At 47.2% G+C, this 114,249-nt stretch overlaps 31 protein-coding genes across 31 annotated transcripts; 13 read left to right on the top strand and 18 right to left on the bottom strand.

Moving 5' to 3' along the window:
• Nucleotides 1-4,116: 4,116 nt before the first annotated feature.
• Nucleotides 4,117-8,932, top strand: LAJ45_07810 (uncharacterized protein; the record flags this gene model as incomplete). Its single annotated transcript, XM_046117365.1, has 6 exons — nucleotides 4,117-5,106; nucleotides 5,187-6,692; nucleotides 6,753-7,910; nucleotides 7,970-8,086; nucleotides 8,142-8,810; nucleotides 8,870-8,932. The coding sequence occupies 6 exons, from the start codon at nucleotides 4,117-4,119 to the stop codon at nucleotides 8,930-8,932; spliced, it is 4,503 nt and encodes a 1,500-aa protein (XP_045969350.1).
• A 4,088-nt stretch (nucleotides 8,933-13,020) lies between these two features.
• LAJ45_07809 (uncharacterized protein) lies at nucleotides 13,021-13,842 on the top strand (the record flags this gene model as incomplete). The annotated part of the gene is made up of 1 exon (XM_046117364.1): nucleotides 13,021-13,842. One exon carries the CDS (start codon nucleotides 13,021-13,023, stop codon nucleotides 13,840-13,842), a length of 822 nt encoding a protein of 273 aa, XP_045969349.1.
• A 2,706-nt stretch (nucleotides 13,843-16,548) lies between these two features.
• On the bottom strand, nucleotides 16,549-16,854 carry LAJ45_07808 (uncharacterized protein; the record flags this gene model as incomplete). Its single annotated transcript, XM_046117363.1, has 1 exon — nucleotides 16,549-16,854. One exon carries the CDS (start codon nucleotides 16,852-16,854, stop codon nucleotides 16,549-16,551), a length of 306 nt encoding a protein of 101 aa, XP_045969348.1.
• Nucleotides 16,855-18,665: 1,811 nt separating this feature from the next.
• Nucleotides 18,666-19,697, bottom strand: LAJ45_07807 (uncharacterized protein; the record flags this gene model as incomplete). Its single annotated transcript, XM_046117362.1, has 1 exon — nucleotides 18,666-19,697. The coding sequence occupies one exon, from the start codon at nucleotides 19,695-19,697 to the stop codon at nucleotides 18,666-18,668; it is 1,032 nt and encodes a 343-aa protein (XP_045969347.1).
• Nucleotides 19,698-21,932: 2,235 nt separating this feature from the next.
• LAJ45_07806 (uncharacterized protein) lies at nucleotides 21,933-22,838 on the bottom strand (the record flags this gene model as incomplete). Its single annotated transcript, XM_046117361.1, has 3 exons — nucleotides 21,933-22,177; nucleotides 22,318-22,590; nucleotides 22,691-22,838. 3 exons carry the CDS (start codon nucleotides 22,836-22,838, stop codon nucleotides 21,933-21,935), a joined length of 666 nt encoding a protein of 221 aa, XP_045969346.1.
• A 4,897-nt stretch (nucleotides 22,839-27,735) lies between these two features.
• Nucleotides 27,736-28,007, top strand: LAJ45_07805 (uncharacterized protein; the record flags this gene model as incomplete). The annotated part of the gene is made up of 2 exons (XM_046117360.1): nucleotides 27,736-27,847; nucleotides 27,919-28,007. 2 exons carry the CDS (start codon nucleotides 27,736-27,738, stop codon nucleotides 28,005-28,007), a joined length of 201 nt encoding a protein of 66 aa, XP_045969345.1.
• A 60-nt stretch (nucleotides 28,008-28,067) lies between these two features.
• Nucleotides 28,068-29,320, top strand: LAJ45_07804 (uncharacterized protein; the record flags this gene model as incomplete). The annotated part of the gene is made up of 5 exons (XM_046117359.1): nucleotides 28,068-28,233; nucleotides 28,393-28,795; nucleotides 28,986-29,044; nucleotides 29,126-29,188; nucleotides 29,277-29,320. The coding sequence occupies 5 exons, from the start codon at nucleotides 28,068-28,070 to the stop codon at nucleotides 29,318-29,320; spliced, it is 735 nt and encodes a 244-aa protein (XP_045969344.1).
• A 2,502-nt stretch (nucleotides 29,321-31,822) lies between these two features.
• On the top strand, nucleotides 31,823-33,795 carry LAJ45_07803 (uncharacterized protein; the record flags this gene model as incomplete). The annotated part of the gene is made up of 2 exons (XM_046117358.1): nucleotides 31,823-32,819; nucleotides 32,906-33,795. 2 exons carry the CDS (start codon nucleotides 31,823-31,825, stop codon nucleotides 33,793-33,795), a joined length of 1,887 nt encoding a protein of 628 aa, XP_045969343.1.
• Nucleotides 33,796-35,983: 2,188 nt separating this feature from the next.
• Nucleotides 35,984-37,282, top strand: LAJ45_07802 (uncharacterized protein; the record flags this gene model as incomplete). The annotated part of the gene is made up of 1 exon (XM_046117357.1): nucleotides 35,984-37,282. The coding sequence occupies one exon, from the start codon at nucleotides 35,984-35,986 to the stop codon at nucleotides 37,280-37,282; it is 1,299 nt and encodes a 432-aa protein (XP_045969342.1).
• A 2,112-nt stretch (nucleotides 37,283-39,394) lies between these two features.
• Nucleotides 39,395-40,411, bottom strand: LAJ45_07801 (uncharacterized protein; the record flags this gene model as incomplete). The annotated part of the gene is made up of 1 exon (XM_046117356.1): nucleotides 39,395-40,411. One exon carries the CDS (start codon nucleotides 40,409-40,411, stop codon nucleotides 39,395-39,397), a length of 1,017 nt encoding a protein of 338 aa, XP_045969341.1.
• A 5,065-nt stretch (nucleotides 40,412-45,476) lies between these two features.
• Nucleotides 45,477-46,772, bottom strand: LAJ45_07800 (uncharacterized protein; the record flags this gene model as incomplete). Its single annotated transcript, XM_046117355.1, has 4 exons — nucleotides 45,477-45,537; nucleotides 45,596-45,642; nucleotides 45,702-46,014; nucleotides 46,081-46,772. 4 exons carry the CDS (start codon nucleotides 46,770-46,772, stop codon nucleotides 45,477-45,479), a joined length of 1,113 nt encoding a protein of 370 aa, XP_045969340.1.
• Nucleotides 46,773-50,351: 3,579 nt separating this feature from the next.
• LAJ45_07799 (uncharacterized protein) lies at nucleotides 50,352-51,278 on the bottom strand (the record flags this gene model as incomplete). Its single annotated transcript, XM_046117354.1, has 1 exon — nucleotides 50,352-51,278. One exon carries the CDS (start codon nucleotides 51,276-51,278, stop codon nucleotides 50,352-50,354), a length of 927 nt encoding a protein of 308 aa, XP_045969339.1.
• Nucleotides 51,279-55,946: 4,668 nt separating this feature from the next.
• LAJ45_07798 (uncharacterized protein) lies at nucleotides 55,947-56,343 on the bottom strand (the record flags this gene model as incomplete). The annotated part of the gene is made up of 3 exons (XM_046117353.1): nucleotides 55,947-56,013; nucleotides 56,081-56,154; nucleotides 56,221-56,343. 3 exons carry the CDS (start codon nucleotides 56,341-56,343, stop codon nucleotides 55,947-55,949), a joined length of 264 nt encoding a protein of 87 aa, XP_045969338.1.
• Nucleotides 56,344-57,314: 971 nt separating this feature from the next.
• LAJ45_07797 (uncharacterized protein) lies at nucleotides 57,315-59,009 on the top strand (the record flags this gene model as incomplete). The annotated part of the gene is made up of 6 exons (XM_046117352.1): nucleotides 57,315-57,444; nucleotides 57,628-57,754; nucleotides 57,836-57,920; nucleotides 58,011-58,347; nucleotides 58,416-58,516; nucleotides 58,608-59,009. The coding sequence occupies 6 exons, from the start codon at nucleotides 57,315-57,317 to the stop codon at nucleotides 59,007-59,009; spliced, it is 1,182 nt and encodes a 393-aa protein (XP_045969337.1).
• A 1,670-nt stretch (nucleotides 59,010-60,679) lies between these two features.
• On the top strand, nucleotides 60,680-61,072 carry LAJ45_07796 (uncharacterized protein; the record flags this gene model as incomplete). Its single annotated transcript, XM_046117351.1, has 3 exons — nucleotides 60,680-60,787; nucleotides 60,909-60,985; nucleotides 61,045-61,072. The coding sequence occupies 3 exons, from the start codon at nucleotides 60,680-60,682 to the stop codon at nucleotides 61,070-61,072; spliced, it is 213 nt and encodes a 70-aa protein (XP_045969336.1).
• A 2,133-nt stretch (nucleotides 61,073-63,205) lies between these two features.
• LAJ45_07795 (uncharacterized protein) lies at nucleotides 63,206-66,333 on the top strand (the record flags this gene model as incomplete). Its single annotated transcript, XM_046117350.1, has 3 exons — nucleotides 63,206-63,673; nucleotides 63,736-65,868; nucleotides 65,938-66,333. The coding sequence occupies 3 exons, from the start codon at nucleotides 63,206-63,208 to the stop codon at nucleotides 66,331-66,333; spliced, it is 2,997 nt and encodes a 998-aa protein (XP_045969335.1).
• A 457-nt stretch (nucleotides 66,334-66,790) lies between these two features.
• LAJ45_07794 (uncharacterized protein) lies at nucleotides 66,791-67,350 on the bottom strand (the record flags this gene model as incomplete). Its single annotated transcript, XM_046117349.1, has 3 exons — nucleotides 66,791-66,858; nucleotides 66,913-66,938; nucleotides 67,079-67,350. The coding sequence occupies 3 exons, from the start codon at nucleotides 67,348-67,350 to the stop codon at nucleotides 66,791-66,793; spliced, it is 366 nt and encodes a 121-aa protein (XP_045969334.1).
• Nucleotides 67,351-69,092: 1,742 nt separating this feature from the next.
• On the bottom strand, nucleotides 69,093-71,801 carry LAJ45_07793 (uncharacterized protein; the record flags this gene model as incomplete). Its single annotated transcript, XM_046117348.1, has 5 exons — nucleotides 69,093-69,849; nucleotides 69,897-70,651; nucleotides 70,739-71,112; nucleotides 71,178-71,449; nucleotides 71,503-71,801. 5 exons carry the CDS (start codon nucleotides 71,799-71,801, stop codon nucleotides 69,093-69,095), a joined length of 2,457 nt encoding a protein of 818 aa, XP_045969333.1.
• A 2,169-nt stretch (nucleotides 71,802-73,970) lies between these two features.
• On the bottom strand, nucleotides 73,971-75,472 carry LAJ45_07792 (uncharacterized protein; the record flags this gene model as incomplete). The annotated part of the gene is made up of 2 exons (XM_046117347.1): nucleotides 73,971-74,447; nucleotides 74,501-75,472. 2 exons carry the CDS (start codon nucleotides 75,470-75,472, stop codon nucleotides 73,971-73,973), a joined length of 1,449 nt encoding a protein of 482 aa, XP_045969332.1.
• Nucleotides 75,473-77,400: 1,928 nt separating this feature from the next.
• On the bottom strand, nucleotides 77,401-77,968 carry LAJ45_07791 (uncharacterized protein; the record flags this gene model as incomplete). The annotated part of the gene is made up of 2 exons (XM_046117346.1): nucleotides 77,401-77,894; nucleotides 77,947-77,968. The coding sequence occupies 2 exons, from the start codon at nucleotides 77,966-77,968 to the stop codon at nucleotides 77,401-77,403; spliced, it is 516 nt and encodes a 171-aa protein (XP_045969331.1).
• A 2,801-nt stretch (nucleotides 77,969-80,769) lies between these two features.
• On the bottom strand, nucleotides 80,770-81,948 carry LAJ45_07790 (uncharacterized protein; the record flags this gene model as incomplete). The annotated part of the gene is made up of 4 exons (XM_046117345.1): nucleotides 80,770-81,250; nucleotides 81,310-81,500; nucleotides 81,592-81,702; nucleotides 81,802-81,948. The coding sequence occupies 4 exons, from the start codon at nucleotides 81,946-81,948 to the stop codon at nucleotides 80,770-80,772; spliced, it is 930 nt and encodes a 309-aa protein (XP_045969330.1).
• A 1,461-nt stretch (nucleotides 81,949-83,409) lies between these two features.
• LAJ45_07789 (uncharacterized protein) lies at nucleotides 83,410-83,841 on the top strand (the record flags this gene model as incomplete). Its single annotated transcript, XM_046117344.1, has 1 exon — nucleotides 83,410-83,841. One exon carries the CDS (start codon nucleotides 83,410-83,412, stop codon nucleotides 83,839-83,841), a length of 432 nt encoding a protein of 143 aa, XP_045969329.1.
• Nucleotides 83,842-86,216: 2,375 nt separating this feature from the next.
• LAJ45_07788 (uncharacterized protein) lies at nucleotides 86,217-86,708 on the bottom strand (the record flags this gene model as incomplete). Its single annotated transcript, XM_046117343.1, has 2 exons — nucleotides 86,217-86,613; nucleotides 86,668-86,708. The coding sequence occupies 2 exons, from the start codon at nucleotides 86,706-86,708 to the stop codon at nucleotides 86,217-86,219; spliced, it is 438 nt and encodes a 145-aa protein (XP_045969328.1).
• A 2,112-nt stretch (nucleotides 86,709-88,820) lies between these two features.
• On the bottom strand, nucleotides 88,821-89,916 carry LAJ45_07787 (uncharacterized protein; the record flags this gene model as incomplete). The annotated part of the gene is made up of 2 exons (XM_046117342.1): nucleotides 88,821-89,480; nucleotides 89,557-89,916. 2 exons carry the CDS (start codon nucleotides 89,914-89,916, stop codon nucleotides 88,821-88,823), a joined length of 1,020 nt encoding a protein of 339 aa, XP_045969327.1.
• A 5,136-nt stretch (nucleotides 89,917-95,052) lies between these two features.
• On the bottom strand, nucleotides 95,053-95,963 carry LAJ45_07786 (uncharacterized protein; the record flags this gene model as incomplete). The annotated part of the gene is made up of 2 exons (XM_046117341.1): nucleotides 95,053-95,633; nucleotides 95,777-95,963. The coding sequence occupies 2 exons, from the start codon at nucleotides 95,961-95,963 to the stop codon at nucleotides 95,053-95,055; spliced, it is 768 nt and encodes a 255-aa protein (XP_045969326.1).
• An 805-nt stretch (nucleotides 95,964-96,768) lies between these two features.
• Nucleotides 96,769-97,636, bottom strand: LAJ45_07785 (uncharacterized protein; the record flags this gene model as incomplete). The annotated part of the gene is made up of 2 exons (XM_046117340.1): nucleotides 96,769-97,274; nucleotides 97,453-97,636. The coding sequence occupies 2 exons, from the start codon at nucleotides 97,634-97,636 to the stop codon at nucleotides 96,769-96,771; spliced, it is 690 nt and encodes a 229-aa protein (XP_045969325.1).
• Nucleotides 97,637-98,710: 1,074 nt separating this feature from the next.
• LAJ45_07784 (uncharacterized protein) lies at nucleotides 98,711-99,563 on the bottom strand (the record flags this gene model as incomplete). Its single annotated transcript, XM_046117339.1, has 2 exons — nucleotides 98,711-99,126; nucleotides 99,383-99,563. The coding sequence occupies 2 exons, from the start codon at nucleotides 99,561-99,563 to the stop codon at nucleotides 98,711-98,713; spliced, it is 597 nt and encodes a 198-aa protein (XP_045969324.1).
• Nucleotides 99,564-100,963: 1,400 nt separating this feature from the next.
• Nucleotides 100,964-102,577, top strand: LAJ45_07783 (uncharacterized protein; the record flags this gene model as incomplete). The annotated part of the gene is made up of 3 exons (XM_046117338.1): nucleotides 100,964-101,408; nucleotides 101,493-101,916; nucleotides 101,971-102,577. The coding sequence occupies 3 exons, from the start codon at nucleotides 100,964-100,966 to the stop codon at nucleotides 102,575-102,577; spliced, it is 1,476 nt and encodes a 491-aa protein (XP_045969323.1).
• Nucleotides 102,578-105,199: 2,622 nt separating this feature from the next.
• On the top strand, nucleotides 105,200-107,029 carry LAJ45_07782 (uncharacterized protein; the record flags this gene model as incomplete). The annotated part of the gene is made up of 7 exons (XM_046117337.1): nucleotides 105,200-105,256; nucleotides 105,369-105,500; nucleotides 105,648-105,695; nucleotides 105,778-105,970; nucleotides 106,033-106,068; nucleotides 106,162-106,904; nucleotides 106,973-107,029. 7 exons carry the CDS (start codon nucleotides 105,200-105,202, stop codon nucleotides 107,027-107,029), a joined length of 1,266 nt encoding a protein of 421 aa, XP_045969322.1.
• An 849-nt stretch (nucleotides 107,030-107,878) lies between these two features.
• Nucleotides 107,879-110,578, bottom strand: LAJ45_07781 (uncharacterized protein; the record flags this gene model as incomplete). Its single annotated transcript, XM_046117336.1, has 7 exons — nucleotides 107,879-108,337; nucleotides 108,399-108,832; nucleotides 108,898-109,634; nucleotides 109,710-110,013; nucleotides 110,075-110,134; nucleotides 110,197-110,337; nucleotides 110,461-110,578. The coding sequence occupies 7 exons, from the start codon at nucleotides 110,576-110,578 to the stop codon at nucleotides 107,879-107,881; spliced, it is 2,253 nt and encodes a 750-aa protein (XP_045969321.1).
• A 1,250-nt stretch (nucleotides 110,579-111,828) lies between these two features.
• Nucleotides 111,829-113,994, top strand: LAJ45_07780 (uncharacterized protein; the record flags this gene model as incomplete). Its single annotated transcript, XM_046117335.1, has 5 exons — nucleotides 111,829-112,446; nucleotides 112,550-112,902; nucleotides 112,959-113,055; nucleotides 113,107-113,798; nucleotides 113,868-113,994. 5 exons carry the CDS (start codon nucleotides 111,829-111,831, stop codon nucleotides 113,992-113,994), a joined length of 1,887 nt encoding a protein of 628 aa, XP_045969320.1.
• Between the last annotated feature and the right edge of the window lie 255 nt (nucleotides 113,995-114,249).

The raw sequence follows: 114,249 nt of genomic DNA, 5'->3' as shown, positions 1-114,249 counted from the left end.
TGACTGACTATCAGCCCAAAAAGTAGCCACTCGTCATCGAGCCGGGTTCATCGTTGACCCAGAAACGACTGTATAGGTAAAGTTTCTCTTGTTTTAAGCTGATAACCAAACAGGTTGGTTTATTGCCACTTTCCATGGATTCGGCTTATTCTCAGTTTATTGAAATTTTCTACAGAAGTGAAAAAACAGAAAAATAAACCGGGGTGCAATATCTAAACGGAGCCTAAGCGGATAGTCTCAAATCTTTTATTCTGACAGCACCATGAGAATCTTTGCCCTTGGTGTAGTCTACCTATTCCTGCTTGTTTCCCATATAGATATATTGCTGGTTATTGCGTTGCGTCCTGGCCCTTCGCCGACCATAAGTCAAGTTTTCCTAGACCCGCGTTCATGTAAACACTCTAGGTACATGTAAATACATTGCAATTGTTGATGAAGGGGCTTGATAAGTGCACAGGCCCATAAGTTAACTACCACATGTATTTAGCTCCCGTCTATCCGGCCTGAGGCATTTCCCCTAGCCAACCAAAGATAAGTACATATGTAGATATTGGGGACTTCACTAATATAATAGATGTCCGGCCACGCATCCTAACGTCGGTCAAAGATCGGACTCCGTGGATCGATTGTGTAGATACAGTAGTTGATCCTGGATTAAACATCGACAACGCAATACATAGTCTAGGGATCGAAAAGGAATGAGGGGAGACAGAACTCCTTGATTCTCGTTCAACGATGAAAAGCAGGCTAGATACTTTATGTATAGCTATATGAGCGTCCCCGACAATTCAATCACAAAGGAGAAAGACGTCTGAGCCTCGCTTTCTCCCTTTATCGCAAACGTTACTTATCTGCCATATATCTACTTATACTACTCTTGATCAGCAAGGGTTAGTTTTGTTTGCAAAGGAAAACGAAGAAATCGTCCATAAGAGGTATTAACCTATTAAATCTTATATTTCAAACGTGGTAGAATACAGTTGAAGTAGACTGGAGGCAATATTGCTACATACCTATATCGAGTACATGTACTTTAGTGTCTCTTGAAACATAACCCATAGGATTATTCCGGATGCATGAGAAAGTGTGAGCGGTGCCCTACTCCGATGATGTGTTCCGAACTCCGAACTCCGAGTATTTTCTGAAAAGAGATTCTAGCCCGTTGATCGTGTGATTGGCAATGACCAATTAATTTGATAGTGGTACCTTCGCCGCCGCCCCAGGTACTTGCATAGACCCCGAACAGGTCACTGGGAATCCTTTTGGTGGGTAGGGAGGGGGTTGATTGTGGTACCAGGAAAAAGCACTTAGTAATCGCGAGACGTTTCCAGACGGAATTGGATCTGCTGCATACATACCACGAGAGCCTGGCACATATGCATACCTACTCTTGTACATAAATCAGTCAGGACTGGAAAGGTCTCGCTATTATATACATACGAATCTCAGAGCATCGACACGGACCGCGCAGGCGCTCATGTGCAGCGAGCTGTTGTAGAGTGCTCTACTCGTATTTCTCTGACGTTTGTGGACGCGACTGATATTGCATGCCATACAAAAATACGCCAAGCTCATGATTTTGGGTGTATGCAATAATGGCCCAGTTCAAAAACGTCAGCGAAATACTAGTATGTCACCTGTACTTCGTACTGTACTCTAGGTACATCCATGATACTTCGTGTTCCCAGATAAAAACGTCGATGTCTTGTATGTGGATACCTTAAACTAGTATGCTTATCGATTTGTGGTCGGTCAGACATAATAGAATCTGATATCACTGGGGGGATATCTGTTTCATGGTCTCCTAGAACGATATCTCAGCTAGCTACATCTCTTGGTATGGCTTTTTAAATTTTGTACGAGAGAAGTACTTTAAAATGGCAAGTTCGAGGGGTAATAAGCTCCATACCTTGGGTAGAGAACGTATATAGGATATACTACTTCTTTAGGCTTCCTTCGGCCTGCCGCGGTTGTGAGCATCGACATATTTGCATCAACGTTAACTTGAACAACTGTACCTACGCGTTCCCCTGCTATGCGCCCACCCACCTTTAATTTCTCTCACTCTTCTTTAACCGGTGCGCAACAGCAACAAATCAACAAACGAGCACCCGCATGGCCTTGACACAGGGATGGTTCAAGCGACGGATAACATTACATGGTATCATTCATCTGAAGAGTGAGGTGCTGAAGATTCTGGCTTATGTAAGTACATGTAGTATCCAACCAGCGCAAGACGAAACGTCGAAGCATCTTTAAGCTTATTTCAGGGGGGGAACCAGCTCGGGCCGGGCGCCATTCTTGATCAACTGAGCGGGAACTAGAGGTAGGTACATGTATGTTAATACTCTACTAGTCCAACCACGACGACCATTGCATTTGCTCTTAACTCGATGTATCAATAATGCATCGGCAGCCAAAAGTGCTTAATCGAGTCCTCAACGTGGGTGCTTGGACACTTGGCGTCGTGGAATAATAACTAGCTGCTGCATCATCATTTTAAACTAAACATCCCCTGATCATGGAGAGGAGCAAAATAGTAGCGTTCGATTTACTGATCACTCTAAGATTCTAAATAGAGCCCAAGATTAACACCCAAAGTAAGATGTGAAGAGGGAGGGGAAAAAGTCATGTCGCTGGACTCAATCAAGTGGATAGTAAACGCGCTGGCATACTCATACCGGTTATCGGATTGTTATTTAGTGTTTCCCTCTGGCCACGGGACTGGCGACGATGCTGGTCGTTGCGATCAAGGCGCATACGCGGCCTACGTATGATATTCTAGAGTATCTCGGATGAACCTCTTTCTGCATAAGCATCAATGCCAGTGGGCACCACAACATCTTTCGGTGGGAAGGAATTCCAAGCAGAACCACATAGAATCGAATTTACTTTCTTCCCCTTCTCGGTGGGGCGTGCGTGGGTGTAACTTACATACATACATACATAGAGTAACTACATCATGTACCTACATACTTGTAAGCCAACTCAGCCAGCAGTGTTGCTGCTGCTTGCAATTGGTGCTGCACCCAAAACTACATGTACTCTAAGTGCCAACTTGAAGTTTGGCCGGCGGTGCACTAGACACGGACCACCAGGCCAGGACACACATACACCCGTTGGAGATTAGAGAGGGTAAAAGGGAAGTTGAAAGTCTGATTTACCGCAATTGCTAATTGTTCCTCCGTATTTTTCTGGAATCCCGCAAGACAAGACGATACGTAGGTGGATAGGTACATACATACATATCATGTGGAGTTCATATTCCTTTTCCCCCCCTCCTTCTTCATTGCTTTTTCGGCCAATCCCTTCTGCCTCAGATCATCGGGTAACTCCCGTAAGCACAATAAAACACAATAAAACGTAGCCGCCTGGTGCAGTGCAGGTGCCATGAATAACAGCAGGCAGCATACGGATGCAAGCTGCTGCACAATTGTACTAGCCGTCGATACATATCGGACGGACATAACTAAGCCGAGACGGAAGAGCCGAAATCGCCTCCAGCATTTCAATCCCTGTTTGGCTTGATCTTTGCTGGGTCAATCCACTAACCCAAACGCTCTCTAATTGACCAGGGTCTGCATACAGTGCATATTTATACTACTGCATACTCATATGAGGGTTGAGTACAGGCAGCCTTAGTCTATCTAGAGTAGTATCGCACATGGAGTTGCCGTAGTGTGTGTCCTGTCAAATCACTTGCTTTTTATATCAGTCACTAGCATAGGTCAGTATCTTGGACTTTGAATTTGGCGCCTGAATTTAACGATAGAAGCAAGCATCACCGGCGGCAGAAGCAGCAGTAAAACACACCACTTCGCTTCTCCAATCCATACGTACAGTCGGTCAGCACCTGCTACTCTTTCCCTCCACAGAGATTCGACCTCCACCAATATTGACTGACAGCAAGGCAAGCAACAGCAAGGCCCCATTCTATTCTATCCAGCAAAGGAAAAGAAAGAAGTGAGAGAGTGAGAGAGGGGGAGGAATACAGGGGGAAAAACGAAAGAGGAGAAAACCGACAATATAAACAATCGTGGATCTTCTTCTTCATCTGCTCCTTCTGCCATAGAAATTTCCAAAGGTATTACATCATTTACCCCAGGCATCTTTGCGATGTCCGATGCCAGATCGAGATCTTATGAGACGCACTTCTATTGTGCCTTGTGCGGCGGCCCTTTTGCCCAAGTATTCCGTACGGCTGTGAGCCCCGCACAGCCTTCCTACGCTGTTGGAAGTGAGCAGGATATCTACAACAGCAACACCGGGGATGAGGATCAAGACGAAGACGATAGAAACGAAGACCTCGACATCGACAATGAGTTTAATATATCACCACACAACAACCGTTGCATTCCTGAGGAGGTGGTTCGAAATAGTATGAGCCATGCGGCAAGCCGTAGCCGGGAGTTACGGCTGGTTGCAGAGCAGGAAGGTCGTAGACGAGGGATGGTGAGTGAGAAGCGGAAGACAATGCAAGCTTACAATGGAAAATACATCTCGACCAGGCAGATGAAGTGGACAAAAAACCTGCGTGCTTTGATATACAAGAGATCGAACCACCAGCCGTTGAACCACGAAGACTACGGGACATCTACAGCATATCTTACCGGTAGAGGGCTCATTCGACAGGTACAGAATTGGGCTGATGCCTTCGCTTCAGTCGATGAGGAGGAAGGCGATGATAACTCTGGGGTACATACGGAGCACCCTTTTTTCTCAGACGAGGACAAGCAACAAAACACCTACGGCTTCCATGTATACCAAGAACTTGGCCGTCCAGATTCACGTTATGTCATCTCTTCGATCCCATTTCATGACGAATGCTGGTCTCTTTTAGACCTCGCAATAGAGGAATCAGGCAAGGAGCGAGGGGTGGTTGGAATGAACGAACGTTTTGATATGGATGAATTATGGGGCTATCTCAGAGGCTTGGTTGGTGTAACGGGGGTCATTGATAGCGCCATAGTACCCAATTCAACCGCAGCAGCCTTATCAGAAGAGCGTAGAGGAAGTGGAGTAGTGTCGAGACTAGGAGAAGTTGATTATCGGGAGGGGCAAGGAAGTGGTGATGGTTGGCAGTGGAAGCATGAGGAAGGCCTTCATGTTGGTTTTATCCTTTTGTTTTTTTAATTTTTACCTTTCGTCTTTTCCAGTAAAAAGAATCATGTTAATACAATTCATAGTGGCTTGCCGCAGACCCATCGTTGATATCGGTACTACATTCACCCCTCTTGCCCCTCGGTGGTACTCAATCACGCTCTTGTGCACCTAGAGCGGCCCTCGAAGACCCGTTCCAATCAATGCCCCCCGAGATATTATTGGAGTTTTGTAAATTACTCACATCGACTGATGTCTTCAGTCTCAAAACGGCGAGTCCTGCGGTTCACAACTTGTGCCTTCCAGACAGTTTCTACCGACGATTCTTACGGGAGGAATTCCAATACCTGCCGGCATTAGTCAAGGAGGTAAAGGACTACGAAGCTTGCCTTGAGCGGCTTGATCGACCAGCACTAAGAAATATAGATTGGAGAGGAAGTTTTGAACGCTTGAGAAAGCGAATGATGACTCCTAAAACGTTGTCTGATAGTGGGGATGAATGGGATGCGGTAGATATCGGTCTGAAGAATCGGAATCGAATCTGGAAGATCGTTAAACCTATGGCAGACGAACTGGTGGAAGGTTCAGATGTAATACTCCAGCATAAGTATCAAGCACCGGAGAGGAAAGCCGAGAAAACCGGTGTTGTGCGAGGGTACGCGGGGGTACGGACAGGGAAAGAAGGGACAACCCAGAGTGTCTATTTTGGTTCACGTATGAGAGATCGATTATTTGAAGGGGAGGATGAAGACTTGTTGGAAATCATCCTAGAAGTCGACAAAGTTTGTGTCTGGTTGGATGGTGAAGATGGACCTGTTTGTGGGCTCGGCTTTGACATCGTCAGCGTCAGCGATGCTGAAAAATACAAGACCATGCAGAAACTTGGGAGAAGAGGCAGTGCTTCTGTAGTCCTGGATGTCCGGCCGGAAAAACTGACTGGATTTGTCTTCTGTTTAGCGAACCAGATAATAAGTGGAATACAGTTAGTTTACGGCAACGATCATACATTCTCGAAGAAATTTGGTCATTGGAATGGTAATTGCAGGAAAATCACTGCCCCAGCTGAGTGGCGGAAACTTGTTGGCATTATTGGCTTCGTGAACTCAGCCGGATTTATTGAAACACTTGGAATTCTGGAAGAGACCATCGACCGTGGGAGGCGGGACCGATTTGGACCTTTGCCTACCCCTCCATCGACTGTTGATCTATCTCATGGTGAGGCCTCTGTCTGGAAGAAACTCCCTCCAGCCAATGCATCATTATTAGAGCGCGAAGGATTACATATTATGGACTGGAGGATGTGCACGGGAGAATGGGAAATATGGGACAATGGTTTCCACGAGGAGGGCGCCGAGGCCCAGGTAGAGCAACAAAAAAGCTTGAAGGAAATTGTGGGTTATTATGATGATGAGGCCTTGAGGGGTCTGAAGTTTGTTTATCGGGAACATGGGGAGGGAAATAGAGAGTTTACCTCAGTTCTAGGAACAACAGATGCTATCAAAAGCGACTGCATATGCTTCGAGGAGGGAAAACGGGATCCAATGGCCGCTATAGTTATCTCATTTGGGGATACAGGTATTCACGGGATTTTGGTGTGTTTATACGTTGTCAAAACGGATAGATGGAATAGATCGCTAATTATATTGACATAGTTTGTTACTGAAAGCGGCCTCACTAGCGAAGTCTTCGGTCCGCGATATTTGGGGACCCACAAAGTTTTTGCTTCAACATCAGCTTCGAACATTGATGGCCCATCGCATACGATCTTCCGGAAAGAAACTAATGGCGACATGATTGGATTGCACTGTTTATATGATTACGAGCAAAAAAGGTTCCTCCAACTCGGCCTTGTACTCCTCACCGGTTCCGAGAGACACGACGATATTTACGGCTCACAATTACGGCGTCCCATCCCATTTAACGATATGACTGATAAGCTTCAGGTATGGGACGATGGCCCTCCGCCTAGTAAGTGGTCAATTGGCTCTAGACCTGGAGACATGGGGATATGCGACCGCACTTTCAGTGAAGCTGAATACACTGGATGGGCATCTTTTGAGTACCTAAGAAAGATCACAATCTACGGGAAAATGAAGGGCATCAGGTTTTCGTTCTCACAATCCCAAGAGAGGGATAGGTTTTTTGGTTATGATAACGAAAACGAAGGAATCTTTGTGCAGGAAATAGACTACGAGAATGGTGAGAGGATAGTTGGAATTGCAGTGCTGCCAGATGAGGAAGCTACACCTAGAGAGTCACAGAAGGCAGTATCGGGAGATGAGGATTTGGTAGAGAGTGCTTCTTGCGAAGGGGATTACTCACCACCTTTAGAAAGCATTTATTTCTTAACAAACCGGAATCGAGCGGATGCCCCTACACGAGTCAAATACCGCTTATCATGCCCTTATCTCAAAGCCATCAAGTTTGATTTCAACTACCACAAACTTATATCATGGGCGCCGATTTATGCCCCTTCTGATAGTGACAGTGAGTCTTTCAAGGTTGTATCAGAAATGGTACAATATCCGTGGAAATGCAGAACAGATGTTATCATGCCGGATGGAGATATCAAGCCTACATCGCGCGTCGCATGTGTGTTTTTTGACGACGAAGCAGGAAAGGGTGTCGATGCCGTGAAAGGTTATGTTAGTAAAAGTGGGCAGTTCTGTGGGCTAGTATTTCGAAGGGGTGGTAGTTGGTGTGACAACGTTTTTGGACATCGTTCGGCCTATGAGGTGACTATGGAGCTAAAGAAGGGGGAGAAATTTACGTCTCTATACTCCCCTGATGGAAATACCGGAGCCCTCGCGGTAAGACTTGAAAATATGTCTTAAACTAAAAACCTGTAGTCTTTACTGACCTTTTGAAGCTCTGCACGAGCATGGGTAGGACAACTCCATGGTTTGGAACGGTTTCCGGACATGTGAGGTTACAGCAAGCACCCGAAGGACAGGAAGCTGTTGGGATTTACGGAACTTTGGACAGGGTATGCGTTCTGTGCCCTTCATCTGGATCTTGTACCTCTCTAATCCTTTCTGCAGGAGATCCCATTTTTTACCCCGACCACAGAGGCCATCGTGCTGGACACGGTAGGGCTCCTGTACCGATCCAAGAAAAGTTCCAGAAAACGCTCCCCAAGAGTCCTTTCGCCGCCAGGAGCCTCCGGTTTCCAAATTCTAGATAAGGCTACCAAACTCAGATGGTTCAGTAATATTAAAGCATTTCCAAGAAAAACCATGCGCTTTTCATCATTGGTAGCCCAGCGAACCGAATTATACTCCGATAGTGATACAGTCGGACGGACATACTGTATCTTTGATCCATCCCAACTGGAACAAATCCTGGTCTGTGTCAATCTTTTTAGGCATAAAGGAATCACAGGTATTCGTTTTCGTGGGTCCGAGAAAATGGGCTTGGTCACAATGGGCGAGTGGCCAGACAGGGAGCCCATCACTGTTAAACCACGCCAAAAAATGAGCATCTCGGGCCTGAGCGGAGAGAGAATTATCAGAATTAAGGTGGCGTTCCAAAGGTCGGACACCGAGGACCGTATTGTAGGCCTTGTGATCGAAACCAACTCGGAGAGGAGCAAGACGATTGTTAGTTCAGAGATGTTTCCAGAAAAACCAATACACCTGTCGGCACATAATGTCAAAGTTCTTGAGTGTGGAGAGGACGATGAAATTGTGGGATTCCACGGTGTTGTCAGTGTAAGTTTCTCCCATAAGGCTCCACTTTTGATTCTATTTTACTAACTTGATATTATTAGACGTATAATATACATGACATAGGATTGGTCGTACGGAGAAAGTCATCTAAACCGAAACTATGATGACAAGAGGAAAGGCCTCTTTGCCCCTAATCAGTATCAGTCATGACCTGATTAAATTTCTCTTCCCTAACTCATTCATTTTTTCATTTTTTTTTTTTGTAGATACCCCCAGACGGACATTTTGCATAAAGGGAGGCGTTTTTGATTTTGATTTGATTTGATTTCTAGTAGTTGCATGGGTCACAGTTCACAAAATTTCATAGCTTTCTTTTCTTTTTCCTTTACGCGGAGTTTATAGTGCGTGGAGGCCTTTTTGTTTGAAAAGGGAGGGCTGTTTAGTCAGTCCGGCGGTCCACAATTTCCTTCATTAATATCTTTTGTGGAAGTTGGGGAAGTTGCCCTATAAGGCTACAGTCATACGAGCATCAGGATATTCGCTGGTATGAGTTCGGGATACGGAGGGTTGTATGCGGCAGGAGAAAAAGAGATGGGTGCCTCAATACATTTTATCAGGTGGAAGAATTGGATATATAGGATATTATATTCTTATTGGCTATGGTGGGGAGAGCCTGAGGGGGGGGGGGGGGGGGCTGAGCTGTGATAGCCATAATATCTTTTAGTACACTCATCGTATACCCAGGAAGAGATGGCGAATGCATTACTTGCTAAGATAGGGGTTAGCTACAGTAGACTCTCGCTATAAAAATATTTGATATACTTAAGGATATATTCGCTATAAAAGAGCAGCGGCCAGTCCGCAAGCGCCGTTTTGCTAGCATCCTCTCACTTTCTCTAAGGATAATTCGCTATAAGGATAAATATTTTTGGACCCAACCGTATCCTTATAGTGAGAGTATACTGTATATTACAGTATCATCTCAAATGAAAACTACATGCAGTGATGTAGTACTACATGTACATACACATGCAAGCATGCCCGAAATGTACTTCTTTTGGTGTTCTCCGCTCAAAGCCGTACCTGCAGTTAAGCTAGTGTTTAGAATATGGAAAGCAACTTCGTTCTAGAGTAAATAGATAGGGACTGGCCAAGGTTACATATTAACGGTATGGAGAGTGAGAATGAGGTGAGAGATGCATAATCGGGGGTGGTGGATGGCCATGCATGGCCTATAGTTTGGTAATATACGATAAGCCAAGTAAATACACCCACTCATCGGGTGGAGGCGGATCCTTTACTTTGTGACGCTAAGGCCAAATTACTACAAACACCACCGCCAGAGTTAGTATCAAGCATACAAAGCATCATTACCAATCTACCCTAGAACTAACACTAAAGTGCTAACGCATGCAGGGGTTTAAATTTATGGCGCATTGCAAAAAATAAGCCTTCTGTATGGCTGCGTGTACATAGCATGTGGCATAGACGTAGGACAAAGTAGTAAGCATTAAGGACACATATGGCAAGCAAACAAAGATATAGTCGACGTCTAGTTCCCTTCACCATCACTTCCCTATTACTTCACTATCACTATCTCTATTAGTGTCATAATCATTATCATCATCAGTTCATTCATTCTCAGCCCGCATCAATATCCTTTCACGTTTGTGCTAGGAAGAGCTCTGATGAATGCAGGAAACAACCAACAACGCCCTAGCGGTAAGAGACTTCCAGGTATGTGTTCTGGGCCACTAGCGGATACCTCGAATTCGTGAATGGACTGCTTTCTCCATACACCTGGGACCGCACCGGTCTGTTGGCGAATGGACTGGGCAAAAGGTAGTGAAATTGACTCTTGGAACCAACACCCGAATTGCCTGGGCTCTATCAGAGGCCATATGGCTTTACTAGAGGTCATAGGGCCTAAATAAGAGCTTGCAAAGGTGCCTGAGGCTGATAGAGGCTATAGGATGTCACTGAAGCTCGCTAAAGATCTTGAAGGTGCTAATTATTATTCCAGACTCGATATTTAGGGTCGCTAGTCTTTTTTAGAGGTCTCTGGTGATTGTAGTAGTCGTCGGGGTTGATATAAATCATTATTAGTTATTAGGTGTTGATATTAAAACAATAGTTTCCCCGGGCTGTTCGTGAATAGACTGGTCCTGTCATAGATGTATGAGCCTAGGAGTCCATTCACGAATACCTCAAGTCCGTTCGCGAATTTGTCAAGTCCATTCACGAATCTATCATATCCGCTAATGGCCCGGAACATATGCATATATGTCTCTAGATCCCTTGACTATATACCGCTACGCTCCTTCAACCACCCCCAAAACGCTTGAATTAGACCGGCCTGAAGCAGTGCCTATCCAAGGGGGTATCTAAACCTTTAATTTGTTGTGGAGAATAGCTGTATAACGGTGCTGTCCTTTAACCCCTCGAACTAGCCCTAAGGACCCTTTATCGCCTAGTGCATGACTACCACTAGTAACGCTCAATCACCAAAGATCACTCGAACAATGCACCTCTAGTAAAATGAACCATAGGCGGCAACTATCTCTTCAAGTAAGTGTCTAGAAGCTTACAGTTTTGGAGAGGGATAGCCGGAATTTGAGGTGAGCGAGTGATGGTCTGTGATTCGCCAAAGACACCTTGGAGGTCGAATCATGTGCCAGACTGGACTGGGGTTCGAATGGTTACGTACTGGGCGCGCTGGCTGGTTGTTTGTTTGCGTTGTCTGGCCCATGTGCGCGTGCGGTTATTCTTTGATCGAACCGGCCAGGAGCGGGCATATACGCCACCCTGATGTTCCATAGGCTAGATTTTTGACCGATGCCAAGCCATTATATGGTTCTGTTGATATACGGCCGCCATTGGATGTTATCCCTGCAGCTGACTCTGTTGGTACATACCCGTTTACCACGAAAAGAACCAGAAAATGCAGTTGCTCAGGGCAAGGATTATTTGTATGCGGTGGCGGTGATCTCTCATACAAATCATTACTGTTTCCGTCACTTGCATTTTTTGGTTCTTACCCTGGTATACGAGTAGAAGATTCCTCCTGTCACGAGGGCGAAAGCATATGAGACAGGTCCTATGGTGGGAGGTCGAATTAAGCTCGCCTATCAGTTCAACTGGTGTGGTAGACTCAGTGTTTGTACGACCGGAAGTAGGGCCTAGCGATTTTATAGGACGAGCCGGGTCCACGACCCGCCATGTTGTACCTACAGCGAGTGATATGGGGGGAGCTCTATTGGTGAAGAGCCCCTGTGTAGACATCCCTATTTCTACGATACATTCTAAGAGATCTCGATACCATACGTAGTAAGCAAATATATTCCTACCTAGTATAACTATAGCTAGGGTTCGCGGGTCATTAGCAATACCGGCGGCAATGCTAGCTAGATAACAAGCTGAAATATGGGGCACATTTGGAGGGGTTATGAAGCCTGTTTGCAACATTGGTCACTATCATCATGCACAACGGCTTGGTGGAGGAGGGGAGGAGGAGAGTATGTTCGCCTTACTTTTGGATATCAGCACATATATATATGCCGGGCGGCATAGATTCTGGTTGCAATAACAGATTCTGTGGATCTAGCCGGGATGGCAGATTGGCGTTTTTAGCGGGAAGGATGATGTTCCTCAGATCAGCAAGGCGTCCGCTGCACCAATTCCCTACAGCGGGGGGGGGGGGGGGGGGGGGGAATTATTGTAGAAGTATGGGAAGAGTCCCATTGGCCGAGTCAGCCACTTAAACCCTGTTTTTAGACCCCTGTTTCTACAATAATTTTCCCCCCCGCTGTACATAATGAGCCGCACATCCAAGTTTCTCACAGATGAGATTTTTTTTTTATCAATTGACGTCACAGTGCATAATAGCAAGCACTGTTTTGAGTGGAGGTTTGTTGCGAGAAGCGGGTGCGTGGGGCACCTTTTTCTCGAAAAAGGTTGTGAAGGTCAAAGTCAAAGTCTTGGTCCAGCGTTTGGTGGTTGACCGGGGAGAAAACAGGGCATTGTCTTGCCACTGGCAGCTCGGGTTTGTATCCCCCCATGCGGTGTAGCTTTGAATACCAGTGGCTCCAGTTTATAAAAGCCTATCTCTTATTGGTCAGATCTCCTTCAATTCAGCTACGTATTAACGCTCTACCCTATATAGGTACCTTTTTTCTTCATTCAGGCAAATACCTGGGAAAGAATTATGCGCGTTATTTCATCCTCCTCAAAATAAAAGGCTCAAATAACTACAATGAATCTCCTCTCCCTCCCCGCCGAGATCTTCCTTTCTATCACAGACCACCTATTCTATAATGATCTTAATTCCCTCCTCCAAAGTAACCACTGCCTCTTCTACCTCTTATCCCCAACCCTCCGCACGCATGCCTTCACCGACAAAGACGGTATGCCCGCTCTCCATTGGGCCTGCCAACATTCCTATCTCTCACTAGCCAGGATAATTCTCGACAAAGATACATCTCTCATCAACTGCCACAGAAACAAAACGAAAAAAGCACCCATATGGCATGCAATCCAGGGAGGCAACGAACTCATCGTGAGACTGCTGGAAAAAGGTGCGCCTGCATGGACCGAATCCAGAAACCGCCTCAACCCTCCACTGCTATATATCGCGGTCCAGAATGGAAATGTGGAGATTGTGAGGCTTCTATTGGAACACAGGGCACGGGAGTATCCGGGGGTTTCGCTAGGGTTTTTAGGGTCCAAGCCGTTGTCAGTTGCCGTGATGAGCGGGAACGTGCATATGGTGAGGTTATTGGTAGACTATGGGGCCAATATATTTGGTCGTGACGTGTGCTATGCATTGAGAATGTGCAAATCGGAGGAGATCTTTGAGCTGATGTGTGAGGTGTTTTCGAAGGATATACGGATCCTAATGCGGAATAGAGATGGTACGAAGGGCGATTTTGCAATGAGCCATGATGCGGTGGGCAGTGGGAGGGTGCTGATGTTGGAAGTGTTGATGGATAGAGCTGAGATTGTGGGTGGGGCGAGGGAGCATGGAAAGACTTTGGTGGAGTACGCGGGGTGGTTGGGCATAATGGTGGATTTGTAGACTTTAATTGGATATTCTAAATTTCTAATTAAATAAGACATATTGATCTTGACCTTTCTAGCTGCGTAGGTGAAGAGTTTTCTGAAGTTATTCAGGAAATGGCCAGAGTTGCATGTATGTACCGGCGGCTATATTTCAAGCAGCTTTTACTGGATCTAAAATGCCAGTATGGAATCTCTACGCCCGAGTTGGTAGGTCTTCCAAATCCCGTACGTATGTACTCATCCCTCCGAGATACTGTCTCTATCCCTTAAGCCGCATTCAGGACCGATTTCAATCTCGCTACTCATATCTAGTGCGGAACATCGCAGAGAAGTGATATGATGAGGTAATCTATCATCACGACTTCTGCATTATGTACGAGTAACGAGATTGAAATCGGTCCTGACGGCTTAAGGGATAGGGCCCAAAGAATCAGGAATTGCTTCTGAAACGTCTACCTTTCCCCCGCATCGGCAAGCTCTTGTCATGCACCATCCAAAATCACTGTACCGGTTAGCTTAGCAATAAATACCTATAACTAACCCAGCGGCCCAATAGTACCGCTCGCCGTCCATAATGAGCATGAGCCCGGTGCAGAGTTTCGAGTACGTTCGGGGGTACCGTGTCTGCCCTGCCTCCAACACCCCTCCACGCTCGACGAGTCGACATGTGAGGAGGCGTGAGGGGTCGATGAATAACAGTTCAGGCATACCAATCCACTATCGGCGGCTAGATTGTTTTCCCTACGCTCTATCCAATGAGCTGCAGAGTGTGTGTTCAAATAAGCATGATATGATGGGGTGACGTTGGTTGGGGGTGTGGTGAATGCTCGCTAGTACAAATGCGGTCACGCACAACTGAACGCCAAGAGCGAGTGATAGACTGTGATCCATATAGTACTGGTGTAGCGCATGCGTAGACAGGAATATAAGCGTTAAGGATCAAGCCTCATAGGCGATAGTCAGCGTCTGCTGGAGATATCCCGATATGCCAGGCACCCGCGCGGTTCGGCAGAATGGTGATGGCATTAAGTTACAACGTATCATACATACTCAAAACACTCTAATTTTCTAGGTGTATATACATGTATAGATTTCATAACTAACAAGCTCTGATATATGGTTTATGATGAAAAGCTGTGCTAATAAAATAGCTAAACGTATCTCATATTATATTGAGGACAGGCACAATAGTAAATTTGGCCTAGCTGCTAAGACACCGGCGTTACTATGGAGCGATAAATGTGTCAGAAGTAAATTGTTTACCACCGGTGGTATAAGGACTGAATTTCAGTCTTTATGCTATGCTATATATACTACAAGCGGAGTGCAGCCTTCGACCGCCCAAATGTAGTGAGGAAATGAAGGTGCGGGCGGTACTGCGGTAGTAATTTCTTAGATTATTGCTGTCATTTTGGATTATTGGGTCATCCAAACGTACAGGCACGCGCTTAACCCCACCCCCACCCCCCCCCACATGTAATCTGTGATATATTAGCTGTAGTATGCACTCTAAGTCATTCAATGAGTAGCGTTAGTATGTACATGTAGTTCATGCAGATAAAATGGTATCAGGGAAATTCGACCTTCATATGTAAAAATATAGCTGTGGTTCTGTCAGTGTTTGTTCTTTTATATCCATCAATTGCAATAGCTACACGCCTTTTAATGCTAGTTCCCTTCCATCTCGGGAGTATTTCTTTGTCGAATAATATGCAATCAATATTATAAATACATGTAGTGTGCTGCAACCAATAGGAGACGTTCCTGATGACGATGAGGAAGACTATATAGTTTAGACATTAGTAAATGTCCAATCATTAATGCCAAAACTTATGAAAATTTCCCACCGGTGGTGATATACCTATGGTATACCTCCCACTAGTGGAAAATGTTCATATATACATGTATTTTCATTATATGGCTTCTTTTGGCCAAAAGGTCTGTGCTTTTATCATAAAGATTGGTATTATAAGGTATAAATGTATGGAGCGGTAAATGTGTCAAAAGGAATTTTACCAACGGTAGTAAATCGTTTTACCACCGGTGGTGAAAATAATGCCATCATTTATACCTTATAATGGATAAAAGCACAGACCTTTTGGCCAAAAGGGGCTATATAATGCCAATTTATGAGTGTTATTGTCCACCGGTGGGGAATTCACCATTGGTGACAGGTATTTTACCACCAATGGCAGGTATTTCACCACTGGTGGGAAACTTTCATAAGTGTTGGCATTAATGATTGAACATCTACTAATGAAGTATAGCGCAGCATAAAGATTGAAATTCAGTGTTTATACTGGCACAAGGACTGAAATTCAGTACTTATACCACCGGTGGTAAATAACCTATCAACCGTTGGTAAAATCACTTTTAACACATTTATCGCTCCATACATTTACCGCCCCATAAGTTACAAGAATTGCAGGAGACATCCCTCCGACTCTTTCCCTCACAACTTTAATTTCTAAAGCAGCCAAATAAATCACTTTACCCCCCTTAATCATAATTATTGCCATAAACTCCAAAGAAATATACGAGCAAGAGCCACAGGTTATATCATCCGTATAACACAAGGCACATCATGTTGACTATCGACAATAAGAAGAAAAGATACGTATCCCCATCCCATACCCATCCCATACCCATCCCATAACCACCCAAACAATTCAACCACCCGACCACCCAGCCAATTAATACACCCCACCTCTACCCTCAGCTCTCAGCCCTCAATCCTCGGAATAACACCAACAGTAACACCATCGGGGCGGTAGCCGGTAGGCTTTATATGTGCAGGCTTCGGCATCGCCGGGAGCTCGAGCTCTGGCTCGCAGATTTGAGCGTCCTCTTCTTCGGGTTCAGTGCTTGTCGAGGTGTCTTTGAATGTCTTTTTGGAAACCGTCGCAAGAGGCAATTGAGCTTTGATGGCTGCGGTGGTTGTAGTGGAGCCCTTGGTCTCGCGGGGGAAGAAGGTAACTTTGAGGGCGAAGACGGTGTGTATTTTAGGGTTTTGGGGAAAGCTGTGCATTTTTGTGGTTTGGAGGATGATGATGAGTTTGTCGTTCTGGGCTGATGACTTTGTGTTTTTTCCCTGGGGCCCGGGGGGGGGGGGGGTAATTTGTTGTTTGGGGATGGTTTGTGGGATGTGATGTTTTTAGGGAATGTGGTTGTGGTTTTGTGAGGTGTGGGATGTCGTGAACAAGATTACTTCAGATCAGGGTATATGTAGTGGTTTAAGGGGGCGCGATGTTTTTACGGGCCGCGTAGGCACTAATGCACTGTGATGATGGAATGTTGAAGGCACTACATGTAGGTGTTTTGCAGATGATACTCAAGAGGGAACCGCGCCCAGTATTGGTTGTTGATTTAGACGCGGGAGAATACTTTCTACTTCATATATTCCTATGCTGTGTACTAAATACTTGAGCTCTTCTCTTCGACCTTGAGACCAACTCCGAAATATAGAGATATAATACCATAATTTATGCAAGTAATAAAATGGTTTGTATTGCAATTAATGTAAATATTTCAGGTGCGTTATCAATGGATGCTTTAGTAATAAGATTAAGGGCAAGCCTTAGTAATCTTCTTTATGAAAAGAGTTGTGGTGGGGCGCTTGACTCACGGTGACTCACTCGATCAAACCGAGTGAGATGATGTGAGATCAGTCTCATAGGCGAAGCGAGTTTACGACTTTATCTCGTTTTGGTTTAAAACGTCTCTGCGGAGAATGGCTCTATTCTTTGGTAAAGTGGCCTAGTGAAGTGCTAAAAAATAGTCAGTGGTCTCACGACCTTAACGTCAGATATGTATGGAGGTGTCCAAGGGGGATTTGGGCTTTGCTTTGAGTTATTGCAACGAAAGATAAATACGAATATTTCGGACCAGGGGTTTTAGTGGCTTGGTAAGTATGGACGCAGGCAGGAGAGTACTGATTTAAATGCCTCTTTGCCATTTAATCTGCCGTTTCGGGATCTCGAGGAACAAGATTGCATATGCATGCGTAATAACTATAACTGGCTGAGGAGGGATGTGGGCTATAAGGGGACCCCTTTCGTCAGCTTGATTACTGCCGCCCGAGTGAGGGCCTTGGGGTGGGTAGAGAGTACTCGCCTTCTCGTCCTCCAACTAGATGATTCCTCGATGATCTAGAGTACTTAAATTCAACAGCGATTCGATATTAGTGGATTTTGTGAAGACTCTTCTTTGAGGCCTGCTCTGGTCTGGCCTAAAAGATCGATAGCTTGCTTGCCCAGCTGGAAAGGTTCCCGAATGGTAGGAGCAGACTCGGAAGAGTCTTCTTTACTGGAAGAGGTATATATATGTCTATAATATAAAGAACATTGTCTATTAGGCAGGGGCGATAATCATTCCTAAAGCTTACATGTGTTCCTAAAGTCTTCATGCACTTACAAGTCGGAACATTATCAACATGACTCTCGGCATGCTACCGGTTTCGGTTCCACTCGGGATTCAAACATATAAACCGGCTTCTTTTCTTCTATGGATAATGACGGACGTTAGTGTTAATTGGAGATAAGGATGCGGATCCGGATGAATTCAAGGGAAATTGTCGCTGTTGGTGCTTTCAGTGCAAGCGGGGGAGAGAGCTAGTTTCGATTGTAATAGTTTCAAATTGAAATATGGGGGATACACCTTTAGATCTTAAACTTTAAATTTTGGGTAAAGCACAGAGTTTCTGAACATTGTTGACACATATACCTCTCCCGGTTACAGCTATGTTCCCCCATTGCGGCGACATGTACTAAAACCCATTAAAACCCTATTAAAAATACAACAAACACTAAGCGAATAAACTAACAGCGATTTCGCATTTAACTACACATCCTCTTGCGTGATACCAGACTCCCTCCCCTCAGTCCCAGGCTTCCAATGTTTTGAACTACAACAACTCGCAGGCCCCCTCGCCGCCCTTTGGAGCACCAACAACCCTACCGGTACCGCCGCCATATCCCCCAACCTCTCATCAACACACGCCTGCAGCTCCCCGCAAATCGTGAACTGCACCGTCTTGACCATGACCTTCCCCTCCGCATCCACAACGCTCACTGTCGGGTCGAAGCCGCAGCTGGCCTCGAAACTACTCAAGTTGCACTGTAGACCCATCTTTGGAATACCGAAATGTTCCCCCAGTTGGTACTCACCCTCTTGGACGATTGTGTTGCTATTGCTAAGGACGCGATAACGTTTGTGCCCGAGATTGTACTCGATATGCATCCATGATGAGGGATTCGATGACCCGGCCCGTTTGCTGTCAGCGATAATGGAGAGGTTGTAGGCCCCGTTCGGGTCCATGCTCCCCGCTACAGGGACAGGACTCATCGCCATAACGAACGCAGAGTTGGTAGCGTGGTTTGTGAAGTGTATATCTTTTATTGCTCTCTCCGTCGGCGAGTCAAGAGCAGCCATAATGGCCATACCTTTGCACGCATCTTTATACTCCTTTTTCCACGCCGCACTGGTCACAAAAAACGGCGGCACTAAGAGAACCAGTATTGGGAATAGCCATACCATATATATAAGGGCTTTCAGGAGCTCATAGTAGGTCTTTCCATGGGGTTGTTTGGTCCATGCGTAGGTCTTATACTTCCAGACACCGAGCAACGGGCGTAAGTAGATATTAGTCACAAAAAGGAAGTTGATAGGTATCATCACTACCGCACCAACCCAGAGCATCAAGAACCGCGCCCTCAGCGTGAAGGCAGTCTTCCGGATGGTGCTGTTGCGGTGGATGGTGTGGTGGATGGTGTCGCTAATGTAGGATTTGTGGTAAACTAGGAGGACTAATGAGAAGGTAATTAGGACTATGATCCAGAAGGCTCTCAGTATTGGGGTGGATAGTAGGCCCATCGTTTTTGGAGTTACTTTCTGCGGTGAAGATTGATCTGGAGTTGTGATTTTGGTATGGGTCTCAAGGGGAAGTGGTGCTCTAGCTCTAAATGCAGTCTCAGTGCCTGCGCGATGCAGGTTAGCTAAGTACCGTTCAATTGGCGATATAAACCATAGATCTGGGTACATCTCCATACTATGTCGTATTCTTACCTGTCACTTGACAAACGTAATAAAAAAAGCTTAATTTGAATGCCTGAGCATATAACAAATTCTAAGATCTGTAATCCAGGTGATTTTTCGTTGGGAGCAATCGTAACAGGCCTAATCCCAGCACGCAGCGCGAATCCCCGGGATAGATATTAAATTGTGATACAAAAGCGCTGATCGATCTGTAACGGCCATCCACCACGATCAGATATCTGGAACTAGCTAGAGACGGTTTGTATCACTCTATATATCATGAAACATATATATGTCGATATATCTGGTTATTTCAAAAGTCACGTGTTGCCATCCGTAATACACTACAGCTCGAGCGCAATGAGAAAATTTAAATGTCTGACGTCGGTCAACTAGATTTATATTCGAGTAATATGAGTGGTACCAGTAGTAGAGCCCATTTGAGCTATATCAAAGAATCCGGAGCATGGAGACGAAGAACACGTGTATGCACTAATATATACCACGTGTATGCACTATGCTCTACATGCATATGCATATCAATACTGACAGAGATAATTCATTGTGGTTGCTGTTGACGATCAGCGTTTCCTAATGATGTACTTTTGTCTTTCGAACAAGGTGTTCTCTACATGTAATTAGTTGGCCGGAACCTTCTCCCTAGCCTCTCTCAAGCAGTTTTTGCGCATAATTATAGGCTTCAATGCATGTCAGCGTTCTTCTGCTCTCCAGATAAGAAAAACCAATCAGTTCCCAATTCAATAAAGGATAATTACTGGCCAAGAGGAATCGATGGTAAGTGCCAGTACTACGGAATTCCGTTTTCATCTTTCCTCCTAATTATGGATTCAATATTTACGATATATCCCCACCAGACCTATCCATAACGAAAAACCAAATTAGGTAACTCAGCAACACGTTACCTGCACTTGAGTATATAGTCTATAATACAAACAACTACAACACCCAAGTACTATCGTTCACGGGGTATTGGCGGACACGGATTGCAGGCAAAACTTGGCTTGGCTGTCTCTTTTTTGGTTTGTTCGTCAACACTTAGTGCCCGTCAATACCCCGTGAACGACAGTACCCAACCCACGCCCCTTACCGCCCTATAACACCTTCGCACCCATCCTAACAGTACTAGTCCCCCTCCTCCGGCCCTCGGAATCCCGACACCTCCCACTCCCCACATACTCCCTCCAGGGAAACCGTGCCAGACGCCCGGAAATAATCCCAATTCCATGCAATCCAGTCCACATCCACACCCACACATCCGGACCACCCTCTGGCTGCTGGTCACTCTCTCTCCCCAAAAAAGAAAGAAGGGAAAGGAAAAAGAAAAAAGTTCCCGCGGAGAAACAAGGGTAACAAAACAAACGAATGTCTCACACTGACACCGACCGACCGTCCTGTGACATGACAGCCAAAAACAACGAATACGATTGTAATACCGGAGGGAGGGGGTGGGGCCTACGAGATGCGATGGGTAGGTGGTGTAGGGCACTCGCGCTGAGCTCCGCGGCCGGACGAGGTGACGTCGGACGGTCAGTAGTCTCTTGTTTTTTTATGAGTTTCTTTTTTTTGACCCTTTCTTCATTCGATCCCCTACTTTATATTAATTTTGGACCCTCAATCTCATGATCAGAAACTGAGTTAATCGAAGGCCTACATGAATGCTACAAAGAAGAAGAAAGAAGCAAAAAAAGAGAGAGGAAAGAGCAATTCAAAAAGGAAATATTGGAATGGACTCGGGTTGCAATATATGTGTCGTGTATATAACCAGTTTCACCAATCATGTAAATATGTATATATCACGGCTCGTTGGGGGAGCTCGGCGTATGTAGGTGCCAAGTACCCATGCGCGCGGGATCGACTGGAGATCTGAGCAGTACCGTTACCGCTACACCCCCTGTCAATAATGGGTCTATTCCCACTCTTTCACGCGGTAATATAATACAAGTCTATATTGAATTCATTTGTGCCGGTCCTCTATAAGCTACATACATGAAACAATGAAAAAGTAAAATCCAATCAAGTAAAAGCCATTACGAGATTGGGAGAAACTCGGGCCTAAAACCCAGCACGGCGAGCTGCCATACGGCGAGCACGGCGAACACGGACGGCACGAACAGGACGGCGACGGGAATTGGCGGCGTTAGCGGCCAAGATATCGGCCAACATATAGTGACCAAAAGGCTTAACACGCCAGCCCTCGATGTGATCCTTCAGGATATCGAGACTGCCGCCGGCCAACTGCATTCCGAGCCAGCAGATGGTCTGAGTGCCAAAACTCAATTCGGGATAGTAATCGTTTTCTATGACCGGCCGTTTGTGTCAGCGTATGCGTACTATTACATATGACCTACGTATCCCACACCACACTAAAAGAGAAAAAAAAGAAGAGCACACGGAAATAGATCAATCATCATGACAGGGAAATAGTGAATACACATACCCTTGGCATCGGAGATGCTCTCCTCCCAGCTCTTAAACCACTCGGGGTTTTTGCGGGCAAGTCCATTCCTTCTTATAGCGCGAGTAACAATAATGAATGCGCGACGGCAAGCCTTGAATACGGCCGGAGGAGTCTCGTAGAATGGGAAGAGATACTCATACTCGTCGTCATCGTCATCGCTGTCCTCGTCGTCATCGCTGTAGACCTCTTCGTCATTGTTGTTACAGGGCTCAGCGGCCGCGGCGGCGGTGTAGTCGAGGTAGACGTAATTGTCTGGGGGACGGGGGTGTTAGCATATATATATGTGTGTGTGTGTGTGTGACGTATTCTACGACGAAGGAAGGGAATGGAAGAGAAGATGGATTGTACATACCAGGAATACTGCTGAGAAGCTGCTCTACAGTAGGCAGGGTTACGATGGCGGTGACGGGAGCGGTGGCGGGGGCGGTGAAGGCGGTGTCAGGCTGCAATTGCTCCCTCATGCCCTGCATGTCCCCTTCAGTTGAGGTGGCTGCAGCCATCTCTCTTTTTCTTTCCGTTTTGAGTGTTTCTCAAGTGTGTGTGTGTGAGGAGGGGGGTGGGGATGGGGGGTGGCGGGTGTGTGTAGGAAGAGAAGAATTCGAATGGAAGAAAATGAGAGGGGGCCGAAGCGAATACTTATACAGCGTCAAGCAAGGTCTGGATGATAATCATACTCCAGCCGTACAGGATACTCGCAGTACAGATGGATGGGAGGAATGGGGAAAAAAAAAAAGAGACAGCGGGGATGAGAGCAGATTATATATCCTCTCTGAATATACGTATACTGATCATGAGTGGGGTTAACTTGAGCTTCTAGCTCATATGGTCTGTAATTTTATGAGAGCTGCACTGTGTAATGGTTTGGGTGGCCGAGGGTTGTCAGGTGTATATATATACGTCAACATCTAATGGAGAATTAATATTTTTATGCTCAAGTTAAGACTAGCGCATTGCAATCACGATCATTCCCCAGAGCTAGAGTAAGGCAAAGCAGCACCAGGTCTACATTCCCTCAGCCCATCAACCCGCTTCCTCGGGGGATTACCTCCTGCTGCTACCATTATTTCGGGATGGCCGCAGTGTGAGTTGAGAATAGTTTCCAATTCTGACACCTCCTCCCTCCCCTTCCCCCCCGGCTCTTGTGAAACGAAGGGCCACGGTGAATTCAAATAGAGTAAAAGATTAACAAAACCCTTTGAAATTATTGGTTCCAGCCACGTGTGGAAGCGGTGTCGGAAATGTCTCGACAGTTTATGGAATAGATGTGCACTGCAGAGAACGAAAAGAATTTGGAAGAAAAGAAAATTAGCACCACATCCACATCCACAGCCCTGGAGACGGACCCCACTACGTATACAGTATTGCTGGGGGGGGGGAGGGGGGGGAGAGGGGGGGGGGGGGGGGGGCAGCCGTCTCCTTCTGGACGGTCATTGATTGCGAGCTATTATTATGTAACACTAACTCCATTGTAGAACCAGCCGCACCAGATCAGATGGACGTTTTCTGGGAGAAAGAGGAGCTCTTGTTCTTCAATTGAACGATTTCTCTACATGTTTCGTTTTCATTATTTTTTGATGGAAAACCTGTTGTTATTTTGGGTTTTGCTGTTTTTATCGTGATTATACTACATGTCCTCTGATGAGTATTTACTTGCACCTGCTCATGTCGCCGCGGTCTACGTCCTACATACACTCTAGATTTCCAAGTTTTCAAGCCAACTGGGCCCATGGGACAAATAGGCATCTAGCCAGCGATCCCTCCAATCCCAGGCCCCGCGGCGAATACATAGAGTAGCAGGGCAGAAATATGTGCACATCACATGCATAACAGTGCATAATACATGGCGCTCCGCCCATTCCATGCCACCATGCAGGGTCCAACCGAATCGAATCTCTTCCCATAGCTCGAGCTCGAGCTCGAGTCGCACAAAACAGAATCAGAGACCGGTGAGCTATCACGCTCTGTCTCGTTGCCTTGATTGCTTTGCGGCCCCGATTCGCCTGCGATAGATTGGTGTGTCCGAGCACTTTCTTGGCGTCAAGACCTAACGACCGAGTGATAGCTTGTGCAGCAGCTATCATCTTTTCAGGGAAATTTGGTGTTGGTTATGAATTGGCCCAATGAACACCACGGAGGAGTTTCAACGAAATCACACCGAATACAAACCCCCTCCCCCCCCCATTTGCTTGAGTCGGCGATTTGAGATTCGCACGGAGGCTGAGACATGTCTCTTGTTTACAGCGGCTACTTGCAGGTCGCGACGTCACCGCTAATGCCGGAACTCAACGCCCCATAGTGGTCGGTCCTCTGGAACGAGAAGGTTCAGACACGGCAATAGGCCGACCTAGCCGTGTTGAATCTCCGTAGATAGAAATTCGATGTGTAGATGTGTTTTGAAGTTTCTTTGTCGGCGTACGCGTCCATGTCAATGATTGTGAAAAGAAGAAAGAAAAAAACCTGTACTAGGGTATAGCGAAAAGTGATCAGAATCTGATAAGACAAATGCACGTATTCACCGCAATATCCACTTATCAGATTCTGATCACTTACCCTCAACACCCGGTACTACTCTCAATCCAGCTACATAGAAGGGGGATCCCGAAGAGTGATTCATCACTCCAAGGGCTGGAATATTCAAAAAGCAGTACGTGCCAGAGTTCTTACTTGCACAATTAATACTAATCTATCTATCTAGATAGGAGTTTTGCGACTATTAATCCCTGTCAAGTTAATTGCTATCTCTGGTCCGAGGTGACTGGGCGCCGGGAGAAGGTAGTACCTACTTCGCTTAACCTACCTATCGTGAGAGCTGGAACTATTGATCCCTGTCAGATGAGTTCCAGAATTCACCATACCTTATTTCTCATCCCTAGTCTGCTAGTGGTAATCTGTGGGTCACCACACAAAATTTACAGGCTAGCTAGAAGCGGCTGTCGGCGGTGTAGAATTGTCTCTACCCGTCACGTAAAGATCTTCAATTGTAAGATTTTAAACAATCGCCGTTAGGTTTTAGTACTTTATCACGGTGAAAATAGTTATTTCAAGTTTCATGAGGCGAGCAGATGATCTAGATCTATAGCTAGAGAGACAAAAGCGATCACAAAGCGCACTGGCCCGTAACGAACAAAGTGCAGACTGCTTAACGTGGTGGCTAATATAAAGAATGAAAATAAATTTAAAAGTCACGCCAAATTATTATTTATTCCTTAAGAAGTCATTCGAAATCGAAATCATGACCGAATCAGTTATGGTAGCTATTCTCTGATAAACGCAGTTCCAGCACGCTAGAAGGTTCCCTGCCCCACTAAAGCCAGGGAGAGAATAAGTTCAAATGAACACACCCAGCCATATCTGGTTAATTCGGTCACGACTTGGATTTGGACTGGCTGTCTAGTTTATATTTTGTTAGCGCAGCTCCGTGACCCACAGGCAAATCAAAACATGCAAATTCAATCATTGCAACGGATCAACTACTAACGCTGGCGCCGCGCGATTCTTTACCCGCACGCGGCAAGCAGAATGACATAGGTGGATTATGGGGTATGTTTAGGCATGCAGCAAAAAGGTTATTTTTATTTTCCCCGCGCCGTCGGTGTGTGTGTGTCAATTGACATTGCCCGTCTATGAACACTCACGATAATGCACATGGTGCCCGCTTTGGGAGATTTTTTGAACGGTGCTGATTATGAGCAGAGATTATAAATCCGTTACTAGCGGAGTTGAGTGGTCGTCACGATGCCATACGTATGTACATGTATATACACTCATATACAGAGGCCTAGCGTACTCACTCCGTATTGGTTATTGATTGATTAATTTTGTGAGCGCGCTAGCTGTATTCACGTGAAATAAAAACAATAGAAAATATTGAAATTGCAAATATATCTGTGGACTGACGATATTGACGAGATTGCGAGGCACGATATCTCCGGCCAGAGGGAATCATTCTCCATGCCTAGTTAGCACTCAAACAGCAACTTGCAGGGATCCTTGTAGAGGCGCTGGATAGCCCACACCAGTCTTCAGGCTTCTCAGAAACCTCACGAGAAAAACAACACAATCCCCGGGGCACTTCGGCATTTCACGATAGTACGGATAACAGCGTTACTTCCATTATGTATATAGCCCAGTGCTGCAGGGATGTGTGATGCGAGAAAAGTATAATCGTGAAACTCTGGGTGATATTAAAACATTGGTTAGCGTCGACGAGTCAACCGGAATTCTCGTCCCGCTCCGTGGCTGAAAACAGGCAAGAAGGACATGGGTGGTGGTGGTGACGGCGATGAAGGCGGAGATGATGACGCTGAGGATGGTGGAATAGGATGGAAGTACGATGGAAGTATGTACGGGAAGGAGAAAGAATAGAGGAAAACATACACAGGTATCAATAGAGAATATTCGTACCAAAAGCTATCACGAACTCCATGTAGGTTTGGCACACAAAATTTATTGAGACACGAGTGTACTCTGTGAGCGTATGTATGTACATGACCAAATATGCATATGCAGCAAAACATCCCACAATCCCACTCCCACAGTGTCTGTATTCCGCCGAAGGCCGGTCTCGTAGGGATGGAATTTAATGTGATGCGCGAGGACGAGTATCCTTGTGTCTTTGCCTCGAGCACATTTCCATGATGACACGTGATAACAGTGCGAGTGTCCTTTCGTTAAGGGCTTCCAAAGACAATTCATGTACGATATACCGCAAATCGGATGAATTCATCATTGTTTACTGTCCTGAAGGACAACAACGCCGGGTAGAGGCCATAGAAGACGCGTGACGTCAACGAGGACGAGGCACCTCGCGGAGGATATCCGCCAACCTCGCCTCGAGTATCGTGAACAACACTCAGTGCTTTCGAGCAAAACACAGGGCAAAATCCAAATCACGATATGTCACTCTGTACCATCGCATGAGTAGTCAGACAGTGATTCCTGCTAACGCGGCACCAAGAAAGGCCACACCTCCCCAGCTCAATCCCGTATGCCCATTGCCAGGATTGAGTTTCATGACACCATACTGGTACAAGCTGAGGACTTTTTTTCAACGGCATCAGAAAGGGCCAAAGCTCTCCACCGCAACCCCGCATGCCCACTTAGTTTCATATCGACACCGCACCGTTCTGGCTGACAACTTTGCGATGAGCATCAAAAAGATCAAAACTCTTCAGCTTCTGTATGTCTGTCTAGCACCGGGGTCTTCATGAACGGACCGACGACTTTGCGATGGCACCAGAAAGGAGCTTCCTCTGCATGTCCACTCCCAGCGTCACTGCACCATACTCTGCTGGCTTAGGGCTTTGCAGTGGCATCGAACCGGCGAGACTCCCCAATGCAGCTTAATTATGCATGTACAGTCCCGGGAGTTTCACGGCACTAGGTGACGACCCCGCAATGGCATCAAAGCGACCAAACTCCCCAGCACTCTCCAGCTTCCGCATGTCTATCCAATCCCGGGGGGTCGAGTTTCATGCACTCAGCTGTACTGAGGTGGGACTTTGCAATGGTATGAAAAAGGCCCCACTCCCGGGAGCTGCAAGTTCATGGCACTGGGTATGATAACTGACGACTTTGCAGCGGCATCAAAAAGATCAAAACTCCCCATCTTCTTCATGTTCAGTGCCAGAAGTTTAATGGGATTGGCAGACGGCTTTGCAATGGCATGAAAGAGGACCAAAGCCCCCCCCCCCCCCCCCCACATTCTGCATTTTCAATCCCAAAGGCTCATGGCACTGGTTGACGACTTTGAAGTGGCACCAAAGAGGACCAAAGCCCCCCACATTCTGTATGTCCAGAAGTTCCGGGAGTTTCACGACACTGGCTGGCGACTACAGCGAGCACCAAAAAACGACCAAAGCTCCCCAAATTTTCTGCATGCCCAGGTCCAGCCCAGTGAGTTTCATCGCACTGAACTATACTGTCCATGTACAGACTGCCGCTGACTGGTGATTTTGTAATCTAGTGGCATCAAAGGGGGCCAAACCTCCCCACATTCTGCATGTCCAGAAGTCCCGGGAGTTTCACGACACTGGCTGGCTGACGACTTTGCAGTGGCATCAAAAAGATCAAAACTCCCGATCTTCTGCATGCCTAGTGCCAGAGGTTTCATGGCACTGGGAGACGACTTTGCAATGGCATCAAGGAGGACCAAAGCCCCCCCCCCCCCCCCACATTCTGTATGTCCAGTACCGAGAGTTGCAGTTTCACGGGACTGGTTCAAAAAAAGGACCGAAATTCCCAAATCATCTGCACGCACATTCCGAACCCTGGGAGTTTCGTGGCGCTGGTTGACGACTCTCAGGCAATGGCATCAAAACCCCATCTTTCCTGAATGCCCACGCCCAGTCCCGGGATTTCATCTCAACAACGCATTGCAGCTGTACTGGCCATGGCCGATGACCCTGCAATGGATGTCAAAGGGACCAAACCTCCCAGCACTCCTGAGCTTCTGCAGGTCTTTCCACTTCTGGGAGTTTCATGACATTGACTGATGACTACAAGAGCGTCAAAAGGATCAAAAACCCATCTTTTCTGCATATCCTGTCCATTTTCAGGAGTTTTGTGCTACTGCATTGTGCATGCTAATAGCTGACAACTCCACAAAATGCATATGGCCGTCCCCACATGTAGCTACCATGATATAGACGCATTCACGTGGATATAGGAGACCAAGAGGCGTTGGGATTTTTCTGTTTTAACGATGGTGAGTGTTGGTACCAATTTTGCAGATGGATATAATTCAGGAGCATGAGGTTTTCGGATTTACTTATTCTTGTGGATTTAGCTGACGGCTTCACAAACAAGCATTGGACCATATATCGGACCATGTCTGCCTACATAGCTACATGTATGTAGTTCCCGACCCCCACCGCCAGTCAAGTCTTCAACTCTCCACCCACCCATTGCCATTGGCTAGCTAAGTATCCAGCACAAAGCTGTCAACGTGCAGCTTCAGGCCTATAACTTTCCACTGTCCTGATACCGTGGATGACTGACATGTACGCTGGTTGCCCCCCCCCAAGCTTTTCCTCACCTAGTCTTCCTTAAAAATCCACTTACATATTCATGTCTCTCGCACCAACAACGCCTCCCTTCCCAATCCACTCCCCTACATACTCCTATACTTATAGCTGTATCTAAACCCAGCAGACAGGCCACTAGAACCCCGGATCGATCCCAACGGCCCAGCGCACAAACACAAACGCCACTATTACATGTTCCGTGTTTGTGTTTGACGCAGGTATTTGCGGAAACGATATGTATAGCGACCGGAATGATCTATGGAAAAACGGGGGGGGTGAAATTGTATGGCGAAATATCTGTGCACCATATAACTGTTTTTTCCATAGATCATTCCTATCGCTGTATGCGCGGGGGCCCTGTTGGCGATTTGGTGTGAGGCGTGGGAGGGGTGAGGTGTGAGTATGTATGCAGCGCCGTTTTGTGATAGGGACGGGGTATCTGCTCGATCAGGGGTAAGGTTGTACACGGTGGGAAGGGGGACGTGGGGAGTTTTTGTTTTATTTTTTGTGCTGGCGGGCTGGCGGGATGGAGATAGGGTGAGGTGGGGAAGAAAATTAACCAGTATACCTGCATATCTAGCTAGATACATGTATGTAGAGAGCTGGTTAAACTACATGTACTACGCCTGTGACGGTAAGTCTGTAGACAGGTGGCGGTGCATTGGGGGACGATCTCTGAACACTTGCTTGTGTGTCACCGCCACCTGTCTACAGACTTACCGTCACAGGCGTAGTACATGTACCTACTCTACCTGTCTGTCAGTATTTAGATTTAGCTGTCGAGTGTACTTTATTCCACTCCCCCCTATATTAGCTAGCTATGTACTTTATCCGGAGAGTGGGGGAAATGCACATACGCACGGGCCTGCTCTTGTTAGGCTAGGAGGGGTGATTGTCGAACCGTGGGATTGGTTCGTTAATTGCACTGACTGATCGGGCCGAGAGCAACGGCGAGACAGCCGGAGATTGCGGCGGGTTTGTAAGTAACCTCGTACCAGTGTGATATTGTTGTATGTGTAGGTATATGGGGCTTGCACTGCCAGGTATGGAGACTTCTCTGTGTGTGTGTATATATCGGTCAGTGAGATATGCAGATGTCGGGGGGGGGGCGGAGAATGGAATAAATTTTATTCAGTAAGCATAAATTAATAGCCTTCTTTTTAAATTTTTTTTTTCCTGCTGCTGCGGCCATGACGCTGCCAAGCAAGGGCAGAAATCCTGCGAAGCTTCGCGATGCCCGCGCTGTGCAGCAGAGATGGACAAGCAAGCAAGCAAGCAAGCATGTGGTCTTTTCTATGCCTTGAGATCTCCCATCCAGAACTGTGGTTTGGGAGGGTCGAGAAAACGTTGTTGTCGTGGGTGCTATTTATGCAAGACGACGTCGTGGGAGGTTGTGGGGGGGGGGGGAGACCAGGGTAGGGGGCAGGGCAGGGCAGGGGAGGGCTGTTGTTATCTTATCTCGGATATCACGATCCATCTCCGGGGGATCCTGCCTCTGGGGATGACCAATCAGAGGGCTGAGAGTGGGCCTAAGCAACCGGAACGAAAGATGCCTTGAATGAGCGAAGAAGGAAGGGAAGGGAAGGGGAAATGATGAGGGAAAAACAGATATTAGGGGAGTGGATAGATCCGCCCCGGGGGGGGGGGGGGGGAGGGAGGAGGGAGGGTTGTTGTTTGGTTTTTTTTTCCTTTTCTTTCTCTTCCTCTGCTGCTACAAACCGTTTGTAGACTGATTCTACGACGCTGGACGACGGCTTTCTTGCTATTACTACTACTACTATTACAACGACTACGCTATTTATCTCGATATTTTCATATAGGTATGTGGGAATATTATATTTGTGATGCATCTCCTGCTCTGTTATCCCCCCTCCACTCACCTCACCTCACCTCACCTCACTCCACTCACTCTGCTCTCCCCTGTTGTGATGTGATGCCTCCTCCCTCACTTGCACTCCTTGCTTGTCTCCCCACGATACGATACGGTCCCCCCTCAGTCCTGCCTGTCTGTCTGTTGGCGTTGTTGTGCCACAAGCAGCTGCTGCAGCACATGCTACGCAGACCCGCTCTCGTTCGCTGCTCGCTGATGGGAGTTTGTGTTTGAGTTCCTGTCTGCTTGATAGGCCTATTCGCATCCACTCTTACACTTAATATTACACTTGTCCATTCATTCACTCATATCATATCATTCATATCATATCATCATTCATTGTTGCTGACGGTACACCGCTTCTATCGCAGGCCGGTCTGTCTGTCGCTGCGCGCTGAACGCCGGAGTGACACCAAGCTTTCCTCTCACCCAGCACAGCACATACACACAGAACACAACCCCCCCAGTCCAGCGCAGCAGCCAGCATACCACACTGCCGCTACATGACGCAGCATCCCCCGCGCAGCCCCCCACCACCACCACCACCACCACCACCCCAACCACAACCACCATTCCCCCGTCCACCACGATGGACCTCCACTCATCCTCTCCCCGCAGCAGCAGCAGCGACATCTACACCCCCGCCGAAGCAGCCGTCGTCTCCCTCCTCATGGCCGCCTCCCCGTCAAAATCCTTCGCCCTCGACTCGGAGGAGACGCTCCGCCGCTGGAGCTCCTTCATCGGCATTGTCATCGCCATCTGCGGTAACATCCTCATCTCCCTCGCTCTGAATATACAGAAGTACGCCCACATCCGGCTCGAGCGCGAGGCGGAGAAGCGCCGCCGACTGTGGAGGCGCCGTCGACGCCGCCAACACCTGGCAGACGGGGGTGATGGTACCAGCGCCGACGGAAGCCCTGACCCCGACAGCAGCAGCGCGTACAGCTCCGAGTCGTCGAGTCTGCCCGGGACGCCGCCGCCGCCGCAGCAGCAGCCGGACGAGGCGACGGGGCTGCTGCTGTCGCAGCGGCAGCAGCATAGGGAGAAGGAGGGCCCGCCGCCGCCGGACCAGCTGTATCTGTCGTCGCCGTACTGGTGGGTGGGGTTTGTGCTGATGACGGTTGGCGAGTGCGGCAACTTCCTTGCGTACGGGTTTGCGCCGGCGAGCATTGTGTCGCCGCTCGGCGTGGTGGCGCTGGTGTCGAACTGTGTGATTGCGCCGGTGGTGCTGAAGGAGCCGCTGCGGCGGCGGGACGTGGTGGGCGTGGTGGTGAGCATTTTGGGCGCGGTGGTGGTGGTGTGGAGTGCCGAGAAGGAGGAGACGAAGGTGGGTATCGATGTGACCTACAATCATCATAATTATAGTGATACTAGAATGAGGAGGAATTATATGCTGTCAGAGAGAACTGAGGCTGATGGCTTGCTTGACCAGCTCGGCCCGGATCAAATACTGGAGGCCATCTCGCAGACCGCGTTTGAGGTGTACTTTGGCATCACCTGTGCCATGATCGTGGCGCTGATGTATCTGTCGTCCAAGTATGGGCGCAAAACAATCCTGATAGACCTCGGCCTTGTCGCCCTCTTTGGTTTGCTCCCCCCCCCCCCCCCCCCTCACCCCCTCCCTCCCCGCGGATGCTGTGGTCGTGATATCTAACCAACCAACCCCAACCAGGCGGCTACACCGTCCTCTCGACAAAAGGCATCTCCTCCCTCCTCTCCTCCTCCTTCTACCACATCTTCACCTACCCCATCGCCTACCTCTTCACCACAATCCTCCTCCTCACGGCCGTACTACAGATCAAATACGTCAACCGCGCCCTGCAGCGCTTCGACTCCACCCAGGTCATACCCACGCAGTTTGTCCTATTCACAATCTCCGTCATCCTCGGAAGCGCAATCCTGTACCGCGACTTTGAAACCGTCACGCCGGAGAGAATGATAAAGTTCACCACCGGCTGCGCGCTGACGTTCTGGGGCGTGTGGCTCATATCGTCGCGGCGCACGGGGAAGCAGTGGGACGACGAGTACCCCGATGACGATGACCTCCCTGCGGACATCGAGGCCGCGTATGGAGGCACTGCCACGGCGAGTATCGACCTGGGGAAGAATAACCGGTCTTTACAGCAGTCGCCGGCGTCACCGGCGAACACCCCGCCGCCGCCGCGGCAGCAGTCGCAGAGGCCGCCGATTGTGAGGGGAATATCGGCGTCGAGTATTGCGATACTGGACTCGTTCCCGGGGACGCCGAGCGCGAATCCGAGTCGGATGGGGTCGTATATTGCGTCGCGGCCGCCGTCGAGGTTGGGTGGGGAGTCGCCGGTGGGGTCGGTGGCGAGGCGGGCGGCGGGCGCGGGGGGGATGGGGATGCATAGGAAGAGTGTGTCGAATTTGTTGCCGGGGCCGCTGCTGATTGGGGATTGGTCGAGGAGGGGGAGTGAGGTTGAGGATGCGCGGGATGAGGGGAGGGAGGGGAGGGAGGGGAGGAGGCGGAGTGGGAGTTTGGGGGTTGTGTTGGATCTGTTGGGGAGGGGTGGGGTGGGGGAGGAGAGTGGAGAGGAGTAGGGAGTAGATAGACTTGGTTGTTTTTTTTTCTTTTCTTTTAGGGTGGAGTGGTGGTTGCGGGTTTTTTTTGTTTGTGATTTTGTGCTTTTGTGCGTTTTGTTTGTTTGTACTGCATGGCCATGGTGGCATAGGGTCTTTTTAGTTCTTAGTTTTGTCTGTTTTATTTTGGTTTTGGTCTTTTTTTTTTATTATTTATTGTTTCTGGGCTGATTCGAAGACTTGGTTTTTCTTTTTCTTTTTGCTTAGTTGGATTGGTAGGTAGGTTATTATCGGTATTGGACTTGCATGGTTTTTTTTTGTCCCCTTCCCCTCCGTATTTTTCTCTCCAAATCTTATACTTGCTCTTATTCCGTTCTTGTGCGTTCTTGTTTTTGAGCGTTTTTGTGTGTTCTAGGGAGGTCCTCACCGATTCACCTCTTCTGCTAGCTCTGGCTTGCGCTCTGTTCTTACTCTCGTTTTTGTGCTTTTTTGTTTTGTTACTGTTACTGACTGGCTTTGGTTTTTGTTTTACATACAAGCGGGTTTCTGTTCTGTTCTGGTTTCTCTCTTTTTTTTATTTTATTTTATTGGTTATCTTATTGGATTAACGATTAATTAGCGGTCGTTTATTTATTGGTTCGTTTTTTGGGGCTAACTAACTTACTAACTAGTGCAGTGACAAATTTTTTTTTGGTGTGCTTTTGTACTTATTTACTGGTTATGCGTGTGTCGTGTTTGGGGGGGGGGGGGGGGGTTAGTATGTATGTATTCAGGTGTATATGGCGGTAGTTGTGCAAGAGATGTTCAGGGCGGGCGTGAGATAGGGGGCTAGGGAGCCAGGGAGGCTAGCTGGTAGGCGAAGACTACGTGATAGTGCTAATACCCAATACCAAATGCAAATACTGTAATTAGAAACCGCCATTTTCCATTTCCATTTCTGGCCCGCGAGTGAGAGGCTGTGCACGTGTTCCGAGTGATCGGGCGAGTACATAAGGTAACCGAGTGACAGTGTAGTGGGAATGGCGGCATGTGGGCGTGGACGATCGAGTGAGTGAGTGAGTGCTGGTGATGTGTGTAGCGGGCGAGTGATGAGTTGTGGCGCAACTCAATATCACTGTCCTGGCCTTGGTCCTCCATATCCCTTCGTAATAAACGTTGCCTATTTGAACTAGAAGTATTTCACCTCTAGCGTACCCAGCCCTCACCCCGCCGCGAACCATTCTGCCCACTGCAAGTCAAGTCACCGCGGTTTGTGGCCTCCGCTTTCGCCCTCTTCTGGCACCACAAACTGCAACTACTCCTCCTGTAGCTAGCTAGAGTTTTTGCCTATCGTTGGCGGGCACGAATGAAGGATAGGCTATCGGCCCCGCTGTCGGTAGTGGTGGTCGTTACATAGCCCCGGGTCCTGGTCTGGATGTTGGTTGGCCCGTGGTGGCTACACTTTATTCGCTCTCCCCCTCCTTCTCGGATCCCCCCGCCAGGCGCAAACAAAAACTACATATATATCGAACATACATATGTATACCCACCACTCTTCAGCTACTCCTCCAAACAAACACACGCAGACATCCCCCCCCCCCCCCCCTCCTCCTTTTTTCTGAGAGGTATACACACACGCACAAAGCTAGCTATCCATTTCTACCAACCCATAATCCATGATCGATCTGCGGGTATATATACCAACCCCCCATTTTATCGCGCAAGTATACCACCAGCTCGAGAGAGAACCCAGCCACCAAGCCAGCCGGGCTGCGCCTGTCAGCACCAAAAATGCAGCGTATCTTTGTGTTTTTGCGAGGTGGTTCCCGGGGGGGGGGGGGGGTTGATGTGTATACGGCATGCGTGTTTGGGTGGTGTTCTCCATCGGGGGAGGATTTGGGGGGGGAGGCTTGAATGGCCCCGGCGCTGGATATTTTTGGGACTGGTGTCTGCTGAGGTATGCAGATCCGACCCCATAATTCAGCGGCGGAACGGTCGGTCTTCCACCCGCCCACCATGCGGGGGTCAAGTAGCTAGCACGTAGACTTCGACTGTTTATTACTGTGTTGCTGTTGTTTATCGGGTAGGGCCTGAGCAGCTGTGTAGATCGGAAACAGGTAAGATCTAGGTATAAGTTGCAAAGAATTTGTGGGGGCCTGGGATCACGGCTACTCACTCGGTTTTCCTCAATCCTGCTGCAAGTCAAGACCGGTGCAGGTGCCCTCACAGAATGTCACTCGGTCGTTGTCGTGCCTACCACCGGCGTTATTTCCGCCATCAATATCATCCATTAGTTAGCACCTCATCGACCAACCCCACAAATCTCTCCACACCTCTCCACACTTCCCCCCCCCACACCTCTCCACAGCACAATCACAATGTCCTACTTCCCCCCGACCCCGACCCCCCCCGTCGAACCTACCTCCCCAAACCCCCCACCCCTCACACCCTCCTCATCAAGCTCCCCCTCGCCACCTCCCTCATCGCCAACCCCCTCCTCGCCTGGCAACACCACACCTATGTCACCACCACCATCAACCCCCTCCTCTCCCCCCCGCTCTCCACCAACCAATCCCGCATCACCCTCCGCGCCCACTTTGCAATCCTCGTCACGCTCTCCCTCCTCCTCACCCTCTCCAACGGCATCCTCGCATCCCACTTTCTCCGCCACACCCTCGTCGCGCTGGCTAGTCTGCGCGAATGGATAGACCTGCGCTCGCCGCTGCGCCCCGCGCTCACAAAGTGCCTCTGGCGCACCTTCACGACGCTGGCGATGCTGGTGGCCACGGCGGCGGCGCTGCTGTTTACGGTCGCGCAGTTTGTGAGCCCGTTTGTGACGCCCGGCGTGGCGTGGGAGCGCCGGTACGAGGGCGCGTGTGCTGCCGGGTTGGACGTGAGGGTTTTCTTGGACGCGGCGGACGCGCGCCCGGCGAGGAGTGTGCTGTTTGGGGATTTGAGGAGCTTGGGGAGCTATAGGATGGCTATGGAGGACGAGGAGGCTGGAGGAGAAGGGGGGCTAGGGGGTGGGGGTGGGGGTGGGGGGGGGAGGAGTAATTTCTCGGTGGTCTCGGCGAGGGATGGCCATGGCGGGTTTGTGCCGAGGTTTGGGAGCGTGCTGTATGATGTCCCGCAGCGGCGACTGAGGGCGTACGACGAGGGCGGGGCGCTGGCGATGGAGAGCGTGTTTGGGCTTGGGGATGAGTTTGGGGTTGAGGCGCTGGGGCTGGAGGGGGATGCGGGGCCGTTTGCGAGAAGGTGTGTTTTTGATCCTACTGTGGAGGTGTGGGAGACGGGGAGAAGAAGGGAGGAGGGAGATGGGAAGGGGACGGTGGTGATGAGGACGGTGCAGTTCACAATCTGCGGGCAGCTGCAGCTGTGTGCGCGGCGCGACCAGTGGGATCGTGTGCAGGTGGTGGCGGGGCTGCTGATGCTCATGAGGAGGGAGAGGCCGTGTGGGTGTTGCAAGGGGAGTGTGATCCCGGGGGTGGCGGGGAGGGATGCGGGGTGGGATGGGAAGGGGGTGCTTTGAGGGTGTTACTGTTGGTTATATGCTTTGTATGTATATACATAGTTTTGGTTTAATATATGCGGATGCTTGTAGTTCCTACCGGCGTGATCTGGAAGTGTATGTGTTGCTAGGATTGACATTGCTATTGATCAGACTGGCCAGACATCAGCGAGCGGATTGTGTGACCACCTGTAACTCTGAAAGGTCGTGACTGAGAGAGCATATATGCGCATGTATCTGTCGACAAGGGCGCCCGGCATTCCGCAGCCACGACGCGGCAGGGCTGCACACGGGCACGACAAGATCAACCCGGTGGCATAGAAGAAAAAGGAGATATTACTTACAATAATAACGTCTGCCCCCACAAAGATCATATCAGCCCTGCTCCCGATCGAGTAACCCCCAAACATTCGCCTCTTCTTCCTAAGCTAGCTTGGCTCCCTTCTGAAGAATGACACGAAAACCAATGGTCTCGAGATCAGACAAACTAACAAAACAAGACGAGACCTGCACATATGGTGCACAAGCTGACAAGAGGATACAAGACCAGCTGCAGGCCTGGGGAGGTAGTTACTACATGTAGGTCTGAGAGGCCCTTTTTTCCCCATTTCCAAAACAAAACCCATGCAAAAGCCAAAAAAAAAAGAGAAAAAAAGGTTTGAAGTGTGCTCCGTCAGGGGGAATCGAACCCACTTTAAAGTACTAGCTACCGTAGATACTACATGTAAGTGTCTGTTCCACTAGCAGTGCATAGCCCACTATATATATCTCCTATAATATAAAGTGTGAGGACGAGTAGAATTTTCGCAAATGCGGGTTGCTGATTTGGTTTGCAATTTGGCTATAAGCTGGGTAGGAACAATGCTGAGTAACTACTAAGGAACAATGGTTAATTTGGCTTGCAGGCGAGAACATACTGGATTGTTTGTATCGGTTAATGTGATCATGGCCGATGACAATTGTGAACAATTAAAGGACCTCTGAAAGTACAAAAAAGAGCAAAAAAGTTCACAACACCGCCTAGGCCTCGGTTGCTACATCTTTTTCTACGTCCGGAGGGGGGGTTGAACGCTCACATGTTCGATACAGAGTGTGAGCTCTATACCGCTTGGCCACGTCCAACCCCCATGTTGACCTTCTTTCCTTTGCTGCTGTTAGCTCCATGGGGGCTCGTGTATATATGCCATGCAACAAAGCGTACGTGCAGGAAGATATACAATAATGGGGCCGGGACGGAGATGGTAGAGATGGTCCCTCGCCAATCACCGCCCGCCAAACACTAGAACTTACAATCCGGAGAAAGAGCTAGCCAGTGAGAGCCGACAAAACGATGAACCGCCCCCAGCAGAAACATAAATCCCCCCAGCGCAAACAACTTATGTACCACAAAACACAACCCCACAACCATCTTCCTCTCTCGCCAGCTAGCCATTATATAGCTGCCACCCCTCACCCCCGCCACCCCGCCCCCCACAGCACCCCTGTAGATGTAGGTACAAGCGCGAGTGACACCCCATGAACCACACTAAGCTGCCGTATCAACGCTTCATTAAATGACAATTACCATTTAAGAACACCCTTGAGTTCGCCCCCGGCGGGTGATACCCAGCTTCAATTTACCGCTACATGAATTGCTACCCACATCTTGGCGACCGCGCACCTCACTACGCCGCAATGTGTTGCTTACATAAGCGAGTGATCTTCTGTGATTGTACCTTGGTTGGCTAACCGCAGTACTACGGCAGTGTTGTATCACCGTCATTATACTATTACTGGGATTATACTATTATATGAAAAAGCGGGAGAGGCGAGAACTACATGTAGTGTGGTGGTGCATGGCTGGATATGTATCTACACTATCCGGACAGCGCCGAGAAGGTGGTAATGTCCATCATGGGGCCGGGGATAGAAAAAGAGCTGTTTGTGGATATCGATATATAGAGATTATTCATCATTGAATTCCTTGTTGCACGGATGATGGCTGTCTATACTACGGTCTTATACTCCACCTAGCACAAATTCCATTACCCCAATTTCAGACATTACATTGATATCGATGTTGAGTAATAAAAGCAACGAAAAAGAAAAGAGAAAGAGATATCTACCACCCCACCAACCCCCAAAGGAGCAGCACTACTGATAATCCCTCCCCTCCACGCCAGGCACTCTATACTTCGACATACAGCACCCCCCACCCCTCTTCGCCCTCCCCAACATCAACAACCCAACGGGTACCGCCACCTGCTTCCCCACACTCCCCTTCGCACACACCACCAATCCCCCACAGATCCTAAACTGCACCGTCTTCACCAACACCTCCCCCTCCCTCTCGCGCGCATCGCGCATCTGCACCGTCGGATCAAACACACACCGACTCTCAAACAGCGCCAAATCCCCCGCCAAATGCATCTCCGGCAGCCGGAACTGCTTCCCCGTCTCAAACACCCCGTGCGCAAAGATGCTGCTGTTGCGCGAATACACGGTGTACCAGCCAAACTCCATGTTGTACTCGACCCGTGCCCACCCGGGCGCACCAGCGCCGCCACCAGCGCTGGTGACATTGAAACTGTAGAGGCCCTTGGCGTCGTAGCCCGCCGCGACAGGGTCCGGGCTCATTGCCATGGTGAAGTTTGTCCCCGAGAGACGGTCCTCGAATGTTACCTCGTTAGCCTGGCGCACGCCGGGGGTGTCGAGGTGGACGCGGAGGTCCATTCCGTCGCAGGCGTGCTTGTAGGTGCTTTTCCAGCTCCACTCTGGGGTGACGAAGGGGGCGACAAACATGACGGTTGACGAGAAGAGGGTGAGGAGGACGATGCCGGCGAGGTAGAGGATGAAGACGAGTGTGGAGCGGCGGGTGGGCGAGCGGGTGCCTGGGAGCTCGTTGTCGTCGAAGGCGATGATGAGCGGGAGGAGGAGGATCTTGGTGCAGGCGTAGAGGTGGCTGAGACCCGAGAGGGCGCTGAAGATGAGGATGCCGGCGAACTCGCCGCGCATGTCGGTGCGTGTGTTTGTGGAGCGGGCGGGGCTCCAGGTGGGGTGGATGGTGGTTTTGGTGTAGAAGTGCTGCCAGACGGAGATGCCGATGTAGTTGGGGAGTTGGAAGAGGAGGAAGAGCGGAAGGTGGATGTACCAGGGGATGTCGTTGGCCATGTTTGTAGGTGTGGATGTAGAGGTAGAGGTGGAAATATGGGGGTTTGTATAGAATTCAGAGAGATGGCGATGTGTAGATTGATTGTTTGATGCTTTGTTTGGTACAAAGAGGATGCAGTGGATGGTGTCGAGACGGAGAGCAGGAATGGAGGTTGAGGCGGTATGATACCCCAGAGCACAAACGGGATATTCAATGGAGATGTGTCTGTTTCTCACAACTCAATGACGCCCCCCATTCTATGGCAGCGAGTACATGTGGTACTGAATCCCTGTACTTGTATATATCTTTCATTCAATGTTTCAGGTAGTACTATACTGTCGAGAACTGAGAAATAGAGATAAACTCGTTATCAGCTAACATAAGGTTCTTGTTATGCGTAAAAACCCACCCGTTACAGTGTTTGCCTGGCTTTTTATTTTGTCGAACTCCAATCATGTACATATATCTACATCGTGGAAAATACATGCAGGGAACAACTTGAATGTACAAAGTTTGTCCCTTCGGCTTGGCGTTGGATTTAAATCAGCAACAAAGACGTTCCCAACTCCAACTTTATTAATTATTAAATGCACGTGACCCAAAGTCTAATTCGAGACAAGTTCAAAGTAACAGGTTACATACTCATTAAGCATTGTCCCAATTGCGCTGGCAAGCATTCAGCCCCACCGGCGAACTTGGGACCCTATAAAACCACACAACCAATAGCTAAAACTCAGGTGTATTAAGTTCGTAGTCATTTATATGCTCAGAAGTAATTATCTCCTGCTTTAATTATCATGGTTATGGTGGTGGTTGATGGCCCGAAGTAAATGGTGAGGTTGATGGTTGCTATTGCAATGGGACAATATTTGTAGTTACATATAATTTCACACCAAGTACACCCGCAGGGAAAAGGTGACGAAACAACGCCTACACTCAACACCAACCCCAATGACGAGAGGTACTTGAACCACAAAATGAGAAAGGGTGTACATACTACGGCCTCTGAAGTGTATTTAACACCTTTTATGGCTTCCCTTCAAAAGTCATGGTTGTTGCTTAACCGTTAACCGCGTTGGTGGTCACTCATTGTTTTGTCACTTTTTTCCTACGGTGTACATGTACATGTCTAAATGTATGTACAGCCCTTGGGGAACATCGTTACAAGCCGTTTGCCGCTAGTTAATTCTGATAGTAAAAAAACTGGCAAGTACTACATCTTTCACATATGCCATAGGCTATGCCTGCATGCAGTTATTGTACCTAGAATCAATTCATATGATATAAAAAAAAATACTACATCTTTCACAGAATATCACTCGTGCATGTCAATCCGTGGCGGTTGAGATTTCGTGATCTGTCTACTATGTGTCTGTGCTATATAGCATTCACACACGCCTTATAGACCACTCCCCCATCAGCGAGCGTCTACCAAACTTTGATGGGTGGCAACCATTGCATCCTGGGGGAGCGGGCAAAACAGCGGGCAACGCTCGCTGATGGGTCTACTCTAGTCCTGTTTCGTGCCCAGCCTTCTTCTGATTGGTCAATAATCGGGTGAGTACTTCCTTCATACACGAGACAGGGTCTAGTCACGAACTATATTATATACTAGATTTTTCGTTGTTTTCAATCTGAGCATTAATATCAACCTGAAGTGTGCGTAGAAGACTTAGATAGTTGTATTAGTGGTTAGAAGAGAATAGATCGGTAGCCCGAATCTTACCTCGTGGCCTCTCCTCAGATATGGTACACACACTCATAAAGGTGATATGGTGGCATACGGAAGTGGAACAATTGTGGCTGCAATAGGGCCTCATGGGCCAATAAGAGGGCCCATTTCTAGCCATTCTGCTGCATTACTGCTACGGATCAGTCAGGTTTGCTTTTCTGGGGGTATAAATGGGTATAATACTGTTCCACTTTGTTCAGTCTTGGCGAATTTTACATACAAAAATCTACAATTTCAACTTGCTAAGGCTTTTCAACCCAGACAGATATCAAAAATCTGCAAAGATAGAACTAAACTTCATCTCTTGAACTAGAGTTCTATCTTTCCGCTTTTTTTTTTACCATTTTTCGTTGCAAAGCCTTAGGCTTTTGAGATTTCGTCGCGATCCGCTACCTTTATGCGTGGGCGCACCATACATATTCCATTTGCCTTTCGCCACACACCAGCCACAATACTCTGTAGGTACATACTCCTGTTCTACAACTCCCCATCACCCTCGATAACCAGATCTTCCACCCAGGCCATCAAGTCAGATGGGTCGGATTCTGGCTATCCCCAAACTTCAACCCAAATACCCACTTCATCCGCCGCCTAGCCTCCGCCCAAGCCAGCTTCGGGATCCTCCAGAGATTCTCTTCTCCTGGCAAAGGCCTCTCCTCATCCAACTGTAGGAAAATCGCCCTACTCGCCATCCGCCCAATGCTCACATACGGCGCATCCGTCCTAACACCCACCAGCTCCATCAAGGCAATGAATAAATTCTGGAACTCAGTCCTCAGGTGGGCCACCGGCTGCTTCAGGGCAACCAACCAACGCGTCCTCTGGGCCGAGGCACACTGCCCCCCACTCATCAACTACATCCACTACCTGAAAACAAAGTTCGCCATACGCGTCCTACTTGCCCACCCTCTCAACAACCCTGTGACAGGGCGCTGCCACCCCTCCTTCCCCACCCTGACCCCCGACAGGGTCCCCTCTCACACACGCCTCCTCCGTGGCCGCCCCAACCCACCCAAAAAGTGGAACTCAATGGCAACGAAGGGTGTGGCCCACCTCCCCATCGAACATCTTTGCCACCTCCTCCAACACCCAGTCACAAGAGGAACAGATCACAAACTCCTCCCAAAGCTAGCAAAACAACAAATGCTAGACAATTGGGCACACGACTTCCCAACACCCCCCTACTACTCCTTCCCCCTCACCACAAGCCCCGAGTTCTTCATGGACTTACATAAATTCACGGCTACTCGAATCCACCAAATGAGAGCCCAAAAAAGCTACCTCAGAGGCCACAAATCTTGGCTCAACCTCCACCTCTCCGAAAAGTGTGACAGATGCGGCGAAGCCTCTGAAACCACCGAACATGCCATCCTCCACTGCCGAGCGAAAGCAACCCAACGCGCCCAACTCCTCCCAGGAATCAAAACCCTCGAAGAGATCTGGAGTGACCACACCAACACGCTAGCTCTAGGAGCCTTCATCACCGCCACCAAAACGAACTTCCCCAGAAAGGAACACATCTCCCCCCTCCTATCCGGATCTGAGACATCAAGTGCCCTCAGCTCACCTCCCTCCACCGCCTAGCCACCGCAAAACCCAACCCAAATCAGGGTACTCCGCACCCAAAAAGACCCTCAAGGGGCAACAAGTTATTTGAAACCAGCAGGAGGATTTCTTATGTCGGACATGGACCGCCAAAGCGATTTTTTCCTTGTAGTCAATCAGTCAGAGTGTTTATGTTTTGCTTCTTTTCATTGTTTTCCTTTGTTCATCTGGGGTTGTGGAATTTAGTTTCTAAGTCGGGGAGAGGTATCTTTTATGCCATAGTCTAAGACTGCATGCAGAGTTTTGTACCTAGAATCAATTAAAACTACATGATTTAAAAAAAAAAAAAAAAAAAAACTCCTGTTCTACAACATATCGCAACCCTTCATAACCTTACAAGTGCGTCACACTACGCACTGACATTAAAACCAAATCACGAACACTTTTGCAGAATACTGGCCGTACTCACAATGCCGGAATTAAATTTCCAAAACTTGGTAGGAAAATGTTCTTAAACTGAGTGAAAATATTAGGTAAGCTGCAACCCAATGTTGGCAAGGTGAGTACCTAGGTCCGTCTGGCTTCGTCCTATTTCACATTTGTCAATTGATCAATCTCTTATGACTTCAACACCAAAAAAGACATGAAAAAAGTGGCAAGATGGAACTATAACAATAGTGCTAGAATTTAGTTCTATTTTGCCACATTTTCGATATCTATCATGGTCATGAAGTTATAAGCGGTTGTAAACGGTTGTATGTAAAAAGCTATCACTAGCCTCCATGTAGTGTGATAACTGTTTGAAGTTCTTGACTGGATGCCAGCAGTCCCGAATGTATGTTTCTACTTTTCTTTGGCCACAGTATTGTACATGGAACCATGGCCACCTTGCGAGAGCTACATATAATTATTACTTTGCCTATATCTGACTATATTCTTATGTGAATAGAATTCTGACCTTTCAACTAGTGGTACGTTAACTCGTGGGGGCCTTACGGCGCCACTCGTTTGATTGGCTACAGTTCAAGAGAGGTCTTATACCACACATACATGTATATCCCTTCGTTCGTCAGAGCAAAATCGGAGACATATTAGGCCTGCGACGGCGTGGTGATATTCAAAAAAAACCTAGCTACCTACAGACTGTGGAGACACCTGAAAAAGGTATAGGAGGGGTCACAGAAGGTGACTCTACAGCAAAAGGCTCACGGAATAAGGATTAGGTTTATTACCGAGTAAAAGCTGCCCATTAGCAGCTGGTCATGAAAACACACGAAGGGATATATGCCAAGAAGTGATCTATCACGGTTAAATGGTAAGAACTAGCGTAAGAAGCACGCACCGGTATTATCACTTCTCTGCGATGTTTATATCACGACTTCCGCTTTAATTTAGTTATGGGTAACGAGGTTGAAATCGGTCCTGATGGCTTAAGGGATAGTCATCCTGTCCATCAGTCATAGACATCGTCGTGCATCTTATCGTTTTGCTTCGACCGTTGAGGAGGACCCCTTAGACGGATGGCACAGTCAAATTCGCAGTTTGGTCCGTGCACGCACCTCTTTGGGTAACTTTATTTTCTTTTCCGAATAACAATAGCCAAAGAACCAATCAAATTCAGTGTTAATTGCCACACAGGGCTAATATTAACTCAAAGGGGCAAGCTGCGAATTTGACCGCGTCATCCGTCTAAGGGATAGTTTTAATGTAATACTGATGTTATTAAAGTTGAGACCCAAAACAACGAAAGGTATTATTATAGTTCGTGACTATATAAAAAGAATATAGGTCATTGATCTTATTCCTCATTAATTTGGGCGCCATTGGTCACAAAGTCCGCCTGGAGAAAATGATAAATGAATATATGCCCTTCATTCAAACGTTAGCAGACAGACTAGAATAATTGAAAAGAAAGGGGATAACTCACTGCTTTCCAGTACCAAAAATCGTGCCAACTCCTAACACCATAATAATCTAGAAAACACCGCCAGGTGACACTACTACCTTTTACCCCTCTTTCCAGGCTTTCTTACATCCCTCAGTTTTCTGTGCGCTAATCCTGCCTGTCCAAATCTCATGTACTTCTTTTGAATTTCCTCTCCATGAACACCCCTTCTGTGCTGTAGCATATTGTCCTTCCTCTTGAATCCCCTGGAACCTACCCTTGCACACCCCGCTACCGGACAGTCGATCAAAACTTGCGGTCCTGGATTTTCCTGTATGTGTACAGAGTTGAAATGGGAATTAAACCCATTTCGTGTTGCAAAAGTGGAAGAGCATTCGCGATCGTTATACCGGCAAGCAATGAGCAATTCGTTACCGTTCCGGAAACATGAGTGAAGGCCACTAGAAGCGAATATGCCATTGTTAGTATGACCGTAGGGCTGAGAGTAAACTCAAGGGAAGATCTACACATAATTTCCGTCGCAGTTATTGCGACAAAGAAAGCTGTCGGGTTGGTGAGCTTTAGGATATGGTGTCTCTGGTACTTGCTCATCGTCGATCAGAAGCTCTTCCTTGCCGATTATGTATCTCGGCGAAATTGGCGAGAGTAAGTCTGGAGAAAGAGGTACGTATTGGCTGCGTGCACAACTACTTGGTTGGTCATAGTACGGCTCGCGGTTTAGCACATTTGAGTCTCTTGGAGTTTTGTAGTGGGGGATGAAATTCCCAGGATCGGCCCTTCGTTTCGGAAACTGTACTGGCTCGTAATCTGGCACATCTGTGACCGGCGAAAAATTTTCGAATGATGCAGCTGGATAATGAAGAGTCCCAGAGTCTCCAGAACCAGCCTCTAGGCCTGGAAGGATAATAGAATTCGTCTGCGAGAGATATCGATAGTACGGCGATTCATAGGAGTCAATGGCCAAACCATCGTTGAAATCGGGGAGATTATCGGTATTAGGATCACGACTAGAATAATTACAGTTACTTTGTTGCCAGTCCAACAAGCCTAAGCTGTTGCCTGCACTGTAACTAATTTTCTGTGCGTATTTATCATACTGATAGTCTCCTATCTGAATTGGCCGGGTGTGATTCCACTCTGGATTTGCGATGGCAGCTGGTCCACTTAAGGATATGTTTCCACAAACCGTAGAGGCCATGTGATGATTATATTGTGATATCACTTTCAATGTTATCTCAAGCCGATGGAATTTTTCGGCTGGAGAATTACATAGATTAAGTAGATATATGCACTTATCTAGGTTTTGCTGCGGCTCCTTGCAGTAGTTGTCAAATGTGAACTGGCGTTTAATGTGCGCAGTCTTTAATTGGTGCCTTTTTGCTGCGCGCACCGTCTCAGCATCGAGCTCAGTGTCGAGAGATCAAGCCTGTGGGTACCAAATGAGCGGGGCCCGGCTAATTTTAGAATATGAGATATGAAGTATAAAGGTCTCCCCCGCTTTGACGGGGTGCATAATTCAAAGAGTTGCCTCTTGGGCAGCTACATTAGTAGCTATATACATGTACCTTCCTCTCTCCGGAATACCTCAACTGGAAATGGGAGACAGACGCTGGGAGTTAGGGACAAACATTCTAACTGGCCGCCTTACTTCTCAATGGGTTTTTGCGGTATTGATAATGGTCGCGCGCGCGGCACACTCAACACTAAATTCACTCACACCAAACCAAGGTACTCAAACATGCATGGACGCGCATTCTTTTATAGAGGTAGTCTTGCTCACAATATAATTCTCACAAGCCTACTTGACCTCATGAGGCGATCAGAGGTAACCCAGATAGAGGTAAGTTTTGTACTTTTTTGGTCCTCCTAAGCTATCATGTATTCAGCAAGGTCGGTTCCTTGGGGAAATATGAAATGTCCATCCTATAAATTTCTCAGAAGATCTTCTTTGAATCTAGCACACTTTAATTTCGGTATCTTATATTGTCATGGTTTTGTGAGAGTGGCAAAGTTAGGAGACCAGCTCAATTTTCACTATATACATACATGTATCTTATTAGGTGTCTAGTTTTATTCCTACTGCAACAGACTCCGAGAAGCCGTATTGGGAATAACAACACCGGGGAATATTTCCTTTGACTCCAGAAACCGATTTTGATAAAACCTCGACATAGATAGAGATGTGTAGAATATCTCTTCTCGGGATTCCCGGTAATATCCTTTTCCTATGCATATGCTAAAGGTGGAAGCTGATAATATAATAGGGATGAACACAAGACAATCATATAACGCCACAAAATACTGAGGCCGAGATCCACACCCAGAGCTGGGAGGTACCGCATTACCTACATAGTCTATGTACATGTGTGGGGAAGCTCCGGGACCGGCATCACCGAAGGGTTCCAGTACCAATATTGGACGCCTTGCAAGATCGAGCTGCAGATAGGTCTTGGCAACCATGCGTATTACTAGTCATCTAGATTTATATATATATGAATTAACATACTTACATACCTACATGTACCTATATGCAGTAGGCAGACGTCGAGTTACACACCACATGCACTATATAGACAGACCTGATCGAAAACCTCGGCGAGTGCAGCCCAACACATGATGTGCGAAAATACATGTTTGGTGTACCGTTTATTATGGGCGCGCAGTACTTTTCTCTTTCCTCTCTTTTTTTTCTTTTCTTTTTTTTCTTTGCGAGGGCTTAGCCAGCTGAAAACATGCAGCGTACTCTCCTGCATAGATATTAAGAACGGAATTCGTCAAGACTATTGCCAGAATATACGAATGGGCACATAGATCAATTTTCTAATACCTATAGCTTCTATAGATCTAGGGATCAAATTTTCGGGAGTTGGGGGAATTCGAAAGTCGTAGCATTGTGGACCAAACCTCTTTGCCTGAGTGGAAACTGAAATGAAAATACCGCATAGTTTGGCTCCACTCAAACTTTCGATACTGACATTAAAATATACAGAGCATAGTACCTATTAGTCCTATACTCTGGAGAAAGTCAGTAGCTAACCTGAAACACATAGGTTGTAACGGAGAAACATCCAAACCCTTCCAAAGCCCGAGATTCTGCGGCAGCTTCGAGACTCCCAGTGCCAATTCTGTATAACGTTGCCTCCGAATTCTCTTATCATACTCACAACTTGACAACTACCCTTGGGATGACTTACCCCACACATCAGACCCCACACTCATCCTGAGTTGCTCCGGGTAGATTTTACTAACACGGCGGTTTTTGGCTAATTTCCGATCCTCCACCACGATTCGAAGGCACCGAAGGGAGTGGGCGTTATAGTATGATTGGGGTACTGGAGTTTCTTAAACTGACCTACTGTGGTATCTTGAATTACACCAGTCCAGCCATTAAGGCGTCCCTCCCCGCCCCTAAAGACGTTGTTATCCGGATGTCAACCTCTGGACTTTGGGGGCCGGATCTCGGTGGCTATCCATGTCTTCTCATCTATCTCTATTTCAGGCGGGAGTATGACGTCTCGTCATCTATGCATAACAAATAAAATCTCAGTTCCCGAGGTTCCCCGAAGTACAGGGCGAATCTTGTCCAATTTCTCGAGGCTCTGCCTCATTGGTACCGGGAGTTCTGAGGGACAAAGCTGTTTATTGCTTATCTGCCACATAATCAGCATCTCTATATTGGAAGATTCTAAGTTTCTACACAGACTCGTACCGACCTTCCTCCTCAACTTATGATATGTCACCTGAATAATAATCAAGAACTAGCCATGGATAAATATTCTATATGGGAATGAGGTCCCGGAGGACATTAAAGGCAGTGCAGAGAATTCTCCTTGCAATCCCCAAGCCCCCAACCTTAGGCAGGACTGTTGTATACTGTTTAACGCCTCAAGAACCTATTTAGTGGCTTTGAGGAGCGCCTTCGAGATCTCTATCAACATAACTGTCAGCTGGGTCGGGAAATGGAAGAGCCGCCGTGACCTATCGACTCTTTACGCATGTAGAAAAGTTTATTGGGGTAGCCCAGTCCTTCAGAAAACTCTGAAGTTTTGATAGGTGGTTAGAAGGTCCACCAATTAAACTTTTGATTGTAATGGTTGAAAATATGATTTATTCTTGTTGTTAACGAGATTTTGAAAAATTTGTGTGGATGAAATTCATAGTAGAGTGAGAAGATGGGGCTGATGAGAAAGAAGATGGAACTGATATGATGTTGGAATAAAGGACATCCATCCATGTTTGTTGCAGCAACGATATATACACAAGCAGTAGCGCAAGAAAGCAGCAACGACACAAGCAGCAACATAACAAAAACAGCAACAGAAGCAGCAAATATCATTTACAAGCAGCAACAAGGAATATCTAAAGAAAATACTTTTTTGTTTGCTTTGGGGCCATTTTCTTCGGATTAAGGATATTGTTGTCTTTATTGTTTTAAAATCGTTCCCCATTTTTACTATCATTCCCATACTGAATTTTAGAGCTTAAATCTTTTTATTTCATTCTTGTCTCTCCTGTCCTCTGATGGGCAGTATGTAGTACATGTGTTTTCACGTGAGTATAGCAATAAGGTCCAAATTGAACAAGACGTACTCCACAAAGTACCAGTGATATATTCCCTCAAATCAATTGCTCAATCAAGTGAAAGAAAAAGAGAAGAAAAACAGCCACCACGAACCTAAGATCCACTTGCCACAGAAGATCTTACCAGAAATCCACTTTTGAGATCATGAATAGAGAATGACAACACAAAGGAAATATATTCACCATCAAATCACCACTATCCGCCCCTAGCATCGATACCGGGGGTGATTTCTCCCTTGCAACACCCGGCCTTTCTCCTCCCAGCTCTCATCAAAACGAAAAGTCCAGTTGGCACTGCAACTTTCATTCCCTCCACCTCAATCTCACTTGCGGCACATAGCTGCAACTTCGAGCAGAGACCGAATTGAACAGATCTCATGAAAACTTCCTTGTCTTCGTAGATCTTGAGAGTCGGGTCGAACACACAGGCCTCTGCGAATGCCAAGGTATCACCCGTCAATTTGAGATCAGGCATAGCAAAATGTCTTCCAGTGTGAAATTGCCCAGTGTTGACGGTGGTGTTTCCCAAATATACGGTGTAGGTACTGTTTGCGAGGTCGTAGTTGATTCTTTCCCAGGGTTGGCTGGACTGACCGATGATAGTGAAGTTGTAGGTGCCTCTGTTATCGAATCCCCAGATTGTATATGGATCGGGCTCCATCATCATCTCAAACCCGTCCCCTCCCTTGATGTCACCGAACCTCAACATCCTGGCTGGCTCCCCAGGATTAACGTCAAGATAGACTCGAGTATCGTGCCCCTTACAAACATTCTTGTAGCCTGCCCTCCATGCAATACGGCCTGAGATGAAAGGGGAAACGAATTGAATAAGGGACGCGAAAATATAGAGCAGAACGAGAAGGCAGTAGATCATCCAGAAGAACCAGACTTTGATGAGGTGCTTGCAGTCGTGGAACGACCTAAGGAAAGGCCATAAAACAATAGCGTTGATAGGCGTGAGGAAGGCTCCCAAGATAACGAGCCCAGCGAAGTGGCCTTGCATTGCTGAGTTATTGAGGACATAGCGAGGATTGTAGAAGGGATTGACGGTGCGTTCGACGTAGAGAACATGCCACCAGACGACGAAGGGATTGACCCCGAAAAAGAAAATCTTAGCCCACATATTTGCTTGTGAGAAGGGATTGTTGTAAGAAAGGACGGTTGTGAGAAAGAGTGGTTGTGAGGAAGGGTGGCTTTGAGGAAGGATGGCTCTGAGGAAGGATGGCCGTGAAGAAGGGTGAATTGGATTCTTCTAGATAGTCTTCTAGATGAAGGAAGATGATTATCAGTGATGATTTTGGATGAAGAAACACGAGCGAGGAGGGTGTTAGGAGGGGCAGGTGAGCCGTAGCAGTATCACATTATCAAGCCATGGCAATTAACATCACTCTGTACAAATGGACAAATGCATAAATGCATAGACAATTGTACATTCAATACAAGCTCCACTAGCGTCTTCTGTTAACCCTTCTATATCTGGCTAAAGCTAAAAGTGAGCCCCCCCGAGCTTTCAAACCATTTCAGTCACTTATCAGTCTCCAGGGCAACACAAAATACAGAATGAATATTTTGATACATTTTTTTAGCTTCACCGTCAATCACGCCTCCTATATCACAACATCAACTTCATAGTCTATCACTCGCATGTTAGACTTGACCATGGGTTAGGTTTATATCACGTGTTATGCCTAGCGAGATGTTATCCTGAAAAATTCTTTCTATAAATCTCATACCGCTTTCATCAACAAGCTTTAGCTAGTTGAAGTATCACATGGTGATGATAATTCCCCACCTCTGATTAGAATAAGTGATATTAATGTGCATACTAATAATTCCTAAAATCTACTAAAGTATCGGGCTTGGCATTTACTAACACTAAGAGCCTTCCACAGAGCATAGCAACAGTCTCTCACCGTCGTTTGACGAATACTGCCAGTTGACGAACAGGGGACTTTGGACCAGTAGAAATTAAAGGACTGGGGATCTTGCAGCTTGGCAGTTAAGTTTGACTGTTTCTTGCCATACTTGGATTCTCTGTTCGTTAGGTGGAGTATTTGAGAAGAGACAGTGAACGACTGTAGTGATAAAACTCGAATGAATCAGCTGATTATAAGACCCTATCAAGCATAAGAGACCCGTCTCCTAAGCAACAAAGGTACCTATGAACAAGTAACCCCGAGCTATCGATCCTAGGTCTCGGGTCTCGTCTTTCTTCTCGAGGTGTCCTGACTTCTATATCCAGGATGCATATGCTAGAAACCAATATAATGTCTCCTTCCCGCATGAAACGCCTTGGCAAGATAAAGGATCGCCGTGGTAAAGGGATACCATTAAAGATATCATAATCACTAGTTGAGATCATAATATCTCACTCGATAGTTCTCGTTCAGAGCAACATGAAGAGAAAGAACGACTATCGGCGCGGGCCGTCTCGAGAATTAATGCGCCCTGAGAGTAAGCTTCTTATCTAATATAATATCGATCGACTCGATCTTCTTCTTGTCAGCGCAGGGCGAAGACCTACCATACATAAAAGCACAATAGTCCCCCCACACACACACTCTCTCTCTTTAAAAAGAAAAAAAAAACTGAAAACCATATCAGGAATAGCTGAACCTTACCCATCCTTCAAAACTAGCACAGTGAGATGGTTTGAAAGACTGAAGAGACGAACCTCATGCCCTCATGATCGGCGAGTTTAAAATCTCTCGGATTAGGGTCCCAGCACGCGCAGCGCACAGTTCCACTTCCTATCCCCTATTGGCAGGCCTCCTGATCCGATGTATGGGTAGAGTTTGCTAGTTCAAGTACGTGTCTCGAGTCTCGACTCTTTACTCTAGGCTTTGAAACTGAAGTCTTGGGAGTGGTACGTAACCTCTGTCTTGGTATCATTGGCACTGGCTTGGCTGTTGGGATTAATTTCTTGGGCGCCAAGCTACATGTATCTGCTGTAGCTAGAAGATTACATATTCTGGGAGAGGAAGGTTTTGATTGCGATGTGGGTGGCTGGTGCACGCGCTGCAATGTTAAAAGAGATTAACCGGGAAAGGGGAGGTGGGTACACTGCAGATTCTTATGTGAGGGTGCATGCATTGCATGGCAAGTGATATTTTCGTTGATAGCCAAGTATATTGGTCGCAAATTCACTAGATATATGATTTAATAGCATCGTCGATATAAGGTTTTTTTGAGGGCTCGAAGGTAGTGCTCTACCTGAGGTTCTCAGAATTACATAAGAACTCGAGGACGTGAAATGCGAGTATGTGTAGCTACACCTTGGTATTAACATGCTCCACAAATCTAAGCGGACCGAGCATGAGATATCACTCGCCATAGGCTCTCCGTTTCCTAAACAGGAAACGTACCTGCTATTCAGTACACCATTACAATCGTTGAACTTTGCGGCTGAAGTCAATATCGAGGGCGCCAGAGTGTACCGGGATTACAAGCTATCCCACGTTTATATGTACCTATTCTCTAATATGCATATACCCGAGTCGACTAATCAATTCTATAGCAAGAGAACCAGTTTTTTAAAGATCAATAATCAAGATAGTATAATTTAGGAAGGTAGGTCTGCATGTCAAATCCCGGGCCGAGTCGACCTAGGTTCCGAGTGATACACGTGGGCGGTAATTCGGATGTGAAGTGATGCCATATGCCAAATATAATGTATTTAGTCCGAGTATCGAGGGAGACCATGCCATTTTCTCTGAATATCGGGAGAGAGGCCATATTTTTGTATTGGTCAGGGTTGAAATATAGGGTTGGCCGGCACGGGCTTAAAAAATATAAGGTTTGAAAGGGGGATCTGTCCACCAAAGAGAATAGGGTTTAAATAACATCATGAGAACTTACCTGTCCTCCACATTCTTCATCTTGCTCCTTCTATTCCGTACTCCGTCTTTACCGACCAACTTTTCTCCATGAAATTTTCATAAAAGCAAAGCTCCGCCGTCATGATATATATCTCTCTAGGCCCGGAACCAGGATGATAACCGAAAATAACAAAATAGCGCAGCTGTAGCAGGAACCGTACATGGAATACTGCCCGCGGCTAAGACATAATGCCCAACCTCCGACCAAGTCAAGCCCAAACCCGTGGTGGTGCACTTAAGGTGTGAGAATTTGACGTGTACTTAACCCTGGTTGACATCCCGGGTGATGCAGGGTTTTGTTGTCACAGGCTATCACTCGTTGAGATCATCTGGTAGGTTCTCGAGGTTCACTTGACTTGCGCACCTGATGTTTCTTTGTATCTCCGGAAACCTTAAACTTTGCAGAGGCTAGAGAAACGAACTCGACACGAGACTAACATACATTTTATATCCAGCTGCCTACCGCGTGCGCGGAGATACTGATCGTCCCCCAAAATGTTTCACAGAAACTGTCGTCCAGCACCTAACCGATACACCCCAATCTCCTTCAGTCCATCCTTGCATGCCCCAATATTGGCTAGCCCGTCCGTTTTAGGGCATCATCCGCTATGCGGAATGACGGATGCAGGGACTTTTTGTGTGAAGGCCTGGGGATCTACAACCTTTATGTCAATTGAGTAATTGGCGGTAGATACCGCGCCAGAGGTGTCCTCACTCGCCATACAGCCACATGTGTCGAGGATGATAGATGCTTGAGAAACCCACCTGCGAGGGGGTGAAGGTTTGACCAGTGAATGGTATTCCAAACCCAACTTCCCCCCGTTCGCAAGGATTCCCCCTCCCAGACGTCGGAGTCTCTGTGTTGGTATTCTTTCTGGACCCAGTCGGGGTTCCGGCCAAACCCCGACGATTCGGATATTAAGAATTTCGAAAGTCTGGAAATGCGGTTTTTTTTCTCCCTCTCAGTACAAGGGAGTTCCCTACTGTCTCGAACACAAGGTAAGATCTCCCGATCTTCACAACTCGCCTTGGTACCGCTAGAAATCGTTAGTGAGTGTCCAATGGTCTGTGCGGCTGGCCTTGGGGGACTGCGCCACATGCCCAGGAGATTACGCGTAATGTAATGTGCCGATATGCGGAAGGGCCCGTGTTTGGATTGGGGTGAGGGTTTGTTAAGCATATCTATTTGTTGCGTCTGATCTGGATATTCTCCTGTTTTGGGGGTGGTTGGGGATTGGTCTCCAGAAGATGTGATGAGTATGAATGTTGAGGAAAGGAAGCCAGAGTAATCAGATTGTGGTGCTTGTGCAGGAATCGGAGGCAGGCCAGCACTATTCTCTGGGCTGCTCCATGTCGAAATGGGTCAATGATGGACATATGTAGTACCTGCAGGTTAGACTATTCTACAGGCGCGGATAGTTGGGATCATGGGACATTTTGCTTTTCCGTGCAATGGAAAATGCGCAATCGTGAACTGTCGCTATCTGCAAGGCTATTCAATTATGATCATTGTCAGAGTTTGGCCCAATCCTCTCATGGGCACTGAAAAAGGCGGTCCAATTGTAATCTTTTTCTTCCACAAGATTATGTTTTAATTGCCTATTACCTGTGCGACTAATAAATGCAAGGAAAAAAAACAAAAGAAAGAAAAGTTTGTCACAGAAAGACAAGGTCAGCCGTAAAAAAAAATGTTCTATCCCCAGCCCATCCATCCATCCCAATAAGCACCCTCGGTGCTCTTCTCAAACGAAACCCAGTCCGTAAAGAATGAACATGCAAAGCACAAAAAAAAAAAGTAATCCGGAAAAAGCACTAAAACTCCACCACCATAACCGTCTCCGTCACTCCCCCCTTCCCACAGCCCAACTTTCATCTAGTTCGAGACATTAAGGCGTTAGGTATTGCGGGCGAAACTAGAAACAGCACTCTAAACAGTCGCAACAAGCGTCGCAAGCACAACAACAACAGATACCAGCGAGTCTATCATGTAAAAGTCAGTACTAGATTCTTCATTAAAGTCTTCAAGGCTTATAGCAGGCGTCCTTACAGTCCAGTTATTAAACCGCCGTTACCACCACTGTTACCCTTCTGCTCTGGAGGGGGCTGCTGGTATTGCATTTGCTGTATCACATCGTTAGCATCTCATGGCCAAACATCGTGGGATAGAGTTCTTGGGGAATGGGTTACCTGAGGAGGGTATCCACCCTGTTGAGGATATCCGCCCTGCTGAGGAGGGTACTGGCCATAAGCAGCCTGGGGAGGGTACTGGGGCTGGCCACCAGGAGGTCCGTAATATTCTTGAGATGCCATTGTGAATGTAGGTAGTTGTAGTTAGGTTAATGTGATGAGAAGGACTGAACTGCTTGACGAAGTGTGTGTGTGTCTGAGGACGAGAGGAAAGGTGATTGTAGTTGTTATATAGAAGGACCGAAGATCGAATTGCGTGGTCTGACTTATGTGATATGCAGCAGCAGTAGTGATAGGTAATATAGTAGAGCTAGGTAGCTAGTGGAATGACTTTCTCTGGAAGACAGAAAAAAGAGAACAAAGGGTAACTACACGCCTATCTAAATACTCCCACCACCCTGCCCTACTCAAAATTTCAATTCCCAGCACGAAAAAAGAATTGGCAAGCAGACCCCCAGAAATCAAAGAAAACGCTAGTAATGTGTGCAGTCCAACCAGCCAACAAGTAAAACCCCTCGAGTCTCAGCTTCCCTAGCAAGGTGTGCAGTAAGGAATCGTGTGCGCGCGCGCATACCACACTCCCCCAATAATGACGTCCCTCCCCATGCCAAATAGTGGCGGTGTATCAACCTAACCCATTCATTAATTTACCTGCATCCAGCAACTCAGGTGTGTGTGGGGGGGGGGGGGGGGTGGTGGTTTTGATGGTTTTTGTGGAAGACAGATTCATACTCTAGACAGCGGTCTTTCGGAAAAGCGCGAAATCACCAACCCACCCGGGTGATTCGGAATGGCTTCTCAAAAGCTTAGCTCTGACGCCAGGCTGTCTTGGAGTGCCGGGTTGCCGGGGGGCAGTGGAGGGGTGGCCGCGTGGATCGCAGCAGCAGTTCGGAGAAACGGCTTGTTGGGGGAAGGAAAGGGAAGACAGGGGTATGGTGTGTGTGTGGCTGCATCACGTGAAAGAGGCGCACCCAGGACCAATACCCGATCTTGGGGTTGGGGCTTCGGCCAGATAAGCGACGGGCTTGGCAACGGATATGATGGATCGAGGGCTTTGTGAGACGTCACGTCAAGCGCTCAGAACTGCACGAAACATGTTGATGGCATCAGGACGAGTGGCTGTGAGAGTGGGAGCAGGGAGGAGGTTCTTCTCCGTGTCAACGAGGAGGTGGGAGGTGCTGTCGACGGATGAGCTGCCGGAGAGGGTGCATCCGCTGTTTTCGAGTGAGTGGTTTCTCTCTGCTACCAATCTATCGCTACTATTGGTGCTGTTGTTAGTTGGGTAACAGCAATAGTGCATCTGCGCTATTATTGCTATTATTACTACTCTTGCTATTCTAATACGCAGTGGCTGTTTTTAATACCACTATTACTGCTTGATACGGATAGCTAATAACCCCCCACCAGAACCAGAATCCCCTGCCGCTACGTCAAAGCTATGGAACCTCACATGGCCCAAAGAACCACGCAATATCCTACTCGTAAAAAAGCAGAACGTCCCCTTTGTTCGAACAGCAATGATAGAACTCGCCAAGTAGGTACAGAAACCCCTCTATCGAATAGTAACTTGCTTGTCCATAGTAGAATAATGGTCTAATAATCACCGTAATAAAAGACATATAAAGAACACTTATCCCAAGACCAATATAATTCTGGAGCCTGCAGTCGCTCACTCCACCCACCACGAATTCTCATTCCCTGTATATACTCTCCCACCTCCCCCTGCGTCTACGCCCTTCCCCTACACGCAAAGCACATACCCACGCACTCCTGTGCCCACCGCGCTACAGAAACCCCAGAAGGCTTCCTTGATATCGCCCTCCGGCGATCTTATAAACCCCTACCACACCAAAACCGACCTCCTTGTCACTCTCGGCGGTGATGGAACAATTCTGCATGCCGCGTCGCTCTTCTCGACGTCGCGACAGGTGCCACCTGTGCTCAGCTTCGCCATGGGGACACTTGGCTTCCTTGGTGAGTGGCGGTGGAACGAGTTTGTGGAGGCCGTGAGAGTGGTATTCGAGGGTGCTGGAAGAGTTCTGAGAAGGGAAAGGTTAAAAGTTGGCGTATATGATCGGGATGGGAAGAGGGTTGGTGGTGATTGGGGTGAGGTTCAGGGGATCGGCGGTGAGTGCTTTTCTGTGATGCTATTTTTGGTTGGGTTAGGGTTATGCTGACAGGGCACGATGGACTAGATGCACATGCGATGAATGAGGTTAATATTCATCGTGGTAAAGACCCACACCTGGCCATTGTTGAGGTGTTTGTGGATGGCCGGTTCCTGACCGAGGGCGTGGTATGTTGATCCTTGAATTTGTTGCGATTGCGATCATTTCCCTGTCGAATGTCAGAAAAACTATTCCCTAACAACTAACACCCCAATCTAGGCCGATGGTATGATCATCTCAACGCCTACCGGCTCTACTGCCTATTCCCTCTCATCCGGCGGCTCCATCATCCATCCCTCGGTCTCCTCGCTCCTCATCACACCCATCTGCCCGCGATCTCTTTCCTTCCGCCCACTTGTCCTGCCTGCTGACTCCGTGCTCACGCTGAAGCTGAGTGAGCGGAATCGCTCGGATGAGGTTGAGGTTAACGTAGATGGACGACGATGGGGAGGGATCGGAAGGGGTGAAGAGATTAGGGTGTGGAGCGAGGATATGAGGAAGGAAGGCGGATGGGGTGGAATTCCGTGTGTGAGGGGTGGGAAGGGGGGCGGGGACGATGGATGGGTTGGTGGGCTGAATGGCCTTCTGAAGTTTAATCACCCGTTTGGCGAGGATGAGTAGGGCGATAGGTACTGTCGTTCACGGGGTATTGGCGGATTGAAGCCAAAAATTGGCTTGGCTGTCTCTTTTTAGGCTTATCCGCCAACACCCAGTACCCGCCAATACCCCGTGAACGACGGTAGTTTAGTTAGACTAGTGTTTTTCTTTGCTTTTGATATCATGTACATACTCTACTCCAATTGCCTTACCCGGGATGCTGCCTGTCTTGTTGCACAGTCTCTAATCCTGGTAACAGAGAGCCTCTGAGACAAAGATCCTAAATCAGCTGAACCCGCGGTGATCTCTCCGGGACCTTATCCCTATATCATACATCATGTAGCCTGAGTCCCAGTGCAGCTTTACACTCTCACAGCCTTAATAAAGTTGGCGTTATGGATTTATGATCGATCTGGGTCGCAGAGCATGGATGCTCATGTTGAGCTGCAAGGATTCGGACATGTACCGTATTAGTGTGGATGTGAGAATGCTTTTTTCTAGAACACTTCCATTTTTGGCCTGCTCTAATAATTCACCAAATTAGTAATCGTAGATCAACATTTCTTGAAATGTTCTTCTATATCAACTTAGTTAAATACTCAATCGTTGTTTTTAAATCCTCTGTTGATAATATGTATGTATTTTATGTTCGGATATGTCAAGTGTCACCAACCCTTAGTAAATTCCTTTGGCACAGACCCCCTGCGGCCCATATCCACGCTATTTTTCTAACCATCGTAAACTTTATAATGTATATTCCAGGCACAGTTGAGGTCGGCTCCCGCCTTTCAGTAGTGAGTCCACGTTTATGTTTTTGCAATGTATACCGCAGGAAAGCATTCCTGGTGTCAGCTCGTAGAATATATACCATCTCTCCCCCGCATATCTCCCCCTTCTCTTCTCCTTCCTCTCTTCATATTCGAAAACATTTGCTGCTCCTCTATGATCCGCCTCACTATAGTCTACCTCAGAAACCCCTTTATAATTTCTTCCTTCTCACCGGTGGGGGTCTTCTCTCAATTATTTATTCAATCCTTTTAAAACATAAATCCCCATATCTCCAGCTCCCCCCTACTCCTCCACGACATAACCCATCCATTCGTGCCAGTAGACATAGCCCGGGAGTTTTATTCCCGAGCGGGCTTTCTATCTGGGGGGGCCAGCAACATCTCGTTTCCTCTCTCCGGGGTTTGTAGGGAGTATTTTTTGTACTCCCGAGCGGCCTTTTCATCAGGGAAAGGAGCTGCTCATCTAACACCATTTCTCTGCTTCTCCTGGAGCTGGGCATAGGGGATAATAATAATATTCCCCAACGCTCTTTTCCAGGGTAGTGAATTTGGTAGCAGAGTAGCTCCCATTCCCTCCTTTCCTCTTTTTTCTTTCTTTCTTTTTGTTTTCTGGCTGTCTCGAGGTCGGTCTTTCCTTATCTATTTATCCTTTCCTTCCCCCCTCTCTGCTGTAATGAACTTATACTGACGTTAATTGATTTCGGGCATCAGTGAAGACACAATGGAAACACACAACGTTGTTCCGGCACTCCACTTATAAGTGGTTGTAAACTCCTCCATGTCCTTTGATTCTTATATTAACGATTGAATCCCTGAAGACGGGCCCAGGATTTATCTTCGGTGGCGAGTCCAAAACTGTAAGGGAGACATGAGTTGTCTACCACCTCGTTTAAACCAGGGCCAAGCATGGAACCGCCCTGGGGTTCAGGTGGCAGAGGTGGTGTGAGGGATAGAGAGTGGGCCGTCTTCCGTGTTGGCCATTTCCTCTCTGGAGGTTGCTATCAGCATATATCTGTGAGAATTCCATCGTTTCCCTTTTCCCATTCTAGATAATGGAAAAGTAAGGATATATCCGGCGCTTGTAAGTATCCCTCCCTCTAGAATATTAAGTTAGCAATATTGATGAAATTTGTAGGTCATTTCCAAAGGTCTGGAACGCAATTTGAGTTGGCTTATATTGGGGAGGAATTGGGGGGGATTCTTCGGCTGTGGGTATGTTATATCCATTATTCTAACTCGGAAATCCTTCTAACTTTGATGTGCTTTCATAGTAGTGGGTTTGACGCGAAGTCTCTGTAAGAGAGACTTGAGTTGTCTTCGACGGTGTGAGGGTAAGCGTACCTATTCTGCCATTCATTCAATCATTCAATGCTTGGTCTAAAAAACCCAGCATCCAATTTGAATTCGTAACTGATAATGAATTTATAATTTAGCCAGTACCAGCATTGCTGAGGCCCATATTAGATCTCTAGTAGGTAGGCATTAATATATTCGCATCTTGGTTCTGAGTTCTAATCATAATGTATCGCATTAGATCTTGCTGTGTCTGCAGGGACAGCAACCCACGATAAAGGGGCCCTGATATTTTCGGCAACCTCAAAGTCTTTCTTTTTCTGGGACAGATAATAAGGTTCTTTATTTCTCGTGCCATCGCTTTGAAAATCGTACTAATTATGATACGGATTACTAGTGGTTGCTGGGTTGCAGGAGCAGCAACCAACGGATGTGGAGGCGGCTTTCTTTGGACACCCACCAAAGCGTTTCGGAGTGCCGCAAGGGGTTGGAAGTGACTCATCAGGGTGGGGTCGGCGTGAGTTAATATTAATCTATTTCTTAAGGGTAAATACGAACTAACAGCTATTCACCCACAGTAGTACATCGACTGGATTCTCCCCTGCCTGAGGGTAGTCGCTAATGATTGCGCCGGACCCTCTCCAGCTGCTGCGGTGAGCAGTGGTGAGGGTCCACTGATGTGTGATCCTGTCGTCTGCTCTGTAGGTTAGTATCACTCTTTTGGGTTTCTTAGTTAAGGGAGCTTTTAACTTTACTGATACGTTTACGGTGTTTACTAGTTCGAGTCGATGATCTGGAGGTCTTTCATCAACGATACTAGTAGGTATTTCTCTATTATCCCCTGTTTCATTCGAGCGGTGCTGACTTAATTCGGTTTTTTTTTTGGTTCAGAAACAAATGAAGTAGTGCTTTTACTCGCCAAGAGCCACAGCATACCCACTTTTGGGAAGGACACATCCCCTTTTTTTTTGGGGGGGGGGGGGGGTGGAGGGACAAGAGGCAGGGGAAGCGGTGAAGATCCTGCAAGGATTAGTTCCTGTTTTCTTTTGTAGATCCAACCACTCGCTTCTACCTACATTGGGTGGTTGTGTAAGCTTTTGTAAGGGATAGCCCAGCTGCGGTATAGAGTAGCAGAGGAATGATAAGATTGATTGTGCATTAATTTGTAATTTGGACCTATGATGTGACCAGTCGTTTCGATATATGACGAGTTCGTCCACCCTACTTGAGCTTTAGGTTGTATATGTAAATCTTTCCTTATGATGTGTAGCGCGAGTACCCTTATTAAAACTACACTATGCGGTTTATTTCTGTTTGTTCTTTAGTATTTCTAGTCTTTTGCGAGTGATAATTAGTGACTAAGATATTTCTGACCATTGAATAATACGCGCAAGGAGCCTTAGAATAGAAGACAAAAAAGGGCGAATATAATAGGCGCATTTTCCTTGGCCGTGTTTGGTGAAAGATTTCTTGTTCAAGACATGTAACCACCGAAAGGTTTCACAGCTCACCCACCGGGGTGGATATGAGGACATCTCATAGTTTGTGCCAAGATTATAAGGGATTAACTACATGTAGTTCGATAAAGAAATTGGTGAGTACATGTATATCCTTAATTTAACACCTTTTAATGGGGTACACTCACAATAGGACTCGCACATAGCTAGCCAGCGCAGCGCAGGTCCATTGCGATTGGAGTACTTAGTGGTGGTTGAGAGACGAACTATAAATAGCCTAGAGGCATAGTACCGGTAATTCCAGCAAGTACTTGTAGTTATTGGAATGCTCCAAATGCCCGAGGCAGAATTATGGAGTTCCATATCGTGTTTCATGTAAATATTAGTCAGCAACCAGGTAGGATAGAGTATTTGTTTCTATGTATATGCAGGGTTGCGTAGGCCAAGATCAATGGCTTTGTAACGCCAGGGATGTTCAGGGACCCATCTGCGTGGGGTCGTTTATGGCACGTGTAGCCATGTGAGACCTGTTTCAACAGCTACTCGGTACCACTCCCTACCATAACATCAACTATCTCGACCACTACATACACTCTAACACCCTCTGTACGGTCTTATCGATTATCCAGCATTATCAACGAAACTTCCACACGAGGGCCCAGGGACAACAAAGTCACACACGATGTCGAACTTCATTCCGGGAGCTTTCCCCACAACAGCTTCATCATCAACGACAGCTGTTTCATTTAAGACTGCCTCCTCAGTCAGCTTATCGGATTCGGCCGCATATCCTGGTAGTGGACCTCAACCGAAAAAACGGGATAACCAAGCATATATTCAGGAGCAGATGCTCCTGCGGCGGGCCGAGTTTATCCGGCAGAAGAGGATTAGGATAAAGATTGGGTCTTGGAATGTTGCTGCGGTTCAAGGATGCGAGAAGGATCTAAGTGATTGGATTGTGGATAAGAAGAGAGATATGCGTACTGTTTCTTTGGCAAATTATGTTGAGGATGAGGCGGACATGGCCAATGGAGATGATGTTGGAATATATGTTATTGCGTTACAAGAGGTGGTCGATGTAACTGCTACAGAAAACTTCATAAAGTATATTGATCCAAAGATTTCCCTAAATTGGAAAGCACATGCTCAGGTATTTCTCTCGAACATGTTCTCGTTGAGTTTGAAGTCGTGGGGTAACCCTTTAATGCCTAGGCAGCTTTACCCAACGGATATGTATGCGTAGCATCCCCACAGCTGATCGGAGTCCTACTGCTCGTTTTCGTTTCACCTCGTCTTATGTCGGTAGTGGGATCGGTTTCAAGCACTACAGTCGGTACCGGACTGATGGGCTATGTAGGAAATAAAGGAGGCGCCGCGGTACGGTTGGTGCTCGGAGATACCCTGAGACTGGTATTTGTGGATGTTCATTTAGCAGCCTTTGTGAACAACACCGACCGGCGGAACTGGGATGCGGCAGAAATCGTTCGACGAGCCAACTTTGAGCCAGTAGCCAAAAACTTTGTTGGTCTCGACGACGATGATGCGAGAAATGATCAAAAAAACTCCCAACAACCTGCGGGTGAGACTATCGACAATGCTGACGTTGTTATCTGGTGTGGGGATCTGAATTATCGGGTTGATCTTCCGAATGATGATATACGACGGCTGTTTTCCTCATACATGCCAAAAGATCTGCCGCCAACACATGATAGCCCAGGACCATCCGTGCCTTCTACACCAGTGATGCGATCTCCACCAAGTTTTGATTTTCCTAATAATAAAAATTTTCCGCCTCCTCCTAATGAGGTACATCCAGAAGCCGGCTTAACCCTAGAAGAAACGATCGATAATATCATGCAATATGACCAGCTTCGAAAACAACAAAGGGAGTCGAAGGCTTTTGCTGGATACAAGGAGGGAAATATTAAGTTCCTTCCTACCTACAAATACGATGTCGGGACAGTCGGGACATGGGACTCTAGTGAGAAAGCAAGAGTGCCCAGTTGGTGCGATCGCGTGTTGTGGAAGGTTAAGGGTGCCGATGGAGACCGCATCAAGGGCAGGATAAGGAGCAGAACCAGGAGTTCAAGCATTCTAACTTCTACTGGGGAAGTAATATTTGAAACAAGTGACTCTGACGAAGAAGATCTGGTCGTTTCTAGAGGCGAAACTTCAGTCCCTCACGCACCGAGCGTTAAGAAATTGCCGATATCAAGCTTCAAGACAGGTTCCGGTGAAGTCAAGCTAGAACAAATATATTATTCTTCTAGTCAGAATATTTCATCATCAGACCATAAACCAGTCATTTCGCTGTTCGAGCTGACGTTCCCGTCCGTTATTTCCGATCTCAGAACAAAAACACACGCAGATGTGGCACGGGAGGTTGATAAAGTCGAGAATGAGCGGCGACCAATCGTAACAGTGATTGTCGATCCTGTGGAGAACCAAGAGTATGAGGAAGGAGTGGTAGACTTCGGACGTGTCAGGCTCGGCCAAAATATAAGCCGATCCATCACCATTGCAAATACTGGGGCAACAGAGGCCGTAGTAAGATTTGTTGGAAAACCATCAGCAAACGACGGCGCTGCAGAAACTCCAACAGCATGGTTGAAAGAGGAAAAGGTTTTCAAGGATTGGTTGTCAGTGGATTTCTCTGACGGCGGAAAAGAAATGAAGGGGGGAGGTGTACAATTGCAGCCCGGTGACACATGCTCTATAACTTTGTCACTCCTAATTGAGAAATTAGAGGATATTAGGAACCTGAACGAAGGAAAGGAAACTCTCATGGACGTTCTCGTATTGCGGGTTGATGGAGGTAGAGATGTTTTCTTGCCACTGGGTGGAGAGTGGGTTCAAACTGGTTATGGGAGAAGCTTGTCCGAGCTTATCAAAGTTCCTGAGGGAGCTGGTGGAATAAGAGGTTGGATCGAATCTGGATCTAAAGGCGAAGTGTTATATTCGGCTCCAAGGGAGCTCTATAAGATGACCGAATTCTTATTGAGTCATATGCGAGACATTGCTGTCGGCGATGGGAGATGGTACTCAGAACCCGGATGGCCTTTCGTAGAGGAGACTTGGGGCCTCAACAAGGAGAAGAGGCAAATGCTCAACACCGGTGTCTGGGAATGCCTTGATAGAGACTTGGATCTTAGTAACCAGGATGCTTTACGCATTGCCCTTGAGCTAGAGGAAGATGAAGAATTTAACCCAACAGACGAGGATCTCGTCGAAGTGGTTGCAGGGGTACTTATGCAATGGCTCCGAGGTTTGAAAGAGGGTATTGTACCCGTAGAAATTTGGCAAGATATCTTCAAAGCTGGTGGTGAGAGGAAGTTAGCAGAACAGGTTTGTCTCCTTATAAATATATATACACCTCCAAGTGTCAATTTGATTGCTAAATCTCGGTACCGATAGGTTCTCGATAAATTATCTTCACAATTTTCCTCCGTACACGCCAATGTTTTCGTGTACCTAACCGGATTCCTCATGGATAGTATATCCACATTATTATCTCCTCGTCCTCTAGGCAGAGCACCTACGATTGTGAGAGTACCTACAGTTAACGAGAGGGAAGAGCCTCCAATGTCTCCAATGTCACCAATGTCTCCAATAGCTTCTGCCGCGGCGATGGCATTTCCACTCCGAAAACCATCTAGAGAGGTTATCATCAGAAGAAGGGTACTAGAGGCGTTTGCAGAAGTGATTATTCGGAGGCCATTACCTACCGGGGGGGAGAAGAAAGGAAAAGCAGACGATCAAGAAAAAACAAAAAGAGCAGCGTTTTTGGAGACCTTCGTAGTAGGTGTCTAAAGTATTGGAATGTAGCGGTTGAGCGCATACGCTTGTTAGACCTGTCACCTGTATCATTTTCTTTTTGTTAATGAACGTGTGCATAGGGGAGTTTGGCTTTGGATTACTTATAGCGAATTTGGGTAACGAATACCGGGTTAGAATAAATCGCTCTTTCTTTTATGGCACTATATACTCATGCGTTCATTAAATGGTCGGAATTCTTAGTAGGGATTTGGTTGCGACGATATCCGACCATTTAATGAACGCCCAGTACTCTAGTATTAAAGAAAATAAGAATAAACAAGAATAAAACCATTACATCACATCACTCAACGAAATCGCTCTCCTTTTAAAAAAAAAAACACCCACAATAAAATAGAATAAAATTGACACAAAACTCGCAACCCATCATTTTTTCTCTTTCACTCCAGTCGCTCAACCATCGCGAACAACAAAAACATCGCACTAAATCCACTCAGAAACCAAAATAATAATAAAAAAATTTCGTCACCGTCCAACCCATCGCGAAGAAAATCCAAAAACCTTTATCGTCAGCAAATCTTCATACTCACAACATTAAATTAACATTCCGCTTACCTAAAACAAACCAACGTGATGCGCAACTAACACAAACGTATCCAAATACGCTAACAACTCGAGCGATCCGATAGACACTCCCATCTGTCGACTTCTCATCCGTTCAACTCTTTCCAACGCACTACCAGAAGACCGATTATCCCAATCATTTTTATATTCCGGGTACTTCCAAGGGGACTGAATCTCACTCCGAGGATCGATCCAAGTAACTCGGTATTTCCTCAAAACACTGGCCATCGCATCCCTTAACCGATTGATATCATGATCCCACGGAACAGAAGTAATTTTCTCCAACATTTGTTTCCAGTCTTCCTTGAACGCCTTCTTTCTCTCCGAATCCAATCGCCAAATATCAACTGCTCTGATAACCCCAAATCGCATAGTACTCAAATCCCAATCACCGAGATCAAAAGTCGTAGATATAGACACAATAGACATTATAGACCTAGAATAAATACAAAATCCTGTTAGTCCTTAAACACTAATAAAGGGCGAGACTTCAATATACAATCGACCGAACCGTTGCGTACGTAAATATCTTGTTGCAAAGAGCCGAAGCGAAGTGTGGAATAAAAGACTGAGAGGATCCTTTACACAACGGAGGGGCGACCACCCCTTCTTATATCAACTGCTTATGTAGGAAACTTGGGAACAAGCAAGATGGCGGGGAAGGACCTGTTACACTCACCAAATATTCCAACCACGCAATTGGTCGGAGGAATGGGCTAGCCCTATACAGTTACCTTTGCCTATTCAGGCGTTCCCAGCGTTCCCAGGCTGGGGAGGGGCCCTCGACCAATTCCAACAGCAATAATAGCTGGATTAAAGTGAGGATAGAGAGAAAGAATAGACCTGGTTCTCACTGCAACAACGCAGGACAGACTTAATTGGGCGAGCTAATATGTATAGGATCCGGTGAAGATTGTTAACCTTGAAGAAAGAAAAACCTGATCAGATGAGTATCAAAGGGGACTTATCGAACGTTGTTTTATGCGGAGATGCCATCAACTCACAAAATAAATACGTCGGAGCTCCATCTCATCCATCCAGTACTCTACATTAATACTAGATATCAGAGCATCGTTGTGGGATCTATTTTTGATGAGAGGATTAGCGAGTGGGGTGAGCTAGAAGCGTCAATTCATCGGGGTTGGAAGTAAAGTAAAGAGCTTACATTCCACCCTCGTAATAAAACGAGTTATGTCAGGCTTCGATGCTTAGATGCGAAGCAGATGGCATGATAGGTTTAGAGAAAAGATATGTTGTCGGGTGTTGTTGGAAGTGAGTGAGTGTTGGGGAGATTAAGGGAGTCGGGCTCCAGCTGGAGAAAGGGTATTGAAAATTCTCTAGCACCGCTTGGTCGGCGCTGAGATACACACCCCTTGTTTACATAGTTACAGTAGGTAGATGAAATTTCGCAATTTGAGCTATCTTTATAAAAATTGACTGTATCCGTGGTAATTCAATAGTATGTGCATGTGCTACGCAGTGTTCAATGATAAGTTGACCGGTTAAACTGCATTCCGGATCCAGGTGTTGACTACATGAAGTTTCGGAAATGATAGACTTGAGCCTAGGACATATCTGCTCTCAGAAAGAGCATGTTTTTAGTTTGTTGCAATAGACGATGAAGCAAATACAGAGGGGAAAACTGTTTCTGCCTCAAGTATAGTTGCGAAAATCATTTTCTCTTCATTTATTTACTTCATAGAATATCACTCGATTGCCAATGCCTGTAGAGAGCAAAGAAGGCTAGTATAGAAGAGGCCTAGCCTAGATCTGATGAGATCACTGTATGTACATGTAGGTACATGTAGAGATGGTAACACAGTAGTTAGATAACGTGTTATTATATTAGCTAGAGCTGTATGTATAGGCACAGCCGGAGATTATGAGAGCATCATCAGTAACTATACTTATGAGTCGCTTACAATGCCAGCTAAGATACGACACACCAAAGAGATAAGATGTCATATTATGTAAGTCATAGGTACAAGAAAGTATGATAGTGTTAAAGTGCTCATGATACCACGACTAGCTTCAATTTACCTACTAGGTAAACCGCGACGTCCAGCGAACCGCACTTTTCAACATCAAGAATACCTTCTTATTCTTCCAACATAACCGTATCTCCCAGTACTATCTACACCTCTCTCCCCATCCTAGATCTAATAGAGCAACTACGCCTTCGGTGCTACCTTCTTCATCTCCATCCTAGTCTGCCTAGCACACAGTATATTCTCCCTCCATATCCAAAATGCAGCCATCACTGCTCCTGGCCCAATTACAGCCGTGCCCACAACCGCCAATAATGAACTTCTGATCCAGTTTGTACCGGTACCCCCATGTTTCTTCTTTTTTAAATCATTAACACTCATCGCAGCCCATAATAGACTACTACCAAAACCCAACAGGTAGTTCCACCTTGACACCTGCCCAAGCCCTTCCACCGCGGAGCTTACGGCAGTGAATGGATGCCCAAGTCCTGCAAAGAACACCTCGTATCCAGAGAGTGAGTAAGAGCGAACGTACAGATGTACAGCCGCCGAAAGAACCCCGACAAAAACATAGGTTCTACGAAGAATCGGAATATCGGTACCGGGATTCAACTTCTCTTTGTGAGCGTTATGCGGGATAACCTTTGCAAATCTTCTGTGCAGAATAGCGGATGTAATTGGAAATAACTGGAATGCTACGGCGAGTGCTTGACGTCTGTCGGTAGAGAAGTTGAAGAAGGGGGCGAACATGAGCAGTGCAGGAAGACCAACCGAAATCAGGGTCGAGGGGATGATGGTGCTTGCATAGTTTCTGGGGACGACGCGGAGGTCATAGGAGGTGTAGCACTGCCAGGATGTCCGAACATAGTTGAGGAAGTAATAGAGGGGTGCTACAATACCGAAACCATAGCTTTGGTATGCGATCATGAACGGTAGAGGGCTATAAATGTTAGTATGCTCATCTCCACGGAAGCAGTGATAACTAACAGATTTGCTAATGTCAAGTAGTTTCCTGCTCGCCAAGCTTCAATCGTCCATATTGTATGTATTGGGATCAACTCTGCTGCAAAGGAGATCATCTGGAGCTTTTGTGTGTGATCCAATCCCAATACACTCGGCGAAAGACTGACGATAATGCTTTTGAAAAAAGCATCCAGAGCAGGGATCCCAAGATATACATCTCTAACTGAGATTGCGCCTCCACCACCCGTCGCCCATTTGCCAGAACTTATAACCTCTTTGATCAGAGTGTTTGTACCATTGATGTATTTCCCTCCACAAATGAGCAATGCAGCAGCACCCGCCAAAAACAAAAACCCCGATGCCTTCAATGCTCGGTGGCGCTTACTCGGCTTCCTCTTGATCCCCAGATTCTGATCAAAAGACATCCATCCATTTACCGATCTTTCCGGTAGTGGGAGATAGTCGATTTTGGCAGCTCCAACCAGCAAATCAGAAGTATTGTCGAGAAAGACATCACCCGCATGCTGAAGGAAGAATTTGGAGAGATATTTGTTCTTCCATCCATCAAAGACTTGTGTACGAGTTACCGCACCTGCTGCCTTTGTAAGGGCCAGAGCACGTACTTTTCGAGAGGCGCTAGCTTCCTCGAGGTAGGCGGAAAGTTGTTCAGTGGTTGGAGCTATATTCTTATCGATATTTACCATCTTGTTGATACTATTGGCCAGCTCGGCTGCGGTTTCGATCGCATTATTCGCTCCTTGGCCGATGTTTGGCGTCATCTATATACACACGCACACATGTTAATCCTTATGAACCTTAAAACTAAGGGAAATTATGAGAGCGAAGACCGCAGTAAGGGCACACACTTTATGGACCGAATCACCAATACAAGTAAACCTCCCAAAGTTCCAATGCTCAAAGACATTCTCTTCTAGAACAGTCATAGTGTAATGTTGACGTGTCTTAAATACTTCAGAAAATGGAATATTCTCAGCAATCATGTTACCTCCAAAGCTATGAGCAAACTTTTCTGCATCTTCTTTGGTGAAGCGTGGGCAATCCGGATATATATATTTCTTGTCCATTTTCTGGAAGACAAACCAATATACTTGTCCGGTTTTTCCGACCACGACGAGGGAACTACAACGGTCGTTGTAATTATTAGTGATAGCGGTGTGATCAGTCATCCCAGGTGTCGGAGCCGAAATTCCAAAGACACAGCTGAATTTGGCGAACATTCCTGATAAACAGAACATTATCATCAGCCGCATACTCAAAGCTCGGGAGAAATAAGGAGAAATTTACTTGTCTTTTCCTTGGTTGTAATAAACCCTGGCTTCACTAGATCCGCATATCTCCACATTTCTGACCTTACCACACTATGCACTCCATCCGCCCCCACTACCATATTCCCTGTAAACCTCTCTCCAGTCTTTGTAAACACAGTCACCCCTGTCTCATAGTGCTCTATCTTCACCACTTTCGTGTTCATAATTATTTTCTCTTTTTCCTTGATATGCTCCGCCATAATTTTTAATAACGTCCTTCTACCTAAAAAGTTCGTTGGGTATCCAAGCCTACACTCATATATCAGCATCTCAGTTTACACAGTGAAGGTTGCTGACCTTACCTTTTCTCCAAAAATTCAAATACAGTCGATACATGGAACTTCTTCCCATCCCCCGTCTGCGAAACCATCCGAAACAAAGGTTCTGTGAGTATCTCGACAGCATGATAAATACCTAGTTGATCGAGGATCCGGGCGCCGTTGGGAGCAAGACTGATTGATGCACCGACTTCGGGCGAGAGTGTGGACCCAGCTTCGAGAATAAGCCAGTCTATATTAGCTTTGGAGAGACTGTGGGCGAGGGTCAGTCCAGCTATAGAGCCACCGACGATTATAACTTTGAACTTTTGTGAATCGGCCATTTTTTTGGTTTTCTGGAATATAAGTTGGAGGCGAGAAAATGAGGAGGAAGGCGCAGAGTTACAGTATTAATAGGAAATAGTAAAAACTCTGGAATTAATATTATCCCGGTGAAGAAGTGTGAAGCCATGGGTCCCTGGGTCGTATGTTGAATTTTTCTACTTCAATGTATCGTCTTTTTTTTTGGATGAATGCTCAACAGCTCAACAGTTTTCATCCATGGATTTCGTATCACATTATACGCTCCCGGGCTAATAATTTATGAGATATACGAGACGAAGAATGAGGAGTTGGGGGCGGCGGTGTGTAGCCGCGCCGACGAGAGACATTTGATAGGCATATATAATTGAACAGCTACTCTACATTGCATGTTTCGGGGGCACCACCCCCGCCCACCCCGCCGACACCACCTCACCGCTACTCAGATTGTGCGCTTCATTTCCTTTGTACATCTTTACTTTTACTTTTGGTTTTGCTTTCTTTGAGGGGGATCTAGTTTTCTTTTGATCGGGATAGGCCTCTTTACGCCATAGTTTATACTGCATGCGACCATTCTGTACCTAGAATCAGAAATGAAATGACTTCACACACACACTCTACATTGCATGTTCGTTACTGGAGCTCGGCTAGTGACGAATCGGAGACAATTAGGGTGATCGGGCGCCGGTGCCCGAGAACCCGTGCAAGGTTAATCCTAACCCTGTCAGCGGATATTTCGAGTGAGAGACTGTGAATCTTTACTGCTAATAATTGGATGAGGGAAGACCCAACCGTCAGAACACATTTACCCTTATTCCCACAAAACCTACATATACGAGATAAAACTAAAAATCATCACATATAGTTTGTGTATAGTGATTAAAAGCACAGCTAACCTCGGCGTGGAAAAAGTGTCCTTGAGAGCAAAAGCCCAACAAGAGTGATTGTCGCCAATCAATGGAGTCCTAATCATCTCTGAACCACGTTAACATGGAGATATTGAATACTTTGTAAATCCATAGCCGTATTCTTTGCAACGCGGTCCCAACAAAAGCGCACCACCATTTAGTAATCAAATCTGGGTCAAGTTGGGGGCAAACCCTGCGTCGGAGCTCCGAGAACCCAAGCCTTCGGGCGATAGGAAAGACGGTACCTGCAAGACGAAGAAGATCCTCCGCACGCACTTCGGAAAAACGTTACCCTAGGTATTACCCACTCTGATTATGTCAACCTGGGCTGCAGGGTCTTACCCTTGACATCCTGAAGTAGCCCGACTTCATAGCTTCGGCTATAATGAACTTACATGAGAACGGGGCACGCTTATCGGTATTTAGTCGTATTTCTAGTCCCCATTCTTCTAGCATTATTAGCAATACAGCGTTTCCAAAATTAATATCCTAGATATAATCTATCTTCAAGATTAGTAATTAGACAATGGGAGCTCGAGTGATATACTGTGTAGCAGTAGGTAATGTCAGCATTGAGGTCCATCGACTAGGTTTTCTAACTACATATACCTAACAGGAATTCAAGCCAATAGCTTATAAACCACTTCGACACGCTCTTGCATTCCGAATCGACTCGAGCTTGCTATAAACCTTCAAGATACTTGAATATGGTGAAGACCTATGTTCTGCTCATTTGGAGACGTTTAGCGCATTAGGTGCCCTCGATTGAAAGTTTAGAGACTCTTAGAACCGTATACCGTGGCTCCAGGGGGGACATCATATGTGGTCTTATGATCCAAAATCTATTCCTCTTCCTCCGAACTAAGACAGTTTGCTACAACTCTCGCAGAGCCAGGTCTAACCTCCGTCAACTCTCCGATGGGGTGTCTTTGGTTCATATATCATGGGCTGAAGAATTGTTTGAGGTCGTCTCCGATAAAGACCCACCAAAAGATTTCTTCACCGCCCCGGGGATACCAAACTGCAAGAGGCCAAGAAAGCTGGGCATGATATCAATATTTCAATTTTCTCACCCTCTCAATAGATGTGCCTGCGCGTTTAATAAATATTCGAACATTATATATTGTAAACCGAGTCCAAAGTTTTCTATCAGTAGTGCTTCAACGAGTAGCTGACATGACTATTTACAGTATTATACCGTGCTAATAGGGCCAAAGAAAATTAACCAAGGGAGATGCTCTATAATTTCTAAGGGTTCATTACCACACGCTCCTACACCTTCACTTATAGTCTAATACCCCACCCGCCTAGGCTTTCATCCCAACCAGCCCAGCCATGTTGTCCATGTCCCCAGTACCACCATTCCCCCTTTGCTTCCCCATACAACATTCTCGACACACCCACAGGGATTGGCTCTACACACCATACCCCGCCATACCTATACTCATCCACAAAACTACCGCTCACGGTCATAAACCACGCGAAGGCCCAAACATAAGGGCACACTTTTTCGAACACCGGAAAACTCAATCCCGTACGACGGTATAATCGGAGAACGATTCGCTCGAACGCTATACCAAATGGTTGGAGCATAAAGAAGCGAACTGTTCCCCATCCACCACCGCTCTGGGTAAAGCACCCAGCCCAATGGAGTCCTCCGGACAAGAGAAAGGGGATCGTGAGATTGATCAGCGCGGCGCCGGTGCTGTCTTTCCGGAGGTTGAGCTTGGCGGTCAGAAATTTCGCTGGGGCAATGAACACCTGCTTTTCTATTAGCAGGGGATATATTTTCAAAAGTATCGAACATTTCTTACGTTCTTGAACAGACCGTGCCAGGCTGTTCCCCACCACCCAAGTATGCCATTTCCCCAATGTCCTTCTCTAAAACCACCAAATATGTCTGGCCACTCTTTGGCATCTAACCATCGCCTTCTCCAGCCGTTCTCTGGTCCCAATCCAAACACACACCCCATTGAAACAGCGATTATTGACAATACCGTATGCGGCGCATTCACAGTGGTATATATTGCCGACCCCATCAACACCGTCCTCATAATCCTCAGCAGCACCTGATACACAACCCTCGTAAGCCCCTCCCCCGGCATATCAGGAAACCCCTTCGGCGGCGGATAGTTCTGTGGCCTACTCGGGTCCGCAAACAGCGAATTATATATCGCAAAGGCGTTAGGCTTATTCTCGTGCGCGTTACCGTCGGGAGCGTAGTATCCGATGTCAAGGTCCTTCATCATCAAGCAAAGAAAGTCGAGGTAAATCCAAATCCAAAACATCCGTATCGCACGCCGCCGGAAAAATGGTTTCGCCGAGGTCGCATTAACTTCGGTGGCATGAAGTGGAGGGACGGATCGTATTTGCCAGTTCCATCCAACACCACGCAGGCCTTGGGTCAGCTCGACAACCCAGCCCAGGCGCTCTGACAAGGAGTGTCTTGGGTATCTATCTCCTTTCTCCTCAGGCTGCCCTCTCTTTAGGCGAACGAAATCACACTGGGGATTGGTGAAGATAAGAAGATTGAAAGCCGTGTAAGTATGCAGGGCAGCATAGGTGCCAACCGCAAACCCGAGAGACGGGTTTGGTGAGGTCGTGTACAGCAGATTGTAATGACATGTGAGTATCGCGGGGAGGAATATCGCAGGTATAACCCATGACCTCGAGGGAATGCAGAGGGCGATTATCAGCAATATCGAGGGAAGGAGGACATTGTGAAGTAGGACAGGACTCTTGAGCGCGATTGGGCTGACCGGAGGAGGTTGTTCGGCTGTTGCCATGGTATAATTCGGGACTCCTTGGGTTTATCACACTAGACCCTGACGCATTCAAGAAAAGATGGAAGAGAGAGAAAGATGGAGATGGCGCGCGCTGATGTTGAATTTAAGAGAGAGACAAATACATACATAGAATGAACACTAGTCTCGCCGCACAGGGCAGACATGAATCATTCTCAGCCGCAGGTAGATCGATGTCTTGCTTCGGAAAATTGGCCATATCAAGCTTACTTATTTCTCTTCGTTGTTGGCCCTACGGGAACTCACATGTAAGTAGCTCATATCATTGGGGGCAGTTAGACCCTGAGCGAGTTGTCAGCTAACTAGTCACGTGCGAATGGAAGGGGTAAGGCAAGGCAAGGCAGGGTTTAGCGCTCACTAAGGGGGAATCTATAAGCCAGAGGTACGGACACCAATACTTACACATATATGGTTAGAGGTGGAAACATAGGCATGGAATATCACTCGCTCGCTATTTCGCAGATAAAAACATCTTGAGAAGTTGGTACCAAAGTAGACTGAAATAATAGGATTTAGGCTATGAATAACCCTGCAATTTTTGTTGCGGCGATTACAACAACCGGTGGTAACAGTCGCCAGTGTTCAAATTCATGCCGTGATCGAATCCGCGTCTCTGGATATGTATCAGAGTCCGAGCGTTCAAGGCTTAATCTATCCTCAGTATGTCTCTGCGGCGTAGTTAATATGTCGTTTTCTGTAAGGATATGGTCTGATGCATATTGGAGGTTATAGGAACCTATAAGACTAGTAGTATACATACGTATAGATAGATCTAGATCTATTACTTAACCGGTCAGAATCGACCCATACAACGTTCTCACCCCGTTCTCCTAGACGCGGTTGAGTTCAGAAATTAAATTAAGAGAGGGATCCATAACATGGTTTTAATGAATAGTGAAGTAATACAAGATCTGAGTGGCATTACTTTCCATGTTACGTGACCTACACCAGCTAAATCTGAATAATGATTTCATCCCGTTGTCGCCGCACCTCCGAACTTTTGATAGTTGTGCCTAAGGTCTAAAATATCGATTCTAATTAAGCTATAGTCTCCTCAGATCTAAGGGCACCTAAAGAAGGAAACCACTGACACATGGATCTTTACCCCACACTCTGATTTCCGGGATATCATGGCTTTTAAAACCCCAAGTAAATCTAGCAACAATTTAAAGATCACGTGGGGCGCAGATGAATGAAGGGGTGGTGGCATTCCACTACACTATGCAGTCTTACATTCCATTAACCCCAAGAGCCGACGACAGTGCTACTCCTATAGTACAAGAGGTAGTAACGGGCTAGATATCAATTACTAAAGCTTAAAAATGAGGAAGAATTTACTTTTCGACTCTTGATTGACATTGGAAACACAACTCTGCTTCTGTAGAGTACTCTAAATACCCAATTAAACCACCAATTTCCCCAGCGCCCATCATGACTATTTTAAACCGTACCGTACCCCCAAACACCCGAAAAATGATAACAGCCAATAGAAAATACAAGGTATAAATGCTAAATAGATGCCCCCTTTAACCCAAACACCGATTTCTAAACCCCCAATGCAGATATCGATAGCAAGAAGTAAAAAAATGTACCCTCTAGAACACCCCCAATGCTAACTAAAGAAAGACTATTGAGAGAAAGCTCACGAAGAAAGATCGTAGTTGAGATTGACAAAAGTAGCTGCCCAACTAGTAAAGAGAAAAACAAAGAAATTGTAGAGAGCGTACTGGATGGAAACCCATCAGACAAAAGCCACCTAAACAAACAAAAGAAGCAAGCAACAAATAATGTGGTCCACTAAGAAAAAGGTAGCAAATATACTCCAAACAAAAGAAAAGAAAGAACGACAGTAGATGTGAAAATTAAGAAGGAAAAAATTCAAAATACCAACGATGATCCTCCAGGATGCCCTACATGTAGAACATCCTGACCTCCTGGGCAGCCCTCTTGCAACCCATGTAGTACTCCGCGTCGTACATCTTATAGGCCTTTGGGTTGGAAACTTTGCATTTCAACAATCTCCTCTCACAACGGGCTTCGCTCCTGAGAGCTCTTTCGAGGTGCTCCCAATTGTGCGGGGCCGTGGTATCCCAGTCTTCATCCTCTTCATAGCCCATCAGGACATCTTCCCTGAAGTAGTAGCCGTGAATGTCGAAGTCGGCAATCCACCTATCGAGAAAAGTGGAGAGCGGCTTGGTGGTCCTCGGGATGGTCCACCCCTCCTTGCGGATTGGCTTCTTCTCAGTAACTCTGGGCTTGCCTTCGCGGTCGAATTGGTAAGGCCAATTGATTTTGTAATTGACCTTCTTCTTGGCCGGAGCACTGGGGGAGGGATTGCTGGCCGCTTCGCTGAAGAGAGAGGAGGCGTTGGTGGAGGTGGAGGTTTCACTGATGGGAGAAGACGCTGGAGGGAGTTAGTTAATGGCGCGTATAAGAAGGGAGTTACTATAACTTACATCGAGTGCTGGTAGAATCCATTGATAAATCTTTTTCGCAAGGTTTAATTGGGATCGAGTGCTTTATGATGATTTCAGATGAGAATATTCTCAAAAATGATGATTGGTGACGAGATGGATGCTTTGAGAAGATGAGTTGGTGGTAGTGGTAGATCAAGGGTGTCAATCGGACGTATCGAGAATGTTGTGATAGTCTGAAGATTGGTGGGAGTTTGAAGAGTAAACGGAGAATTGGATGATTAGACTGGAGATTATCTCGATGAAATTCGTGCACACAAAGTAGCAGCGGTGATTGAGATTGATGATATCGATGAGGGATGAAGAAAGGAAAGGAAAAGAGAGGTGACAAAACCCAGGCATATAAACAATGAAAAGACGCTATACAAAACCGCCATTTGAAAGGATCTCGTCCCTCAAATGGCGCTAGTCCTGCACACGACATGGCTATCTTTCTATACTGGAGCAAAAGGAGTACGCTAATATAGGACGGATTCAGCGTAGACTTGAATACTAGCTCTTGATAAACTGAAATAGCGCTGTTTTTTTTCCACTTCCTGCGGTTTTTCTTCGAGGTCTACAGAGCTTATATAGAAAGCATCTACCCCTCATTCATGAAGAGCGCTTTGTTCCCTGGTGAGTGAGTACTCGATTCGTCTGTTTACCCCTCGACGTCACATACACACCCTATCCCCGTAAAACAAAAAGAACTTAGAGAAAACAAGCAAATCCCACGAAACAAACGGACCCACAGAAGAAAAGAAACCCGTAATCTTGAAGATCTTCATGCACAATCCCCTAAGCGAGATCTGGCTTGCCAATTGTGCCTGTGGGCGGATCTCTCAAAATGTGGGCCGGCGCGCGACACGTAGAAAAAGCTTAATTCTACCCCTCCTTCGCACCTCTCCACCCACTATGTATCCAGCCAAAAGTTTCTCTTTCTATTCGTCCGCTTTTTCTTTCTGTTCGTCCAATTTTTTTTTCTTTCCACCCGTCTGTTTCTTCGTTCTATTTATCCGTCTGGTTTTTTTTTTTTTTTTCTTTCCTTCCATCCGTCCGCTTTTTTCTTTCGTTTTTTTCCTACAACTCTCGAATCTATTCATTGATTCAATGAAATAAAAAAAAATCTACGCTGTCAATTACAACTTAAATAACACAGCACGAGCTTCCCAAAAGAAACCCCCGAGCGGGCCAACCTTGCAACAATCCAACAGATCACTCAATCGCTCAATTCACTCTTTCCCTACGTCATACTAACGCCCCACTCTTCCTCTACGCATCGTGCAAACGCCAACCGTGAAACAACAAGCACCTCCTGTCCGCCCACTGCTCGTACGTACCCCTCCATGAGAACAAAAACGGCATCCCGAAGCACAAAATTCCCGCATTGACATTTCTTCCACCACGCACAGACCACAGCTCTACAGAAAGGATCATTACCAACGCAAATGCTCACTGTATTGGTGGAGACAGTTGCACTGAGCCCCGTCAATCGCTGTGCTGCGTGTTTTTGTGCAAAAGTTGCTTTGCTTGCTTGCTACTAGTAGTGCCTACCATGGCACGTGCCGCGAGTGAGTGGCTGTGAACTGGGCATACATAGAATGGAAGCTAGCATGCAACGAAGGTGAAAACAGAGGGCAGAGGTGCAGTCTGTAGTCATAAACAATTCCCCCGTTGTTACGGCAACACACGAAGAGGTTGAGGAGGCGACTAGTATTTTTTTTTTCACCAGACACTCACCTCACTCACTGCGCTCTCTGCCAACACAATCGCTTCTCCGTTTTCACATCCACAGACGTCGGTGGTGGGCCCAAAAAACAACCACAGCAACCCCTCCTCTAATCCCATCTACGACACCGCAACAACGCCCTTCCACTGCACCGCAACCCACAAGTACAACACCCAAGCCTATGCCTGCGCCCACCACCCCACCACGCCCACCCAACGGAAGAGCAACGAGGACCTCATCAACAACTCTTCCTTCTTATTACTCTTGTACCCATGCCATTACTTACAGCAAGAAGCATAAAAGCAGACGCGTTGGGGACGAGCCTACCTTCTTATGTAATTTCAGATACAAAAATTATCATCGTATACACACCGAGTGATACTCCATGACCCACCCCCACCATCCTCCCAACCCAACCCAAACACCCCGAACGTCACACACACACCAACCCGCCCACCATTCTAGAAGCATCTTCATCCCCCCAAACCTCAAACGCAAAATGTCCCGTGATCTTGTCTCACCACAATCACATGCCGGACAACACCAACACATTTCTTTGAGCACCCAGGGTGATTTCATTTCTGCACTCTCACAGCGTACCGCTGTATGTATATTTGTTTTTTGTTTTTTTCCTTTTTTTTTGTTTTTTTGGTGCTGAATACAGATAAATAGATCTCTGATCTCCAGGGCGTACCTGGCCGGGAATAGTAATAGTGCTTGTATACTAGGGTAGATAAGATTTAATTTGAAAATTCCTGCTATGTAGCTAACTTTTCTACTCGATACGCCTTCCAAAGAAAAGAACCAAGTCTCCTCGCCCCCTCCGCCGCCGCCTCCAATATAACGCGCATACGACACAAGATACACACGAGCTAGCTCTGGTAGGATCGGATGTAATAGGATATAGTACAAAAAATAAGAAAAACCACTATGGTATGGTATCATTCGCCATATGGGAGGATCAGAGCATCAGAAAAGGAAAAACCAACCCTAAAGAAAAAACGACGCTAAAAGAAGCCCCACCAGAAAAAACGCACGCGCAAACCCAGACAAAGAAAGTGAAAGAAAATGCGTAAATTTCCCCCCTCTCACGATATCTACCTCAAATCGGCGCCTCTATACGTGTAGTCCATGTCGATGGGCGAGATCGGCATGTCCAGGCCGACATGCGGGGGTGTATTCCCGATCCTTGTGCCCGCCGGCGGGATCCTCCCCTGCTGGCCGCTAATGTCGTAGGGCTCCCTGCCTTCACCCCACGGTACCGGGTTCCCGGGGTGAGCTTCGTAGCCGTCGTAGGAGCCGATTGAAGAGGTGCGGTTATGGGAGGAGTTGGAGGCGCTGATGGGGCGGTGGGAGGTGTTGTCGTATGCGCTAACCGGGCGATGGGATTGGCCATCCTCCTCGTCGTCGTGGTTCTTGTTGATGAGCGCGTACTCGTCGTTGGAGCTGAAGGCATCCTTGGTGGTCTCCTGGATGTCGTGGCTGGGGTTCGTGAGGTCTTCAAATGGCGAGCACGAGTGCTGACGGAAGTACCAAGCTGCGTAACCGGCGATTGCGGTGGTGCCGAGCCAGAGGAACCTGTGATCTTCGTTAGCTTGGCGGGGTCGCTGAGGTGGTGTGGTTACGAGATTACATACCACATGATAACACCCAATCCGACAGCGGTCTTGTTCATGGTGCACGCCTTCTCTGCCTCGCCAGTGCCTGCGGGGAAGAGTGCACACCCGCCCTTAGCCTTTATTTTATCATCCTTCTCCTTCTTCTCGCCGTCGGAGATGCCGCCATTTGTGTATGCTGCGACAGAGACGAATGCCGCGAACCAGAGGAGCTGTTTTTTTTTTTTTTTTAGTGTTAGAAATCATAGTCTGTAAGGAGAAGGATATGTAGACATGACAAAGCAAGGGCGCGGGGCGACCTACAGATATCATAGAATTCACACCGATAACCCAGTACGGATGCGCGATCATCTGGGTCCTAGCAAATCTCGGAGCTTGCGTAAGATAGATAAGACACGGTACCATCAACCAGCACTACCGGAGGAAGAAAAAAAACAATCAGCGATTCATTTTCCCGAGAAGAAGAAAAAAATTTGGCTTTGACAGAAAATTTGGGGGAAAAAAAAAACTGACCATGGTGAACATGTATTTCGCGGCACCGCTGGCTGGGCCGTCGGCGACCAGACTGGCCATTAGGATCCCCATCAGTACGACGGCCCATATCGCTTGCACGACATGGATGATCATGTTTGCCTTCTTGAGGATGCCCACGTTCACCATCTTGAATGTTTGTGTGGTGTTGTACTATCCCTCCAGTGGAGTTTTCGGTGATATGTTGTTGTTGCGGCTGAAAGGGCCCGTAGTGTTCGAATAGTGGGTTGGGTTTTGGGGGGGGGGGGGGGGGTGACGTCGGATTCCGAGCTGACTAGCTAGCGGGGTCGGAGTCTGTGAGTCGTTCTCGTCGTTCACTTCGCAACGTCTCGCGATGTGATGGTGATGATTACGGTTTATAGATGGAGAGAGAATAGGAGGAAGGAAAGAAGAGAAGGGAGGGGGGGGTGAGGGAGAGGAATGAATCTAATTAATGTTGTTCAGGTGCAGGAGACGTAGAATCAAGCCACATTAAATGGTCTACTGTATCTCTGCTGGTTTTCTGTCAGCCTGCAGCCTCAGCTGTGGAGAGGAAAGGGCACCTTCGTACTACATACATACATACATACAGACAGACAGACCCTACAACCTACAACCGTGTTACTGCATTTGTTGATATCATGTTACTGTAACAACGCCCAGCCCAGAACGGGGATTATGTATTCACAACTGCTGCTGCTGCTGCACAGCCATCAGCCCTGGCTAGTGTTGATTGATGAATCTCATTCATAGACTTAGACAGGGGAGTAGAGTACGGGGTGGATGGACGCTGGTGTTACAGGGGGAGGTTCGACATCATCAAGAAATCGAAACCACCGCAAACAACGTAACTGCTCATGTGTATCTCGGCGTGGGTTGTGGTTTGCTCCTTGCCGTGAGTGCCGTCCTCACCACAGGGATACCTGTCATAAAACGGATTCCTCTCACCCTGTGATTTCGGGATATACATACAACATACATCATGGTCATGGTAGTCGTCGTGTCCCTTCCCCTGCGCCCAGCTTCCTCACCCTCCTTGGCTTAGGGCTGAGTGGTAGACTGGTAGGTCGAATCCTCCAGAAAGCTAGGACTTCACCGAGTGTTCTTTTCGGAGCCCCGGCTCACCGAGCTCGAGACTTGTGAAATTCTCCTCCCGAGACATGGTGGACCCCACCAAGGGTGACGAGAGCCGCATTGCTGCTGTCACTAGTTTCGTAACTCTATCTGATCCTAACTGTCTAACCCAAGTTTATCTAGGTAGAGTGTCTATCTGCAAGTGAAGGAGCGCGCGCGCGAAGGATTGTTACTATTAATAGACTTTGCATCTGCCGCCAACAACGGTTTTTCGAATCTACTATTCACAGTCGATATCTGAATTCGCGATATTGCAGCGCTTAACTCTCTATCGTGTCAGCGAAGGGACAAGAGCCAGCCATAGGTTTTGATAGATATATAGCAGCACAAAGCACTGACACGTCTATCATGTACGAATCAAACAGGCACCATCCCACACGCTCGAGGTATCAGGCATAACCACGATATCGATCCCCCAAAACCTAAAAGTGCACATCCACAAATACTCACGAATAAACGCACGTCCCCTGGTCCACAATGAACACACTCACACTCCTTCTCCACCTCCTACTCCACACATTCCTCCTCCTCACATCCGCGCTTCCAACCCCCAATCCCCAGTCACAGTCACAGTCCGCCGAGCCAAAAACTCTCTGCACAACCACCGCCCAATCCCCGCCCACAAGCCTCATCACCGAGGCCATAACGGCCTACACAAACTCCTGCAGCACGCCCGCGTCGGTGCCGACATCGAAGGCATGTATCAACCTCGCGGAGAGCGCAGACAGCGGGTACTATATTAGTCTCTGTGGGTGGCATGCGGCGTTCACGGACTGTGCGGATGCGGGGGCGCTGGTGGGGGCGCTGGTGGAGGCGTGTGCGGAGGAGGGGAGGGCGGAGGGGCAGATTAGTGGGGAGTGGGGAACGGTGGTTGTGGGGAGGGTGGTGGGGAAGACGGGGAGTACATGATGGGGTTATATATGCGGGGCTTGGATTTAAATTCATTGGGAGACGAGGATGCTTATGTTGACGGTTTAAATCCCCGCTGGACGGGGAACTAACGGGGTTTGGGGATGATATATGTTGTAGATATTTACTGATCATGATACACTGTACTATAATTCCTTAATTCACGCTACGGCTTAATGACTACATAGATCTACCTCATCTTACATTCTCAATCGAGCTAGCTATTCCAAATTTAAAACGCACGCACATACAAAATCCCCAAACCGAGTGATTATAAGCCCGCGTCCTCACTCTCGCCTTCGCTCTCTGTTCAAACACCACGGAACACATAATATCACTCGGCAATCCTTACCTTCCGCACCAAGAGACCAAGCCTCCCGCCCGGGCTGACCAGATAAGATAAGACGGATCAACCCGCACCGCCCAACGTTACACAGGCATCGATGTTATTAATAGCAACTTAACCTGCCGATCTATCAATACACAAGGCTGAAAGAAAGGTTCCGCAGAAGTGCCGCGCCGTTGAAAGTCAATTTGGAATTGGGCCAATTAGAGGAAAGAAACAGAAGTTTGAGGGTCGATACGAATGCTCGTATTTTGATGCTGCGGTACAAGTGTACCTACATACGTGTGCAAGTACTGCAGTACATATACACGCTTACCAGCGTAAGAACCAGAAAATGCAGTTGCTCAGGGCAAGGATAATTTGTATGGAGTGGCGTCGTTCTCTCATACAAATAATCCCTGTTTCCGTTACTTGCATTTTCTGGTTCTTTTGAGGGTAAGCTGTATAGGTCTTCAAACACTGCCAATGGGAGATATCTACATGTTTTTATGTTCATTGTCGCCCGTATATCCACATACCTCTACTCTCACGACGCTTCCAGTCTCAATCAATCAGTCAAGCCCTACGTCTCTACCATCAAAATCCGGCGGCACGCACGTCAAGCCTGCATTTCAAAACCATTAACTAAAGTGGAGTGGTTTTATTTTTGGCAAGCTTTGTGGGGTAGATAGGGTATTTGCAGCTTGGAAATAATATATATATCCATGTCGGGGCGAAGATCGTAGGACCCATGCTACAATTGGGGCCACAATTGGGCAAAGTGCGCATCCCCAGGCAACAATGTGTATTCTCCGCGTAAGCGGGAGATTGGGTTTTTGGTGGTTGGTCGGTTGGTTCGTTGGTTTGGAGAGAGGGTTTGTGAAAGAGTTGGTTGTCTAATATGAGGTTAATTCCGACTGGGGTATGTGGGACTAATAGCTTTGTGGGTCAAGAGCTCAGGGACATATTGTAGAGTAGGTACTAGAGAAGGGACAGCTACAGAAATATCATGGCATTATCTCTGACTTAGGCTTCAGTGTCGTTGAATTCTTTTTGTCTCATTTTGTACTAGCTGTGGCTTCGTGATCAGATGATGCAGGCGTTCGTATATGAATATAGCTCATAATTATATATGCTACAAGCGGAGTGCGGCCTTCGGCCGCCCAAATGTAGTGAGGAAATGAAGGTGCGGGCGGCACTGCGATAGTAATTTCTTAGATTATTGCTGTCATTCTTGATTATTGGGTCATTCAAAGGTACAGGCACGCACTAAACCCCATCACCACCTCTCCTTATATGTAATCTGTAATATTAGCTCTAGTATGCACTCTAAGTCATTCGATGAGTAGCGTTAGTATGTTATACATGTAGTTCATGATAAAATGGTATCAAGGAAATTCGACCTTCATGATCATATATAAAAATATAGCTGTGGTTTTATCAGTGTTTGTTCTTTTATATCCATCAATTGCAATAGCTACACGCCTTTTAATGCTAGTCCCCTTCCATCTCGGGAGTATTTCTTTGTCGAATGATATGCAATCAATATTAGAAATACATGTAGTGCGCTGTAACCAATAGGAGACATTTCTGGTGGCGATGAGGAAGACTATATAGTTTAGATGTGTGGCTATATCCACTTATGATTACATCTCTAAAATTCCCCAGAGTCTTTTCGACCTAGCTATAACCACAGTAATCATTCGAAAATCCAAATCTAATCACAGATTATCACTCGATTTTAAGGTTCAGTACAACCGCATCCCCGAACTGCATGTTTTCTAATTAAGCGGAATAGTAAACATTGCTCATGCACCTCAACACAGTAACCCCAAAACATCCCAATTCGAATCCTCACAATTGGGCACTTCACACATCGATTATTGACCAATCAGGATCAAACTCCTGGTCTCTCAAAAACTAAACAACAATCTCCAGCACGTGACAAAAAAAGGTTTCATTAACCAAAAAATTCATGACACATAGCTACATCACATATACTCATAGCTCCGAAAACCCAATCCCTCTTATCCCTTTATTCCCAATGACCCTAATAAGCCGTAGTCGCGCACCCACCGCCCAACAAGTAACTCTGCGTGATCGTGGGCAGCGGGCACAGAATCGGGCACGTCGTCGGACACGGGTACCCGTTCTCGAGGCCGCCCGTGACCGTCACGGTGGTCGGGAACTTCCCTACACAGCTCTGCGGGACGGTGCAGCCGCCGGTGGTGGTGATGATGCTGGTGGAGCAGGGTAGGATGAGGGTTGTGGCGGTGGTGATGGTGGTGGTTGGCTCGGCGCAGCGGGCGACGGGGCAGCCGTGCGTCTCGGTGGAGCCGGCGTCGCAGCGGTAGCCTGGGTGGATGGTGGAGGTGACGGTGGGGCAGGTTGTGGCGCAAACGTTGGTGGCGGTTGGGGTGATTGTTGCGGTTGGGAGCGCGGAGGTGCTGGATGGGTTAGTTAGAATGGGGTGCGTTCTGGAGGAGTTGGGAGGAACTTACAGGGCTGCGGCGGCGGCGAGGAGGAAGAGGGTGAACTTCATGGTTGCGTTGGGGTGGTTTGAAGAGAGGTGTTTTGATAGTGTGAAGAGGAACTGGGAAGCTAAGCTAATTGGATTGGTACAGCAGTGAAGTTGTACTGGTAGCTGGATGTTCTGTGATGGCGGTAGTGAGCGAGGGGAAAAGGAAGTAGGACGGGGCGAATCAGGGCCCTATATATATGCGTCTAGCAGATAGCTGTCTTCACGGACTGTCTGACTGATGATGGCCATTGAGACAGCATATCGATGTCAGGTACTCCACTGCAGCATGCGCTCTGACTGACTGACTGTGCCAGGAACAGGAACAGGAACAGGAACACATCGCCGAGACCAATCACAACGATCGGCGGGCTCGACGTGTGCTAGGTGCCCTCCTCCGTCCAGCCAATCGATACACACCCAGCCAGCCAGTAAATATCGCGTGCAGGCTGAAATCTTGGCTGTGCTACTGAGATTCTCACAGGCTATCATCGACTCCCCCAATTGATTGATTGATGCCTTGAACGATTTCCTCCACGCTGAGGGAATTTCTGCCTTTGCTGTATGTAGTGGTAGGTAGTTCCTCACCGGAATCGTTTGATTGCTGCGATTAGCAACTACGTAGAGTACTGGCCAGTTCGAGTCTGCCTCCCTGCCTGGGTAAGAATTCAGCCAATGGATTAGTAGGATGAGGGAGTGATGCTACAATTAACCTACCCACATGGGGTGAGTGCTACTGATCAGCCAATAGGAACGGATATCGACAACAAGAAGGCTACTAATTGCTGTTTAGAAGATGTCCCCGAGCAATAATATTAATCTACAGCCCCACATGAGTATAGTATCGATACGAGCTGTTCTCTGTCAGGATGTAAAAGTAAATACCTCCGATTCCCCGAACACTTCTCTCTTTCTCACTGATCTCTGGTTGTTATACCCACCATCTCCCGGCCTGGACCGTTGCTCTGGAGGCAACTGAAGGATCATAGGATAGTCGAGTAGAGCAGAGTAGACTCAGAGCAGAGTGCCCCGCAGTTAATTACTTAAGGTATATATTGCAGGGGTACCTAACCATGTCCCAGGATGTACCGATAGCTACCGTACATAGCCTCTCTGCTCATAGCGGCAATCAGAACCTAAACGCGACGACAATACTACATGTAGCTTGTATGCGTCTAAACAGCAAGACGATCCAACTCGAACGATCAAGACGGCAGCAGATTGATCCGGTGCTTCCTCAAGATCCAGCTTACTAGGTTACTGACCGCAGTATCTAGCTAGTCGCCACTCCAGACGTTGCGATTAATATTACTTTTGTCCCCTTGTAGGCCTAGCTAGGTACTGAAGCCTAGGTAGGCACAGGCGATGCACTCCACAACGGTTGGTGCCGATTATTATTCCCTACAGCAGCTATATGTGTAAGCTTAAAGCTCAGCACTGTACATACTGACGATGGATGCGGGAATTTGCATTATACTTTTGAAAACCCGGAGCCACCGGAATGCTGATCCCTGACCATGGATTAGTTGCAATAGTTGGCGTTGTCATAATGTATGTATATCGTATGTGTAGACATCAAGTACTTGTATCCATCTACAATACCTTGTAGCTGCCTACATGTCATGTACTACATGCCTCGGTAGATTTGCGACTGGGGGATAGTATAGGTGCTCTACCAGCTTGGGGGCCGTGATACTTGAGCTTGACTCGAATGCATTATTCCCCCCCGTCCGGCCGACCGATCTAGCTCTCGTACGCATGTACCGATACGAAGCGGAACCGGATGGCTGAAGGGATTCTAATCTAATAGCGGGGTACTTGAGAGGGAGCGGGGGGTAAATATCCTGATTTTATCTAGTTATTTAGGCAAATAAATTCCATTCCATTTTCATTGATATCATCATGCTCGCCGCTATCTAACTATGCTAGCGATGCTGTGGTACAGAGTGTGCTTCGTCCAATTATTTGTAACCATTGGGAGAATCCCCTCCCCAATTGTAACTTTTTCCCAAAATGCTTAACCGAACAAAAACTCCTAAAATAAATCTCGTCAAGAAGAAATCCAGAAAAAAAAAATTGTCAAGAGAAAGGAAAAAAAGAGTGAGCTTGGCCGGCAGATTTTTGCAGACTGATCAATCATAGCGTGAGCTCTGAATCATCCGATGCCATTCGACTCAGCCGGTCCGCCTGTGCATCATCATGATACGCCTGGATTCTGCCTCTCACAGTCTCCAGGACATCCCTCTCGACCTCTCCCAACACCAACCACTCCGGCAATTGGATTCTATCCCTCTCAATCACAACTCCCTCCTCTCCAAGTTCACTTTCAGCCGTCTGCTCCCTCTCAACCTTCTCCGACCCTACTTCGACGTCTTTCTGTCTTCTCGATGCCCTCAGATCCTTTCCGACCATTCCAGCAGTCCACCAATGCCTAGGATACGTCCTCTGGATGTTTCCCAATACCAGCGCCACAGAAATCATTAACCCACTGCTTATAACAACGACTGGCACCAAGAACCAGCCCATGTGTCGTACCCTATCATCTACCGCAGCCAGCAGCGCCGTTGCCCCAGCTGGAGGATGCACAGTTTTCGTAACGCCCATCAATACACTCGCAAGCGCGCAAGAAAGTGCTCCTGCGAGCCATACATATTCGGTCTCGAAGCGCGGGTGGTAGGCGAATAGTTTCGACACTACTATACCAGTGAGTGCGGATATGAGCTGGCCAAAGAATGCATTTCGCGGTTGTGAGAGTGGCGAGTCGATAGCGTTGTACAGAAGGATTGCGGCTGCACCCTGGCGGAAACAAGCAATGTTAGCCCTAGTTGTTTGGTCATTGGCTGGTTGGCAGGGGGGGGGGGGGGTAGCTCACATAGGACCCTATGATTATTGGACAACCCAAGGAGATAGCTTCAGGCCAGTGCATAAACACTGCCTCTAGCACCAGGACACCAACAAAAGCTCCTACGAATGCTAATAGCCATATCACTAGATCCGACTCCTTTTCAGTTTTGAGTTCATTTCTATAGCCTAGAAAATGACGGATTCGATCGGGAAAGCGGCGGATGAGACGAGGACCACTGAGAATGTAGGGGTTGAGATGTTTGTCAATGTCGAAATTATAATTCCACGTGAGCCACCGCGAGAGTTGTGTTTTATTATTGTTTTTTGAATGAGAAGAAGAAGATGATGAAGAGGCGGACAATGATTCTGCTAGTTTAAGGACTGCCATCTTTTGTTAAGTTCTGATCGCCGCCGTTGTTATGGTTCCTGGGGGGGCTAGAGAAGGTGGGACCGAGGGTGATATTAAGTGACGGCATCCCAAAACGTCACAGCCAACCCCATCTTCGCAATCAAACATCCTTACTAACAACCGGTACCAACCTACTACCAGGACAGAGGGTTTAGGAGAGAAGGGTAGAAGGGGGTATGTAGGTCTCTCCGCGGAGATATATATACAGCTCTACTTTCTTCCAATTACATAACCTCGTTTGTGGGTGTGGCAATGGTGATGATGGGTTCTTTGTCTTTGTTGTAATGGTTGCCTGTTCTGGGTTTCCATGACAAACAGAAAACCGGGGATTGGAAGGCAACCTTGATTTCTGGGAAGGTATGAGACAGCCCATCCAGTATATTTGATATTTGTTACGTTAAATTCCCTCTTTCCTGGCATCGAGCTGGCTGTAAACGAGCGGCGTTGCAGTTAAGAAGAACCCTTTCACTTCGCTTGACTAGTAGTTGACTCTGTGCCTTGGTGACTCCAACATTCATGATGAGTACATGTACTCAAAGGCACCACGAAGGGGAGACAGACAGGATTTCTGCACGCAGTTAAGTTATGCTTAGTATTAGAGGTTCTCAGATCTCCCCCTTTCGTACATAGAGTACATGTAGGTATGTAGTACTTAATGAACACATAAGCACCAACTACATGCAGCTACCTAGCCTCCGTAGTTTCAACGTTAACTCCTACATTACCCCAGAGTCTGTGCCATGATCTAGAAGCTCGATTTCAGTTGTTGTCAATCGCTCCTTTCCGTCAGAAGGCTGCATGCACAATCAGTAGCATCCGCACTTGGAAATCACGGATGATCACTCACCATCTATCGCAAACTCTTGGCAATTACTAATAGGAGAAATCCGGTGCAACAGGTCTTGGCAAGGTCTCATGATCTGCCTTTGGTACCACCGGTGTGTGCGAGACGATTGGTTGGTTGGGTTGTTTGGTTGGTTTCCGCATCTCGTTGGGATGCGGGGAGTTTCCGGTCTGCCTCTTACATAACAGAAGCTTATATATGTCGCGCATATGTGTCCAACCAGGACCAGGTGTCTCGGGGAAAACCCAAGAGAGACGGGTAGGCAGTGCATCATGTAAAGTTGAGAACCTACATGTATTTCGCGTATTGGACTCGAAGTGTTTGATTGCGTGATTGGGGAGCAGGATGGGGGTTCTTCCACGCTAGGATTGTGGTATGGGCATTGGGGATATAGAGTACATATATGTATACGTAGTTCATGTAGTAGTGACCACCCCGTGGCCTTCAATATTGACATTATGGACACCATCTTGACACATGGCTTTGAGTGTTTGACTAGAGAGCCTCGAAAGTATAATATCTATGGACCAGACCGGTCTACCCTTGATAAAGATTAAGGGCTTAATTGCGTCGCTACCAGAGCATTGAATTACAAAGGCACTCGCTCTGAACGTCCCGAAATCGCCGATTACGATTCGTCTTGTTACATAACTCGAAATGTGCCTGAGGATATATCTGTGTGAGAGTACACGTGGGTATTGCAGGCTTGCTATTGTCACCCTCATGCGGTGTGTAATGGTATCAGCAGGTGGTGGTTCTGCAGTTGTCTGTGGGCCAGTTTGGGACTCTCAGCTTGATGAAATCTTACTGGAATTGGTACCTCCATCCAGCATTTCATGTTGCATTTAGATAATGGATTTCATGTTGTATTTACTCGCGTCTAGGGTAAAGAACCAGAACATGCAAATGCCTAGTTTGTATGGCAGCTCAGCGCCACTCCATACAAATAATCCCTGCTTTCTCACTTGCATGTTCTGGTTCTTTTTCCCTGACGCGAGTAGATAATGGTTAATATCGTCTACAAACAACTAAACTACGTAATGTCAAAAATTCACTTTGTACCAAGTCTACAAAAGTTGCTCCCATTATCCTTGACAACCCAGAGCCAATTATAGTGATGCTAACGGCAATGATTTCTCATTACAATTATAGAGTATCATGAAAGAATACTTGACCAAACATATATAGTACTATACAATCATTTTCTAAAGCTGCGCACGCAGTATCGTAAACACTTGGTTCTGGTACTGCCTAAGGTTTGCTACGCAGAGATATACATCCCCGTATACTCGGCGTAGAATATACCTACATATAGCTACATGTACATGTAAACTAATACCAACCCCGAGGAAGACTGATTGCTTGTGTCGTCGTCGCTGAGAGATTGTACCTTTTGGCTTACTCTTTTTCTCTTCCTTCGCCTCCTTTTCCTGCTTCCCCCTCTTCTCCCACATCTCCCACATCTCCTTCTTTCATCTATCTGGAGATTCCATATCATCTCTCGGTCCGGGGTATCTTCTTCCTCTTCCTACTCATCCTTTCCCTAATTTCCCTAGCTTCTGATCACTCTCCTTTGCCTTTTCCTCCTGCTTGTTCTTCATCATCCTATTAATCGTACCCATCACGTTGCCCATATTATCCCCTTGCTTTGGCACCCACTATGACTACGCAGTCACATTTGCCTTCTCGGCCAACTCTTTACTCTTTCTTCCTTCTTATACCTCTCGGGTTGAATAACGTGAATCATATTTTCCTCGTTAATGTAAAGTCTCTCCTCACATTATTTCATCCGTCATTCGATTCGATGAACCTCTTACTTATCTCTGCCATCTCCTCGGCGGTGTACAGTGTACTCAAATCTAGCATCACGAGTTCTCAGTCGACTAGTAATGTGGCTGGCTGGAACTCGGGCCTAGTAAGAGGATCTAGGAGCGAAATATCTTTTATCAACAGATATCTTAACACCCTCAATCTTAGCATCACAAGTGCTCAGTCGACCAGTAATGTGGCTGGCTGGTGACTTAGGATGAGGAGTAGAAAGCCACCAATTTCTGCAATGGCATCGTTCTTCTGTGAGTACATTATTTTCATCTCTCTCCTCTCCTTCGCTGTAACTCCTGTGAGCTTTTGTTATATTTAGTCCTAGAGTCCTGCATTTAGCCTGGTACTTCTTTGCTAAACATAAAAACAGCAAAAGGGGGCTTCAGATCACTTTTCAAGGAGCCTCATTGATAAGGACCTTTCCAGCCATCTATCTGCGCCGATAAATTTCAGGGGCTTCCGGTGCCGATAAATTCTGGGGAGTAAAACATGGTACTCTTAGATCACGAGTTCTCCGTCTGGACCAGTAATGTGGGATGACGGTGAGCTCGGGCCTAGAGGCCTAAAGAGATATGGGCGTGTTTTCAATAATAGCATGGTAGTCCCCGTTTTCTGTGAGTATCCTCTTCTTAATTTTTTCTTTCGTTGCAATCCCTTCTAGACCTTGTTTTTTTTCATGTCAGAACCGTCGAGCTTGCTAGTTTAGAAATGCATTGACTCATAATATCAGCATATATAGCGAGATAACTTAATGTCACCAGCAAAGGCCCCACCAGCTATACTATGAGTGATTCGTTGGGTGAGTGACGTGGTTTATGGAAACGGTAGAGGTCCAATAGTTCTGTGGTGGTTGGGATAAAACTCCCATATATTGTGGGTGCCCTCTCAATTAAACCCTTCTATTAGGTAGCTAAAACACTATTTGAAGGGCGCTAATAATATGGCTCCGGATAGGGACTCGGCTTTTCTTTTCGTGGCGAAACCTTTCCTTTCTCTTAAGCCGTCAGGTCTGCTTGGCGGTTTAATAAAGAATAGTTGCATTCGTGGTGGGCATAGCCAGTATGGTATGGGGACGGACATGTTCTTTCAACGTAATGATTTTTATTGAAATTTGATAGCTAATACAAACTCTAGGTCATGATGGCAAGGTCTTGGTCTAGACAATTCAGATGAAGGGAACTCGGGTGTGGGTTGCAAAGACTAGGGGATAGTTCGTAACGGTCGGTCGTAAGTACCCTCATTCTGTCCTATCATTTCTTTGGCTGAAATTCTGACTTACTGTGTCACAGGAAGAGGCTTTTCAAAGGACAGGTCATGGCCAGATGTAGGATTCATTTCCAGGGCCAGACCAGATTGTGTTTCTTCTTCTACTTTCCCTTCTTTGGTCCTTTTAGACCCTCCAGCGTTATCCCTCTTTTTTTTCGCTGGGGCCGTGAGAGGAAGCCCACTGTCTATCTATGCAGGATTAGGTAACCAACGGTACATATACCCAGACTGACCCTTTTGATTAATATTAACTTGATTCTTTCGATTGATTTCTAACTAAAGTTTTCTTCCACAGGACATGAATTACAGAAGTTTTGATAGGACTGGCGTTATCGGGGCTAATCCACGCTTCAGCCTGCTGGGCCAGGCCTGTGGCATGATTAAAGGTATTCAATGTTGGGCCGGGATTGTTCCTGAGACTGAGGCCTGAGATTCATAGGGAATTTATATGGGTCTAACTGGTGCGTATTTTAATACACGTATCTCAGCGCAAGTGTTTCTCTGGGGTACATGTATTTGGGGTTCAAATTCACTATAAATAAAGGGCTTCAAAAGTCTCTATACTACCATCGATCCACACAACGGGATACAGACATGTTCAGAATAATTAGGTTCAACTACGGAGAAGCAATTATATCTACACTGGCCCTCCATTAAGATTTATATCACATAATCTATACTTAGCTCTCTAGTCAGACCTTGATAGGCTATTTCGCTGATTGTAAGTGAGTACAATACCGGTGATGGACACTTAGCTGGAACTGGGGCATGCCTTATATACATACACATGGCAAGGATGCACGATACTTTTCGGTGCAACTTGTATCAACGTTACTGTCATGTAAACATTTGGAGGGACTTGTGCCGCTTCTCGAGACTCGTATATATATATACATGTATGTCAACCACGCAATATTCTGCGTCATGGTATATCACTCGCTTGTTCACACCGGTTCCGCGTGTTGGATATTTGGCTTTTCAGGTGATGTCAAATCCGTGGAGATGAGCTATTCCGTATTGTGTAGTCATCTATCGCTATCATAAGTATCGAAGCTTGTCTGTCTGTGGCTATATATGTCGCTAGTAACATTAAACGCCTGGTTTAGAAGCAGATATTCCTGTGGAAATATTCCCGAATATGGGTGCTTAATGCTAACAGATGGATCTCTACTTGGCCCCCTCTCCTAAAACAAACCTCCAAAAGCCGCCTTAATCCCTTGACCAGCCTCATCCATCGCCCGTCCCGCACCCTGAACCGCATCATCCATCCCTGACTGCGCTCCCCGCACCGCCTCATCTACCGCCCGCCCCGCGTCATCCGCCGCCCGCCCCGCACCCTGACCCACATCATTCATCACGGACCCCGCCTCCTCCCCCATCCTTGCACACTCCGCCTGCGCATTCTCCCCCAACCACGTAGCATGCTCCAGCGACTCCTGCACCGCGTGGTCCACCCTCCCCGCCACATCGTTAGCCTCCCCCTCCCAGTCCACGCTCTGCACCAGCTTCTCGCACTGCTCCTTTGACCACTCGCCCGACTCGGGGATGAAGCCCATGGACTGGGTAAAGCGTTGCCACCCGGCGATCATCTCTTGAAGCTCTACGCTCTTGGACCACTCGACGAAGGCCCCGACTGCGCCGGCGCTAATGACGGTGATGCCGATGGCCTCGAAGGTGCCGCTCATGGCCATGGACTGGAGGAGCGCGAAGAAGGAGCCGGAGACTACGTTGCCGATGGAGGACTGCCATGCTGCTGCTATGCTACCTAGAGGGAGGGACACATGTGTGTTAGTGGGGATATGTTGGGAGCTGGCGGATGAGGGAGTTTGTGAGCCGGTCATTGGGTCTAGCTAGCTAGCTAGCTAGAGCTGTGGGTGGGACTGGAACTCGCTTCTTGCCGTCACTTACCTGCTACAGGCCCTGCAGGGCCGAATCCTAGCGCAAGAGGTACGGTAATTATGACGACGCCGGCGACGATGGCGACGGATATGAGAGCGAACTCTATCGGGTGCTCCTGGGCGTACTCGATGAGCTTTCGCCCTTTCTCTTCCAGCTGGTCGAGAGCTATCTTGAAGATTTTCGTTTCTTCACCCATTTCGGAATTGGGGGTTGCTGGCATATATATCAATTGGGGGGGGGGGGGGGTGGAAAGCTGTTTGCTGAGATAGTGAGAGTTGGGGAAAAAAGGAAGGGAGGTTTGGGCGCATGTTATATGTACAGGTAAGAATTTCAGGCGGCCATAGTTATGCGGTAGCCGGCATTGATCTGGGCTTGTGGATATAACGAACAGCTAATAAAGTAACGGGCTACCGGGGATTAGACCCATTATATTAGGGACCCTCTACTAGTACATGTAGGATGTAGTCGACTCCGAGATATATCCTGAGTCGCGATTTGTAGGAAATCTTCTAATTTATACTCCCTGGGCGTTGGCTACAGCCGTTTAATAATCATGAAAACGGACCATTACCACTTACATCAAACCCCAGAGTCATGTCAGCTAGCCGGGCGAACAATAAGAAACATACGCAAAAACACATCTGCGCGCGTCATGATATATCACTCGCATATACACACCTGTTCCGCGTGTTGGGTATTTGGCTTTACAGGTGATGTCAAATCCATACAGGTGAGCTGTTCGAGCCTGTCGTGTGGTCATCATCTGTCCGATATGTGGCTACATATGTCACTGGTTAATTTCTTTGTCGATAAAAGAGTCAGGCCAGTCTACAGAGCGCGCGGAAATAGCAACAAACATAAACTAAGACGTACGATATCGACACTAATAAGATTACACGCCTGCATGTGGTTTAGGGCCCCATTCTGTGGCAATATTCCTGCCCAAACTCCGAATATAGGTGTTTAATACTAACAGATGGATCTTTACTTGGCCCCCTTCCCTACAACAAAGCTCTAGCAAGAATCCCAAGCCTTTGAGCAGCCTCACCCGCTGCCCACCCCGCACCCTGCACCACATCTTTCATCACGAACCCCGCCCCACGCACCGCATCATCCCCCACCCTCGCCCAATCCACCGTCTGCGCGTTCTCCCCCAACCACGCCGCATGCTTCAACGCCTCCTGCACCGCACGGTCCACGCTTCCCGCCACATCGTTCGCCGCCCCCTCCCAGTTCACGCTTCGCACCAGCTTCTCGCCCTCCTCTGACCAACCGATCGACTCGGGGTTGAAGCCAATGGAATGCGTAAAGCGGAGCCATCCGGCGATCAGCTCGGGCAAGTCTACGCTCTTGGACCATTCGACGAAGGCCCCCACTGCGCCGGCGCCGATGAGGCTGATGCCGATGGTCTCGAAGGTGCCGCTCATAGCCATGGATTGGAGGAGAGCGAAGAAGGAGTTGGCCACCACGTTGCCGATGGAGGATTGCCATGCTGCTGCGATGCTGCCTAGAAGGGGACAGGTGTGTTAGCGGGATATATCGGGATATATCGGGATGGTGAGTGTTTGGGGGGGGGGGGGGGGTTCGTGATGTCCAATGTGGGCTGGCCGGACATTGGGTCTAGCTAGAGCTATCTATGAATAGGACTGGAGCTCGCTTCCTGTATCACTTCTGGCATCACTTACCGGCTACAGGTCCTGTAGAGCTGAATCCTAGAGCAAGAGGTACGGTGATTATGGCGACGCCCGCGACGATGGTGATGGATATGAGGCCGAACTGTATCGGGTGCTCCTGGGCATACTCGATCAGCATTCGCCCTTTCTCCTCCAGCTGGTGGAGAGCGATCTTGTGGATTTTTGTTTCTCCCATTTCGGAATTGGGGATTGCGGGCATCAGAATGAGGATGATAAGTTGTTCTTTGAGGTATTGGGAGTTGGGAAAAGGGAAGGAAGGTTTGGGCGCGTGTTATATGTAGAAGTACAGATAAAAAATTTCAGGCAGCCATACTGTAGTTATGTATATGCAGATAGCCGGCGCTTATCTGGGCTTGTGATCGAGGCGATTGGTTGGGGTTTTTTATTCGTGGAGCCAGTTATGGCTAATCAAGAGAGCGATGCGCTGTAGTGTCCCTCGGACGCGGGTTAGTTATCAGCTAAGCGTTTAATATCACTTCGGCATATGGCTCAATCGAGCCCTATAAGACTGATTATATTACTACTACCCTGGGTTCATCATGTTACATACAGTGAGTAGAGATTGTTTAATTCTTCCAAAAGCCCGGGAAACAGCATATTAACTGTTGGCACTGCGGTATCTACAATATCCAAAATCCAAGCAAGACCTCAAGGTCACAAAGGTCCCCCAAATACCTCTCATCTTTAATTAACCACTGTACATACCCGCCCAGCTAGCCCTCCCCACCTCTCCAGTGGATAGAACTACGTGGCTGAAAGCGGTGACTTGTAGGTTAAACCCTGCTGCTTCTTGTAGTCATCATTATCAACAGTCATCAATGTAATAATCACGATTACAAGGGTTGATTGGGCATGCTTCAGTTATTTGCGTTTATTAGTTCGTCGATCGCGAAGGAATCATTTCATGGGTATAACGAGCAGCTAAAGAATTACTGGGAATTTGAGGAAAGCCGCTCGCTGAGTTTTATTGGGGATCCTCTACATGTGGGTATGTAGTCGCCTCCGATATATGTCCTGAGCCGCGATTTTATAGGGAATCATCTATTTTATACTCCGTATGTAGGCGTTGGCTACAGCCATTCAATAATCATGAAAAACCGATCATTGCCACTTACACCAAACCCCAAAGTCATGTCAGCTAGCCGGACGAACAACAAGAAAAGACCTACAAACACATCACAACCACAACCACAACCCACACATTGATCCCCATTAGTCCCCACAACCAGTTACACGCCCACCGTGCGCCTCACCACCGACTCAACAACTTCCCCACCCTCCCCACCCTCCTCACGGCTTCCCCCGCCGCCCAATCCGCACCCTTCACCGCCTCGCCAGCAGCCCACACAGCGCCCCCCGCCGCCCTATCCGCCTCCTTCCCCAGTCCTGCTACCCCACGCGCAAGATCCTCGCCGCCCCGCCCCGCGGCCTGCGCCCAGCCAGCCCAGTCTGCACCTTTCGCCCAGTCGATGCCTTTCGCCCAGTCGACGCCCTTGGCCCAGTCGGCGGCGAGCGTGCCGGCGCTGATGAGCGCGCCGCTGTGGGTTATGAGAGTGCCGGTGGTGGTCATGGCTTGTAGGGTGGTGAGGAAGGGGCTGGCGGTGGCGAGGGGGGTGTTGGGGTGGGAGCGGGCTTGGGAGTTGACGGCGGCGACAACGACGCGGGCTGTGGCGGGATGTTAGCTAGTGGGTGAGGTATGGGGGATTTATTTAGCTGGATAGAGAGATGACTAGGCCCGGGGTAGTATAATTATAGATTATGGGTAATTTGACCCGTTATTGGTCCAACTTGACCATAGTGTCTCCCTCAATTCAAAATGGAAAATTCTAAACTCCACCCGGGGAGCAATATATGCCATGACCTCAAACGATAGCCCCCATATGCCAGATGTATTTAACGATCCAACCAAACTAGTACTCACCAGTGGCCGGATTCGTAGCAGCGCTCATCACAAGCGGAACAACAATGGTCGCGACACCAGCGACAACAATGCACGAGATGAGCCCGCACTGCACGGGGTGCTCCTGCGCGTATGCGAGCAGTTTTTGCCCGTTGGTGTTGAGCTGGTCGATCGGGATATCGTAGGCTGTTGTTTCTGCCATTTTGAGGAGAGGGATTAATGAGTTTTGGTGGTTTTGGGTATGGGGAAATGTGGAAAGGCTGGAACTTGGAAGGGATATTAGAGTGGGCTGGCGGGGTATATACATACTGAGTTTAGGCAGCCGTATATTCAGGCAACCAGCTAGAGTAGAGATAACATAGCAGTGTTGGTGGAACACAATTGGTTGGACGTCTATTGTGTTGAAAACCCCATTGGATATGACTGACAATCGCGATTCCAACCCAAGGTGAGAGTCAGCTGTGTTGGCACTAGTTTACGAAAAAGAAATCATTTCCATCAGTTCCCAATCCGGAATTCCAATTAAATGTAACACTTCCAGTGTACGCCGCAGAAGACACGTACAATGCAGTTACTTAACATTTGCCTCTCCCCTTACAGTATGGAATCACAGCCAAGCGCCCCTAGTGCAAGCCAAAGTCTTGGAAATTAACCCTGAATGTATTTCCTGTTGCCTGTCAAGAGACTCACCACCGCCTTACAGAACATGATACAGTTCACAGATCTGCGCACGTCGTCAACAAGCAAGACAAGTCTCCAACAGTTCAAGAGTTGACATCCCCCCACGAATTCCCATCTGGGCCAAATTTCTGGAACACTAGACAGCGGATGCGGGGTTCGGGCCGACTACGACATACGCCGCTAACCCTGTGAGTTGAGTCTAATCCAACGACAGTCATATCTTTGCATCGCGAACCTTTTCAAAGATAAGGGGCGATCTTTCTGATATCCTTTTCCCCACAGACCCGTTATTCCGCTCCACATACATCCAGCTACCCCACATGCATGTGTACATGCATCGGAACATTATCAAGGCGTTTCCACGTGAATCACGATCACATTAGACGGGGGCAAAGGGGTCTCTGTTGCTTCTTCTGCTTCTTCTCCGTTCAGTCAGCAGCACTCACTCTCTTCGTACGCTGGTATCACCATCATCCCCACGCGACATATCTCCCCATTAAGATCTCCCCTCCGTTTAAATCCAGTAGTGGGGTGTGTGTGCGCGCGTGTGTGTGCGGTTAGAGTGAAAATAACTACCCAGCTACCTCCATCTGTGTAACTCTTCATTAGTTCCACCCAGGGAATCATCAATAAACGGTTTTCTCTTTCTTCTCCCTGCCCCGTCTAGCCTGCACATCATTTCAATATTCCCCACCCCCCCCCCCCCCCCCCAATATCATGATGGCCGCAACAACGCCCCCTTCTCCCCCTACTACAGCCCCAACAGCCTTATCGCCCGTGGACTGCTACACCTGTCGCCGCCGTCGCGTCAGGTGTGATCGCGTGCTCCCCGGTTGTGCGAAATGCGCCCGGACGCAGTTGGACTGTCTGGGTTACAAGAAACCGCTTGTGTGGAACAAAGGGGTGGCAAGCAGGGGAAAAATGATGGGCAAGACATTTCCTGTGCCTGCCACCCCACCACAGCAGCAGCAACCACAACGGCAGCCGCAGTCAAAGTCGTCGTCGGCGCAACCAAAATCAAAAGAGAGGCAGAAACCGACCCCACGACGCAGCATAGTGCTTGTTGATCAGCCACGCGTGGCTGCTGCAGAAATCGAGGTTGGCCGCCCGGGGTCGGTAGTGTCGGGCACGTCAGAGGAGGATGAGGAGGAGATTGTGAGGGTGGTGGAGCTGGATTCATGGAGTGAGGGGACATGGGAGACGACGTCGTATGGGGCTTCGCCAGGCGGGTATGGTACGGGCTCGGAGAACTCGTTCCAGGCGCTGGTTGCGCGGCCGGCGCGAAATGTAAAGTACACACTGTCGCCCTTCAACCCGTCGTTCTTTGGGGATCTGGACGCAACTGGTCGATATTATCTATCCTATTGTGAGTTTGCCACCTGCTCCCTGGAGGTGATGCCGTATGTGGAAGGTGCGTGTAGCAATTGTATGTCCTAATGGCCATTGTTAGTCGATGAAAGAGTCTGTCGTGATTTTATCTTGTTTGAGCGATATGGCGATAATCCATATCGGAACCTACTGCCCATGGCTGCTCAGAATCCGCCATTTCTGCATGCAGCCCTGGCAGTCGCTGCACGGCATCACAGTAACAATTGCAACTTCCCAGAGACTCATGCGTTGGTGTATAAGGGCCGGGCATATAAACACCTCTCCCATGCCCTGCAGACGCAAACCTGTGGCGGCAAGATCGTGACCGAGCCTGTTCTCGCAGCAATGTTACTCTTCCTCTTTTTCGAAGCCCTAGACTCGGGAATGAATACCTGGAAGATCCACCTCCGCGCCGCTCGACGGCTGATCCAGCTTAGCGGTGGCATGAAAGGCATCAAAGGCGGCATGTCTTCCATGCTCTCTGTTCTTATAACCCACGTCGCAGCGTAAGCTTTCTCCTCCCCACTTCTTCTTGCCCCTCCCTTTCCTAACCATTCCAGTATCGACATCATTGGCCGTAGTCTGGCATTCTCTGGCCCGGAGAGCGATTACCAGCCATGGGGAAGCTCTCTCTCAGAGGTCTTTACATCTCTCAAAGAGGCTGAGGACTACTCCTTCCTTGGATGTCCTGCTGAGCTCCTCCAAATTATCCTGTGTATCACCTTGCTCAATAATCAGTCTCGACAGTCAGCGGCGGGGATCACAACCATTGCCACTACAGACGTATCGGACACGAACTTCATCCCCTCTGCAGAAACGCTCATGACACGAATTAACGCTTTCGACCCTGCAAACTGGCTTAAAACGAGCATGCCCAATATGAAGCTCCAAGCAAAGCTCTCTGTCGCCGAGATCAAGCCGCAGGAGCTCTTTCACCACGTTTCGGCGTATAAATGCGCCGTACATCTCTTTGCAGCCCAGGTGCTATCGCCGCCGCTACCACCGCTGGCGCAGGCCGAATTGACGGAGATGACGAATCGACTGATTGCACATATTGGGCATATCGCCCCAGGTAGTGTGCTGTATAAGGGTGCGGTCTGGCCGGTGTTTCTTGCAGGGACAGGGCCATGGAGGAGGGGCAAAGGGAGTTCGTTAGAGGCGCCTTGAGGAATATCTGGAGTGTGCTTCCGCAGTTCAATATTAAGAATGCGGGGAACCTGTTGGAGGAAATGTGGAAGGATAGTGATAGAGAAAAGGAGAAAGGCGGCGGAGGGGAGGGGAGGGATTGGAAAAAAAGGTTGGAGAGTGGAGGGATTGACTGGTTGTTTATATAACTATAACACAGTTTTTTAGCCTTTTTTTATGAAGATATGAACTTGGTTTGGTTGGGGAGGTACATGTATGTAATTAGAATATCACTTTGATTCGGGAACTAATAGGAAAGGAGGGGAAAGAGACCACCTATCCACATGTATGTAGGCTGCCTGCGAGTGATGGCGTGTGATAAAGATAAGGATGGGAAGGCACTTTCTCAATCTGCCTTCCCTCTTGGTCGAGTTACCGCTAGCCTTCCCTATTCGAACGTTGTCGGCATTCAGCCCTTTGCGGTGTGTATCCGTCTGCTTGGCACTATGTATATGGGGTATCGGTTTTTGATGTAGGTTCTAGAGAGTAACAAAATGTCGAGATTAATGCTGCCGTGGAAAGTGCACAGGGTGGCTTTTTAAACGAAGATCCGGTCGGTAGCATACGGTAGGCTCAAGGCCTATATAAGATATACTTTGGATAGATGTCCGATGTACATGTAATAGCTCAAAACGAGGAAACGACCTTTATCCCTTTCTGCACCATCTCCTTTTTGCACAACCTACTTCTAAGCTTGTCTAGGTTAGCCAGATCAGTATTTGAAACGAATCTATGCTGTTTTTTTTTTCCTCTGTTTTTTTTTCCCTTTCTTTTTTCGAGTGTCTTCTTAGGCTGCTGCTTTTACAAGTAGATAGGTATAATATCATAACCCCTTTTTATGGGGCCTTTCATAGTAGCCCTCGGAATTTGCCAGTGTGTTTATGTAAACTCGGTCTTGACCTACTTGGGCCGTTACTACCCTCTAAATAATTTTATAGGCCTAGATCTCGGTTTTTTTTTTTTTTTTTTTTTTTTTGGGGGGGGGGGGGGGGGGGAACGTGATGGTTTAAGGGATAGTGGTTTACCCACCAGTATTTCTTTCTAAGTGAAATAATGCAATTTGAGGTACCATATCAGTCAGTTGACACGAACCCGAGGGTGAAAAGCTTCCACCGAGTTCTAGAACCTTCAATGTCCTCAGGCCGACTGGCTATGCAGACTGGGTCCCCGTAACGGTGCGTACGGTTAAAACGCCCTCACCTCGGGCTATTCCCGCATGAGGACCATTTCTTCAAGATCTACCATACTTATAAAGAAGGATGCTAGTCCGCTCGGCTTGTACGGGAGGCCTAGCTATAGGGATATTACTTCTTAACACGAAAGAGCGGCGATAGTTTTCTAGTGCCATTTCCTAGCTCGTAATTACGTTTTAGAATTTATCTCGAAAAGCTGTACAAGTCTCGTGAGTGAGATGATGGTGCAGTAGTCATTATTGATGATAGTACTAATAGTCGTAGGCCCTCGGGTGTATTGTATGGTGGTTAAAGCCGAGTGATAATGTATGACCGCATTATGACTATACCAGTAACAGTACATTCGTCACCTTCCAAATTTGTCGGTGAGTAAAGTACATACATGTATACGAACTAGAGTACATGTATCGAGATAGTTCCTGGTTGGTCTAGAGTATTGTCACCATCACGTATCCAAGTTATATTAACGCACCCTGTGCAACGGTGAGCTGAGAGCCTCAACTAAACCCCCAACCAAATCCTCAAAGCACAACATTGTAGCGCCATCGATGTTATCGATAACCGAGCTCTAGTTACACCTCTCCCTGCCTGGTGATCATACCCCCCGCAGAATTCAAGAACTAGCCTATTAATCAATGCACCGACATGAGAGAACTTATGCAAGGCTGTCGCTTTCGAATGGGTACCTAGTGAACTCGGTGAAACCTTTGTGTCCGAGCCCGAAGATGGAAGCAAGTAGGTAGACATTGTGGGCACAATTCCTTTCCGCCTTGTGTTCTGCCTACCGAACTGGCTGGATATCAAATTGCACCATGGCTATTCAAGCACGTACTCTGCATTGCATGGGAGCTCGAGATCTCCATTCTTTATCCAAAGAACATAACCAACCGCAGCCTTGGTAGAGGTCCACATAATTGATTGTGCGTAAGGATTGACGGCCATGAGCCAAATTGGTGAGTTCCAAAACTGTTTCTTGGTGCGTTGATATTATCATGGCTCCATCTGGATGTAGCTAAACATACATAGTTCTTAATACAAAGTGATGTGATGTGTCATAAGCGCGTATGCGTATGTATCAAGTTCTCCGCTGTTTTGGCCTCTTGTTTATTTTCCTCCCCTCCGCCGCAGCGTTAAAGACTGGGCACCTACCTCTCTTTATTATTTTCTTCCTTCCCTCACCTTCATCTGTTTCTCATCTTTTCATTTTACACCAACAACACCGTCTCTCTCTGTTCTATAAACGAAGGGAAAGAGCACGAGCTAATAATCTGTTCTAGATATAAAGTAGCCGAGAATTGAAGGTAAGTCCGGAGTCGTGGCCACGGGAGTGCTACGCTTGTACCTATTCCGAGTCCCTACTAAATGTCATTGTAGCTATTTTAGCTATATATCTGCTATATATTTATACGAAATGGAGCGACTAGACCGGGTGAAAGCCCAACAAGCTGAAACTATGGAGTTCATTGAAGTGAGATTTCCCGCCCTCAGAGATTGACACGATTGAGCTCAGGAGAAGCGATAAGGTGGGGAGTAGGCTGCATGTATGAAGCCAATCGCTGATATTTTTTTTACCGTTGAAGGAACTTGTCCGACAGAATATGAAACTGGCTGCAGAAGTGGATGAGAAGACTTTGGATTTGGATTCTATGAAAACATCGTGTCGTGCGACACAGAGAGAGTTAAACATGATTCAATCTAAACTTCACGGAATTGTAAGTATTTCCTGTCGTGTGGCGAATATTAATCTGTTCGTCTTTCGCTGATTCTTCCCTCTCTCCACCACTTATTACTCGTCGTTTTTCTCCATCACTGCTCTCCGTTCGTTTCCCGTTTATTAGCTAACCTTGATGGTGACGTAGCGCAAAAATAGATATGTAATTGTTTTGATAGACGGTGATGGCATGATCGTATGTCCCCAGGCGCTGTCGTAGTAAATCCCGAGCCAATCCACGTACTCAATTGCTTGCTCACATTACATGATACCCCCAGTTCAAAGACAATCTTCTATCCCAGGGAAAGTCCGGTGGTACTGAGGCAGGAAGGCTTCTTCTCCAGGAAATTACAAAAGAGGTCCAGTCTGAATTTCCGGACGAATCGATTGATGTTCACGTTAAGGTTTTCGCCAATCTTTACAAACTGGCTACAGTCCTCTATGTCGCAGATCGTGTTGAGGGCCTAAGCAGTTTAAAGATTTTACCCTTGGCTTTACTCAGTGTAAAGAACATTTTTATTTTATCGATGTAGGTGATGGGAAGGAGATGGTTGATAGTCGAGTTAGGGGTATATACATACAGTCCCATTCTTCCCAATCTCATTTTCTCCCCCCTCCTCCTCGGTCTATAGTATGCATTTTTGTAAGCTAACCTTAAACAGCGGAGCTCACATGGAATCTGAACAACTATAACTGCGTTAAAGTTATTCTTGGTGCATCTCATGATAACGGCTACGCCCGAACATTGAGCTCCATCTCCTCTGATGGAAATACTGAGAAAGTCCTCTTGATAGAGGGAACGCCCTTTGCGAGCGAAGTCAGGAAACTCCAGTTCCCGTGCACAAAATACACTCACATCTTCGAATCTCAAAAGCTCGAGGTCCCACCAAGGCCAACATCATCAAGATCTACTGACTCCCCTACGCGGGGCAATGGTTCATATGTCCAAGTTGCTACCAACAGTGTCACTACTACCAATACCACTACAAAAGTTACAGGATCATATGCAACTGTTGCGGTATCAAATAACAATTATGCAGCGCCGGCCTTTGTGAAACCAAAGACTTTGTTCATTGGCTCATCAACGAAGAATTCGAAATTGGCTCCGCCGGTCCATCATCAGGCTGCACTCGCACGCCTCAAGACCCTGCAGCCACCCCCATGTAACGATTATTACCTGGTTGGCTCGTGCTGGAAGGAATCTTGCTTCTTCTCCCACAAACATGAACTGAGCCATATCGAGATTCAGGCAATGAGAAACAGGGTTGGATTGACTCGTTGCGAGTTCGGCCAGGGATGTATTAATGAGGAGTGTTATCGGGGTCATACTTGCCAGAGTGTTCGCGCTGGAAAATGTGTTCGCCCGAATTGTCCCTTCTTGGATAATGAGCACCCTCCTGGAGCGGTTTGAATTCCCCCTCCCGCCTTCCTCACCTTGATAACACCACCAAGTGCTGAAGATACCGACAATAGTTCTGGGGGACCCAAAGAATATTTAAGAAAAGGTCAAAGAGGTATCAGACATGGTAGAATTTTAGGGGGTCTAACTTGAGGTGTTTGAGTATTTCTTTTTTATGTAGGTCTCTTTGTTGTGGTTTACATTTGCAAGTTTCGAAAATCTGCAGAGAGGAAGAAGAAGGTTATTCGGGCAGAAACCTCTGTCATCCCTTTCGTTTTCATCTCTCCGTGGTATTCTGTTCATCTCTCTTGCACACTGCTTTTAAAAGTAATCCTTGTATTATTGTTTGGTTTATTCGTTCTCTGGAGTTCAAGTACTGTTATTTAAAAAAAAATTTTTTTTGCTGTTTTTTTGTTATTTTTTATCACTCTACCTGGGGATGTGCACATTAACTGTTGTAGTTGGGATATGCTTAAATGAAGTGCATACCCGTTATTCCGATGAGCAAGGGTGCTGTTCCGGGCTATGGATACGATCATGCGATGTGGGGCAGTGATCACTCCACTTTGGTGAGATCGTAGATATGGAGTGTGAGGTATCAAAAACGAATGTTTATATCAGGGTTTCTATGGTACTATGTGATGAATGCTATCTAAATGGAGGAGTCGCTGATTGGGTGTGAGGTGGTGGTTCGTGATGGGCCAATAGTGGTGGAGGCGACGGTCGTACCTTGAAATGGTTTTCTTTTTCGCAGCAACAGCAGGACAAGGAGGGGAGCACTCTGATTGATCCAGATGTTTGCGAGGGTACCGTGTTTGACAATTACTAACATGAGGACGTTACATGTAATTAGAGTACTAACTCAGTGCCTAAATATCCAGCGCTTGAGAGAAACAAAACACCTAAAACAATGAGGGTACACACAAATTGCCATTAAGTGTTCCACCGGGATCATAAATCGTAAATAAAAAAAAGCCAAATCACCACCGTCCAACGAAATTGCAAGCCCCAACTCCTCCCTTAGCAGCATTCATTCTCACATCCAGCTTCCCTACACCCCGCAGCACCTGCTTCCAGCCTATACACGTCCGTCTTTTATCGCAATCCCCATCGATTCTTAGTAAAGAAAGCTCGTTTCCATCCAGAAATTGTGCACTTTCCCATACAGCAAGGTTCAGGTAATCCATTTTCACAAAATGTTTGGAAAATATGGCCACAGCATCGCTGACGACAACAACATATTCGTCACGAACTTCTTCAAATGCTTTAGGGTTGTTATCACGCAAACCCTCAAAAACTCGAAACAAATATCGAAGACGAGGATCGATGGGGAATGGGGAGAGTGCGGCAAAGATAGCGGGGGTGGTGGGTTCGATGGAGTAGTTGAGGGAAAGTTCGCGGAGATTATAAAGTGGTGACAATGTCTGCGCTAATTTTTTCTGTTCCATACCATACGTGGTAAGCGAGAAGGCTCATGAAGAGTTTGTGAGGTTAACTTACAATATCAAATCGCTCATAATCGTCATCCCGATCTTCGTCAAAGACCTTTATTCCAACACATTCAAGAGTAATATTCTCCAATAGGGGCGATAACTTTGCTAAATCCTGCAGTATTGGCAGTGTAACCTCCCAATAAAGCTCCAAAATTCGAAGGATCCTTAGTCTCGGGCTGCTTCGCAGGGCTTGCAAACATCTTCTCAGGTAATTCCGGCCCCACGGAAAATTTTTGAATTGCAGTTCTTCTAGTAGCGGCATCATACCAAAAACATGCGGTAACGACTCTTTCATGTTAATTTGCCCATCCTGCGAGCCAGAACTATAGTCTGTGTCTGTGCCCGAGAATAATTGATCAATTTCTAATCTTTTAAGATTTTGCGGCATGATCGCGAATTCAGGATTCTTTGTAAAACTGCTCATTCCGTGCAATAATCTCGCTACATGCGAGGACCGCAACTAATTAGTTTGAATCGATACTGACAAGGACTCTCGCAACCCTTACCTAGCAACCCAGCATTGCAAGATAAAGACTGGATATCCGGGTGTCTTGAAAGGAACCAATGCACCTGGTTGCGTAACTGGTAATCCCATGTTGGCGGGTCCATGCTGGAATAAACATGGAAACGGGAAAGATTAGGAAAGTTTATCACAGATTTCTGAGGTTGTTTGAATGCTCTGCACTCAAGGAGTTTTTCCATGTCGAAGTCACAGTCCGTGATGCATAAACTTTTGAGTTCAGGACACTTTCGGAGGAGGGAATATATCTTCTCTGTCCCTCGAACCTTGGATAACTTGTTCGCTTCAGATGCACCAAGCCGCCGGCGTTTCTCTTTCCCAAAATAATAAACAACATTATCAAGAGTTAGTGATGTGATAGAATAGTTTGATGGCCGACGGTCAAAATGGCAGGCCCTGACATTCATATCATGTAGTGTCAACTGCCGCAGAGGTCTCCACTTCAGCACACCGAGAAAAGCATCGAAAATCCGAAAATCCGTTTTCCCGCGAAGTTCTAAGTTTTCAAGATGAACAAGTAGCCGAGAAACCTTTTTTGCTGCCGCGATCATTAGGTTTACCGTCTTGATGCGGAGCTTCACGAGTGTCGCGTTATTTACGGACCCACTTTCACCATAATACTCCCGGATAGAGGAATTCGGCCAACGTTCAAGCGATGATTTAGACGATGGCGAAAGACCACGATATGATAACTTTCGTACATACCTCACATATGGAGTGGTACTTTAGGGATGATAGAATATCAAGTTAGTTATACTGCAGACGCCTTTGTTCTTCACTGCACACACAGGCGCTCACCTGAGTGTGTGTAATAGTCTAACGCTCAATGACATGGGAGCTATCCGTGCATCTGATTTTTCCCGTCCCTCCCTGTGCCAACGGTATTCACTACCATTAACCACCCACATTTCCAACTCAACGCCTTCACCGAGATCTACCGAGTTGTACAGCAGTGGGATTGCAATCTGGTGCCATTCGCGACATACCCGAGCTGCCTTTGCAACCGTTGGCTCGGCGCAGCAGTCTTTGAGAATCATGCGAAGAAGTTCCGGAGGTAGCCGGGTAATTGGACCAGGGCGGACTGTCGAATAAATTGGGGGTTCTATTATAATGATGCATCATGATCAGAGAAGATGCCCAAAAAGGAATGAGCTGCGAGTTACTTTTTTCCCGAAGCACTTTTGCTGCATCGCGATAGGATCTAACTTTCTTGAGCGCATATTCTTTAGTGATTATGTTAGTCCAAAGGTTTTCGGACATGGAATGCGTGGCACTTGGTGCCTACCATTGAACTGCTCCTTTGACTTGTACCTATCCAGGCATTCTTTGATGGTGTCAATGCCAGCCCTCCTGATGGCCATTTCACTTTCGTAACATTCCATACGCTGTATCTCGAAGACCCAAAGTCTCTCGGTTTCACTGAGCCCTGGATACAAACCTCAATATTAACCACCTAGCCCAAGTTTGACACATGCTCCTCCGCTCCACAACATATAGCCGAAAAAGAGCCACACAAAAGCCAGAGAGCTGGGGACAAGTGGTTTCATGCCTTCCAGTGTCTCCGGGGCGATTTCTCTGGCTTTGGAGAGCTCTAGCGCGTAGTTCTTCAGGAGTTTGTCGTAGTGGGCTGCATTACGAAGGTGATTATCGTGCTGGGAGAAAGACATTGAAGTGAGCTTGAGGCGGTCAGCGAACACGTAGGAAGCAAGTTCTGGTCAAGGACCAAATCAGTATTTAGAATTTACTTCGTATTTTCACGAGATAATTGAACATTTTGCGGGGACGGATTGATGGAATGAAAGTTGATGGGATGAAAGGAAGGAGGAGGTTTCACCTTCTTCCTCCCGTTTCCTCACCATCTCCTGCCACCAGTCTAGAGTAGGGTGATCCATTATCTCTAGTTGTGGTATTTGAGCTAACAGAAAATTTGAGATTTGAAGACGGGATGAGTACGCAGTGAGATGAACCGTTTGGATTGCAAAAGAGGGGATCTCCTCTTCTTTGCCGGTGATCTTCGATCACGCGCCAATGAGGAGGCTGAAAACAATGATGACTAACGTAAGTGTGTACTCTATCTACGTCATACCGGGGAGTCCCAGTAGTAGTACGAGAAGCCCTCTACATTTTTGATGGCAGGGAAAAATACAGTGCGACCTCTAACCTGATGAAACTCTCTAAAAGGCTTCTGTGTTAAGGTTTCTCGCCTCTCGAGTCTGCATTTTGAGGCGAACTCCAATCGGGCCAAGGCGCGGATAACTCACATGTATGTAAGCTGTTACGGTTTCCCAGTCCCAGATCTGCACCAGAGGGCTGCCAGCGATAGCCCTAAGTCTCTTTAAAATGAAACAAAATTACCCTAATATAGAAGCAGGTAACATGAGTTGAGGTTTCATATGGTATGGCAGTGAACCCAATTATATAAGGAAGTATTTGAACATTTTATGTACCCTCCATAAGATCATTTGCCAACTCAGCAGGGCATAGAAATACATGTATGATGTAGCTGGAAGATGAAGAGCGAAAGTTTTGGAAAGGATACATACGCTTCTATTTAGGTACACCATTGATCAAGGGGGGTGGAAAAGGGATAGGGTAAAAAAAAAAAAAAAAAAAACATAAAAAAACAGCCGTCCAAGAAGGATTTCCCACCTAGCCTACCCACTCCACCGAGTTTTTGCCCCTCCACCCCTCCATTTCTCTAAAAGCTCTACACAGAAAGACGACCCGCCGAAGCCCCGGATCGTTTAACTGTCCAGAAAAAATAAAAAGAGCATCTGACATATAAGAGGACAGTTCTCTTTTTCTTCTCCCTCTTCTAAACCTTTCTCCCGCTTTGCCCCTCACTTTACCCCCCCTCATTTCGACGGGATAACTTGATCTTTCAGATCATCAATCAACTCTTACCCAACTTATCACAATGGTTTCCGCTTCCAAGGCAAAACGTGAGGCAGAGCGCGCCGCAAAGCGTGCCGCTGGCGAGGAGAAGCCAAAGAAGACCGCAGCCAGCAAGCTCGCTACTCCCGGTGGCTCCAAGGCTACCTCTCAGGCAACTTCCAAGGCCTCTTCTGTCAACGGCGATGACGATGGACCCGACGCCGCTCAGTTAGCCAAACTTGAAAAGCTCGCCTTACAGGAAGATGAGCATGGTCTCTCAGACCGTGTCACTACTGGTGTTCTTGCTTCTCTGGAGGCATCCCGTGACGTCAAGGTCACTTCAGTTTCGTTGGTCTTTCATGGAAAGGTCTTAATTCAAGATGCTACTCTTGAACTCAATTATGGTCGTCGTTATGGTCTTCTTGGTGAGAACGGCTGTGGAAAATCTACCCTTCTCAAGGCTATCGCAAAGAGGGAATACCCGATCCCCGAACACATCGATATCTATTTGCTCAACGAGCCAGCCGAGAAAACCTCCTTGGGTGCCTTGGAATACGTGGTCAAACAAGCAGAAAACGAGTTGAAGAGACTCGAACAATTGGCAGAGGAAGTATTGGAGAACGAAGGTCATGACAGTCCCATCTTGGAGGATCTCTACGAGGTATGTAATTCTTTGGGGACTTCTAGTCCGGAATTTTTTTCCTTCAGCGAGAAAAAAAAAGTATGATTTTGAGTCCTCTGGCTAATATATTTAAACTATTAAGCGTATCGACGGAATGGACCCTTCAACCTTCGGAACTCGTGCCTCTCTTATCTTGACTGGTCTTGGATTCAACCCTGTCACCATCAAGAAGCACACCAAGGACATGTCCGGAGGTTGGCGTATGCGTGTCGCATTGGCCAAGGCTCTCTTCGTCAAGCCATCACTTTTGCTTCTCGATGACCCGACTGCCCATTTAGATCTTGAGGCCTGTGTGTGGCTTGAAGAGTACTTGAAAAAGTGGGATCGTACACTTGTACTAGTCTCGCACTCTATGGATTTCTTGAACGGTGTTTGCACAAACATGATTGACATGAGAATGAGGAAGCTCATCTACTACGGTGGTAATTATGACACGTACGTTCTTCATACCCAGCTGAGAAAAGATAGTTCTAAACTAAGGCTGTTTATAGTTACATCAAGACAAGAACCGAACAGGAGGCCAACCAAATGAAGCAATACACCAAGCAACAAGATGAGATTGCTCACATCAAGAAGTTCATAGCCTCCGTAAGAAAATCTTTATTCTTGTTCTACTCGAAATGCTTATATGGTTTCTAGGCTGGTACATATGCCAATTTGGTTCGTCAAGCCAAATCTAGGCAAAAGATTCTTGACAAGATGGAGGCAGATGGCCTCATTGAGAAGGTTGCTCCTGACCGTGTATTCTCCTTCCGCTTTGCCGAGGTTGAGAAGCTTCCTCCTCCCGTTCTTTCTTTCGACGATGTATCCTTCTCCTACAGCGGCGACGCTAAAGATTACCTCTACGAAAACCTTGATCTGGGTGTTGATATGGACTCGCGTGTTGCTCTTGTCGGACCCAATGGTGTTGGAAAATCTACTTTGCTCAGAATCATGACCGGAAAGCTTCAGCCGACCCAGGGAAGTGTTAGCAGACATACTCATTTGAAATTGGGAATGTACTCGCAGCATTCCGCGGAACAGCTTGATTTGACCAAGTCTGCTCTGGACTTTGTTAGGGAAAAGTACAGGGAGAAGAGTCAAGATTACCAGTACTGGAGACAACAACTCGGTAAGTATGGTCTCAGTGGAGACTCTCAGACCGCTTTGATTGGAACCTTGTCGGAAGGACAAAAGTCCAGAATTGTCTTCGCCTTGCTTGCCATTGAGTCCCCGAACATGTTGCTTCTTGACGAGCCTACCAACGGTTTGGATATTCCAACAATTGACAGTTTGGCGGATGCTATCAACGCCTTCGACGGAGGTGTCGTTGTCGTTTCTCACGATTTCAGGTATGCTCTATCTACTTTCAGAAAAACCAAATATACCTATGGTGACTAATAATTTTTGCGTTGAAATAGATTGCTCGATAAAATTGCCAAGGATATTCTTGTGTGCGAGAACAGGACCATCAGGAAATGGGATGGTACCATCGGACAATACAAGAACCATCTTAGGAAGAAGATGATGGCTAGTGGCTCCGTCTAAATCGTTTTCTTTCAGTTCTTTCATTTTGTTTTGCTGTTTTTACCTGTCGTTTCTTTCTTGGGATTGGTTTTTTCGGTCGGTCTTTGTGTTCTGTCTCGTTTCTTTGCGACCGCACTTTCTGGGTAATAGAGGTCGTTAGCAACGGGGGCGGTTTGGTATTTTTTTCTTCTTTCCGTTCTCTAGGATGATATGAGGCTCTGGGATACGGGGATACGGGGGGATACGGGGTATAAAAGCTATGGTTTGGTAGACGGG

Source organism: Morchella importuna (assembly GCF_003444635.1).
Source record: "Morchella importuna strain M04M26 chromosome Unknown Morimp01GS026, whole genome shotgun sequence".
In the NCBI taxonomy this organism is placed as follows: domain Eukaryota; kingdom Fungi; phylum Ascomycota; class Pezizomycetes; order Pezizales; family Morchellaceae; genus Morchella; species Morchella importuna.
The sequence above is the reverse complement of the archived record's forward strand: the minus strand, read 5'-3'. Positions and strand labels throughout refer to the sequence as shown.